The sequence below is a fragment of the Squalius cephalus genome, assembly GCF_949319135.1.
Source record: "Squalius cephalus genome assembly, chromosome: 19".
Classification (NCBI taxonomy): Eukaryota; Metazoa; Chordata; class Actinopteri; order Cypriniformes; family Leuciscidae; genus Squalius; species Squalius cephalus.
The window spans coordinates 28,792,624-28,936,802 of record NC_137140.1 but is presented as its reverse complement, the minus strand read 5'-3'; the positions used below and the strand labels follow the sequence as shown (position 1 = coordinate 28,936,802).

Below are 144,179 nucleotides of genomic sequence, written 5' to 3'. Positions count from 1 at the left end.
TGTGGAACACTATCAAATCTTGGTCAATGAAGCATCAGAATTGAATTTTTAAGGAGGCCATTCTACTCCAAAGCCCTGGTTGTCTTACAGACAAGCTTGTATAAAACGGCTGCAAAAATAAGAGTAAATGTACCAAAATCTGTTAAACCTATAATGATAAAGCTTGCAGCTCCGATTAAAAAATGTACATTGAGTTCCAAAGGAATTTTCATTTGTATCACTTTCAATTTACCAGTGGTACAGAAAATCAGAGCCGTCATGACGTCGCCCGAGTGCCATTGTTGTGATACATTTCAATCCTTGTATTCTCAGCTCGTAAATTGCAAAGTGTTGACTGGTTTACTGGTAAGGTTTCTGTGGTGACAAGTTCCTAGGTGACGGTTTGGTGCTCTTGGGGTATACAGTGTGTTTTATGAATGACCGTGGCTGTTGAGAGTTGATCCAGTGGCTTAGAAAAAGGTTCAGCGCACACTAACAGCACAGCTTGGGAACAGCTGTAGAAACATTTTCTCAGCCTGTTTTTTCAGCCAATGATTCAAAGAGTTATTAGCAGCTCCACGAAGAACCTTCAACAGGCATGGTGGACAAGCATTCCTCTGACGGAGACAAAAAGAAATATTTGGAACATAAAGAATATGACTCACAGTAAGGAGAACGTATCCAGTCTTGCACCAGGAGTTCTTCAGATCTCCCCTCCAAAACCATTCCCCAGTCTCATCATAATGGATTTATGATCGATAATCTCATCATTCTGCTATCAATTGCAGTCATGTCTTTATTCTAAATGTCTAAGATACCAGGTCAGCTGAAAGGCACTGTCAAATATACTCAGGACATACTGTTAAAAGTATGCAGATGTTAGTGGGAGCGTGTTTAACTTAGGCGAATGTACACCTCACATGGACAAATGAAAAAAAGAAAAAAAACTCACTGGTTTGACTTTTAGCAGACAACTTACAGTTATTTGCTACAAGCTTTGTAGCCAATACCACAGACGGTATAGGAGGAGACAGACCATTTGCAGAAACAAGAATGAGTTGGGGTGTAATGGTACATATATTCGTACCAAGTTTTCAAATATCCGGTTGCAGCAGTATTGACTTTTTTCTATTTAAAGAGAGAGCCATAGTTTTAGGAAGTCACTGTTTAAGAAAAATAGAACCAATTGTATGCTATTCCTAGTGTAATTTTATGTTTTTTACTCTTTTTCCCTTGTATGTACCTAACCCTAAGCAAAAATAAAAAATAAATTAAAATCACAATGCTCAAGGAATGCAGGAATGAAAGTCCCTATTTTTTATTTCTCCAATTAATCTGGACTATTTAAATGCTGCATCCAAATGCTTGTATTTTATGAATAATCTGAAGACCTCCGACGCAAAAGCCTCTGTCAAAAATGAGATAATATTGAGTGAATGCTCTCCGCACATAGTATACGTTCATCAAATACTTTCACTTCAAACTCACTAAATCCAAGCCTCAGCCCATTCAGAAATGCTATGTATAGAAACCTATACATAGGAGCCTGATAAAAATGTTAATATTAAACAAAAAGGCTTTTGCATCTGAAGTCTTCATCTGTATTTATTCATTTAAAAAAGATTGTATTAAACAAATATTATTTATAAATTATTTTTATTTATCATTTTGAAACATTTATTATACTATACTTATGACGAATCTTCATTAATTTGGTGTAATTGATGCACTTAACATGATTAAAACTGTGATTAATTACATTTTAATAAATTCTTATTAAATAATTTTACAAGCAACATAAAATTAACACAAAATTGTATTATAGTATAAATGATTGAAAACTGAAATTATTGTAAATATTTTTTTTTTCATCGATTCTCCTCCCTAATTCTTTTTGCAAGCACATATACTATTACATTCTCTATTGTATATGCTTACTGATGCACATATGCCATTTATCACTGACTGGCGACTGGCTCAAAAATGCGGTGTGCCCATGAACAACAATTGTGGTGCTATAGCTCTCTCAAGGTCTCTATCCATATGAAAAAACCATGAATCCTCACAATTACAGTACACATGCACTCTCTTTCTCTGCTTCTGGAAGCTTCGGGTGCAGTCGTGATTTCTTTTTGCCAGCGCTCAACTCCTCAGCAGCAACGCTACAACAGATGTGTTAATGCTGATGCTTTCTCTCATTCTCAGTCGTTCTTGCTTTTTCATTCCTCTTTCTTCAGAGACTGAAACAAACCCCTTCTAGAACAATCTAAACGACAGGGGGTCTGTGTGCAAATATGATAAGAGCAAACAGAGATTTCCAAACAACAAACAAAGACGGAACGAGACAGAAAGAGACATTTAGAAAGAGAAGGAAAACAAAAGCCTGGAAAATGAGTTACATGAAAAGGCGGATTAAGGGACTAAGAGAGAAGAGGACGAATATTGCAACGGATAAAAGGGCAAGCAGCAGCAGAAGTGATGGATGAATGAGTCGGGTTGTGTGGATGAGTGGAAAGAGGTCTGGATGTGGGATGGCACGGGAGCGAGTAGCGGATTTCCGAGCAGGTTGTGGGGCTGGTCCTGGCAGCCGAATACAAGCCGTTTGTTAACAGCGGAGCATTTACAACCTCCACGGTCTGCGCCAAAATACATGAACGAGCTTTAATCAAACCGTGCCTGCATGTGTTACAGCTGTGGGAGCTCTCCAGAAGAGGAGGAGGAAGTGGGGAGCCGGGCGCAGGTTTGGGCCCGGCCAGTTGTGGTTCCTGGGATGCAGAGGTGGGAAGCTGCGAAAACAATTTGGGCATCTGTGTGCGAAGCATATGTGGAGGAAATGGGAGAACATGCAGATTTTTTGAAGCGTGGGGAGAGATGAAGAGAGCATGAAGAACAAACACAGGCCTGGAATGAATTTTTTTTGGCTGGTACGGAGCGGATAGCTAATGTTAGTGACATATTGGGCAGAATTTTAGAGAGATTATCTGATCAACTGTGTAATGCCAGAAATTAGTCAACACTTCTTTGTTTTAAAGGGATAGTTCACTTTGAAATTAAATTTTGGTATGTTTTAACTTACCTCAAGGGCATCCAAGATGTAGGTGTCTTTTTTTCCGCAGTAGTTTCAATTTTGATATTTTTAGGTCAAACCGTTCTTGTCTGTCAGTCATTTAATGCAGGTCTGTGGTCACTGTCTCAAAGAGCATGCACAGAGAAGTCCAAATTAAAACAATTCCCCATCGTCCAAATTAAACAATTCCCCATCGTAAGTACACATTGATGGCCTAAGACACGAAACGAGCGGTTTGTGTGAGAAAATGAACAGTATTTATATCGTTTTTACCTCTTGTACACAGCCACGTCCAAGTGATCTGAGGGCGCGCGCGCATCCTGGTGTGTGACGTGTACGCAGACTAGTGCATAGATATATATACACTAGATGTCGCCTTGGCTACGGCAGTTCATTGGAACGAATGTCTTTAAGGCGACATCTAGTGTATATATATCTATGCACCAGTCTGCGTACACGTCACACACCAGGATGCGCGCGCGCCCTCAGATCACTTGGACGTGGCTGTGTACAAGAGGTAAAAACGATATAAATACTGTTCGTTTTCTCACACAAACCGCTCGTTTCGTGTCTTAGGCCATCAATGTGTACTTACGATGAGGAATTGTTTAATTTGGACGATGGGGAATTGTTTTAATTTGGACTCTGTGCATGCTCTTTGAGACCGTGACCATAGACCTGCATTAAATGACTGACAGACAAGAACGGTTTGACCTAAAAATATCAAAATTGAAACTACTGCGGAAAAAAAGACACCTACATCTTGGATGCCCTTGAGGTAAGCTAAAACATACCAAAATTTAATTTCAAAGTGAACTATCCCTTTAAGGTAGGAGCATTTCTCACCTGATTTTTAGTTTAAAATTATTTACCAGTATTGAGCCAGTAAAAGAAGTGTAAATACAAAATGAATAGAAGTTATTAAGATTGATGTGGTTTGGAATTGGTCAAATGTACTTGGGGGAAAAAAAAAGATTATGCACGCACTGTAAACCATCTCTTACTACAAAATTAACGCTTTTCGGAGCTTGGAAAGGAAACTTTTAGTTAAAAATGTATTATCAAATCAAATAAATGTTTTTAAAAAATGTGTTCTCGCCTTACCTTTGTAAGTCAATACGGTAAGCCTAACATAAATAGATAGATTGATAGTATATTTTATATTCGGTTTAAATTCCTAGTTTCAGCACAGAAAATGAATGCTGTTTCAAAACACTAAGCTTAGTCCAATATAGGATCAGGGATACATGATGAGAAAACTAGACCTTCAGTAACTTCCTGGTTGTACCCACAAAACTGAATGCAATGACTAAACTCTGAGTGACACCACTGCATTACATACTGTGTCACCTCCCACACTGGTGCAGAGATAGGTCTGCAATGGTTTTAATCATCGATTAATGAGGCCTGCCTGCCGGCTACATCTGTGTCTGCTCGTCTGTTTGCTGAATCATACCGGTTCCTGTTTATAGTGACTTGTCTAAATAAACCAGGCAGTGTAGCTAATGAAATCACTGCTCTTCTGCTCCAGTGGGAACAAGCCTTTGTGGCATCAGCACAGCTGTTCCCAACACACTACAACTATCTCTGCGCTACACCTGTTAGTTTAACCTGGATAAAAGTTTCTGGGGCAGAGAGATAGTTTAGTTATTTTGTAAGAGGCCCAAAATGGTCTCACAAAGTAAGCATGATGACTCTGGTTGATTCAAAGTTTGGAAATGTTCAGCATGAGAACATTATTAGCAAAGTAAACGTTACTATAAATCTATATGAGCGATACCGTTTACTTAAAAGGGGATATGTTGCTGCACCTCTCAGCATGCAAGGATATGTATTTTAACCAAACAAAAATCCCTTGACTTTCTCTGTTTGAATTATAGGTTGTGCATCTCTAACTTTATGAAATGCATACTTGGCATCTGCTCACCATGGCAGTCTCACGCATGAAAAACAAAAAGCCATTGTGACTCTTTTTACAGAGATGAGCAGGGAGTACTCAAGCACTTTATGTCCAGGGTTAAGATTGGTATTGTGGTCACTCACCAAGTAAATATAATTCACATAAATATAAAGAAACCGAAAGAACTCAACGGTCGGCTCTGAAAGGTGTCATGGCACCCACTACAGAGGAAAATTAAACTCAAAGAAAAAATAAATACAAAAGCAGAAATAAGGGTGAAATTAAATTACCGCATTTACCGCAGGCAGGAAAAAACAGCAGCAAATAAGAAAGACATCAAGAGGACATGAGAGAAAAATGTGTGCGAAGCTGCCTGCCTTCAGCTATTTCAACAACACTCTCTGGTTCTCAACACAGACGATGAACTTTATGCTATACCTCCAAACCAATGCAGCAGCTTCTTACAATAATTAGGTTGATCAGGGTCACTCAAATACTCACATTGATCCAGATCCAGGTCAGGTTATAATACTGGCCCAGACCAGACTTCTTTACCAAACAATGCACTTACTTTGACCAGCAGGGAAATCAGGTCAGTGACTGGTCAAACCAGTTACCTTCAGGAGCTCCTTGAGGGAGTATGTCAAGTTCAGTGTTCAGAGGAACATGTTTTCCATTCCCGACAAGCTGTTTTGTGAATGACCACAACATCTTTCTTCTTCTCGCTATCTCTTCCCCTCTCCCTATCCGTCTCTCATCCCCCAACTGTTCCTTCTCTCCCAGCGAGGGGAATCTGCTCCAAGTCTTTGGCTCATGAAGAAAGGGAAGCCCCTCGGTTTAATTGGCAAGCTCCCTGTGAAGCAGATCTTTTTCACTACAAGCTTTCACAACAAGCTGTTAGACAGATTTCATCCATTATAGAGCCCGCAAAACAGCAAGGCCAGACGAGGAGCAGGGCATGAGGGGACGTAGCTCACAAAAACACTGACCGTAATTTTGTTCGGGAACGGCTGTACTTTAGAGGTTATCGCTGAAAGTTACAGTGCAGAACCCAAGGCCCAAGAAAGTTGGTGTTTTCTGATGGAAAAATTAGAAAATAAGGGAAAATGGAAACAGTCAGGGGTTCAAGGTGCTGGCAAAGTGCTGGCTAGCCTCTACTTCACATTATACGGTTTCCTTTGTGGTGGCGGGACTGTCACTCTTAGTGATTGAAAGGTCTAATACTGTGCTCCCAATGCAAACAGTAATAGCAGTCCATGTTCCCATGAGCTTTAAAATAAAGAATGATTTCATTCTCTTCTTTAAATATGATAATAATACACAGAGCAGGATAATAATCTTTAGCCTTCATTCACCCTTGATATAGTGTCACACTAATATAAACACAGTTAACAACTGTGTTCGACTGTATTTAGTAAAACAAACCTCAAATATCTACTCAATCAAATTAGGAAATCAGAAAATGTTGACAGTGTCATAAGAGTTATTATGCAAAAGTGTAAATTATCAATTACACAGAAGCTTGTATACATTTTAAAAGGCGTAATTAAGCATGAATATGACTAAAGGAAACATATATTTATTAAACAAATTAAGTCACCTAATATGAATCATATTCTTTTGGTTTCTTTACCAAATATTTTTAAAACAAAAAATACAGGTGTCAGTAATTGGTATCGGCAAGGTCCAATTACCAAAAATCATGAAGTTGTTATTGTCCAGTCTTAATTATGACTGACAATAAAACACATTTGATTTAATAAAAATTGAATAAATAAAATGTAAAAAAAAATTTTTTTTTAATCATATCCCCAAACACATACGTAAGTGCTACAGGAATGTCTCTATGATCAGAGCATTCTTGAACTACAACCTAAATACAAAGTATAATTTTTAGGGATGCAGCTATATTAACATTTAGAACATTTTGATTATTTTTATGCTAAATGGCTGATATTATAATTCTAGTCTAAATTGAATTTAGACTTCACAACATTATATTGTACATTACAACATGAAAAAGGGGTTTTCATCTTAAAAATTGGCTAAAGATTCAATTTAACAGTGTTAGTTATTAATAATAAAAAAAAGTTATTAGTAAATATGTAAGTGTTTTAAAGATTAACTGAGCACGAGATGACAGCAAAGATAGTTAAATGAAAAATCGAAGAAATTTACATGCAAGTCTGCTGATAAATCCAATTTGACTAATACCAATTTAAAAATGCATAGAGCCACAACATCCCTCATAAACACACAGTTTTCCTAAAAGAAAAGAAATGTTTTTAATAGACAGTTGGAGACTTTCAGGTTCATTAGCTGAACAAACAGCCTATGTTCTTTTGTCAATAACACTGAAAGCTCTATTGACTTTGTAAAGCAGGGAGCAGGTTTCACAGATACGGTGTTTATAGTTTTAGGAGGCTTTTCTAAGAACTGTCCAGCAAATCTGATGAGTTGTAAGTGCTCTTCACTGAGCAGTAAGTGGTTGTTGCCATTACCTGTAAAAAAAAAAAAAAAAAATGCTCCTGCTGGGAGCTGAAGTGGAAACGGTCTCTGTTTTGGAAACTTCACAGTGGTGGAATACATGGTTCCATTAAAGCAACCCCATGTGACTCCATTGAGATATATAACCTGCAAACACCTGCATGCAAAAAACATACACACATTCTTTACACACAGGCCAGTTGCCATAATGACCCAGATTTTTCAAGTTTGGATGTTTATCTATAAATTCTGATATTTTTCTAAATATATTTTGTGCTTCACAGAAGAAAGAAATATCAAGACACGAGGGTGAGAACATAACGACAGAATGTTCAGTTTTAGGTGAACTATCCCTTTAAATTCATTACTTCCTAGAAATAATGATAAACCAGAAGAAACAATTGAAAATAATGTCTGGTTGAATAACTGGAATAAATACACATATTTCGTATTTTTTTTCTTTTGTTGTTGATGCATGACTGAATAAAGTGTTTTGCAGTCTGCTAAATTGAAATTGCAGTTGTCCGTCTAGCCTCTCTGTCTTTAGCCAAACGCTGTGGTTTGTTTATGAGACAGGGGGAGGAATGGAGGGACACAGGAAGACATGGAGATTTGGAATCATTTGGATGATGAGACTCTCAATCTCAGACTCTGAGCAGAGCTTGAAAGCACACCATTCCCATGCACAGCAGGATCCATGTTCTGCGGTTGCGACAGGAAAAGTGTACAGTCTAAAAGCGCATAGTCTGGGAAAGCCAGACTTTTAAATTTTGGCATAAAGTTTGGTTCATACTGTATCTTATTCCGTCCAAGATACGGCAAATTAGGAAAGAAGGGGCCATCTAACAGACATATTAATCAACTGACTAGTCTTCAACCCAGTTTGCCTTTTTATATGAATGTGTATAATATACTAATTGAATATGATCAAGGATATCTTGTTTACTTGCTGCTTTCTCGAGTAGAACTCTGAATCTTTCAAAGATTTAATGTCATGAACCTCGCAATCTTTGTCAATAATAGCAACAAGTTCCTGCTCATTGTAGCAGCCTAAATCACCCAAAAAAACCCACACAACTTTGCTTTCTGGGAAAATAAAACAACAACACAACAACATTAATCCACCCTAACCCGATATCTGGAAATAAGCCAGTCAATAAAATTTGGGCTAATAAGCCCTATACCCTTAAATAGGGCACTATTTGAGGGGACAGCCAATTGTAGTGGTGTCCAAAACCTTTCTTCCTTTGATTTCTACTCCAAGAAACTGGTACCGTCCAATAATTTGCATTTGGAGTGGCATTCTGCAACTTTTCTTTTACTATTCTACTTTCTACTATTCTTCTACAGGCACACTTCCTCTTCTACTCTCAGAAAATAAAGTACATAATTGTACCTTTAGGGGTACAATGGCTTGTCACTGGGGCTGTACCCTCAAGGGTACAATATTGTACCTTAACCTTTAAAAGAAACGGTACATATATGTACCTTTTAATGCTTTTTGACCCTCAAAAAGGTACCTCGAGGTCCAATAATAAGCCCTATGGGGTACGTTAGTGTAGATTGTACCTTGGGGGACAGAAATTGACTTCCCCTATTTCTGACAGTGATATGTGATTGCTGAAATATCACTAGATTATTGGTCCAGATCCAGAAAAGCCTTGTTCTTCTGTAAGGCAGTATCACTTATCTTGTGTGACATTATTGCTACTGAAACCAATATCAAAAGATATCAAGTTGAGCTCAACAGTCAAAGTTCCAGAAAGTTCTAAACAGTTCTAGGAAGTGCTACTTACTTATAAGCAGTAACATTTGTTATATGTTTGTTCCAATTTTATTTTATTTTTTTATCTGGGGTGACCTTTTTTTAAGCTTAGATGAATTAGGGACACACACACACGCATACACACACATCCAAAGCTGGTGATTCATACACCAACACAGGAAGCCCCACAATGAGCGTTGATTTAGTTAAGACTATAAGAGCGTTTATGAAAATGCCTCACATTAATAGAGGTCTTTGGCATCTAACTAACAGCTATCTACAACATAAAACATTATTTTTAGTATTTTGACATTTTGTGGGTTTTGACATTCAAACTGCTTTCAAAAGAACAAGACCCTCAAGCCATTCACATGCAGTGGTGGCTTTCAAAGGCTAAGCTACAGTAACTGAGAAACATTCATAAAGTCCGCAAAGTACATGAAGATCTCTGTAAAGCTCGGGAGAAGCTCCCGATTGTGTCTTATTCACCGCCTGAGTCCTCTGAAAGAACACCTGAAAAACATTAATGCACCGTTCTCTCTCCCACTCTCTGCATAGAGAGCGTTACATAATGCTTCTGTGCTTCTGCTGACAGTAACTGGAGCTGTCATGTTGATGTTTTCAGGATGGTTAGAGGCTGTATTACCTGAATGTGTGATCATGCAGAGCAAATGCACAGTTTTGGCATTACAGCAGCAGAGAATAGCGTTTCCGTGTTCTGCATCTGTTCTGTTTGTTTAATTAACTATTTGCTGTGATGTTAAACTTTTACACATGCTGCAGCTTCACAGATCTAGTAACCCCTCAATGACTGATGTATTAGGTACAGTGTGTTGCTATAAATCTAAAAAAAAGAGCAATAAGAAACTCATTAAAAAAACAGAAAGGAAAACCTGTAAAAGTCAAAATGGAATACATAAATCTAAATGAAAAAGCAGTGGAGGAGCGTGCACTTCTTTGTAAATCAAACACCCAAATGTGGCGTTTGGAATACATTATTTAGGGAACACTAGCCATTAAAAGGGACATTAAGACACATCAGACTATGCTGTTTTACTTTCAAATGAGTGAAAATGTTTGTGTATAAGAGAGAGATTTTCTTTTGGTTTACAAACCACTAAGCAGACCAGTAGTTTTAATTAAGACAAACTGTAGACTTTGTTTATGTGACAGAAAGCAATACATTGTAAGCCAATTAAGCACCACAACATTACAGAATCAAAACTGTCTGTGACTAATTACTGGTTATCCCAAAGCACTTTCCTTGCAAGAACACAAGAACAAAAAAAAAAAGAAAGTGCATGAATATTTTGTCACATTCTGGCTTCTGTTTTTAATAAATCAAATCACAAATAGAAAAAGATAATGCATGCAAAATATAGTGTTGTGATGTCTAAAGTGCTTTTTGATTATAACAAAGTAGGAAAAAGGAATTATATAAAAAATAACAGACTTAAAATTTAGTGTTTGAAATGATGGTAAAGGTAATCAAAATGTGATAAATACATACCTATTGTGATGGATGAAGGGGAATGATTACCTGGTGTGTTTTGGTTGATCAATCAAAAGTGGACGATGCTAAATCGGTGTAAACCGGATCTAAAGCGTCTTGAGCTTGTCCACTTCCAGAGGCAGTCGAAAACAAATTCAACCGGATTGATTTTGCAGTGTAAACACTTGTGTGGTCGAATGTGTTCGAACAGCCACTAAAGATCGCCTACTCTTCGCCTATTGACCTAACGCGTAAACATTACATGAAGCACACTAGCCAGACGGGGTTTAAACTTACCAAGCACGTTCTCTCCCCATTCCTGATTGTCTCCCGGTGCGTTCATTTGTAAATTGCGTGAGCTTATTTTGTTTTTACATTACATCACATCATTACATCGAAAGATCTGAAAAAAACATACATTTACCCGCCCATAGACCCTACATGCGAATAAATTAGGACAGAAGTGGTTGAAAGTGGACAAAAGAGACGGGTATGTGTCTCTTTCGTCTACTTGTGATCCGATTGACCAAAATGCTTCTTAATACCAGGTGTAAACAGGGCCTTACTTTAATGAATAATTTTTTTTTATGAAAGATCAAAAGGATAAACAAAGCAGATTTCACAGCCTTTATATTTACCAAAGTTGCCAGTAATTAAACCAGTAATATGGTGCTGATACAGTACTGACAGTGTGAAGGCAACTTTAGCTACTCTTTATGCAAATAGGACTTTTAAAAAGGAAACTTCCCAGTATATACAATCCAGACAATGTCATAATGACAAGCATGTATAAACGGTCCCTTTCCAATCAACACAAACTAAAAACCACAGATCAGTTCACTATGAGATTAAAAGATAATCATCATCTCTCTCAATGCCAAAAATGACTTGAATTACAGAACTGCAGGTGATGAATGGACACATTTAGCTTCAGCGTTGTTTCGACATATTTTGCTCTCCACTCGGCTGCACGGTCATTTGTATAGAGCAGGGGGTCTCCACATAGCTGTGGTCTTGCTGAAAAATACAGGGTGGTGCAGTTCTAAAGCCTCTGGGTTAAAGGTGGCCAAAGGCCAAGTTCAGGGTGGACCTCACGCTGGCACAATGCCTGCAGTATAGCAGAGCCAGAGCATGTGGAAGTGCTTTAGGCCTGGGGAAGGAGCAGTCAGCCTCGCACAGAATCCCTCACCGCAAAGACAGAGAAGCTGAAAGCAAATTACTCTTCATTACAGCCACACAGCCAGTTGCCAGGGACCCGAGCGTGGAAAAACAACAGGCCTCAGAATTTATGATGAACGCATCATAAAGGAAGGAGGTTGACATGCAACATGCCACCTGCTGATCGAACTTCAATTTTGCTTCGGATGAGAGAACGGTGGCTCTCATCGCCGAAGATGAAGTACTTTTGCATCTGTGTGCGAATTGCACATTCTTCTACTTTATGGTTCTGTCTGTTACATCAAGAAGTGCCAGTCGTAATACTGCCGATCCGAATTCATGTATTTCCAGCTCCCTGTGGAGTACTTTTTTTTTTTTTTTTTTGCATTCTCTGTTCCTACGCATTGGTATAAGAGCAAGCGAATTTTAATGTGCATATTGAAAGTATTACTCCTTAAACAGAACATCTTGTCCTTCTAGATCAAGTGACAAGACCGAGCCAAAACTGCATAAAAATCCGCTAAGTCCAATTGAAAAGATTTGCAGAAGCTTTCGCAGATGTTCTGAGGAATATTTTTTTTTTTAGGGCTGCAATGCTGTGGTAAATTGAATTGCTATAGATATGGTTTCGTAGAGGCCATTACCCTCTGAAATGTTCCAGTCTCGTCCGCGCCAGAGAGCAGAGACACATTACGCACGCAGGCAGCACCCCTGGCCCTGATGACAGGCCTCAGCCACCCATGGATATCATCAGCTCTAGTCCAGCGTCTCTGCTGTCGTAATATCATCGTCTCGAAGGTGTCATGATAACCATCATTTTCTCCAGCGCAAAAGCCTCCACCCGGCCTCTAATGAAAACAGCCGTCTCTGAAATCTGTTTTCGCTCTGGCCTGCGTTGTCGTCGAAACATTTCATTATATTGCACCCCGCAGAGTCATAATGACTCCCACATAGACAAAACAGGACATAGAGCTACGATTTCGTCTGGAATCGGTTGTTGTGGTGCTCTAGAAACCTGGTCCAAGGTGAGGCTGATGGGGCAACTGGCTACCAGCAAAAGCGAGCAGTGGACTCAAGCACTCCTGAGGGATTGCTGAAATCTTTTCATGTGTTTCACTCGTTTACTCCAATAAGAAAAATCCCTCAACTGACCGAGTCGCTCTAATACCTTAAAGATGTCTCCGTTTATGAGGTAGTAAAAGAACAAATATATGAGATTGTAGTCTGAGCCAAGGCTGATGTATCTGGAAGACCTCCAGGTACCCAACTGGAACACTGCAGAGCCAAATCACAAAGACTTCCATTCCAACAACCTGGAAAGAGAGAAGGTGAAAGGCAGTGAAATGCATAGAAAATACAAACCATAATTTCTTAATTACTTAATGCAACTTATCTTGTTTTGGAATCTGAACCTCTATGGCCAAAACTACTAAGAAGATTTGAAGTATTTTTAACCAAAATAAATGTATCATCAATCAACACAAAATATGCATTTAAAAGAACATTCGAAAATAATTTTTCAAAAATAATCCATTTTGTTGAGGTGTGTGTGTGTGTGTGTGTGTGTGTGTGTGTGTGTGTGTGTGTGTGTGTGTGTGTGTGTGTGTGTGTGTGTGTGTGTGTGTGTGTGTGTGTGTGTGTGTGTGTGTGTGTGTGTGTCTATAACAAGGGTTTGAAAATCAGTGAGGTCTGTGGTGGGGTGTTGAGAATTGTGCTATAGTGTCAGCAATAACATGCCCAGGCTGTTTAAGTGCCAGCGATGAAGTGTTGCGAGATATTGCTAAGAAAAACAAACAAAAGACCAAAGACGCTTAAAATAATTGGATCTGGCAACACGACAGAGTTACATCCTCCCTCTCTCACAACTCTCTCAAGCTCCCTTCACTCTGCCATCGTCTCACAGCGATATGAATCGTTCTCCATCATTTTTACACCACAGCAATCTAGCAAACTGTCTAAACTGAATTATATAGGGCTGTCACGATTCCTCGATTTAAAAAAAAAAAAAAAAAAAAACTTGCAATTTACCCGTGTAGATTAAATGGCAAAATACAGTAAGTTCTACGGACGAGAATCCATGAACCGAATTATAAGACCATTTTCTAAGGCGGCTCGATATATAAAAAAAAACATTTTAAAAACATAATATAGTGATATTGTGAAATCACAAACACTACGATTCAGTTAAATTAATATATGTACTGCAGGTTTCAGAGTGAAGTGCAACGCTTTATTTATTTACATGCGTGCAGGTTACGTGTTTCTTCCAGGCAGCATCTCAGAGTGGCTTCGTTCACAGTAAATGCTGATCCACACCAACTCAATCTCTGCATGTGCTGTTTGTTTGGGTTTCCCAGAAGATGCATTTAATGGGAACACATAAACAGTATGAACAACACACTCCATCTCTGCAAATGCTATGAGTTTGGGTTGCTTATAACATTCATCTGGGAACATGACATGCATAATTTCACCAGATTTGTAACAAATCATTTATAGATCTATGCCAACACAAGACAATACATCAATATTTTTCTAAATATGTGAATTGTCGCAAATTCTAAATAAAAGTTTAAACCCTCAATGTTTTTGCATGTTTTGGTATCCACATGTTCTTGTTCAAGAAATTACAGTGGCTGTAGCTTTTTTATCATAAAGAAGTGGCCAAATATAAAAAATTAAGAGGACATTTGAATTTTATGTTTTTTGGACAATATTAAACAAGGATTTGATCATGCTGTAAAGTATAACAACAACAATTATGAGGCTGTTGGTGCCCTCTGCAGTCATTTATTATAATACATCATGTACATGAGTTGATTATGTTTAGATTAAAGTACATTATGAATTTTAACAGTGTTGTTCAATAAAACCATATGATTGCTTTTGATCATTTATTTGAACCAATTATTATTGCCTCTGTTATGTAATTTTAAAGGCGATTGTTCACTTAGGTCTACTTTTTTAGCACAGAAATATCTGATTACTCGATTTATCTTAAAAAATAATTGCCAAAATAACCGTTAATGACAACCCTAGAATTATACATGCAAACACTCAGGGAAGTTTTCAATGGCTAATTAGTCATTCAGAGAGCTTTAAATTTAATTTTTTAACATGAAAAATGTACCGAGGTCAAGTGACCTCAAGGCCATGTGTGTGTTACCATTCAAAAGATTGGGGTCAGTAAGTTAAAAAAATTAATAAAAATGTCATTTCAGTTATATTCAATTCAATTATTTTGTCATTGGCATTTCTTTTGCAATTTCACAAATACTTTATGGTTCAAACCCAAATCCCAATGCACTGATAAATCACATGGATTTTCTCATCCAAGTGCAAAATAAGTTTAGGATTTTCCAGGGCCAAAAGTGTAAACAAAGGCACAACATGTCTGGCTGTCACAGCTGCAGTCCCTTGCCGTCATACTATGGGTTTCAAAGCAAATGTGAAACGAAGTTGCCGCCACCTCTATCAGCAACTGAAATCTCCCATTCTGAGTTAGTCAGTCGGGCCAAGATTCCCATGCTGGGTGTGATTGTCTGTCTGCATTTCTGCTTGGTGTTCCCCCAGATCTAATGGAATGAATGATCACTGAGTTTTGGGACAGGGAATGGGCTTTTGTCCCAACCACAGTCTCTTGAGTTTGATATATTTGTTTACAGGCACACACACACACACACACACACACACACACACACACACACACAAAACACAATAAATAAATAAGGCCAAAATGAAGATATTAAGGCTGCTGTAGTAGACCTGTCCATTCCCCTTGTATTGTACATCATCTGTGGTCATGAACTAAATGATTTTAACTCAGTCTACAAAGCTTTCTGGTAGCAGCTTTAGGTTGCCACTGTTTTGTGGCAGCTGAAGTGACAGCGCACTTGTTCACAACGCGCCTCTCCCTGCAATTATGTCCGCTCATCACCCCACCCTCTCGCCTCTGCCTTCCACATAATTTCCAAATCAAATGAAATCTGCAACATGAAGCCAGAGACAGAGTGAAAGCTTGCTCTGTGGTCGACAGTAAACAGCTCCACTGACTATATTCAGCTTGAGTTGTGAGGTGTTACAATAGTCCCTTCGACATGTAGAGGCTGTCATTGTGAATTTGTCAGAGAGAAGTACCTTAAGATTTCTTAACACTGCTTTTAAGATCTTCCCCTTCAGTCTGTTAGGGATGCTGAGTCATTCACTTCTTCTGATTTGCAAATCAAATATTATTAAAAGAGACCTAAAAGATTGTTAAACTCTCTGACACCTCCTGACACAAACAGACACACAACCAAAGTATGAATAGCCTCACAATCGCTTCAACCCGCGACAACAGTGTAAAAGTAGCCCAATTTCACAAGAATTGGCAACACCGGCTTCCTCCTTGTAGAGAGTATGCATTGATGTCACTTTCCCGCCGGAACACGCCCCCCTCAGCCGGACTGAGTGGCAAAAGAGCCTGCTGCATGACTGGATTTGATCAGTTTCAAGATTCAACTAAAGTTTGGACTCGATATAAGTGTTCCTTACAACTTACCAAAGATCCAGTGATCCATGGATATAGACATGCAGCCAGGAATCGTGTTTCCTGACATTTATATGTGCCTGATTTCGACCCCGGGAAATAGCCTACATAAAGCAAATTTGTCAGTGAATGCTTTATGTAAATACAATATAGGTAGGTCTAAATCCGGGTGATCACTTATATCAATGTGGTATATCGTTCAGCCCTAAGACTTTAAAATAAAAACATCCAATTATGCAGAATATAACATGGTAAATATTAATTGATGAGTTTGTCAATACAATATACAACAATACAATATGCAGGGTATGATTTTACCCCAAAATTCAACATATTAACACAAAATGATATCTGCAAATCGACGTTTCGCTGCGATCAGTTGTTTCTGTTTCTGTGCAGCGATTTGCTTCTCTTTTCTGTTGCTTTCGGCAGTCTGTAAAAATATACCCCACATTTCTTGTCAAATCCATTCGTACAGTCAATCTCAAAGCTCTTTCCTGTATAAGATGTGTTTTTCGCGTCATTCACGTTGAAAACCGATGCTGCCACTCTTTTTGTAACTTCAGTCACTCCGGCCTCACGTGCATACCCTCTATTGGTGCAAAACTGAACATGAAGCTTCAACTTGGATAAAAGCGTGAAATCTTAAGATTGTAGTTATTTCTAGACATGAAATAACACGTCAAGTACAGTTTTACTGATGTCAAAAACAAAATCATTAAATATCTGTTGTGATTAAAAAGCATCACGTCTTTTTCCACACTACAAAAGGCTCGCGGTTCAAAATCGCGCGGGGGCGCCAACAATAAACATCATCACAGCTCGTTACTCTGAACATTCATGACGCTATCGCCAATAAAACAGGGGAATATTAATTTCCCAGCAATGAAACGCCTCTACTACTATTTTCTTTCACTCTTTCGTGAACAACGCAGTAAACGCAACACATACCTAACACTCAGCAGGCCATAGTCGATGCATGGTAGGCTACGTGATGATGGCATCACTTTTATGGTTACCAAAGCGTCTAAAATAGCCTACATCTATTAGCATATTTATTAAAAGGGGGTGTGAAAAATAAAATAATAAACATTACATTTAAGAATAATTTTAAAATAGCAACAAACAAAAAAATAGATATAAAGCAGTCTTACAATAAACAAGAAATAGAGCTTTGCTGGAATGTAGCCTACAGTTTGCAAACAATATTAGCATGTTCCCTGGTCTGTTACTCTGAGCTGTGTGTGAGGCACAGCTGTCTCACTCCTGAGTGCACTAGTTGGGCTGCACACCGGGACAGCAGATGCTACACTGGACTACTCATGCACACATTCCTGATCCTACATGATTGTCTGTAATTACCAGCTGTAAGCTGATAGCAGGGCGAATAAGGAGTCTATTGAGCTGTCAGTGCAGGTAGGTCGATGACAAGGACAGGTACAGGCTGAGCAGCAGTGCTGGGAGGAGAGAGCGCTACAACCATACACTCACCTTCTATTGGTAAGGCAGTGGATGTGTCTTATAGTCTCATTCTGAACATGACTAGTCCAGCTTACCATAGACTCAGACGGTTAAGAAACTACAAGAGTGTATGCATTTAGATTAGATACAGTACAGATAGATAGATCGGTTGACTGACATGAACGATAGATATAACGACAGACAGACAGATGGTAGCCAGTTCTGAAGGAGAGATAGAACAGGATTCTTGAGCAGGAAGTCGTAGAGCTTGTTGGGGAGGCACCTAATTGTCTACTGCGGCATGTAATTACAAGCTTACTCAACATAAATCTTTCATTATTAAGCACTATTTCTGTCCTGGAACACTGATGCTGTGCATCCCTCAGAGAGTGAGAGAAACCTCTGCTTTTTGCTTAATTCAGAGAAAGAGAGAGAGAGAGGACTGAAAAAATTGTGCAGTTTAAATGCTATTAATCGAATATTGTTTGCATGTCAGTGTGCAAAGAAAAGAACTGGATTGGGTTAAATCTGTGTCAAAAAGCAGAAGCTTCTTTAAAAAAGAAAGAAAAGAAAGATGAACGCAATTACAGTGCAATTACATTCTCAGGCGGATTTTCACCACATGAAGATGGACAGAAATACACTTGTTCAGCTTCTGAGTTCCGTGTCCTATGATTTTGTAGGATAAGTAAAAAAGGCTCTTTTACATGCTTGAGACTATTTAGCAGTTCCTTTACCATCAAAGCTGATCTTAAAATACATTCCTGGACTTAATGTAATATCATTGACATATCAGTGCACATTATTCCAAAGAAAAGCAATATTTGTCTTCATAATCTTTCATCAAAATGTAATCATTTGCTTCACCTCTGACATTATTTTTCGCCTGACCTCACCAAGCCCTCTTATTTTTCAACCCTTCCTCTCCAAGCACCTGCCATATAGAGACCGCTTTTCATCATCCAATCCATTCCCAGTAGGCAAAACCAAGTCCCAACCATGCCATTTTTCACTTGGAATTGCACCACATTATGAAATAAAATATTATTTTTCATGCAGACTATAAATATCAAATGACACTGGTGTTGAAAAACTATGTCTATGTGCATTACTTTTCAGGTATTAATAAAAAGTGCATTGTTCTGTGACACATAAAACTTTTGAATGTGAAATATGCACTATGCAAATGATTCATGAAAAGTGAAATTTGTATCTTTTACACTAAGTTAGATGCAAAGATACTGCTGTTAGATGCCCCAGTATCATGTCAATCACTGTAGTCGTGCAACCAGGATCTCCAAGAACTTATATGGACTCATAAGTCTCCTATCCGCCTTATGTTTGTGAATACTGCCCCCTATGCTTCAAAAGTGTAATAGCATTCTCCGTTTTCCACTATGAAAAGAAACATTGAAAATGTTTCACTGGCAGTCCTCATTGATTTTCCCATACATTTTTGTGAATAATATAAGATTTTTTTGGTATAAAGAATCCTTTTTTTATTCTAAAAGGGGAAAAGGTTTTGGTAATGAACAGACGATATCCATGAGCTCTGTGGAAGTCATTGCAAACCATTCAAAGAACAGAATAAGTGATGCATTAAGCGCTTCTCTCTTAAATCCTGTTTTCACTGGCTGATGTTTTCTGCACTTCATTACTCAGTTCATGTGCTGAATCAACAGTAACAGTCAATCCATTCTTAATGCCACTGGGCCAAACGCCAGCCATGAGGGGTTGAGCTAAAGTTCTATAAAACAGCTTCTCTAATCTCATCTGTCTTCTCATTGTCACCTGATTGATCACGGATGTAGTTTTAAAGACACAGTTCACCCAAAAATTAACAGTCTCTCATTACACTCTTTTTTGTTGTTGTTGTGGAATTCAAAAGTAGAAGTGGGTTAATCATGTACAGTATTTTGCAACGTTGTATGTGCGTACATGGTACTTTTACCTGCTGAGAACTCATGAAGAGCTTATAAAATGTGTAAAGGAGTCAAAACAGCGCCAGGAATTTCTCCATTTCACACAAACAAAGATCTGCTGCAAAGCAGACGTCATTTCTGATGCCTGTACCGACCTGTAATTGGCATCGTAGCTCTTATGTGTGCTTGAGCATTCTGTACTTTATAGGGTCGTGTCTTGTGACATGTCCTGTTTTTGGTTCATTTAGATCAGGGGTGTCCAATCCTGCTCTTGGAGGGCCACTGTCCTGCAAAGTTGAGCTCCAATTAAACACATCTGAACTAGCTAATCAAGGTCTTATAGGCATACTAGAAGCTTCCAGGCACGTGTGTTGAGTTGCTAAACTCTGAGGACAGTGGCCCTCCAGGACCGAGACACCCCTGATTTAGATGTTCTGCTTCATTTAGATGTGTTTGGTCCATGCCAAATTCACCGAGAACTAGTCCTTTTCAATGTACCCGTGTTTTCCTCTGTGCCTGTCTCTTGTTTGGTATCCAAGTAAGCATTAGTTAAACGCACCAATGTAATAACAGTTTGGAGCTACACCATAGGACAGATATATATATATATATATATATATATATATATATATATATATATATATATATATATATGAAGATAAAATTAAAACTTTTAGAATTTTTAATAAAAAACGTTAAACCACTAAATCTGGTTAGATGAGTTCTTGTAAGATCAAAACAAAATGGAGTACTAATAATAATAAGATCTGAAAAAGTATTATCTTACACAATTTTACTTAAGTATCTTTTTTAAAGAGTTTAGATATTCTCACTGGAAAACCAGACAGAATCATTTAAAACCAGATACACTGACTCACTTTAAAAACTAAAATTACTGATTAAGAACTTCTATTCATCAAAATAACACTACATTACTATAAACCTCTGTATGGACAAGGAGAGTGTTTAACTCCCCCATAGTCTGCGGATCTTAAATTCCGAACTGCTTTCCCAGCTGTTGAAAGCACGGCAGGCATGAGCGAGATCCACAGAGGAGTAACGGATGTCTGTCCTGTGGGATTATCATGCTGAACAGATCCTGGTGCTGAGCAGCAGCGGATTTAAAAGCACTTTACCGATAATAACGGCACTCCTGAATGAAGAACAAGACCGCTCTCAACAGTAAAAGGGAGAAAAGGGACTCTGAAAGAAAAGCATGTGCCATGCATGGTAAAGAAAACACAGTCTCATCTCTGGACTCTTTGAACTCCCCAACCACCTGCTCTCCTCCAGAATAATCCCTTGTTCTTTGATTTCCTCCCTTTTCTCTTCATAGCACTATAACATATGTCGTAGAACAATGTAAGTTTGTTTCTTCTGCCATTTAAAGGGTGGGATCTCCAACCAGAAGGGTTATTACAGAGGAGGAAAGGAATTTTTTGAAGTCTTGCATGTTATGGGGTGATTGACTTGTCTCTATCAAGTTTTCCTCCCATTTGAGAATGACTTCAGGCACAGATATGTAAACTTGCATTTACGGGCATTTCGGAGCAAAATTCATCTATTCAAATTCATTTCATTTACATTCTGACAAATTTCTGATGGCTAGCTTATAAAATGTACCTGGCGGTGCTAAGGTAGCTTCTAGAGTTTGCTAAACTGTAAAAAAAATCTTTTTAATGTATATATTTTATTTACATTAATCAGATGTTTTATAAACTATCCATACAGTTTTCATGACTGAACTTTGAATAAACAGCTCGATTCAAAAGGATTTATTTTATGACGCCGTTCTGACCTTTTTGGATCTTGTAAGTTTTGCTTGCTTGGACTTTCCAACCCGGTCTCATAAAAAAATACATTTCTTAATTTGTGTTTCAAAGATTAACTGTCTTGGGTTTGGATGACATGAGGGTGAGTAAATGATGAACTAACCATGATGCATGCACACATCTGAAACAAAGAGTACAGAGTCTGAAATAAATATAAAAACACCTATAAACATTCACAAACGCAGAATCAAAGTGTGAAAGACACGTACATGAATACTAAAAGAAAACATGCTGACTTTTGTTTTCACAAGTTCAGCTATTGTGCATAAACTCAGCGGTGTATTTGAGGAAAATCAGGGTTCGAATCAAAGACGTCGCAGGAGCCCTGTTCATCTTAACTGACTCTTCACGCAAACTCTTTCATCTTTCTCAGCTGCCATCTTGAAAGGTCACAGGGTTTTGGGCACCATGGGGCAGTGCATGCTGGGATACATAGGCAGTGGAGAGACCACCCTCCAGTGGCCCTGACCTTCACACGCTTCCGTGCCACTTGTTGCCAGGGTGAGCTGCCAGCTGTCTGGCAACAGGAGACATTGCCATTTGTTCTGGTTCTTTCAGTTTGAAATGACAAAAGCATGTTACTACATCACCTATATTCAAATTGAATTTTGAGGTCTTACTTCATTTGAATCTTTCTGTCAGGCCTGTGCAACTTTTACTCTTTTGAAAATGCACTCAAAACTGACAATAAAGGTGATAATCAACAAATGCTTTGTGAACAATTAAATATATATATTTAACTTGAAAATATTTAATTATTATGTTGATAATGACATGCAGCACTCTGGCTGAGTTTAAATAAGCTTTTTTAATCAATTTTTAAAAGAAAACTCAAAAACTTACCATGTGAAAAATTTGAATTTATTTCAAATGTATTTATTTTTGTCAAGCGTTGCAGACAAAATATATTTTAAAATATATTTATATTTTCCGTTTTCATGTTAGTTTTAGTAATTTTGTGTTTTTGTCATTTTTATTAGTTTCATTTATATTTTATTTTATTACATTATTATGATGTTTTCATATTTTTAGCTTTTGTTTTTGTAACTATAATAACCCTGCAGTGCAGTCTAATTTAAAAAAATATATATAGGAAATAAAGTAAATACAAATAGTAGGTATACGAGTAACGTTCAAAAACATAGAAAAACGTAAAAAAAAAAAGAAAAAAAAAAGTTAAAACATTTTAAATGTCAAATCAATCTGTAAAAAATATCTAAAAGCTTAAATGAATTAAATGGATCAGTATCAAATTAAAAGCTCTGTTATAAATAAATTGGTGTGTGTGTGTGTTGTGTGAAACATGGAATTATCTCTGTCTGACAGTTCCTCTATCTACTAACCCGACAAACCAGCATCATTAGCTATAAATGTGCTTGATCCCTGTCCTAATCCCTCTGACTAGACATGTTAATGCAGGCTAACACCTTAAATTCTCCAATTAAAGTGATCAGACAAACAATGTTCTCATTCATTTTCCTTAATCTGCTCATGCATAGGGCACAACAGTGAGGGAACGTGACACCCTGCCTATACATGAAAGTGCTGACAGACTTAAAGAGCTTTGCAAATGTTTTAGTAATTAAATGAAATTTCAGTTTTATGTTTAGCACCAACATAATAAAGTTTAGACAAACATGCCTATGCTTTTGCAGAAAAAAAAAACAGCTCCATAAATTTGAATCAGTTCTAGGAAGCAGTCACTCAGAAGAGACGGTGGTTCTTTTCTAAGTCACTGATGCTATTTGGAGATAGAGACAAATGTTTCTGAATTTTTGAGCATGGTTTTATGTGCATACATGCATACATTCGTATTGTGGATCTGCGACCCCCAGTTTCCCATGGAAACAATGCAGGATGGGCTCCTGTAACTGGAGAGGGCTGAATGGTCCACAATGGCACCGCTGAGAGATAAAATGAAATCAAAACAAGCTGATGACAGTGATGGCACTGGTGTCAAAATTTGAGACGAGGGCCACCACCACCCCCGCTGAGATATTTCAGAATGTCCTTTCCAGACACACACACACACACACAAACTTATGTCCATTTCTTATTTGTAGCCAGTGATCTCTGATAGCTGTATCTTTTCATTCGCTTTAAATAACCTACATTTCATCACTGAGGTTAAGGTCAGAACGAGTGAATTATGTAATCATATGATTAAAAAGTAAAAGCATTTATGTCAAAAGCAAGGGGAACCTGATTGGTCGGGGCCCCCGATCACTCAGTAATGTGTATGGTCTGTCCTTTGAGCTTTTCTCTGAGGGGGTCTATGTCATTCTCGTCCACTATAGAGATCTGTCACACATCTGCCAGCATCCTTTGGAGGCCTAGAGAGACACATTCATACTCTGGGATTTCTCTGATGAGATGTGCCATTAATTCTCCTTTCCTTGACGGTTATAATGACAACAGTGTCAGGTTCCTTTAAGCGTTGCTCAGGGACAAGCGAGCACACAGAGGCCAGTGTTAAGCTATGAAATGATTAGACCACTCTTTCCCCCTTTAAACAACAACTGCAGTCCAACTGTGACAGATTACTGTAGTAGTTTATACAGAAGATGCATGCAGTTAATGCAGGTTGCATTCCTATTCAGAACTTCAGAATTTTTTTTTTTTATCTTAATTCTGACTTTTTTCTCAGAATTGCAAGTTTATATCTCACAATTCGGAGTGGCGAGTTTATATCCCAAAATTTTGACCTTTTTCTCCGAATTGTGAGATTTATAATTATAGACGTTTTTAATTGCGAGTTTATATCCCACTTACTAAAACACTCTGACAGCATTTGCAGAACTACTAATTCAGAAGCGTCTCGACATTTCAACTGTGCGAAACAGACAGCATGATCAAACAAATGACTCTTATGAGTGTCTTCTTTCTGGTGAATCAAAAATATTCAGTGCAAGTATTGTCCGACACCTGAATGAATGACTCTTATGATCCTGTTGTTATAGTGAATCTAAAAGTCACTTCTTAGACAAGTATAAAATGCTGGGAACATTTTTAGCTAAAATGGCTTGCCATACAAGAAGTAGACTGCGATATAGAGTGCATAAGTACGGAGCCCCCCTAGTCCCACTTTGTCCAAAAAAATTAATTATAACTATCTCGTGGCCTCAAGATAGTAACTCGTGGCCTCAAGATAGTAACTCGTGGCCTCAAGATAGTAACTTGTGGCCTCAAGATACTATTTCGTGGCCTTAAGATAGTAACTCTATCTTGAGGCCACAAGTTACTATCTTGAGGCCACGAAATAGTATCTTGAGGCCACGAGTTACTATCTTGAGGCCACGAGTTACTATCTTGAGGTCACGAGTTACTATCTTGATGCCACGAGTTACTATCTTGAGGCCACAAGTTACTATCTTGAGGCCACGAGATACTATCTTGAGGCCACAAGATACTATCTTGATGCCACGAGTTACTATCTTGAGGCCACGAGATACTATCTTGAGGCCACGAGATACTATCTTGAGGCCACGAGTTACTATCTTGAGGCCACGAGTTACTATCTTGAGGCCACGAGTTACTATCTTGAGGCCACGAGATACTATCTTGAGGCCACGAGTTACTATCTTGAGGCCACGAGATAGTATCTTGAGGCCACGAGATAGTATCTTGAGGCCACGAGATACTATCTTGAGGCCACGAGATACTATCTTGAGGCCACGAGTTACTATCTTGAGGCCACGAGATAGTATCTTGAGGCCACGAGTTACTATCTTGAGGCCACGAGATAGTTATAATTAATATTTTTTTGACAAAGTGGGACTAGGGGGGCTCCGTACATAAGCAAAGGAAAACAAGTAATCCAATATATCTATAATTAAATTCAACCAAAATCTTTATCTTTTACATATATTTTTAGTTTACTAATACTGTTCATGCAGCTCAAACAGTACAACAAGGCCATGAATGCAATGTAAGCTGCATTGGATAAAAGCATCTGGTCGGAATGGTCAGAAATCAGAGCCGTTAAATACTTATGATTCCCATCCATATCAATTTGGAACACACAACACCAGTCAAAAGTTTGGACACATCTATCCATATTTTAGACTAATACTATAATAAGATACATTGTATTAGTATAGTTATTTAGAATTGTAATGTCATCCAAATGCATAACACAAAATGGAAGTATGGAAAATTATGCAGTCATCATAATTTTTTTTTTTTTTTTTGGACAAGTTCTTCTTTTTCGAAGTGTCATGGAGCACTTTTGTTTGACTCAGGTTCTCCTAACGTCTTGCTCACCACCAGGCTTCATAAATTCACCAGTTCTGATTGATTACAGGAGTTTTGCCCATTTTCCTAGTCAGCCTTTACTTTTGAAAAAAAAAAAAAAAAAACTTCGTTCAAGGAAGTTCAGGCTTTACCCCAATTAGACCTGTTCTCGAAACATTACACCATAATGGCAGATCTTAAGCAGCACATGTTTTTGATTTGAGACAGTTTTTGCAGTCTTAAATCCTGGCAAAGCGTAATTTCAAAACAATTTCAACAATTGGATGGTTTACATTTTTAGTATTTTGTTGGAGCTCTCTGAAACTGAGCTCTGTTGTTCATTAAATGTAAACAAGAGCTCATATTATCACCTGCATCAATGCAGAGAGTACGACTCAAAGAGTCGACATACATTTTGCATTCATCTGACTTTTTTTGGATTTGGAATGACTTGGTTTTCCAACAAATCCAACGTAAATGCTGCTACTAGTCAGTGTTGCTTTTGGAGCTGTCCAAGTCTAATTTTGCATTGCAAAGGCAGCATAACAACATGCCGTCACTATCAGACTAACTGTATGTGACTGGCATGTTGCATGAAAGGATAACCCTGTGGTTTCCATCCATTCCCCATTTACATTTTTTTTTTTTAACTGGCAAGTTTCACGCTCCGTGTAGGCCTTTAAACACCTCTTAGCTTCCATACCTGACCCACCACAGACGCTGGCGCTGGCGCATCTCATCACGACCGTAGCAGACAGGTATGAATTGGAGCCCACACTTTTTCAATCCAGCTGGGTCATTAAGAACCACATCCTGGGCCAAATCAAACACAGCCCCTGCCCACAGACAGACATCAGTCCACTTCCTCCAGCGTTCTGTTGGAAGCTATTAAACTGAGCACGGATACATTTTGGAGAAAGATGTTATAAAATGTGTTCATTAATCTGCAGATGCCAAACATATAAACATTGTCTGCTGTTCAGGGTAGAGATCTGTGTCCTTTCTGGATTTGATATTCAAATATCTTCCAGGTATAAGCATTCACTAGAGCCATAGTAAAATGTTTAAAGCAGATTATGTGTGATATATTAAAATAAAGTCTCATGTGGGGCTATAAATCACATCAGGAAACTGCATAAGAGATTAACTCTCGCTTACGCAGAATTAACTTGTAATGAGGTGACATTTAAATATTAGTGTTTACATTTATGCCATCTTACTCTGTTATTGTTTCCCTACTAGACATAACCCTGTTGATTTTGGATCTGAGTGAGGCCTTTACCACAGAACAGTGCAATTTATACAACTCCACTATGCTCAGACAGACAACACCGTTTGGAAATTAAAAAAAATATTACTTTTTAGCATTGGCTGTCATTATTAGTAAGAATGGGAATCGTAAAGAATTTAATGGTGCAGATTCTGCTGAGTCCTCAAACAAGTTGGGCTCCTTAACTGTTAGAATAACAAGTCTTTTAGTAGGCCTAATTAGAAGGGATAAATATTTTGGGGGGAAAAGAAATGCAATTTCATTTCCAAAGGATTATATAATAATGTTAATCAATTTAAAACAGTTCTTTTCAAACTTGTTTCAACAGACTTTTAATGACTTTTTTACAGTGTGTTTAGATGTGGCATTAATGCAGTCTAATAACTAGTCATAACTACCCTACTTATTACAGTAAAAAAAACAAGAGCCAGCACACAAGAAAATGTCCATAGTAAACAGAGTTTAAAGAGTCTGTCAGAGTAATAGAGTATTTTAGTATGGCTTTCTGTCTGTCCGCCCACATCAGCGGAAGAACGAACGTTCGAGAACCGTTAAAAGAACCGAACACCATTCACATGAATAAATTATTCCTCTCTTTTCTTGGACCTGCTTTTAGTGGTCTTTCCCAAGTAGACAAGTAGAAATGAACCTTTAGTAGGACATGGCCTTCTTTGCATTAGATGTGCCAGATGTATTTCATAAGTCATTCGCAGCCTGTCTCATAACATTAAATTTTCCCCTGGATTTATAGTACAGCCACCTCTTACAGGGCATTTTCCCTCCTGTCTTGCATTACTAATCAACCTGTAAAACTCACACTGCCTCACCAGAGTGGCGAAGCAAAAATAAACGCTGATCAGCCGGGCGTCTATAAACTTTGGGCACAATGCCCATGATCATAATTGCCACGCTGGTTTGTGTAACTAAAGAGTGACAGAAGCAACTTGGCTGATGGATGAATGACTTTTTTGTGCAGAGGAGATCTTTAGTTTTTGACTTACTTGCTAGTATGCTGCTTAACAAGGCGTCGAGGTTTGTTAGTTAGCATGGTCTATTTATCCCCTGCTGGCAGAAGCTGCCAATACAGCAGTTTGCAGGCATACGCATCTTTATTTTTTGTCATACAAAATTGACGAATTTTTTTTTTTTTTTTTTTGGCAAAAAAAAAGAAGCATTTTGTTATATTATTGTATTTTTTACTCTGCAGTGAGGGTTAGAGTTAATTTATTTGTTGTACACTTATAATGGATTACATAGTCCCAAATGTGTATTTTATGTATTTTTTCTTTATGTTTATTATAGTCTTCTTATACCAAATGAACACATCTATGACCTTCTTAAAAAAATGGTGGTGGTCAGTGGTGTCTTGTGGGAAATTACCAAAATTGACAGCTGACAGTCATTGTGTGTGAAAAGTGACACCAGAAAATCATTCCTGTGTGTCAACATTAATCTCATCTCTTCTCCGGTCTGTATTATATGTGACAAAATAAAACAAACAGAAGGACAAAAGCAGATCTGTGTCTTTAAACGTGGATCAGCATCCAGCACGCACATTTCAAATACCACATTGAGGATTCAGGGAAGACTGCACAGAGGCTCTTCTTGCCTGTTTGATTTCTTTTGCATGACATGCGTCTCACATGACCAGATAACGTTCTTGTGCTCCAGCAGCTGGGTCAGACAGGTGGGAGCCCTCCCTCTTATTGGACAAATTCAGTAGCCAATGCCTACCTACAGATCTCTGGTGGCAAGGGAGTCTAATTGGTTTAAGCTGAGGGGTAGCCGAAGGAAAATACGTTCCAGAATTAACTTGAGACGGCCAAGGCTCAGGCCTAACGTTTACCCAAGGGGCCGACAGACAAGTGGAGGACGGCTGGCACTTGTAACACTCAACTCATTTGACAAGCTGTGGAAGGCATGAAGGGGAAACATCTCATGGGATCCATTGGAAATTCAAAAACAGCTTTTTTAAATGGCAACTAATTAGCCACTATTGTGTCTCACAGCTGGTCTGTTTGGTCTTTTAGTGAAGACCACTTCTTCAATTTTATTATTTTCATACTTTGTTCAGAAGGTTTACAATTAGGGGAAAGAGTAAGCATTAAGAGTTTATTAGACATAATTAAATAATTGAATCCATTTCTGTTCTTACATACTCTCAACAATGGAGTTCCTGAATTAATCACTGCTTTTAAACAAATCGGTTGAGTAAATTATTCAATGACTTGCTTAATAGTTTATTTGTTCTTGTTTGAACAGATCTGTTGAATTAATGATTCAACTCACTCAGAGCCACTTGTTGCCACCTATTGGACACAAGCAATCTTACTTACTCCCCCACTTCACACACACATATATTTAATGACCAGATAATGACACAAATACTTTGTATTGGCTGTAGTTAATAAAGTTTCCCTTCACATATCACTGGTGATAGTAACAAGACCAATAGAAAGAGACAAATTGTCCATGAGCTGGGCTAATATATCTCACAGAGGAACAACAGTTTTGATGTCATATTCCTGAACGGAGAAGGAGCCAGAACCACTAATATGTCTTTGATGTGTGGTTTTCCATAACCAGATCTGGGGACAGAGTCTAGTGACAGCGGGGCTTCTCATTATTGCGCAATTAAGAGGGTTTTTCTCCGGCAATATAACTTACTCAAATAGAGTGTCTGTAAAAATTAGGGCTCTAGTATTGTCTGGTTTTGGAGAGCCAGACTGTCTGCCAGGAGATGCTTTAAAAATTATGGAAAGCTGGAATTTAATGGAACAATTTAGGGACAGTGACAAAAAGCACAAACAGTTTGTAAGTATAATGTGGCCAAAACCAAAGACTCTTTACAGAATTAGAAAGCGGTTACTCCAGCAAACTTGAGTGGCATCACTGTAAATCTTTACTGTCTATTCAAAATCTCAGTACAAAACTTTCCAGTGTCGTTCGAAAGGCCGCAAATATTCACATTCTTTGCTTAGGGCTAAAAAGAATTTTGAAATAACCTATGCAGCGGTATCTCACACATCCTCTTAAGTCACTTCATGTATTTACATAGCACTTCATACAATAGATTGCTTTAAAACAACCAGCTTTACATGTCAGTGTCGCTTTCAATTAGAATTAAAACTTCAATTTCTCCTAAAGTACTCTCCAGTGTCTATTGAAGCTTGTTTCCGCCACAGAATAAAACATTTTAAAAGATAATTGCAGATAATTGTAAAAGACTTTATAACACGTAATTGCGAGTTTATATCACGCAATTGCGACTTTATATAATGCAATTCTGACTTTATATCTCCCAATTGGGTGTTATAAAGTCAGAATTGCGAAATATAAACATGCAATTCTGAGAAAAAGTCAGAATTGCGAGTTTATTTCACGCAGTTCTGACTTTATAAATTGCAATTGCGACTTTATATCGCGCAATTCTTAGATAAAAAGTCAGAATTGTGAGATTAAAAGTGGCAATACCTTTTTTATTTTTTATTCTGTGGCGGAAACAAGCTTCCATAATTGTCTGTCCTCAATAGACCGAACAGAAGAAATGAACTGGAGAAAATTTCCACGTCAAAGAAGGCCGACTCCCAGAACACACCTATTCCTTTTATATAATCACCACTGACAAATGGAAGTTCAGAGTTCTTTGGCAAGCTGTTTTGAACCCCCCAAACAAACTCCAAACGAACTTCATTTTATTCTGAATGACGCCACACCAGTTCCTTCATTGATTTTGCTTGAAGTATATCATGGCCTTAAGGTCTTCCTACTACCATCATTGCCAAGCCCAGCGGCTAAGTCAGAGGTCAGAGGAGGCCATGACCTTGAGGTCAAGCCCTCATTAGGCCCCCGCTGATCTGCCATGCCTGATTACCTGACAGCTAATCAGTGAACAGAGCAGGTTGATGTATGTATTAGAGCCCGTGGAGTCATGCATAGATGTATGAGCCGAACGCTGACGGCAGCACACCATCAGGACATCAACGCTAGCAGCGGGCGGCTAGACAGATGACTTTAGCACCTACTAGCTCACACACACCACTCTAGCCTGACTAAAAAAGCTCTGCTCATTTATTTCTGGCAGCCACGAGAGCGTTTTTCATCCTGGACTCGATGACAGGTCTAAACTAAGAATGCACTCTTCAGAAAGTCTCCTTAGGAATCTTCTTCTCTGATGTGGTTACAAGAGAGTGTGGTTTATTCGTCCTATCAGCGGGTCGGGTCGGGTTTGCTCGGACCAGTTGGGACTTTTCATGGATCAGGGTGAACCAGCAGACGGTAGAAATCCCGAAGGCTCCGAGTCCCCTGGCTGTACTCCATTTCTATGTTCCAAAGACTTACACAGAGGTCATCAATCTTGTCTTCAGTCTTTGTCCTTGGGCTGTTAGTATACAATATATATACATTTAACTAAAAACACAATTCCGTGTATTTGCTGAATGATATATGATGTTTGAGAACTTCTACAATCAGTATCTATCTATCTATCTATCTATCTATCTATCTATCTATCTATCTATCTATCTATCTATCTATCTATCTATCTATCTATCTATCTATCTATCTATCTATCTGTCTGTCTGCCTGTCTGTCTATTGTTCAGGACAGTCTGTCCATCATTCTATCTATCTATGTAGTTCTCTGTGGCTAATGCTAACAGGAAAACAAAACCGTTCAGATTAAAACACAGCTGCCTAGTCTAAACACAGAAGGCAGGCTGTGGATTTGGGCCAAGTACACATCTAAACCTCCAACACAAACTATTTTTACCCAGCTGACAACTGGAAAAGCACTTATCTTTGTAAAAATCGAGCGGTATCGTTTTCCATCATTTAGAGGTGTTTTATGACTACTGTGAGGCTCAAGGGTGCTAATTAAAATGGAATTTGGTGCCTTTTACTATATTTTGCGACAAGGTTCTGCTGTGCGTTTGTCAAATGGTGGTCACCGTGTTTTCTCAATTAGATAGTATAAAGCTGTCATTAGCTTTTCACTGAAGGAACACTGTGTCAAACGCCAAATTCCCTCTCTGGGACACGTGCAGCTCTGAAACTCAGTGATGTTTTTGCTGCATGGGTTCCTTGGGTAAGAACGACATGGAGGATGTTGAGCTGGCTAATATCTCACACCCCAATAATGCTGCTCTGTTTTCAGGTATTTTCTCAGAATGAATAGACACTCCTGTCTCTGTGAGAGTTATGTTTAGATTGAGGAAACATATAATGGCAAGCAATTGGTCTGGAAGAGATCAAGTGATCACCTGAAGAAGTATCTACTTAAAATAAAATGTCTCCACGCCGGAACACCGGATGTCTTGGTTAATGACCTGTAGACAGGAGGGACATTTGTGTCTGAACACCTCAGTATAATGACTCACATTCAAATGGAGTTTAATCCAACCATTTTTCCAAATTATTTGAAAAAAGTATTTTGATTTAAAAAAGTCAAGACATGATGATTAATATAATAATTTAACTAGGAATTTACTACATGTCTGTAGGACATTATGTAGTGGTTAGTGAACAATAAGTTAAAAATTTGTGACTAGGTTAAAAAAACTCTAAAGACAAGCAAACACAATGTAAAATGACAAAATGGAGAAGTACAGTACAAAATAGAGTGAGAACTCACTGAGAAAATGTATATATAATAAAAACTATACCATATATTTCCTTTCAGCCACACATCTGTATTTTTATTTAAATAGTATACTAAATATTTATATTAATATATACTTATTGGATTATATAACATTTAAACATTTAATATTATAATTTATTTATTAATATTTTTTATTATGCATTAAAATAATCTTTAAGAATTTAAATAAATATTTTATAATATTTATTGTCATTTTAAATTATTATATGTATTTATTACTTATTTTTATTACTATGGTAAACCGACAAGAAACCTTTTTACTTGCATTTGGTGCTTGATTTTGGACCCTAGTTACACTTCATTTGCAGCACATGTTACATACCTTTGCAACAACCATTAAAAATTTATATTCAGGCAATATTTCATTTCCAAGTGTCCATGCTGAGATCACAACTGTGAAGAACATTGCGGAACATTGCCAATGGCACATCCTATTTTTTTCCCCCTTCAAGCCCGCCATCCGCTCCTGCAGGGTACAAAGCTGCCCTGCTATGAGGAGCATTTCCTGTTTCCCCGACAGCCGTGATCTCAGGTAAGAGCCTATTACTGGACTGCTGAGTTTGCTGAGACAGAAAGGAAGACGGTGGTTGTTCTTCAGGTAGCCTTCACAATCTGCAGGTGGTATTGTTAAAAAACAAAACCTAGACAAAGCAAATTCATGAATGTCGTCTACATTTCCAGGAAGACGCTTATGTTTTCCAGGCCAGCTGAGCAGGGGGTGAGTAAATCTAATGGTTAAAAGAGGAAGCTACAGAATGAGATCTTTTGTTCATCGACTTCATACTAATAAGTCTGTAATTAACCATCAGGCATCATCCGTTCTAGTAATTGCTGGTAGGGCAGACATCAGTAATAGCATATGGCTGTGATTATTGAAATATTATGAGCGGAATACCTTTCAGTTGCAGAACAAAGCCAGACTAAAAATATCAAAAGGGTTTGTGATATTTATGCAGAGCAGAAAAAAAGGAAACCGTCTAGCTCAAATCGGACTCAGATGACCAATGACGGCGGAAAAACAAAAAAACAAAACATCTGGGCCATGTTTGTTGGATACAAACACATCAGTGTTTGTCTATTTCTTGGCTTTCTGGAAGGTGATGTATCTTTTTAATAGCACATTGTATCTATATCGGACTGCGAGCTGCCAGAGACGGTTTGAGGGCCATATGTGTAAACTCAAACCAGCAGTTAAGCTTTCATATGTGCTTTTCTATTTTTCTTCATTTTCTTATACACACCCTTATATTTCTCTCCCCCAAGATTTGAATTATTCATCCAGCCTTAATGCAAAAGTGCAACATAAGTAAACTCAATGCAATGATTTATTTGTGCTTTTCAATATGTTGCTTATCAGACTAAACAAAAACAAAACAAAAAAGTGTGTGTGGTCTTTTATTTCTTCAATGTTTCACCCTTTACTGTGCTTGACCGCGTTATACAGCTGATTTGAAATGTTCCATGCATCAGAAAAAAAAAAGAGGATGAGCCATTACAATAAAACATTTAAGATGTACTGTCTGCTGTCTTTACTGGTGTGTTTTATACCTCTTGTCTGTTCCAGGTCTCATGAGCATCAACAGAGAAGAGTCTAAAGGCAGATGTGAACCATCAATAAAGATTAAGTCTACGCCCTTAAAGGGACAGTTCACCCAAAAATGAAAACTCTGTCATAATTTACTCGCCCTCAAGTTGTTCCAAACCTGTATCAATGTCTTTCTTCTACTAAACATAAAAGAATGGGTAACTAAGATGCTGGGCCCCATTGACTTCTATATGGAAGCTTCATTCAACTCTGGTTAATAAATTCTGCACTTTTTCACCATCAAATATGTTTAGTAAATAAAGTAAAAAATGTCTCCCCCAATGCAGAAAAACAAACAAAAAAAATCCAATAATGATTCATTTGTCCACATTTTATGTATCATTTATATGGGAATCAAATGATATTCATTACATTGAAATGGAGGATAGTTCATCTGTGGCAATATGCATGCCACTCTCATTTACTCTTGAATTGTCTATGGTAACATTTATGACCAGTTCTAATAGCAATGCTTTCGTTGTTTATCCTTCAGCACCTTCAGATCGATTTCTGACAGACACAGCACCAAGACTCCACCAGTGATTCGAATAAAGTCTGTGCTTTTCAGTAGAGTATACACATGAAGCTATTCCCTCGACTGCAAAAAGCCCGTAAACTTGTGACTGCATGGGTGTTCTTTGGGCAGCTCATGATATTTCTGTTAATCAGTTGACGTGTATTTGTTTTTAGGGCCAATAACTCAAGTGTAACCATTTTGGCTACTTCCTTGGCTTGTAGCTTGGAACACATTAAAAATGTGAATGTGAAAAGAAACACTTGAAAAACGGAGACCTACAATGGCAATAATTGATGCAGAGAGACTGAGACAGTGTATCAAATCCAGATCGGACAGCACACAGAGAGAGTTGTTAGTGAGCATGAGATGAAAGCTTATTTGGATTGGCCTTGGTGTCCATAAAACTGTTTTTATTTCCTTTATTCCTCATCAATGCTGTAATGAAAGGCACAGATCATGTGGCTCTGGTCAAAATCATTCTGAGTGATTGAATACTTTGGCTGTTCTTCACTTAACTTTCCTTTACGTCTGTATGTCTCTTTCACCAATATACATGACTGGTCTCAGACGTCACACCCACGGACCACCCACAGTCCGGTCGCTGACCATTTGATGGATCCAGCACATTGGAAAGCAGTTGCAATAATCACAAGATCCAGTCAGATTGCCTGAGTTGTGCGCCATTCAGAATTCACTGAGAATGCCTTTAAATTTTGGGGGAAAAAATCATTGATTTAGTCAAGACTTAACTTTGTCAAGACTTTGAAATGTTGGCTTAACAATATTGGCTTTTTTAAAGAATTGCTTGTCTTTTCATTTACATATTTATTTAAACAAGTTTTTGGACCAGAACACCATTTCCTAGAATGCATTACCAGTATCTTCATCTACCTGTCTACCACTTCCAATTCAACTTCCTGTTGGGCATAGCCAATTCAATTTAAATTCACACTCATGTATTGAAAAGCCAGTTCTTCAATTCTGAATGAATTACAAACATTGAAAAATATATCAATTATGCAATGATTCTAAAACAAATGTGCATAAGATCAAAATATTTGATTTAGCATTCACTTTAATTGAATCTTGATTCCCATCCTTGACCTGATGGCAAACAATCCAGTGCTCCTCTTCATCCTTCATCATCCACGTTCAATTGCTTTACCCAGAGATTTTACAGCTGCCGTGCTGTACAAATGGACTGTCTGAAGGGACTGCTCAGGACGTGGACTAACAGCTCTGGTCTGTTTGAACAGTGCGATAAAAGAAGAGAGGTTAAATGTGCAGGAAAGTAATTCTCATCCGAGTCATTAAGGATTCCAATGGAGAGAGTAGATCCAAAGGGACCATTCTTTAGAATCACTTAGCCCCAGGGCAACATTATATGAGGGCTTCAGTCCAGATACTGTCAGGGGTGAAGATTCGAAAGTGATCTTTCCACTTGTGTGATGAGAAAGAGATGAGCTGCTCTACAGAGGATTGATGCTACAGAAGCAGCCAAACCAACAACGACTGATCTGAGCCGAGTGGCTGCTGAACGTAATGTGGAATCTCGGGAAGTTTTCTTGCAAAGTGAACCTTCCCCTAAATGGATGATATACATTATAGAGTATTCTTAATACAAACTCATTAGGTTCTTTTTCACATCAAATTTGAATTTTCTTATTTGTTTAAAGGGGTACTTCACCGCTGGCAAAATGGGCTTTCCTAAAAACTAGGCTGCCTATGCAGTAGAAAGGCAAAAATTAAATTGCTACCTGGCTAGAGAAAACTAAGAAAAAAGGCTGTTGTCTTCCCTTTTGCCAAATATAGGAAAACTTCAACACCCATAATGCACTGGGCATGTTGCCATCCAAGGCCACTCCCACCAGTCTGCTGTGGATACGCTTACCAGTCAAATACCGTCTTGCTTTAGCAAACTTCTTAGCAAACCTTTAATCCTAATGGTGTCAACTTGTATTGTACCTGGGTGTAAGAATTTAAAGAGTAAATGTTTATCGGGAGTGAGTTACTATCGGTTCTGTCAGTTCCACCGAACCCCCGAAACCAAACCCAGTCGTGTACAGGTAAGAAATCTGCTCCATCCGAAATTAAACACTTCCCTACAATTTAGTATGCAATAAACACTACGCCAAAAGATTAGTATGTTCGAATACATAGTATTTCGAAACAATAGGTGAAAAGTCCCCGGATGATACTACTTCCGCCAAGATTCTGAAGTGCGCATTTGATGGACACTTTACTATCACATGAGGCCAAGGGAGAGGATTTATGAATGGAAGTGAATCAACGCAACTGAGGCTGGTAGGTCACATGACAGTAGCAAAATGGTGAAAGTTGTACATCTGAATTTTATTCATACTACTTATATTTATACTATATAGAGCATACTTTGTTAACAATTGCGAAGTAAATCCAAACTCAAATGTACCACCTATTCGGTACACGATTTTCAGACACAGAGATAGTGTTAAATTTTTTACCATAATGCTGTTTAAAGAGTAAACAAAGTATGATACAATTTTCAGTGATAAACCTATATGGTTACATTAACTGTTCTGTTAATAACTCTCAGTCGATCCGGCTTTCTGTGGACGGGGATTTTCAGTGAAATTGTCATACTTTTCACAACAGTGAGCCATCACATAAAAATAATCCATTCAGTCTTCAATCAAAATCTGTCATATATATTATACAAGTATATTCCATAAACATCTATGACATGGAATCTGTTTACATGTAACACATTGCTACAAAAATGTACTGCAAACATACAAATGTGCATTTTACAGGGTTGACTGATTTTTGACCAGTACAACTTACACAAAACTGTTAGTTATATCTCTATGAGTGAATGTTTTATGAGCAGTAGGATCTCTTTCTTTAGTTATGAGAAATAACCATATTCATCTATAGTCGTGCAGAGCTGAAGCAAAACTAAAACATTCTTCCGCAAGTTTCATTTTTTAACCACAACAAATGTTACAGTGTACCTTTAAATAATACAAATTTTAAGATGACCAACACAATATAAAAGGATCATAAATGCAATGAATTGTTTATGCATAATATTCCAAGTAGTCAGAAGCCATATAATAGCTCTGTGTGAGGAAAAGACCATAATTTAACTTTGCTTAATCTGCCTTAACAATCAAACGTTACATTTATAAAATAAATTAAAATTAAACATTCAAATGTTTAGATTTAATAATGATATAACTGTTTTGCTACTAAAATGTATTGTTGCTGTACATTTATCTCCCTGTTATTTTTGTCATATTGTTAATGACCTTAATGCATTAATGAGATTGGACTGGAATTATAATTTTCTTTATAATGGAGCTGATGACAAGTTTTCATTTTTTCTTCGGGTATAACACAGAGAATAAAATCGTTCTCCAGAAGCATCTGGACTTATGAAGGAGAGATGGGGGGGTCGTTGAGATATCTGCTGAAGTGATGGCTTTTTTTCACAGGCAAAAAGATCACAGCTCATTTGTCAACCTTGTATTCCCGTGACAATGCATGAAAGGAAAATGGAGGTCTGTTATTCCGTTCTGACATGCCAAACGTCATGATATATTGTTGCATGATAAAATCCCTCACACAGATCTCACTTCAGAGTTGTGTCCATTGAAAAGCTTCTTAAGAATAGAGAACAGAACAGAAAATGCTAGTCGATTTAGACAATCTGGGTTTATTTCTTGAAATGTCATTACTGTTTTTTTTACTTTTATTACTTTTATTCAGCACAAAATGCATTAAATTGATCAAGAGTGACAGTTAAGACATTCGCGCAGTTACAAAAAGTCAATTGCGAGTGTATTCATCAAAGAATCCTGAAAGAAGTAAAAAGTAGCACAAAATTGATAATATGTTGTCTAATATGTATAATATATATCATAATGATTTCTGAAGGATCATCTGACACTGACGACTGGAGTAATGATGCTGAAAACTCAGCTTTGCCTTCATGAGAATAAATTACATTTTAAAATGTATTAAAACAGTTATTTTGAATTGTAATAATATTTCACAATATTACTGTTTTTTACTGTATCTTTGATCAAATAAATGCAGCCTCGTTGAGCATACGTTTTGAACTTAATTTCTTTTTTCTTTTTTTTTTTTTTGAAAAATGATGGTCAGACCCAAACGTCAAGATCCAAAGTTGCAAGTCTGGTCTTTCGTCTGTGTCAAGCATTTCACATCAATAACTGTGGAAATCTTTAAGTATGTTGTGTGTTAGCTTGTGTGAGCATGCAATGTTAATGTAATGGGATAAACATTCAACTTTGGAAGAGTTTGCAGGGGTCTGCGAATGACATTACGCCACAAACAGGAAGAGGGTGGAATGATGATGACTTTTAAGAGAGTTGGACGTGTTAAAACGTCTGGCTATCTTACTATCTAAGGAACATAACCAACACGCTCTGCCTTTTGCATGTTCATAAAGACATTTGCAGTTGGAATTCATCTTATTCAAGCCATTGGAATAAACATCGAATTAAAAAGTTCTGCCAAAACTGCCATCGGGAGAAAATGAGATGTCATAATTCATGTGAATTTATAACAAAGCCATGTCAGGCGTGAATGAATGATGCTGAATTTATTCATACACATCATTTGTGGATTAGTAACTGGTCTTAATTGAAACCATCTCATGCAAGTCGGCCCATCGGTATAGTGAAAAGGGGCCTGATGCGTTCCAGTCCCATAATGTTCAGTGAAATATGAAGAGCACTGGCACTTTCAAAGGGGGAATTATGGGTCTTTATTTTTCCTTGAGGAACCTGGTTGGTAGGTTTTGCGGTATGAGGCAGAGCAGGAGGTTTTGATGGAGATTGAGCCTGCTGGTTTTGCACCTCCTTTGCATTTTGGCGGTTTTGCTGCATCTGTGCTTGTGGAGACTAGTTTCTTGCTGGACCTTATTACACGTTACAGCTCTTTAACATCGCAATTGTTTCTCCTAAAACTCAATTAGATTAAAAAGAATGCAAATGGAGTCTGTTGATAAAGTCTCCTGCTTCTGTTTCCCCCCTAGTTCTCAGCAATGTCTCACAATGTGTTCAGATGGTTTGCAATCAAAACTTTAATTTCAATATGAACATTTTTACTTACATTTTTTAATATTATTTTTATTTCTCTCTGGGAGAACTTTTAGGAGAAATATCTGATACAAAGTATAATGGAATCTGAGAGCTAAAATCCTGAGAAATAAAATAAAAACCTTCCTTAGGGCATAAAAACTAAGCATGTGGCATTATTAATTAAGACATTATTAATTAAGAGATTATTAATGACCCATTTGCTGCTGGTAATTTATTGCACTAGGAAAATAAAATGATATTGTTGTAAACGTACAGCCACAAATCGATTTTTGACTCAACTCATAAAATGTAATGAAATAAAAAAATTTAATGAAATGAAATTAGATTTCAATATGAACCACTTGTATATTTTTCTCTTTAGGATAACTTTAGGAGAAACATCTGAGACAAAGTTGTTACTTTAAAGAGCTGTTTTTTTGTTGTTGTTGTTTTTTAAATTGATTTCACCCATTAAAAGTTATTTTGTTGGTATAAATGAATGTGTTTTGATTGATTCAGTGACATTAAATACTATTTTTGACTTGAATAAAACCAGCTAACTTAGATTTTATCATTTTTAGGTTACCATTTTTTTCATTGTTGTTTAATGAAACCTAACTGAGAAGTATAAAAATTAACTGTATAAAACCATAACTTAGAACTGTCTCCTGAGAAAAAAATCAATAAATACATATTAAAAATCAATAAATAAAATAATAAAATAAAAAATTCCTTTGGGTATAAAAACTATAATATATCATTATTAATTATTAATTGTGACCCATGTGTTGCTGCTGGTAATTTATTATATAGGCAAATAAAATAGAATATTATATATATATATATTTTTATGCCACAAATTGATTTTTGACTCAACTCAAAAACGCAAGAGTCGTGCATCAACTTCTTCCAGCTGTCTCTCTCTCTCTCTCTCTCTCTCTCTCTCTCTCTCTCTCTCTCTCTCTCTCTCTCTCTCTCTCTCTCTCTCTCTCTCTCTCACTCTCTCAACACATACACACATGGGACATCCATGTCTGCTTTTCGACCCAGTGTACATGCCTATCAATCTCTATGATATATTCAAGCAGGAGACAAATTGCCCCGTGCCTGGTCTGCACCCAGTCGGCCTGTCTGGTGCGAGCTCATTGGAGGCCTGCTCTCTCGTTTGTCTTTGACAGCCGCCTGTTGTTCGCCACCAGCGCTATTCATCTCGGTGTCAGTCACTAAATAGGAAGTCCCACAGTGAAGACCTGCTCATTAATATAGATCTGATCACGGCCAGACAAAAGACGGAGTGTGTGGATGCCTTTTCCACTCGTGGCCCAGGTGAGGAACTGTCTCGCATCACAGAATTGTCTAACAGACAAAACACAGCTGACTGGATTTGAAAAATGAAATGGATGAGGAAATAATATGTAAATCTGTCAGGGTGCCATTTAGAATTAACAAACCCACAGATGGGACAAACCTTTAAGGACTAAACCAAGTAAAACCTAGTAGTCGCCTGTTAATATGCTTGGAAATAGTAGATCAAAATGTACATATATATACAATTCTATGAATTTTTCCTACAACAAATACTTTTCAGGCCAAGACATAATAGACTAAACAACTTAACTGCTGAAATATCACCATAACATCCATTTTATATTAAATCTGACCTTTCAGCAAAAAAACAACAACAAAAAAAAACCCTGTAAATAACAGAAACTAAATAAATATCAAGCGGAGAGAGTTGAAAAAATGACTGGAAGCAGATCTTTTCATGTAGCAGAAAAGAAAAAAAGCAGGCAACTGAGCTAATACTCATGCATCTTTCATAAAAAATGTTTTTTAATGATGACCTTAAAGGAAAATAAATACTTTTAATAATTCTAATAATTCTGATACGTTATATATATATAAGAAAGATTTACTTGATATAAATAAAATGTTATATAGTACATTTGCATATTAAACATTTTATATTTATATTATAATATTTTTATATTTTTATACATTTTATAATTTAACAGTAAATTACTGTAGTAAACTAAGTTAATTTATTAATATATTATGCAAAAAAACATTATTATAATTTAATTTATGTCCATATAAATGAATAAATAAGTCATTATTATATATTTTAATATATTATTTACATTATACAAATAAAAATGATACACACACAGGCAGTAACTTTTGGTGAATGAACACCATAAATGGTTGAATGCTTCAAACGGTAACAAGATTTCAATTTTGAGATGTTGTCCCACCAACATGGGATTTTTATGGAATCATAGCTTTCAGACCTAAAATAAAATCTGGTTCATTTGAGGTACAGTTGAGAGCTGAAATGACCATTCATAAGTCACTTGTGGTTTGATAATGTTTGGTTTTCAAATTGATTTTTGATGGATGTACATTTAAATACCCTTAAGAGACCTGCTTATTACATTCACTATGCAAGTCCACCACCAAAGGGCCAAGACATACAACAGGCCTGCAATTGGCCTGTTGGTTGGAAGCCTACATAGTAATTTACACCTTTATTAAAAACATGCCTTCACTTTTCCACCAGTGATCCCCTCTCCATCTCTCTTTCTCTATACCGAACATATCAACACAACCATCTCCGACACTTTTCCTATCTATTGCTCTATGCATCAGGCAATGTGATGAGTATTCATAATAACTCACTGTTTGGCTCCTCTGTGCTTATCAAAGCTGTGTTATCCGTCCTCACTCTCTGTCTCCGTTCACCCTGTGATCACAGCACCTCTTTTCTGGATCGCGGCCAAACAGGCAAGCCTTAAAAGGTTTCCTGCTTACACTGAAAAAAAAGGGTCAAGTTTGAAGCACTCATCTTGTTATCTCTTTTAAGCCAGCAGCAGTCTGGTGGCTTCAACACTATTATCACTTGTCTGACCATGTATGAGTTTGGTGCATGGGGAAATATTGCGCTTGGCAGTGGAGGAGGTATTTTACTGTGGCCAGGAAAAGCGCCTCATGTGGCCATGCCTGTTTTCTTTCTTTTTAAAAGGCTGTATGAGTGAGTGAGAGTGATAGTGAGAGAGAGGGGGGGGGAGGGGGGAGAGAAGAGTCAGACAAACAAGACAGTCATTTTTTTTGTATAGTTTTAGGGCCAAATTTACTAAACCGGGCAAATTAGCGTGAGAGCGCAATCCCATTAAAGCGCAGATGGGAGTGGAAAGTTCTGCCCGTAAAGCACAGACACAGACGGATCCTTTCCATAATGACCAATGCAATCTACCAAGAGCAAAGCAAATTAGCATCTGGTTTAAGACCATGATGGTGCAATAATGGTGCAAATACCAGTAAATTAACTAGTGCAAACCTTAGCAAATCGAGTTGCGTTATTCATTTAAATAATCTCCTCCCATAAATTCTGAAAGGGAAACTCCTACAAGTGCTTTTGCAATAAGTTCAGCCACAACGGACTGTGTCCACACCTTTTCAGTGCAAATTTTTCACTACGTGTCTTTAGTAAAGTGTCTTTTTTTTTGGGCGCTGGCGCAAGCTGTTAGTAAGTCTGGCCCATAATGTTTTTGAAAAGGAATGGCTTTCACCAAGGATGCATTTATTTGATCAAAAATACAGGCATATCTCTAATCACAGTTAAAAACAGTCGTGCTGCATTATATTTTGTGGAAAATTTGATCGATTTTTGTCCGGGAAAATGAAAAAGAACAGAAATTGAAATCAATTTCAAATTGAAATAGAAATCTTTCGAAACAGTGTAATTGTCCTGTTGTGTGGCTGTAATGAGCGCACAATGACGAAGGAGTCTTTTAATATTAATTCCAAGAGGTAACACGCAGGAGACTCACAAGGAGCAATAGCTAACCACATACACTGTAAAGTATAAACGACCCTGAACAAGGAACTGAGGAAATTAAGGGCTTAATACTACAAAACTACACAGGGAGTAATCAACAGAAACTGAAACAGGTGTGGAACTCATAAGTAACTATGGAAACACACTAGCAGACAGAACTCAGGCAAACCAGCACATGGCAATGAATGAAAACGAAACCAAAACAGAACTAGACATTGATTCATCCAATTTGCTCAAAAACAATGATTTACTCAGGAATGAAACACAGCAAGTGACTGTCCTTATAAGTGACCCATTGAGTCATTCTCTCAACTGGTTTGTTCAAAAACACTGATTCTTTTAATATTCATTAATATATATATAGGCTATGTGTGTGTGTGTGTGTGTGTGTGTGTGTGTGTGTGTGTGTGTGTGTGTGTGTGTGTGTGTGTGTGTGTGTGTGTGTGTGTGTGTGTACTTGTACAACTATCTTTGTGAGGACCAGTTTGAGTTTTAGGCCATTGGAGTGAGGACAAAGAGAGTAAAGTGAGGACATTTTGGCCAGTCCTCACTTTCTGAGACCCCTTTAAAGGCCTGTTTGAGGGTCAAGACTTGGTTTTAGGGATAAGGTTATAATTATGTTAAGGGTAGGTTTAGGGTAAGTGCTTAGTTGTGTTTAGTAGGGTTTAGGCTTAGTTGTGATGGGTAAGGTTAGGGTAAGCGGCTAGAGATTGAATTGTGTCAATGAATGTCTTCATAAAGATAAATGTACAAGAATGTGTGTGTGTGTGTGTGTGTGTGTGTGTGTGTGTGTGTGTGTGTGTGTGTGTGTGTGTGTGTGTGTGTGTGTGTGTGTGTGTGTTAATTAGGGACCGAACTACAACAACAGTACACCACATCACCCCTTCAGCAAATAGCTGTGTAAGAGGCTGAAAAGGTTCATGAAAACCACACATATATGAAAATACCTGTATTAATTAGCTTTCCTTTTCTATTCAGTGTGATTCTACCTCCTCAGGGACTCACAAAGGTACCCAGTATCACCTGAATAATGGGCTGCTCAGTGAAAGAGCACAACAGAACAAAAGGCTTTTGGATATTAATGACACCATCAGCCCTCTAAAGCAGAACCAAAAAAAACAGACACCTTGAAATGTCCATGTCGGCACGAGGATGTGGATAAGTGTGTGTTATTTCACACTTTCCCACTAATCACATCACAATCTAATACGAAGGACTCCTTCATGGTCATCTGAGAGCGCTGCAACTGACGGAAGGAGGATGGCACGCTACTCTAAACCGCATCTGCACAGAATTCAGGAATATCTCGATGGGACGCAGTGCACCAAAAATTCCTTTTGGAAATCTGTGGGTAATTAGCCATTTCAGACAGACCTATGGCGGGTTTAAGTTAAGCCTAAGGTTTATGGGTTATACCTGTTATTCAGAATTCCTCGAAATCTGCCAGAATTCTCTCCTCATTATTTAGGATAGGCATTATTCTATTGCCAAGATTCCCAGATGTTGCACATGCACAGCTGGAAAAAATGAGCTCATGGTTCTGTCTGGGAGAGACTCATCCACCGGAAAATGTCTTACTCTATGAATGAATGACTTACAGTGCTGTCATTCAGCTCAAATACAAGGCAAATGCACCCTCACATAATTTAAACAGTGTAGTTTTTAGATCATGGGTTTTCAGACTTTTTTATGCTATACGGACCCTTAAATAAGTCATTTGCGAAGGACTCCCTTCCGAAAATACAGGTTGCTACACTATAATGTTCAAAACTTAAAGACTTTAATACTTTTATTAAGCAAGGACGCATTAAATTGATCAACAGTAAAGACATTTATAATGTGACAAAATATTTCTATTTCAAAATGCTCTTCTTTTAATCAACGAATCCTGAAAATGTGTCATGATTTCCACAAAAATATTAAGCAGCATAACTGTTTCAACATTAATAATCATAATAATAAGAAGAAATGTTTCTTGATCACTAAATCAGCGTATTAGAATGATTTCTGAAGGATCATGTGACACTGAAGACTGGAGTATTGATGATGAAAATTCAGCTTTGCCATCACATGAATAAATTTAAATAATACATCACAATATTACAGTTTTTACTATATTTTTGATCAAATAAATGCAGCCTTGGTGAGCATAAGAGACTTCTTTAAAAAAATTTGAATAGTATATTTTAAGTATACTTTATGTATACTTCAAAAAATAAAAATATCATAAATATGTGTAAAATATTACCTGGAAAATGGTTTATATTTGCAATTAGTTTGTTATTTGTCAATAGAATAGGCCTACATTTTTTTTCTGATAATATTTTTTTCAATTATCTGATAATAATGAAGTGCTTTATTTATTTACCCTCTCCAGTCCGCAGACCTGGGTTTGAAACCCCTTAGCTTAGATGCAACATTGTAACTGCTAGTCAATCTGATCTTATTGCACATCACTGCACACAAAAGCAGCGCATATTTATTTCAGAGGAGCTACAGTAATAACAACTTACAGTTTTCACACTGCAGTCATAAGCAAGAGTATAGGTGCAAGTAGAGCTAAATGAATGAAAAAAGTTTGACTGAATTAATTACGAATGCAAAGAATGGAAACAAAGAAAAACATGATGAAAGAAAATTATAGACAGACACAATTTCAAGACCCCCCCTCCTCTGGCAGAAAGATAAATCGCCTGAACCGGTCCTGAACCTTATCACTGTATGAAGTGAAAGAGAATCACTTCATTAAGATTCCCAGCTCGTCTATCCCACTCTTCTCCTGCTGTTTATTAAGTCTAGCTCTATCGGCATGGCACTTATCTCTGTTTTCATGTCTGCAGAATGTTTATTGTCATTTCAAGCTTGTTTTCTGTGACTACAGGGAGATTGTATTCCTCTTGCTGTCATTATTAATCATGAGAGGAGGAATGCCTGTGGAATTAGATCCACCAACACAATCACAGCAGCCATCCGTTCACAGGTCTTTCCAAAAGTGTACTTTTGCTTTTGTAATCAGACTGGCTCATGAAACGCTTGACTTGCATGTGATTATTAACATGCTGTTCAGAAAAACTATGATGTAGCACCTTTGATAGGAATTTCACACATGAGTGAACCTGGCTCCAAACAATCTAATTTTTCGAGCTTTCTCACTGTTTATCCGTGTCTGGTTTATTTTCCAGATCCATACGCTGTGTGAAACCAATAATGAACTGACAAAACTGATGTCAACAGTTACACAACGCTGAACGCCTCACCTGTAGCTTACACTATATGAGTATGAGACCTCATGCTAAACCCAAATATTAGGGTTGAATATTTCTCCCCCATTTTCCCATGATGAAGCCAGTGCTAACACCCTTTCCATCATTCTAGGCATGTTTGCAAGCGCTATAGCAACAAGATCATCCAAAATCAGTTTGTGCCTGTCAAAAATGAAAGCTTAAATCTCGTTTGCTTTAAATCTTGTTTTTTTTTATGTTAAAATGTATAAACCTTTTTAGACAGACCTATCATGAGCCCTAAGATTAAACGGTGATAGAACACAAGTGAGTATTAAACATTGTTTAATATCCAATAATTCTTTTGGGGAAAAAGCAGCCCCGTCCACTCCCATGAAGCAAAATCTAATACATATATTTAAAAAATTTTGGGTGGCGGGAGACTGGCTAGATTAGATTTAGCTTCATGGGAGTGGACGGGGCTCCTGATATATATATATATATATATATATTAGTAGCGAGAGACCGGCTAGATTGCATCTTTCACATTGCTTCATTGGAGTGGACTGGGCTAAAAATAATAATAATAATAATAATAATAATAAAAACTATATATATACAGTATATACATGTACATTGTTAAATTTACATACACATATAAAATAATATTATTAATCTATATCCTGAATGAAATTATCTTTAAGCAGACAAATTGAGAAGAGCATTTTGGGTTTTAAACAACGGGATCATTTCCACAGCACAACTTTGTTCTGTCCATGAAACATTTTGATAAAGCCGTAATCACCAGTGTGTCGGTATGGCTCTCTGCAGGTGAATGTCTATGAAATGTCTGCTATGTTGATCGTGGAATGGATAGAGGATATTGGCAGCCACTACAATTCCATCCCAAAAGCTGTACAAATAAATGCAGACCTCTAGCTAATGTCAGCAGATATGAGAGGAAGTAGGCCTGGCAGGACATTCTGACACTTGTGGGGCATAAACAGAGAAAGAGCCCGAAAGGGGACTTCAGACATGCTAACCGCTAGCCCATGGTATGTTATTTTTGCCGTGGGAGAAAAGGGCGTTAAAAAGGTATGCAGAGAAATTTGACTTTCCTGACCAAGAAAAACAAGCATGGTTAGACCTTTACAGCTCCTGAGCGTTGGGGTATTGTTATACTTTAACAGTACTGCAGCGGGCCAGATACGCTAAAGCTACCATTGCCAAGAAACATGGATTTTGATAGATATTCTCTAGCCTGGCTTCATTTACCCAACCGGAACCACTGAAATATGAATATGGAGCATTAAAGGAAAGACGAGCGGATGGAGGAACAGCTCTTGTGAGTTCAGTTCAAATGTATCAGCTTAAATCTCTCTGGCAGTGCCAGATGAGCCAGTCATGCCTGCTGCTCACATGTGGAAATATCTCTTTTTGAAAGGCTCTGGATTCATTCAAACAGCGTTTGCAGCTCTCTTACTGGAAAAGACCATTATTTAGAGCCCACTGACACGGCACAATATCATCTGAGAAGGATCGGGTGAGAGTTTCCTTTTAAAGCTCACTGCTTGCCCTTGATGATGACAGATTTAATACGGGCACGAGGTAGCTCTGATATCAAACGCATCTCGCTATTTTATTTGTCTCCTTTGGAGTTATTTTCAGACACACAGGTCGCAAAATATCGTTTAAATAGGCTGAAAGCAGACCTCGAAAGGCCTGGGCGGGCAAAACCACATTGTTTTTAAGTTTTCGCTACCAGAGGAGACCTGAATAGGGATGGCGAGTTGGAGCTGATTAGCCATGGAGATTATTCCCAGTTGGTTTTCATTTTCCCACCTTGTTTATAAAACATTACATTCCCCTAGAGTCCCAAAACAGCAGCTGAGGTTTCAGTAAGATTACACAGTACACTGTACACGGAGGGACCGGGGTATTTGTTACTTTAGACGAGGCTTTAGAGTACAATTGGGTAAGTCAAACATCCAATTAGTTTTACTGAAACATTTGCGGCCAGCCCGTGCTGCAATGTTTTAATTGCGCAGTCCGTTGCCGAGCAGAAGTCGGCCCTCTCTGCTGACAATGTCCAACCAGAGAAGGTGATAAATTATAATGTAAACATGTCAGCATAAAAGCGTCTCCCCTCTCTCTCGTCTGTGTTTTAATATTTTCCAATTTGATGATGATGTACTGATATCATTAGTGCGCTTGGTCTAAAACTATAAGCACAGCTTGAAAGGTTAGTTTTGGCCCTGGTGATGTCATTATGCACACAACGTCTGTATTGGAAGATCTCTCTGTTATATTCTGTCTGCTAAAGGTTATGTTAACATTTCCTTAATGAGCAAAATCATATTCATTTAACATATAACATTTTTTGAGGGTGACACAATTTCGGGGAAACACATGGAGATCAGAACAACGGTGAGATATACCATTCTTATGCATCCAGTGCTAATAGTACTACCAGTGTTGGGGGTAACGCATTACAAGTAACGCGAGTTAAGTAATCAGATTACTTTTCAAGTAACTAGTGAAGTAATGCATTACTTTAAAATTTAAAACAAAATTTCTGAGTTACATTTTCAAACCAGTAATGTAAGTCAGTTTGTTTTCCCATTTCTTTACTGACATCTCTCCTGTCCCCATTTTGAGAGAAATCAGGAGTAAGTGGAGAGGTGTTGAGTGTTAACTTGATGGTTATCGTAGTTCTAGACTAAATGTGTGCATGCAGTTACTTATCTCTCTAGCACAAAAACAGATCTAGTATTCCTCAAAATGAATAAAAACAGTAACATGCAAACCTACAATAGTGTTAAATTATGGTGAAATATACTTTATGTATTTAATCTCACTTTATTAAGCAGTATATTTTTGCTGCTGACCTTCGATTTTCATATTCAACCGCGTGATTTCATATTCAACGCCCCACCCCCAAACCAGTTCAGCCGAAATCCTACTACTTTCATAAGGTTACAGTGAGTGGTAGGTTTAAGGATCAGTGTTCGGTGTAGGCAGTCAGTACAGTGATTGACATGGCCAATGAAATCTTTAGAATCGGCTATTCAACCATACTGTGTTTATGGCTGAAGTAAGAGTGTTGAACTTTCTTCTCCTGCATCTAGAATGGAAGCACAGCTGAACGTTTTTTTGAGCTGCGCCCTGCACTGTACAGGCGTGAATTTGCATTTCCTTCAGCCTAAGGCTTATTAATGTCACTTTTGGTGTGAAGGAGCCTTTACATTTGCCAAAATTAGAACTTTTGCTTTATTTATATTAAAAAACAAACAAGCAAGCCCAGCCCAGATGAGCTAAAGTAACGTAACGTAACATTTTCCGCAAAAAGTAAATAACACAATTAGGTACATTTTAGGGAATAATACAATATTGTAATGCATTACTTTTAAAAGTAACATTCCCTAATATAAATATGCACACATTATTTTATTATCTGTATTTATCTGCATTTGTTTGAAAAGTGGAAAAGTATCACAGTATCACTTTAAGGCATAAAAAGACTGTAAGATTACACCTTGATATTTTAGCTAAGATACAGAGCATTGGCACAGGATCTAAGGCACCTCAACAGGATGTGTTTTTATGATGCACCCTTAAATGTCTAACCAACTGGAGCTGTGGGTGATGGCCAGCAGTGTGCGTCATCCTGTAGCCACCAGCGGTTGGACGCGTTGCACTTTTTCCCCTTAAAGGGACATTTGCAAGAACCCATTTGCTAACACTGTCCTCTTATACTTCTCTCTCATTCTGATTTCCATTTTTACAACTTGAAGAACTTGATGGTGTGGTAAAGGTTTGCTCCCGGCAAACATTCTCATAAAACAAGAGATGATATCATTATGGCTTGACACATTTATGTAGTGTGGAGGCAGAGATATTGCCTGTTTGTGATGCCATTAATATCTAAAACAAAATTGAAAAGAAGAATACAGACTGGTTATAAACAATTCAAGTTTTCAATTTGTAAAAATGCAAATCAGTATTGCAAGCTAGCATTTCTATGTACAATGCATCTTAGATTTGTAGTAAAAAAAAATCATGTTTTTAAACCGTCCTTACATAATATATACACATATATACATGTGTGTGTGTGTGTGTATAACAAAGAGAGAGAACCCAAATATATTTAATAGAAGATATCTTTGGTAACACTCTCTCTCTAGTTACCTGTTCAATTTGCTATGTAAAGCTTCAAAGAAAGACTCAAGTCAAAGGTTGGGAAATTAATAAATCCAAAATCCAGATATGAAATGACATTCAAATTCTGTCATTCATTGAGAAAAAAAATCAATCTTTTAACTCTTGAGTTTTGTGTCCATCTATAAAGCTTGACTGTGTGACATTTGTGGGAGTTGTGACCATGCAGATTTGGACAGAAAATGTGGTTACTCTACTGAGACTTTCATTACAGAGTTCAATGGAATTCAAACTGAATTTAAATATATATATATATATAATGTGTAGATATATTTTCCAAGACAAATTAACCATATATCTTATTTCAAAGTTCTGGTTTGAAATCAGCTTCATTTTACTTTGGAAACTGGTTTAAGTTGTCATCTTAATACTCCTTTAAAAACACTTGCCATTCAAAGCCAACCAGACCAATCAGACCATCAAACCGCTCTTTCAAAAAATGAGATGTAATCATTCCTCGATATGCACAAATCCCAAGACATCCACTCGGATGAATTCTCCTGATATGGAATATATTGTCTTGGGCAGAAAATGGATTTTCAAAGATCATTTCTAACTTCTCCACATCACATATGTCAGCGCGCATGTGGGAGCCTGACATTTCTGACTTATCAAATCAGATCTGGTTACTGGGGCACATTTTCTCAGGCTTCAACCGCACTGGGCTCTTAGCAGAATTGTCAAGATCGAGGACCCGAGCCCTCCATTACCAGCCCACTCAGCAGATTGCAACTGATATTCTTCAGCCGCCGTCGCTTTGCCCTCTATCATGTTCCACTGGCAGAACTCTGCTATTTGCCCTAGTTAACTTGTAGATAGCCTCTCTGTCGTTCTGGCATAAGTACTCAGACTAATGCCAAAAAGAGTTTGGTTAACACTCCAGCTACCCATTTACATGCCGGCCCGAATGCGGTCAAGATGCTGAGGGATCAATTACTTTCAAATCTGGTGCAATTGTGGCTACATAAACACTCCAAACAATGCTGTTTATATGAGCCTAAGGTGGCCAGTGATATTGTTTTATTATCTCTAGTTTTTTTAACTCTCACTTCAGCCTCTTAATTAATTTCTGCGCAGCTATTAACAGATGTTGTGAGGTGAAACTCTAAAATATGTTTCATTAGAATCGTTATAGGCGACTGGGGAGAGTCCAATAAAACAGGCACGTCAGAGCAAACTGACAGCCAAACGAGCGCAGCCGCAAAAACATTTGCTCAGAGCGGAGAAAATTGAGGAAAAAGTCACCAGTGATTTGTGGGTCTTGGGAAGGTTTTGCCCACTTCTTCGCTTCAAAACCAAGATAAACAATGTTAAAAGAGATATGAATCTGTGAACAAGCTTTTAAAGGCATTAAGGGAGAAAATGGTTTTTGTGCTTCAGAAATTGAGAAGAAAAGTATTGTACATCAGTTAAGGTCAAAATTGTCCCTTAAATGATGTGCTATTAAATATGTGCAATTTTAGACACATTTTAAAGCTGTTTATTGGTAGAACCCATTGCATCTGGGATAAAATATGAATATAAATATGAATATTTAAATATTTATTTATTAAAATATGTATCAATATTTATATACATTGTTTTTAAGTATGATATTTTTGCAGCTATTTTTATTAACCGCATCCAAAACCAAAAAAATACAGAAGTCACAAATGAAAGCATTTAATACGGCAATAAACCATTCAGTAATTTTTTTTCGGTATACAGTTACACTGATAATAATAATCAAATTAAAAATAATTTCACCAATTAACTTAGTTCATTTAATTTGGAATTGAATTAGCATTGCAGAAATTTGGCATGTTAATATTTATTGTGCAATCGCAGGACTTTGAATGCAGCGAATCTAATCAGAATTTAGAGTCAGAACTATCTTATTTGGTGTGAAAGCCAGATGTTCTGAACTCCTTCGAGTGTATGCAGCTGCATGAGACCTCAGCAACTTTCAAAGATGTCTGATCTCTCTCTTCATCCATGTTTTTTATGAATATATTAGCTGTTAGTGCCCTCATACAGGGCTAGTCCATATCAATGCAGAAGGCAAGCCCATAACAGAGACTGGAATATGAGTTTGTCTCTGTACACACAGCAGGGGACGAGGCAGTGGAGAGTAAGAGGATTTGAGTAAAGAGAGTTCACTGATGCATCCCAGACACCAGTAAACCTCTCTATGATTCAGCATTTTAACTGCGTCCCATTAGTCTAATTCAGCCATCTTGTACAAACACAACAAGAGTAATTGAAGAAAAGACACAGAATGAAATGTCACACTCCCAATCTCCACCAGAATACTGCAAACTATTGATAAAACATTCTTACACTTCAAAGGATAGTTCACTCAAAATTCGGTCATTAGTTACCTCATGTCATCTCAAACCTGACTTTCTTTCTTCTGTGGAACACAAAATGACAATTATATACTGGTTATGTTCTACCATGCAATTACAATGAATGAGGACAGGAACTAGCAAGCTTCAAAAGGGATGCAAAACACAATGAAAGTACAGTTTTTAACGTAAATTACTTTGATGTGTACAACTGAAAATTTAAATGCGCAAACGTGAACCCACTCTTTCTCGTAGCTACAGTATATAAACAAATGCCTTTTTGCTGTTGCAGAATACAAAAAAGTCCTTATTTAAATCTGAGAGGAGCCAACATAGAAACTGACCTCCATTTTCTTTTCCAAACTATTTGGTTAGCACTTAAAAAAATCAAAGCAACCTACATCCCATGTTTACCTTCCCACAGACTCCATTAAAAGTGCATGACACAAACACCCAAACATACAGGACATGGGTAACACGTACAAACTTCAGAATAAAGTGGATCTGGATGTTACCACATCAAAGGCAGCTGGTTAAAAAGGCTCCTCAGATGGTCAGAGATGAGTGGACTAAAGCACATTTTATAGGAAGTCAAAAGAATAAGATGGCTAAGTGTGTGTTTGAAAGTCTGGTCGGGCTCTGTTGTATGGACAACATGACAAATGCTAGTTGTCGTGTGTGGGATCATCATTCTGGTTTTGGCCAGCTCTTAGTACAGTTTATGATTTTTTTACGACAATGGAGACCAGTTTTCTGGATCACGAGATTGGAATGCTCGTGAACATCCAACAATCTCTTTGAATGATCCATCAAACCAAATCCCACCCGTAAGGCTCAGTCTTAAAACTTTTAAGGGTTAGTTCACCCAAAAATGAAAATTCTGTCAGTAATTACTCACCCCCGTTCCAACCCCGTAATACTTTCGTTCATCTTCGGAACACAAATTAAGATATTTTTGATGAAATCTGAGAGCTGTCTCACTCCTCCATAGGCTTCTCTTGCCGGCCCAGAATGTTAGTAAAGACAATGTTTAAAATAGTCCAAGTGACTACAGTGGCTCAACCATAAGTTTATCAAGCGGCGAGAATACTTTTTGTGCGCAAAAAAAAAAGAATGAGTTCATGTAGTGTAACAGCGCAGCGCTTCTGGCTTGTACGTCAGAACGTAGGCTCACTATTGGCCAGCATCACACGCATCACACACGTGACCAGCGTCAGCCAATAGTGAGCCTACGTTCTGACGTACAACCCAGAAGCGCTGCGCTGTTACACTACGTGAACTCACTCAGAGGCCTACACAGAAGAAAATGAATAGTTGAATAAAGTCGTTATTTTTGTGTGTTTTTTGCGCCACAAAAAGTATTCTCGTCGCTTGATAAACTTATGGTTGAGCCACTGTAGTCACTTGGACTATTTTAAACATTGTCTTTACTAACTTTCTGGGCCGGCAAGTTTCAATTACAGAGAGGCCTATGGAGGAATGAGACAGCTCTCAGATTTAATCAAAAATATCTTAATTTGTGTTGCGAAGATGAGCGAAAGTCTTACAAACTTTTTTTTCTTTTTTTTTTTCAATAATATGTTTTTTTAAGTTATACAATATTCAACTCATTTTTTAAAGTCAGTTTAATGTAATTTAAGTTGTAATGACTTAAACATCCAAGTTTATTGTACTTAAAAAAAACGAATGCATACGATTGCAATAAAAACTGGGGTTTGATTTTAAAAAAATGCTATGTCGCTCTTTGGATAAGTGTCATTTTTTAAGTTTGTATGCACTGTCCGTCCTCATTATTGAGCACTGCTCTATTCTTTCCTATACTTCTCATCAAGCCCACATTCTTGAATGAAATGGAAGGTTTATTCAATACCTATTCTGTCATCCACAAATCTCAACTTCGTTAAGATTTTATAAGACAGAGTGTTTACATTTTTCACACAGCTGCCACAAACTGTTTCAGTGTGTTTCATGTAGTCACTATTGAAGAATTTTCCAGAATTTAAGTAGACGTATCTCACAGCCCCAGCACCTAACGGAGCTATTTTCACCCTCCCCAGTGGAGGTGTCCATTACACATCACTGGGGATGAATTTAAAACACCTGATGAACAGGGAGGATTATTACAGTGAAGGTTGTGAATACCGCAGTGAAGAGGAATGTCAGTAGTCTGAGAAATCCATGCCACTCACCGCAGCTCCCTAACAGACCTGACTCATTCCGCTTGGCACCTTTAGACCACCAGCTCCACACGGAAACAATCATCGGCGTAATTTCGAGTGTTTTAACAGCTGACTTTCTGAGTGCATCTGTATGTGTGCACTTTAAGGGGTATTTGTGACTGGGAAGATGACAAGCACAATACCCATCATGCCACATATCGGTGCACAGCTTTCTGAGCTGTCGACTCAGGGTCATTGCTCAGCGAACAGTGCCGGGGTTCATTTTCTCACACTTTAGCCCTAATAGTGGGTTCAGCGTAACTGTGAGTGTCCAGCAGATTAGTCCTGGGAAAATAAAACCTTTTGCTAACCGCATGTTTCTATCCACAATGTGAAGCCAATGGATGATTAAAATGTGAAAACCTACTGCATTAAATATATTTATAAGTGTGTAGTAGAGAAAAATGATTTATATAGTTCTCTGTCTCAAGCCACACAACTATAAAAATCATAGTAAGTAAAACAGGAAAACCTCAGATAGCATCTTAAATACAAGGCAACAGAAACATCAACAATCACTTATATCAGGTGGAACTGCAGGGACCATCACGTGGCACTCAATCAAGCCCACCCAATCACAGTGCTATGTCCATAGAATATGAAAAAAAAATAATAATTTGGTTGCAATTGACCCTTTTGCAAAGTCCCACCTTAGAATCATTTCTGACCAATCCTACTTTAGTAACTGCTATTTTCTCAAACAAGATTTTGCTAGTTTACAGTCTAGTCTATAAAATCCTGTTCCAAAGTATTTTTGTCTAATTTTCCAGTTAAAATATCTTTTAGTATGTCTTGATAAGTTTATGTATTTTTTTTCAAAATGTGTACTGTATCAACCCTCATTCCCAAATGTTGAACATTTATAAGAGCATTACTGTTCAAAAGTTTGGGGTCTGCAAGATTTGTGTGTGTGTTTGAAAGAAGTCTCTTATGCTCACCAAGGCTGCATTTATGTGAACACAAATATTGTGTTATGTTATTATTATATATTAAACTGTTTTTAATTTGAATTTAAATGTAATTTATTCATGTGATGGCAAAGCTGAATTTTCAGCATTATTACTGTCTTCAGTGTCACACGATCCATCAGAAATCATTCTAATATGCTGATTCGTTGATGCTTAATATTTCTGTGGAAACTTTGATGAATAAGAAGAACGAAATAACATTTATTTGAAATATTATTCTTTTGTAACATTATACATATCTTGACTGTCACCTTTGATTAATTCAATGTGTCCTTGTTGAATTAAAGTATTTGAAAAAATATCTTACTGACCCCAAACTGTCAAACGTAACTAAAGCGTTCACAGTAACAGAAGCATTAAGAACTGTTCTGTTGACTTACACAAGATAACATTAGAGCTTAATGAAGAGTTGACTACCAAAGTTCAAAATTTCAAGTTCTCTTATGATCACCATTTTATGGGCAAATTCTGCTTATGTCCTGTCAAGTGTTTGGCTCTACAATTTCTATGCATTGACTTACTTGAATCCGTTCTCAACAGAAGCAACATCACCCTCTTCTTGAACTGCAACACCTTCAGGTCTTCACTCCAATTGGTGGAGGTGATCACAAAACAGGCTTTCGAACATCTGGTCCTGGCGTATAAGTTGTATCCTACATTGCAACAATCGACAATAGAGCTCTTGTAATAACTTAATTCAAAACACAAATCATTCTCATGGTTCATTTTTGATGTGGCACTTGAGTTTATGTGAAAAGGATCACTGGTGAACAGTGAAGTCAGTCAAAGAGAACAATGGGCCCCTGTGTGGAGAGGCCATTGAAGTTGTGACTTAACATTAAACAGTGTCACTCTGTCACATCAGGGGAGGGCGTCACAGACAGGGTAACCGGTTCTGAAAAATGAACAACAAGTTAACTGACATTTAGATTAAACGATGAAATCATTCATCAATGACTTCCTAGATCCAGCCAGAACATTAATAACCTCAACATAATTGATCTTCTGAACCATGAAACATATCTGAGTAATGGAAAGAAACGTAATTGATATAGCCATTACAGTGTGTTGAAGTTTCACTCAATGTTTATATGAAACTATAAAAAAATAATAATAATATCCATTTTAAGTTTGTTCTTTAAGCGGATTGCATTTGAATGGGGTTAATGCAGATTTTATCACTTAATATATTTGAGTATAGACTATAGCTCTATCTTACAGCCTTATGTCAAATCTTACAGCCTGCAATCCCTATTGTAAAAGGTTAAATCCAGTTTAAACACACAGCTTGAATTTAAATCTGATCGCTCCTGAGGCAAAAGTGAGGCAATGTAACTTGCTCTCCTGATAACAATCATTAAAAGTAGCTAAATGTTCATACTTCAATGGGTTGCATGTGTGAATGTGTGTGTGTGAGCATGGGAATGTTTTTGTATGTCTTTCTAAACTACTTTGTGCATCTTTCTAAATGACATCACATGTTGTTCTGTTTCCCGTGCCTTTAAGGGCCAAGGAAGAGTAACATCTCCGGCAAGCATGCAGTAATGGCAAATTGCTTGTTAAAGCAAGATGAAGTTCTGGAGTCGAGCCCTTAGGACGTCTCTAATAGCACTCTTCATTAACTGTTTTGCTCAGTGACCGCTTTGTCTGTGTTAGCGGACTAATCCCACCGATTACCACAACTTACAAAAACAGCACTGAAAGAGTAACGGGGCAGAAATAAGCCAGGGCAGCCTCTTGTTCTTAAGGTGCTAAATTTTATTTTTATTTTTGAGGTACAAACACACATAATATGTAATTACGAGACATTGTTCCTGCACTAAGCCCTAGGCTTATTCATAAGTCTGAATTTTGTGAAAAAACACAAGTTTTCTTTAATGCCTCAATTGTTTCTCCTACACAGCAACGAGATACACAACTTTAAAAAATTTGGGGAGATTTTTTTATGTTTCGGAAAGAAGTCTTATATGCTCAAAAAGGCTGCATTTATTTGATAAACACAGTGAAAACATTAACATTGTAATATATTACAATTCTATTTGAACATGTTTTAAAATGTAATTTATTCCAGTGATGTCAAAGGTGAAATTTCAACATCATTACTCCATTCTTCAGTGTCACATGATCCTTCAGAAATCATTGTAATATGTTGATTATATTGCTTAATAAGATAGATAGATAGATAGATAGATAGATAGATAGATAGATAGATAGATAGATAGATAGATAGATAGATAGATAGATAGAAACGAACATAACAAGATCGTATAAACAGAGAAACCAATCCTGAGCAATGAAAGAGCACCCTAAGAGCAATACAATTTTCCTCTGAGTTGCTGTGAACAGGCCTTTATTTGTCAGCTATACTTTAATTCATGAAAGTAGTAGGCTACATAAAACTCTGCAGCACTATCTGACTAAACATTTGGTAAATAACTGGAAATGTCCTGAATACACAAATTCCAGAACACTCATCAACTAACCTGTAGCTCAGACTGACAGACGGAGCCTGCACAAATTAGACTGCCATTCATTTTGGCTCGGAGTTAAAAGTAGGAAAAAATAGTAAAGCTTGCTTATGGAAATCTTTCCTGTGTGAATTGGCTACTTGTTTGAGACTGCCTCCCTCCATTGCCCCCCTCTGATCAGGAAGTTTTATGCAGTTCACCTTTGACTTTCACGTCTCCGTATTTATGCCTTTGAAAAAAGCCAAATTATAACAATCATCACTTTCGGCTGTACACGTCTGGGTCACTATGGTCCACCAGAACTGAGAGCCTTTTAAAACACCAAAGTCTCCTTTGAGAATAAGACCAATAATATTATCTTCTTGAATAGGGTGCTTGTCCTAAACACATGGGTTGCTACAACATTGTCTTAATATCTGAAGCTGCCATGAAATCTATTGCCTAAACTGATCATTTTTAAGATTTCTTTTATAAAATAAATATGCAACTTTTTAGTGTAACCCGAACAATTAACAAAACAACCAAAGAATTAAACACATAAAAAAATTAAATGAACAGCTCATGAAAGACAAATATCTGCCATGCTCCTGTTTAAGAGGAAATCTGGATTCAGATGGTAGAATAAATGTCAGGCTGTATGGTAGAGGTACTAAAGTGACAGGGAGCTGACAAAGTAAAACGGCATATTTATGTGGAAATAATGACACGCTGTTGCATGAGACTGGTAAATCATTTCTAAGCGGCAGCAGCAAAGAGACGTTTTCATGTGTGGATCAAGGGCGCCACCTACAGCCGATAAAACCACCAAACTCTCAGTTCTGTCATAAGTTGGTAACCTGAGCACTTCAGGGATGCATCACCGAAAACAAAGACTGACACTTGAAAATAACAATCTGTCGAGTAGAAATAAATCAGCACCCCATCCAACAGCATTCTTTGATCCACACTTTTCTTTCCACCAGGCTGACCTAATCACAGACTCTTTGATCAAGTTAAAGTTACCAAAACCACACAACGTCTGCCATTGATAAAAACCAATCAATGAGCAATCAGGTTAACTATATGAATGAGATGGGAGGTAATTAGTCCAATAGTAAAGCTCTGGAATTAGAGATAACTGCCCACCCAAGTTTAGCTTACGTTTTCAGTCTTTATCAGTAAGGCTAATTGATCCAGCTTCCATCTGCTTCTTCTAGAAACACGAGAGTTCTTATAGGTTGCCTCACATAATCCACAGATCTTCAGATATTATTGTTAAGTTTTCTCAGCTACACTAAGGCTCTTTTTCAAAACCTAGTGAGTTGCCTGCGTAGGCAGCATTTGAGGCATCATAGGGACTATGTATATATTTAGGCCTTCTGCTTTTAAGATACCTTTTTGTCCAAATTCTTGGATTGCATATCTTTTTCGAAAGGCAATCCCTAACTGAAATAATGCATTCAAGAGTGCTGCAGGAATTATGTATTTTTGTAGGCCAACTCAGAAGTTAGCATCGCCCTGGTTCCCTCAACAACAAAAAACCCATTGGCTTTTGAATTTTTGAAGAGAATAAGCTCTGTGACGTGGTATTTTAGTACTATTTATGTACTCTTATAGTGTTTAGTGGGTCTTTTTTTTTTGCTTCATCTTTATTTCACTTCATGAAAATGGTTAGTAATAGTTTAAGCTAACTAAAAACACTTCTCTGACATAAAGTTTTTATTATTAAACGTTTTTAGTAGAGGATCTTCACAAATAAAGCCTAAATACAATCTCTAGAAGTAATAAGCAAAAGTTAGGCTAACCTTGTAGCATCCGCCTTCTTTAAGACCCATAAAAGCTTATCACAAATAGTGGGGTATTACTGATTATGTTTTGTAGAATAAGACGTAGATATATCTTGCGCTTGTGCAAACCATAGACCTTATTTCAGATATTTAAATCAAAAACCTATGGGACAATGGAACTGGAATTGCAAAAATGCTTATTTATTTTGAGGTTTTAGGGAACTCATTCCTGCCGCCCTTTTGCAACAGAAATAGAAATCAATAGACAATAGAAATCAATTGTCGAGTCAAATCTCTTGTGCACTTTGTGCTCGTGTAAGTGTCCAAAATTAGCCACTTGTGAAGTTTCCTTTCATAGAACTCAGCTCTATATGCAGGCAGACAGCAAGGCAATTCGCTAGGTTTTGCAGTCTTAGAAAAGAAAAGCTGTGGCTTCTCCGTTCCACTGTTTTTCTATTTAAGTGATGTCATTAGGTTTAGATAGAGTTACACCTCATACCCCTGACAGGATATTTAGTCAATGACTGAAGTATTTACTTCAGCCACTGGATATTTAGCTTCAGATTTCTCTCCATAGAAAATATTATTAGGAAATAAAGAGAAACATAGTTTTGACAAAGAAAACCAAACCATCTGTTTCTACTATGTTTCCTTTCACATCATATCCTGGTTAAGAATTACGCACACTCACGCTTAGCTTCTCGCTATAATGGTGATTCCTTTGATGTGACAATGTGGCACAATGAGACAAGCACTTCTAGATGAACAACTAACACTGGACTGCAGTATGAATCGTTTCAAACTTTTCAAATAAATCTCAACTTCATGTCAAACTTCTTGGCAAAATTGTTCTTACAGTACCAAAGAGGCTCACGAAAAAGCATTTTGTGTAGCTGACAGTACATACTGTATATGCAGGCCCACACAGAATCTGAGGTCACATAACCATCCACATGTTTCGGCAGAAGTGAAACCCCATGATGAACAATGAACCAGACTATTTAAATGTTGAGTAAGTGGCGAATCAGCTATCGCCATACAGTAATGATGTGATTGCTTGCAGATTGCATGTAAAGAAGTCTGTGCCCTCGAGTTTCATGACTGAAGTAGATATATATACTTTAATGTTGAAAAGTCTGAGATCAGAATTTTTTTTTTTAAAGAAATTCATATTTTAATTCAACAAAAAAGCATTAAATTGATCAAAAGTAACAGTACTGTATAATATTACAAAATATTTTTATTTCAAATAAATTCTGTTCTTTTAAAACTTTCTATTCACTATAAACAATGAAAAAAGTATCATCATTTCCACAAAAATATTTAACTGTTTTCAACATTACTAATACGAAATGGTTCTTGAGCACAAAACCAGCATCATTAGACTGATTTCTAAAGGATCATGTCAGACTGAAGATTGAAGTAAATGGCTGTTGAAAATTGAGCTTTAAATTACATTTAAATAGCATTTTAAATTATATTCGAATAGGAAAATGTTATATTACATTGTAATATTTCATGAGATTTTACACACACAGGGAGAGATATAAATATATAAATATATGTATGGGTTTTGATTTACTCATTTAAAAGCGAAGCATAAACTAGTCATTGACTACGTTTACATGCAGCCAATAACCCGTTCAAAACCGGGATATTAGCAGTAACCCGGTCGCGCACGGCCATGTAAACACCGGCAAAAACCCGGATATGCTCATATCCCGGTTTTTAAAAACCCGGATATGACCCCTGGGGTACCCCTTTTCTAACCCGAATATTTAGTCATGTAAACGCGTATCGGCATATCCCCATCAAAAGGAACATTGATTTGTGTTCTGCGCATGTTCTATTCGCAAGGAATCTTGGTCTTTTGAGTAGGGACAGCGCATACAGAAACCCGCGTGCAGTATACCGGAAGTAAACAAGAAGTAGAGGTAAACATGGCGAGACGCAGCACAGCAACACACTTTTGGAGCGAGGAGGAAAGCGCAAACAAAGGCGATCGCTATCTGCCCCGAACTATTCATTATCCGCGTGCTGCTGCTGTTGTTGTTGTCTTTGGATACAGGAAGAAGAATCGGAAATGACGCATATTGCGTCTTAAGGTTGTCCGTACGTCCAGACGCTAACCGTGCGTCGCCGTTTACATCGGGATATTGCCAATTGATTACAAATTCCATGTATACAGGAGTAACTCGCTCTGCTCACGCATGTAAACGGGTCATTCCGAATGTTTCAGAAACCCAAATAGTGACCCTAACCCGACCATAACCCGGATATTGGCTGCATGTAAACGTAGTCATTGTTTCCCCAAAATCAGACCTAATTAACGTAGTTGTGCACTGTATACCCTCATTCTGTCATGTCCATTCAGCATGTGGACAGTTCGTCAAATGTCAACATGCCATACAAATAAACTGTGGTTTAGGAGTTAAAATATGGACCACCAGGACCTCTGAGCAACCGCCTGCCATGTGCTTCCAACTGCCACCTCCATCTATGCAGCACATTTGCAGCAATGTGATTTGACAGACCATCATGACTAAATCCCTCTGCTCTCAGTCAAATGGAGATCACAAGCCCTTCTGTTCATTCATATGCACCGATTCCGCCTTATTGTTCAGCTTTTCAACGAACATCTGAGCTGTTTTATAGAAAGCAAAGGCTTTTTTTCCCAGAAACCTCCTTTCCTGCACGCATACACCCCCCTCACCCCGACGAACAGCCTCAATATGTCCCACCCCAGGTCTCAGAGAGGAACAGGAGGCTTGTGCGCACTCCTGCATGAAGCCTGTCTGTTGTTCACCTTTGCTTTTATTTCATGCTCATTATCTCACCATGGAACCGGTGACCCTGGACAACAAGGCCGCTACCTGGGAGAACAATGCTGGGTTTTCAGGATTTCGGTCTCCACTGAGAAGGCTTGTAGGAGTGCATTCTCCTCCCCCGATTTCAGACGCAGTCACTGGATGGAGAGAAAAGAGGGATACGGTGAAGCCTAATTTTCTGCAGATTAAATCTAATTAGCACAAGAGAGCTCCTGAGAGAGGGGAATTCAGGGGTGAGGGGTGATTGCTCTTACTTACAGCCCACCCCTCACTCTCCACTGCTTTCACTCGCCGTTTGCTTCCTCCGCTGCACTGCTGCACAGCTGTTGAATGCTCAAACAAATCTTCCCTGGAATGGAACCTCATCCACACCCTTCAGTAATGCCCTGAAGGCAACGGTAGAAAGCAGGTGGCAAGTAGAAAGAACTGGTCAGGATGGCCATCAACAGCTGCTGGACAAAAAACCATTGGCATCAAAGGTCCAACTTTGAAAAGTATCATGTAACTAGTTTCTGCTCCAAATCACTTTGTAGTTAGCCAAACACATTTGCTTTGAATAAGTGAATCAAAGAAAAAGACACTCACCAGCAAGTATTGTGCCCGAAAGTATCCAAAATGTTTGCTCCATGCTTGATTACAAGGCTTACCAAAGAACACACTGCGTTGTGGTGGAGGCTAAACATATTTCATAGGCAGTATTTATTTGAAACACTTACACTACAGAACTTCCAGATAAACGGAAGTTGATCTCCATGTTGGAGATGTTCTTAATTCATTTTCAATGGGAGAAAGATGGTTAAACAGAGATGACAGTACGGAGGCAGCAATGAAAGCAGCAAAAGTACGACTGCTAATAACACATATTGTGCGAGATAAAAACCTCATGGCTGCTGTGTTTCATTGACAAATCAGAAGTGATTTTATTCATATCCATTTAAATTGGCATTTGGCTTTTACATTAAAGTGGCAATGAAATGGATGTGTAGCAACAGATCGTTGTGACACCCAAATGAATCAAACTATCAAAAAAGGGAAAAAATGAAGAGCGGGAACTTAGTTCTATCCATCTGTTGTTGATTGGATGGAGACAGTTGGCTGAAAGCGAGCGTGCAGACGATGGGGTTTAAGCAAACTAAATGATCGGAGGAGTTAGGCATACAGTATGCCACCAGAGAGAAGTCTTCACAATAAGATGCGTTTAGAAAATAGATAGCAGGAATTTTCATTTCATGTTGACATAATTCATTATTTGACAGGATTGCCATTTTGCATTTTTACAAAAGCGAAATGAAGATAACTGGATGCAACTTGCATAAAACTCAGCACTAAAATGCTAACTGCTTATCTTTAGAGTTAGAGAACCTCAACAGATGATGTTCATTTGATGAACATCATTTGTTTGAAGCAGACAGCTTTACATTGCCTGACACTGACACATAAACTCTACTTTCAACAAATCTTTCAATCTTTAAATAGAACAGCTCCCTAATAAGAATCATCGAAAGACAAAGAGACTTAAAACAACAGAGTTCTGATGGAGATATAAACATTTTTTTTTCCAAAGATCTCTTTACTCACAGTGTGTGGCAAATCTAATTTATTTTATGTCTCTCCAACTTCAGCAAATTATGTTTACACTTCTTGTCAGCATCCCTCATTAATAAGGTAAAAGTCAGAGTGATTGTATATGCATACAGAACTGGTGATAAACTGCCTGAAATAATCTTAAACAGGCACTTTAAAATATTGTAAAAAGATTATAATGTATAAAGATCCTTTAAAAAAATGTAAAGATTCACAACTATTTCAAATAATGTTCATAATGTTCCGCCCTGAGAGGATCACTTATGATTTATGATTTCCTGGGACACAGTTTAGCTTGTACTTTGCTGCCCCCTAGCATCAAAACATGTATACAAAATAAAGCCACAAAAGGAAGACATGTACTAATAATCTCAAACTGCATAGATATAATACAACATCTATTCATCAAAATATAAGTAAGGTCAAAGACTCTAACACAAAAATATACAACAAGTAAAAAACACAGATAGGACTGAGAATCCTGTTGGAAAATCCAGATTAAGCTGGTATCTTTGTTTTGGAACTACCTGCTTATTACCGGTATCAAACTCAAAATAACATTTGAAATATTGTATTATGGTATTATATTATGTTACTTCTATAGAGTAAAATATCAAACTGAAAATTCAGTTGTGTCTGGTTAGCTAATAACAAAAGTGTGTCATGCCTTTAGATTTCAGTATCTTCATTAAACCTAGTTTCCTCTACTGATGACAATGGCTGTGCTTGGAAACACTTTTACTTTGGTCACCCCTGTCATGTTTGTGACTCTGCTGCTGTTTGGTACACTCCTGAATGAAAGCGTCCATTTGTGTGTCTGTCCTCAGCTGAAAGACACCATGCTCCCTGAAGGGGTCTAGCGGGACGTGATATGAACTAGACTTTTTGGTCAATTGGAAATCTTCATGGCAATGTGTGGGCATGGAAGTTCGCCTCATAAACAATCGCTGTGGAGCCTTGTCATCTTCCGGGGAAGTCGTATTCAGAGGGTCAATCTTGTTTGTGCCAGACCGAATTACTTTCAAGGATCTCTGGGATTGTTTGGGAAGAGACTGAGGTGTCAAGCAGGTCTGCCTGGACTTTAAGGAGCTCTGAGGGTTGAGGTCAACGCTGAGGGTAGTGAATGGAGCATGGATTTCAGACGTTATTTTGGTGGTGGTTTGAAATGATGTCTCTCTGGATAAATCAGGTCCCCAGGCATCTCGTACCCTGGCATTCAGCTCCATGTTGGACCTGGCCTTGTCACTGCACAAGCTCTGCTGGGAGCTGCTGGCCCTTAGTAGAACTAGGTCAGGGGTCACCGGATGGTGAGGACCTCGCTTTCTCACCCTGTCTCGGGCTGCCTTCTCACTCTGGCTGAGTACTGAGGGTTTGGTGCCATAAGTTTTCTTATCTTTAAATAAGGAATCCATTCTCATATTTCATGCATAAACTTTCATCTTAAACTATAATTTTCTAATTATGTTCTAGAAAACAGAATATTTTGGGTTAATCTCTTACCCAAGTTGGTGGTGGCAGTGCTTGGTGTGTGGCTGACTCGGTTTTGAAAGTCCTTATATCCACTGACGGGCCTGCTTGCTGAGAGAACAGATCGGGGCCTGGTGAGGCACTCAGACTGCATGTTGATGGAGGTCCTGCTGTGACGATGAGCCTGGAGCTGATTCCACGTCGCCGCCCGTGTGGACTCCTGCTGAGCATCTGAAGGTACAAAAAACAGATATGTTAAAGTTGGCATGAAATGAAAGCAAGAAAATTCACACTATCTAATTTCTAAATGCATGTTGTTGATCTTATTGTGAATGATTCATCCATGTATGTTTCATTTTTTTAATGTTGACCTCGTAATGTGTAATCAAACCCCAACCCTTTCTTACAAACGGTTGCAAGCTCACATTCAGATCCACCTTCATCCAATGAACAACTGGTGGATTGAACCAAGTCACTGCTGCCCTCACACCCTCAAATGTGTCACAATATGGAAGAAAAGATCTGCCGCTTCTTCACTTTAATAAGTGACAAAACAGTAGGGGAAGGAGATGGACCACTCATATAAAAATGAGAGAGAGAGAAATAGTAATGCTTAAATGGGTCATGACATGGATTTTTTGTATTATTATTGTTTTAATATGTTCCTTTCGGTTTACTTATAATGTTAATAAAGTTTTTTTGCGCAAAAAACAACAACAACAAAAAACAAATAAATTGTTCTCTATCTTCATTCTGACGCTCTGTCTGAAATAATAAATTTTTAAGGGGCGGCTCCTTTAAGGCATGTCAGTAAACACCCCTGTTATCATTGGCTAATGTCACTGCATAGAAAACAGTATCAGCGGCCACTCACTATTGCACGCGAGTAAGTGTTTGAAAACATACATTTTTTCAATTCATTTCATGTATCATAATCTATGATCATAATCCATTGTGAGTCAAGATTAGAAATTACATTCCGTGTATAAATTTGACTGTAGTCTATAGGGCATTTGAAAGGTGGTACCTCGAGCACGCTGCATACTGGGGGTTGAGAGGCTCTTGAAACGGTGAAAACGACTTTTTGGGCTTGGTGAACCTCCTTGAGTCATCCGTTCAGCAGTCTGAGACACACTCTCAAGAGAGATCTTGGGCCGCTCCAAAAAAGCACTGGCAGAGTAGTCCCAGTCAACCTCAGCAAACTGGAGCATCAGAATACTGCCTCTGGTGTTTACCACCACACTGACAGCATGACAAAAATCTTTTTCAGATAATATAGCATTACAATAAAGAACAGCATCAGTAAATTGTGCTCATAAAACTGAGTAATATGTCAAGACACAGGGTAAACTCACGTGTCGTGGTGTGTGTGTAGAGAAAGGACAGGGCATTGCTTCATGTTTGTCCTTATAACTCTCAGGCAGTCTCCATTTAAGAAGTTGAAGATCCGGATCTTTCCGTCCATGCAGCCTGTAATGAGCCGCAGGAACAGGAAAGACATGGTCAACACCTCTCTAAAGAAAATAATGGAGAATAGGCAAGAGATCAGATCATTTATGAAAATGCTCTTCATTATTAAAAGTTATTGATTAAAATGACCAGCTTGTACGGTCACTGATTGGTTTTGTCACTTTGGATGCTGGAAGGTCCTAAGGCATTTTTTGAAGCTACAGTTGGTGCTCCATGCCTTGACCTCCCCATCTGAACCCCCAGAGAGGATATGCCACTGATCGAAGCACAGGCACAGCACTGCACCCTGGTGACCACTGATTTGCTGTATCAAGAAGAGAGTATTCAGTATTTTATTTTATTTTTTTACACAATTGCTAGGATACATTTCTCAATATTTAGGTCACATTTTCAAAACAGTGAGCACAGCAGCATCTATGTGGGGTAAACTGTGGATCCTTTACCATTGCTTTGGGACAAAATGCATTTAATAGCTACTTCTTTCAAATAACAAATTATTTTATATTTATTTTATTTTATATTTATTTACTCAGAGACACAAACACTACCAAAACTCTGTGTACCTACCAACATGACAATTTGCACATACATACTATTTAGTTAAACTTAAAGGGTTAGTTCACCCAAAAATGAAAATTCTATCAGTAATTTCTCACCCTCATGTTGTTCCAACCCCGTAAGACCTTCGTTCATCTTCGGAACACAGTTTAAGATATTTTTTATTAAATCTGAGAGCTGGATCACTCCTCCATAGGCTTCTAAGGCATTATAACTTGCTGGGCCAGAAAATGTATTAAAGACATCGTTAATATAGTCCAAGTGACTACAGTGGCTCAATCTTAAGTTTATAAAGCGACGAGAATACTTTTTGTGGCGCAAAAAACACACAAAAATAACGACTTTATTCCACTATTCATTTCCTTCTCTCTGGGCCTCGAGTTTTTTCACGTAGTATAACTGCGCAGCGCATCTGTGTTGTACGTCACTGTGAGCCACTGTAGTCACTTGGACAATATTAACGATGTCTTTAATACATTTTCTGGGCCAGCAAGTTATAATGCCTTAGAAGCCTATGGAGGAGTGATCCAGCTCTCAGATTTAATCAAAAATATCTTAATTTGTGTTCCGAAGATGAATGAAGGTCTTACGGGGTTGGAACAACATGAGGGTGAGTAATTACTGAATTTTCATTTTTGGGTGAACTAACCATTTAAGTACAAAACATAATACAAAACTGAATACGACAGCAATTTTTTACATTTCTACAATAATGCCATATTGAAATATATTCTGAATCTAAAATAATGAAATATTATCAAAACAATTAGATGAAGCTGAACACCAACACAGGTGTACAATAGTCTTTCAATTTCATTACCATCTATACAAAAATGGAAACTTAGGAATCATTTTGTACTGCAATGTAAACATGGACCATGTAACATAGTGCAGTGAATTCTAAACAGTGAAGAGAGTAATTCTTTTTTATTAAATACATTTTTTTACAAAAGAAAACATTGTATGCTGCTTCCTGTTGTTAGTGTTTTTAGGTTGTTGTTTTATGCGTAACAAAGTGTGTTTGTCAGGTGACAACCTTTGCTATTGTATTGGAAGAATGGTTTTAGTGCATTTTGAATATGAGATTAACTGCTGTGCCAAGTTGAAAGTAGGTTATGAGAACTGTCCTAGCGATTGCACACACACACACACACACACACACACACACAGAAAAACCTGTAAAAACAGATGCTTGTGTTCTGGACAAGATCACTAAGCATCTCTCTCACCCTTGTAAGTGATGCCGTCTCCATGCTCCATATCCTGATCTGACCTCCAGCACAGCTACTGACCACCAGAGTTTCATTACTCTTCACACACATGATTGGTTTAAGGTGTTTAAACTTCATATTCTCAACACACTTCCCCGTCAGAAGGTTCCACACTGTGATCAATACACACATAGCATCATTATAGTTGTGAATAGTCGTTACTTTTGTATCCTGTTATCGTTATAGTTGTGGTGTGGACTTCCCTATGCTCATTAAAACGATTATTAAAGTTTTTATTTATTTATTTATGGTTTTATAGTTATCATCCTTAGTGTGAATGGGCCTTAAGGTATATTACAGGTCACAACCTCCTACCTCTAATTCTACAGTCTTTGGCTCCAGACACCAGTCTATCTCCATACAAATCCAGGCAGTTTATAGTGCCAAAATGTCCATGAAAAATCATTGTACATACGCCTGTCTTCAGGTTCCAGCACCTTTGAAAGGAGTACAGAAATAAAGCACAACATTCTTTACTGCTGTCTATGATTTTAGTTTGTTAAACGACCATAGTAAAGTCTGACTAACCTGATACTGAGGTCATAGCTGGCGCTGATAACCAGGTCTCTCTCTTCACAAACCAGAACTGCTCTTACACTACCTGCATGTCCTTGGATCACTAAAGGAACTTCTTTGGGTGAAGCAACATGCAGGAACCTGATGGTTCGGTCCCTGGAGCCAACCGCCACAAACTGCCCCCCAGCATAATGTATCACTCTACTGGGGTCCTCTCTATATGGAGAAAATGACAGGAAGCTCTAAAACTTTGATATAATATATAAGAACTAGCTATATTAAATACATCCATATATTTAATACATTTATTGTAGAGTATTTTCCAACATATTTTCAACACAAATTCTACCTTTCCAACAGGACCAAGATGTTATACACGCCACAGTACACGTTGCGTTCTTCCATTTGGACTGTCTTAGTTTTAAAGCCTTTGTAGGCAGAATCCAAATCCTGTTCTTGTGTCTAAAAACACCAAAAGAGTCAAATCTAAGTAAAGTTTATAATGAAGATTAAAAATATACATTTCTGTCATGACAACTCTTGGGGTGTTTGGCATGGTAATGGAAATGACAATGCTAAATATGTTTTGGTGGAAGAGATCTGCTACGCTGCAGCAGAGCAAGTAAGGGACTTATACATACAATATATAGCATACATGAATTACCAGTAGCAGACCTTTACAGGTGTAGCTGGGGCAGTGGAGGGTTTCTGAAAGTGTGCTGTACACTGCTACATCAAATGCTGACTATGTATTTGAAAGCAGCAAGCTCATTGGCTGCCGATACAGCAGAAACCAATAAGCTGTGCCCTATATAATACGATGTGATTGCAGACAGATTGACTTAAGGATCAGCCTGCACCATTTAGAGTTTCATGAAAGAACTTTGTATATATGTTTATGCAGAGTGCATAAAGTGGCTTTTTTACCAGCTTATGTTTGAGGAAATATTCTCCATGCTGAAACTGCTTGTGCCCTTCACTGATGGGCACTAAAACTTCACAGATCTTAGCATAAACCGGGTTGACCTTAGATGCTGAGTTACCCTGAAAATGCATACAAATGATCAGAACTGTAACATTTAGAACAAAGTTATATGAACTACTTTCATGTGACAAACACTGACAGATTATTATTAAAGTAACTAAATAAACACACTCACAATATTAGTATGTTTTATCCTAATCTACAGTACAGGTCAAAAGTTTGGAAACATTACTATTTTTAATGTTTTTGAAAGAAGTTTCTTTCGCTCAACAAGCCTGCATTTAAATACAGGAAAAAAAAGTAATATTGTGATATATTATTACAATTTAAAATAATTTTTCAATTTATTCAATTTATAAAAGTTTTCAATTTATTATACTTTAAATTATCATTTATTTCTGTGATGCAAAGCTGAATTTTCAGGATCATTACTCCAGTCTATCACATGATCCTTTAGAAATCATTCTAATATGATGATTCATTATCAAAGTTGGAAACAGTTCTGCTGCTTAATATTTTTTCATAACCTGTGATACTTTTTTAGGAAATAGATATATATAAAAAAAAAGAAGCACATTTTTTAAAAACAGAAATCTTTTGTAACAACAATATACACTACTGGTCAGTAATTTGGGGTCAGTATTTATATATTTAAAAAAAAAAAAATCAATACTTTTATTCAGCAAGGATGTGTTAAATTGATAAAAAGTGAAAGTAAAGAAGATTTATATTATTAGAAAATATTTTTTTATTTTGAATAAATGCAGTTCTTTTTAACCTTTTATTCATCAAATATATTAGGCAGCAGAAACATAATAAATCAGAATATTAGAATGATTTCTAAATGATCATGTGATAGACTGGATGTCACATGTGACACTGAAGACTGGAGTAATGATGCTGAAAATTCAGCTTTGAATCACAGGAATCAATTATTTTTTAAAGTATATTTAAATAGAAAACTATTATTTTAAGTTGTAATAATATTTCACAATATTACTGTTTTTTTCTGTATTTTTGATCAAATAAAAGCAGCCTTGATAAGCATTAGAGACTTCTTTCAAAAATATAAAAAAACGTAATGTTTCCAAACTTTTGACCTGTACTGTACGTATAGTGCATTGTAGGTATAGAATTGATCAGTAGACTGTGTGTTCCCTGGGAATCGAATCCATGCATTTGCCATTGCGAACATATATGATTTTTGACATGATGTATTACTTGCAAAATCATGGCCTGTTTCTCAACATTCTTCTTTACTTCCACCTCAGTTAAGATCTCATCAGTAAGCCATTGCCAGTGCTTGGACACACACCTGCAGTTGTACAGTGAGACCTTATCCAAAAGCCCTAGAAGTGTAAATGACAACAAAATAATTAAAAATCGGTTAAAAAAATACTAAACCAGATATATATTTTGCCTGAATAACTGAATATTTTAGGTATGTCACTATTTTTAGGTTTATAATGATAATGCATAATTGCATAAAGATTATTTAAGTGAAGTTCCCAAATGTCATTTCAGGAGGAGTGAACCCATTTAATCTTTCAATTAACTGCCAGAGCATATAAGACTTGTATGGCAATTAAAAACTAAAACACAAGTACTTCTGATAGTAATTTTCCCTAAAATTTCAAAATTATTTATAGATGGTCTCTTGAAAAGAAATTGGTTGCCATGACTGTGATTTAGGTTCAGCTGCTAGGTCTTGTACATTCTAGATAAAGTATCTTTTTGAGTCAACCTAACCCTCTTGTCCACAGGCAATTAAGTTGTCTCCATAGCAGCACAAGGCTAGACTATTTCACAGGTCTGAAAAGAACAACACAGTGATGATTACAAATGACATGAACTAAGCATGCACTCATATAACGACGAGAGAAACAAAGCATCTGAATTCAAAAGAACCAGTCAAGCTCAACTTATAACACCTGAGAAAGAGAAAAGAAAGAGAGGTAGGCCATTGTTTCTGTTTTAAAAAATATATATATTTATTTTGTTTCACTTTTTTTATTGCTGGGAACAGTGACAGACATGCAGAATTCATGTTAGAATTAAGTCCAAAACAAACCTGTTTAGTTTAAACAGTCAACTCTTCATAGACAAGTGGGAAAACTAGACTTACCCAAAATTATCTTTGCAATGTCGACTGGCAGTCTTCGGATAAAATCTTTATGACGGCTGACCCCTGACAGAGATTTTGAAGACCTGGGGACGACGGTCAGGGCAGGATCAGGATCATCAGAATTGTCGGAGTCTGAATCTCTGCCTTTTCTTTTGTTCCAGGGGTCTAAATTCTGCACGTCCAGCTCAACCTCATGACAGATACTCTTGAGAGATTTGGCATCCGTTACTGTATAATAAATAGGGGTGTAACGATACATCGATATGGATCGATGCATCGATATAACGTCTAACGATACGATGCATCGATTCCACACTTAAAATATCGATATACACCTTTATTTTGACACTCTCCACACTCTCACTTAACATCCTTCCGCCAAAGCGCACATTTTCGTTTACTCACCAACCGCCTGCCGGTGTGTAACGTTAATCTCCTCATCTGAAAAAGACGCCTGACAAGACTGACTAAACCCTAAACAAGTTTTTTTTCACAAAAGCCGGTATTTTGTCCGCTGTCAAGGCATCGCGAGTTCATGTTTTACAGCAGAAACAGACAAGCACTCGCACCCTTGTTGGTGAACACAACACGATAAGTCCGTTTTAGCGACTCAGCGCGCAGTATTCAGGTCAGATGTCACTTTGAAAAGACGCGCTGGCTAAGAGGAGTTTCGTCAAAGCTTACTAAAAGTGATCGAGGATGGATAATTTCAATGAACTCGTGATAATTTCTTCAGGGCGTAAAAGGAAAATAAAACCTGAAACATTTTCACGGAACCCACTAAAGCAGCTCGTTTAGTGGTGAGGGAAAAGCTCTCTGTACTGCGTGTACGTTATCACAACAACAAAGTTTGTTAGGCGTCTGTCTATGTCAGCTGAGGAGATTAACGTTATGAAGATTAACCGAGTGTTGTATTATTTATCATAGCAATTACTTGGTTTTGTTTGACTCAGAAAGATGAAATGTGAATGTATCTGCTCTGCAAAAAAACAACAACTTTTAACATATTAAAGCATACTTTCAATTAACTTTAATTTTGTAATTTACCTGTATTTTTTAAGTTATTATTATTATTAATCAAAACAACCCAGCTGCAGTTTGATTGATATTACTTGGATGCACAATAATAATAAAAAACATGATTTATGAAAATGAACAAGAACGGAGTACTTACAAATGACCACTTCTGTTATAAATGTCCCAATTGGGAGAGGGTGTGCAATTTTCAAAGAGTTTAATTAAACGTTCATGTTATATATTTTGATTGCATTTGTGAGTTAATAAAAACGTAACTGGTTGTGTGAACATAATATCTAAATATCGATTAATCGATCGATATAGCCCTGAATCGAATCGAATCGAATCGTATCGTGGAATTTTTTGAAGTATCGGAAAATATCGTATCGCTGGCTGAGAGAATCGATATCGTATCGTATCGTGATGAACTGTCCGATTTACACCCCTAATAATAAATGGGTGACTTCAATAAATTCAACCACTTACAAATATATAATTTACTTTTTTAAATAAATATAAAATATCCAATAATTTATAGAAAAAGTCAAGGTGCTCCTCATTTGGGAGTCACACTTGTGACTGTCAAAAGAAACCGAAATGTAACTGTTTTTCCCCCTGTAACATCAATGTAATATTATTTTTGTTCAATAATATTTATTATTTATTAATATATATTTTGATAGAACTTTATGGTACTAATTAATATTTATACAATAATTATGATCCATTTTTTTTCCCATTGAAAATAATACAAAACATTTATGTATGTGTGTGTCTGTTTTGCACTGTTTTGATGTTTTAGAGATTCACCACTTCACTGTTGTGTGCTTTTTTTCTGCATCGTGGCTGATTTGTAGATTGTACACACAAATAATTCTCTGTATTTATGCCTATTTCCCATTCATTTCCTATGCCGGTCATTTTGGACCATGAAGACCACAAGTGCTACTTTTTTTTAATTTATTTTTTACGACCACTCAAATCATGCCCTCAATTTTTGTGTGTGGCATTCTGGTTCATACCATTCCTATGAAACTACGATTTTTTTAAATTTCAAAATGTACAATTTTTCAGTCAAAAGTGACCGAAGAGCACCAGAGGGTTAAGCAGCAATGTTTATAACATTAATAAAGAAATGTTTCTTGAGCACCCAAGATTTCTGAATGGTCATGTGACACTGAACACTGGAGTAATGGCTGCTGAAAATTCAGCTTTGAATCACACAGGATGGAATAAATTACATTTTGAAATACATTCAAATAGAAACCAGTTATTTTACAATATTTCACAATATTCCTGTTTTGCTGTATTTTTGATGCAGCCTTGGTGAGCATAAGAGACTTCAAAAACTTTCAAAAATCTTACCAACTTCAGACTTTTGAATGGTATTATATCATCATGAGCAGAATCATGGCCTGGTTTCAATTATAAATATAAAAATATCTACTTAAAAAAAAAATCCATTCTGAGAGATCTGCAAAAATATAATCAGGCAAAATGATGTTTAAATGGATAGTTCACTCAAAAATGAAAATTCTGTCATTATTTACTCACTGAATTTCTTTCTTCTGCTGAACACAAAAGAAGATATTTTGAAGAATGTCATAACCAAACTGTTCTTGGTTACTGACATTCTTCAAAATATCTTATTTTGTGTTCTGCAGAAAAAGTTGTGAACAAGTAGTGGTGAACAACTTGAGGGTGAGTAAATTATGACAGAATTTTCATTTTTGGGTGAACTGTCCCTTTAAAAACCTTCAATGTATTTGATAAGAACTGTTTACAGAGCTGAAGTATTGTGGTACTTCATCTACAAGCATTGATAGATTAATGTATTATATAAGTGCCATTTACTAAGATGCCTTTTGTTTAAATGTGATTATTGTGATGCCTTTTATTATGATTATTGTTCAGTTGGTGATGTGCATTCTTACCAGCATTGCTGAATTGAAGAAATTTGTTTTTCTCCCAAACAATCAGGATATTCACCAAGTTTGCTAACATGTGCAATAGAGGGGTGTCACATAAAGACAAGAGACCCAGCACATATTTGGACTTGGTCCAGTCTGGACTCTTCCTAAACCATTCCCAGGTTTCCAACATGTCCATTCCATGCAGTTTTGTGTCCAGAGCTCCATCCATCCTCCATATGGTGTCCTCGGGTTTGCTGGGCAGGGTTCTGGACCTGGAATAGGTGAAATCTTTCCCAGATGTCACTTGTAAAACACTCTGAAGATGCTCCAGGATTTGAAGATTGTGGCACCGCACTAGGATACCAGTGAGAAACCTCCTCTGAGATGCTCCTCCAGTCTTATTCACCCACTGGGTGTAGTGGTGAAGTTTCTGAGAGAGGACACACGACTGACAGCGACCACAAATGTTGAAATCCTCACCCTTTTTTTTACAAGACCATTCGAGCACTGAGTCGCCAGCTTCTCTCCTTAAACATTTGACTTCAGTCATCTTAATAGTCTAGAAATGTGCAGATCCATTAAAATGTGTGGGTTTTAAAACACGAAATAGGTAAGAAATTATAAATAATATAAATTATTCGATCCACTAAAGTGCCTCAAACTTTCAGTTACACCCTCATAGACACTTCAAGCAAACTTGCGACGCTTGTTGCCGAGCAACAACAACAGAAGCACTTCAGTTCACAAAATGACATCCTACAAGCTACCCTCGTTTACATTTAAGAGACAGGTTTTTTATCCAAACAAAATAAATATAAGACGGTAAAGTTAGCCAAAATGCTGCAATACAACGCTCTGAAGTTGTAGCAGTTTCACTGAGCCCAGTAAAACCTAATTGTTTACTTTAGTTTCCGTGGAGAGATTATTTGTCAATGATGGCTGTTAATAAGTGTTCGCGGAAGAGTCTGTGTCTGAGTATGAAAGGTCATAGATAATATATGGTATTTGATGGTGGCTACCATAACCTATGATTCATCCCAGTAACGCGAATCGTTTCTTTTGAATCCCTCACTAAAATAGATTAATTCAGAATCGTTCAGAAATACGCCATGAGGTGAAGAGGCATTGAGAGTGACTCATTGAACCATTAACCACAACCGATCGTTACAAAACACCGATCCGATCGAACACGCTTTAACTTGTATTAAAATTCTGCTAAGACCATCTAGGAATAGTCTTTCCTTAAACAATGTTAAATCACATGTAATTAACTCAAATGTGTATGGTCATCAGTCATTTTACACACTTTTCAAATCCAGCTCGTTGATGAACGATGGCTCATACTGTATGTCTATGCTCATTTCAATCAGTGCCGCTCCGAGTCTCCTTTAGATTCAAAATACCGACTCGTTCAAAAACGGGTGCGTATCGGTAACGTTATTGATTCAGTAGATCCAACCAATAAAATGCTCACTCACAGGCCTCGCGCAGTCACGAGAAAAGACACCGACGGTTTATAGTCGTAAACGAGACTTCAGAAAAACAAGCTGGCCATAAATGTCGTTAATAGAAAATAGACTCTATCAGCAAACACCAGTAAGTACAGATATGTTGTTGTTGTTGTTTGTTAATACTTTATCTGGTTATACAACCAGGCCTGGCAAATTCTGAAGTTTACACAGGAATTATTGCACATTATCAAGAGACTCTTTAATATTATAGATAATAAATGGGACGTTATCTAGTAATATTTGTGAATTAATTCGAGTATTAATAAATTGTGCGCCGCCCGGGAATCGAACCCGGGTCGCAAGAATGGGAATCTTGCATGATACCACTACACCAGCGGCGCATACTTTTAATGGGTCAATACCTTTCTAGTGACTCCACATTTACATTTACAATTTAATTTCAATTCAATTCAATCAGGAATATATAATATATACTGAATTGGTCCAAACATCCAACACAATGAACAAGACAACATGCAATATGAATTTCAGTACGACTGCAACACGCAATATAGTTCATGCAAAACATACTACTACTACTGTACCACACATTCAGGATGGAGAGATAAACATGAAATATAAATAAAAATATACATAGTTTTGCTTTAGCGTTTACTTAGATTATTTTAAATCAAATGTATGAATAAATAAACTGTCAAACTTTTACGCCTGGTTTTATCTTTAACTTTGTTTGTGCTTTGTATCGTGTTGTCCAGGGTACAACATCGCATCTTTCTCAACAGCAGAAGTTCTTCATAATGACCACATGATGCCGCTATAACTCTTCACACCGCATTGCAATCTACAACCACTGTGGAAGTAAGTGAGATTATTATATTATATTATATTATATTATATTATATTATATTATATTATATTATATTATATTATATTATATTATATTATATTTTATTATATTATATTATATTATATTATATTATGTTATGTTATGTTATATTATGTTATTATATTATATTGGAGATTTACAACTGTAAATGAAGGAAGGGACAATGTGTTTTTGTGGTATTTTCCCAAATGCAATTTGAAATTATGTGTTGGTAGAATCAATAAATAATATGAGTGACTAATAGTTTCTAAACACTAACATCACAATTTGTCCTGCAGATAATTGAGCCTAACTGAAATAGCGTGTTATCTGTATGCAAAATTATGCTTAACAAAACAAATTTATGCAATTATGTCTCCCTTGGAAACAGTAAAGCATTTGTTCCCTTTAGTGTAGATAATGCAGATGGTTTTTGTTTTAAACTTTCTTTTTGTTGTTGCCAGTTATTTCAGTAGAGACTGAAAGAACTTGGACCATGATTTACGGAAAGAAAAAAATGCTTCTTTTTCCCTTTTCTTCCCTTTAATTTGCATTTGCTTTTAGGATGTAAATCTACATATAGTCTAGTCATGATATGCTCAGATGAATGAGCACTGTCTTTATTTTGAAAAACACATTCTCCCACTGATTCTTCCCAACAGAGAGTTTGGTACATGTTAGATTCGACACCGTTGTTCCTTTGCGGTCTAAAGCTTTTTCCTCTCCTAATGCAAATCAGTGGTGTTCTCCAATACTACTGAATGTTATCTGCTAATATTCACCAGAACGGATCACACGATGCAAGGGCCATTCACGTCAAATGGTGCGAAGTTAGTGTGCTGCAGCTACAGACGGGTGACACTACAGAATGTCAAACCATGGAAAATATGAGAGCAGAGCATCCTGTTTTAACTGCACTGTGGTGGTTTAAATAGAGACTAAATATGTAAAGATGAAGAGTGAGTGGGATAGAGATGTGCATGGTGAGAGAGGAAGGAAGATGGAGTGACAGAACAACAAGAGGAGACGACGTGGTAGCAGTTTCTGCTGTATGAAGAAACAGTTCAGTTGCAGGTCCGACCTTTAACAGGAAACGGCAACTTCCGCACCCTAAACGAAACACTGCGCTCCTAAACATGAGACGTTTGTGAAGACTCAACACTTGTGTCCATTTAAGCGTCTGACTCTTTGATAGAGCACTTAAGAAAAGCTGTCGGCATCCTTCACCTTATTACATTGCTTGTGTTTCAGAGATCTGAATAATCGGGTGAGGTGCATCTCATGTAAAGGAGTGTAGGTCAAAAACAGCCGTAAAATATGGTACCAGTCCAAGATGGGGCATCCACACAGGGGGAAAATCTACTTCTTCCTCCTAAAGAGGTTAGTAAAATGCATGGCTATTTAAAAATCTTTTATTTATTTTTATTTTTATTTTATGGGGGATGGGTGGGGTGTGTCAAAACGGTCTTCATAAATTATTTTGAGCGTAAAGCTCGATATGTTGCATTCTCACATCTTAAGTATGACATTATTAGTTGACATGCCAAACAGTGACAGCAGTGTCCCACAGTGCTTTATTTTAAAACGAATGTAACCTTTTTAATAATACTTTTATAAGTATCGTACAGTTTTGCTGACCTCATTTAATTGAGTGATAATATTTGTATTTCTGCAAAATAATTGATCACACTACAGGACTATTTTGAGCAGTTATTAACTGCAAAAATGACAAAAGGTGATTAAAAATGGTACATTTTAACCTAAACTCTTGATGTTAAAACACACACACACACACACACACATATGTTGGGTTTCCATGTTTTATGGGGACATTCCATAGACATAATGATTTTTATACTGTACAAACTGTATATTTTATCCTGTAACCCTAAGCCCATCACAGAAAACTTTCTGCATTTTTAGATTTTAAAAGAAGCATCACTTAGTATGATTTATTGATTTATAAGCTGTTTTCCTTATGGGGATTGCTGGTATTGGGGACATGTTGCTGGAATATATATATATATATATTTATATATAAACAATGTATTCTCAATATCACAGTTAATGGCCACAACCACTGGTTCCTTTTCCAGGGTCACACATTTGTTCCTGTATTTTTCTTTTTTTAGTTAAGGCGTTTACTCGCTACACACTAGAAATGTGTTCTGTCACAGAAAAACCCATGATTGCGGGTCACTGTCATCTGTCATGAGGTCTCCTTATTGCTAATAATAAGGAAGTACAGAGCACAGCAGAGACGACATGCCAATATCACATATTTGCATAGGAATTTTCCGTGTAGAGCCTGGCACTTGATAATTTATCACATAAGGGTTTATGTGAACTTATATATGTGATTTTATATCTTGGAATAATTAGTAACAGACAAACATATGATGTAATAATTATGTCATGATCACAGTCTCTATGAATAAAGACTTGTGTTTGAATTCATTCATTCCCATATCAGTCGTATTTGACTCTTGGTGATTCTAAGGGTCATGAGTTTTCTTGGTGATGATTTTTTTCCGGGTCGGACACCAGGTCTTTCCCCAATCCTTCCCGTTTCATGCGGGCTTGGTGTTCACACACACATTTACACTTACGGACGATTTAACATCTCCGATTCACCTATACTGCATGTTTTTGGATTGTGGGCATGCAAACTTCACACAGAAAGGCCTCCTGGCTCAGCCGGGACTCGACCTTCTTGCTGAGAGGCGACAGTGCTAACCACTGTGCCGTAGTACTGTAAGAAGTACACAGAAGTACTGTATTTGGATGTTGTTTCTGTATTATTTTTGACAATGCTTTTGTACATTTATTATCAATTACTTTCTTTGTTTTATATCTTTCTATCTGTAGTCCCACAATGAAAGTGCAGGGTCCACTCGGATCCGACCGAGACAGGTATTGTATGAGTTCTTTCTTTCTTTCTTTCTTTCTTTCTTTCTTTCTTTCTTTCTTTCTTTCTTTCTTTCTTTCTTTCTTTCTTTCTTATTGAATTTAATTGAAACTCTTGTTCCCCTTTCAGTCCTCCCCTGCGCGGAGAATTGGCATGACCAGAAAACTAAACAGAAAGGTAAGGAATTATTCCTTCTGTAATCTATCATAAACCTTTTTTTTAAGGGATTTTAAAACTGTATTGATGCCACTTATATTTTCAAAAGTAGGAGCAGTGCTGGGTAGATTACTTACAAATTGCAGTCTGTTACTGATTCCAAATTACAAGACAAAAATTGTAGTTAGTAATGTAATCCATTACATTACACCTTTATGGTGACATAATCAGACTACTTTTTGATTACTTTTAGATGACCTTTGACCTAACTCGTTTATCACATTGATTTGAATAGTCTTGTTGTACCATATTGATACACATTATATATATATTTCATTCTTTGTTATCAATAACATGAAGTGTATTTAATATTACATTACATCAGGGTTTCCCAGGCTGGGGTTTGAGATGGAACTGCAGGGGGTTCATGAGTTTAATGAAAAGCCATTAAGTAATTAAATCATCAAAATGTAAAATTAAAATGAACACTTGCTAAAAAACGATTTTTAAAAACATTTTATTTGTTTATCTGCTTGTAGTATGGAGAATCAATGAATTATGAATAATTTACTGCCATTGTGAGAATAACATGTAATCATGTAATCAATAAAAAAGTAACTGTAATCTGATTACAAGTATTTTAACATATTATATAATTACAAGTACTTAATGTTTGGAATCTGATTACATGTAATCAGTTACTACCCAGCAGTGAATAGGACATTTTATTATTTAAACCAATTATTGTATTTGCTATATCTCCAAGGATTTCAAAGACTCAGAGAACCCAGAGGAGGGTGAAAAGAGACATAAAGAGAAGGAGGTAATGATTCGTCAGAGTCAGATAACTTCAAGTATTTTCCTGTGAGCATTGTGAAATAATTTCTATTATTGTCCCTGTAGCTCAAACCGCTGTATAAGGAACTTCTGTACACAATCAATCATAGTTTAGGAAGACCACACACAAAAGAGCGATACAGTGCCAAGCAGTTTCAAGACTATATCAGAGAGGTAATACAACACACACTTCTGGATTATTATTATTTTTTTATAGTCTTGTAGTTGTTAAAGTATTGCATTTAGTATTTTTTAATAATTGTGTCTTAAATATTCATTCTCTGACAGGCATTCTCCATGACAGAGGCAGAGCATAAAACCTTGAGTGAAAAAGTCCAGAGCTCGTTGGTAAGAATAATGTCCAAAATTTAACATAAAATTATTATATAATCTCCTGTGTCACATACTGTATGTGTAATCTATAAGGCATAATGTACGGTCAGCTGGTCATTACTGATCAAGACCCCAGGAAAGTAAGAATGTGGTCTCATCTGCAAACTTGACAGGCAACAAGATCGCAAGAAAAACTTGCCTCTTACCGCATACCAGTGATGTTTTTTTTAGTTTGTTTTTTTATTATGTAAATTTCTCCACGACTAGGTCCCGATCTACTGCCTCGTGGTTACAGTGAAACAAGCTAAGGGGATTCTGGGGAAGGACATTAGTGGTATGATTTGATCTGCATTTTATTAAACGAGGGTTGTTAATTTTACAGTATAGTATAATAAACATACAAAACCTCATTGGATTTTCAGACATTTTTAAAATAACTAATATCCAGACAACCTCTTACATGTGCATTTTTGATAACAGGATTCAGTGATCCGTACTGCCTGCTGTCGATCCTACATGAAGACAAGGATTCTCATGGAGCTGGATCATCCAATAAACCTCAGAAAGCAGTAGTGCGGGATTCAGCGAAGGGGCAGGTGTTGGAGACAACCATAAAGAAACAGACTCTCAACCCCATCTGGAATGAGACCTTCAAACTGTGAGTACGCAAAACTTTTATAGAAAGTATTCGACCGGCTGTTGATGGATCGTTTTGTCTCAACGCTTGCTCCTCTTTTACAGAGAGTTTGAAGACATCTCAAATGCCAATTTCCACATCGAGATGTGGTGAGTGAAGCGATTTTTTGAAATACTGATTGGATTGTACTGGATATGTTTTTAGTATATTTGAATTCTAAACCTCAGAAATGTTTGTTTTAAAGGGACAAAGATGAGGAGGTGTCACTGGTGCAAAAATTTGATGAGTTTCGCACAAACATCCATGGACTTAAAAGGTTTGAAACATTTAAGGCTTTAGAATTAGCTTTTACAAATTTAAATAAATAATTTAAAATGAAAGTAACAATTTTCCAAATAGTGCTGGCATTTAATTTAATGCTGAGTGTTCATTTGTCTCTTCACAGGATGCTAAAAGATGCAAAAAAAGAGAAAGGCCAGGATGATTTTTTGGGGTATATTGTTCTAAAACTGAAGGTATTCTGCATCACACTGGATTATTATGATTTTCAACATATCAGACCTGTATCAAGCCCTGTCCTATATCAGACACAAATATTGTTTATGCAATATTTAAATAAATGTATATATAATATGATATTATTATTACAATATAAAGTACACGGAAATCTCATTCTCTCATATTTCTGTTGCATGGCATGTGCTTTACTGTATGTGTGTGTGTTGTGGGCAGGACCTGCATTGTACAGAGGACACATGGTATAACCTGGAGCCCCGAACAGAGACATACCCAGACAGAGGACAGTGTCATCTTCAGCTTAAATTCATTCATAAAGAGGTGAAGGCTTTTTCTCCTGTGTGAATCAGCTGGTCATAATGTTGTCCAGTACTTAAAACTGTGCTTTTTGTTTGGTTAACTGGTAAAGATCACAAAAAGGATCTTCCACTGTGTTGCAAGTACTTTTTTTAAGAAGTGTCATTTGAATGGAAGTTTGTTTGTTTTTTAAAGTGAAGTGGAACTGTGTGAATGACCACAGCATGTGGCCTTATTTTCAATTCATCTTGTAATGTTTGAGAACTGAACCTAAATATGCATGCATGATTATTTATGGCACGGTTATTATCATTAACTAAAATAAAACCAGAACTGTTAAAAAAACATTGTTAATCGAAATAAAACTAAAATATAATATAAATAAGAGATGATGTAGAAATGTTGCCTTGGCAAAAAACTTAAATAAATTTGAGTTGAAGCACTAAAATGACTAACTGGAAATAAATAAGCACTAAAACTGGAATAAAAATAAATTAAATCTAAAAAGTAATATTTAGAAAGAAATAATAAAAATGACAAAAGCATATAACAAAGTATAAATTAAAATTAAAATGAATGCTGAAAATATAAAAATAAATACAAATATTAATTTAAAATGTGAAAAAAAAACTATAATAGTATATAAATACTGAAATAACAGTGATGTGTGGTATGTTATCCAAAGTGAATGACAAACAAAGTGGCAAAGTTGTAAGAGACAATTGGATAAAAGCGTAAGAAAGACTATTTCTAGATTGTTCTTTCTTGACTCCTTTGAAATAGAGACCAAAAATAAAGCTAAACCAGAGATGAACATTGCATACACTAGTACACTTCATATATAGTTTATTTACTTGATTGTTGAATCTGATGGTTGAATTATGATTGGCAGAGAGATGAGAACCTGAGTGCTGGACGGAGTCCTTATGTGAACTACTGTGGCATCCTGCAACAATTTGTTCAAGCTCATATCTCTAAACAACAGGTACTGTAATCTTTAACAGAGAATTTATGAAAGCTTCTCTGAAAAATGATGAAATATCTTCATCAACGGCCACTGTTTATGTAAGCTTCAACAACACTTCCTGCTGCACTAATACTGCTTATATACTGTAAAGTTGAAACTAAGCTATTCTTTTCATAATATTTTCTGCATCTCTCTCTCTCTCTCCTTCATTCCTACTCTGCTCTCACCCCTCAGGACAGTAACCCGTGGAAGGGAGAGTTGTGTGGGGAGGGGACGGCCCTGCTCGAGTACTATGCCAACCAGAATGACATTTCACCTTTCCTCCAAGACTTGGCGTAAGAACTTGTCATATATCACGCTTAACATATCTGAACTCAACGGTGTTAGTGAGCAGTTTAAATGTAATGAATGGAGCACATGCTGACTGTTTTAAATATATTTTGCATTTGTGTGGGTTGTTTGTGGGGTTAAACAGGAAGTGGGTAGCATACAGCAAACTTTACCAAAACCTGGAGGTGGACTCAACCGTGCTTTTCCAGCAGCTAACCAGTATAGAGTATCACTGGTGCCAACAGGAACTCCCCTACCAGCAGGTTGGTGATTCTTGTGCAGTTTTTTAGCCTATGTGATATGAAAGTTGACACATACAGATTTCAGAGTGGGTGTTGATGTACAGAATTAGAAAGTACTTTCTACGCTGCAGCACAAGCAGGAATGTTGCAACAGTGTCACATGATGTGTTCACAGTTTATCACATAAATCATCAGTGTTTTCAAATGATCTCATATCATCAAATCCAAGCGTCATGTTGTGGTAAAGTCGAGCTGTCTTTGCTGTCGCAAGAAAGTATATATATATATATATATATATATATATATATATATATATATATATATATATATGGACTGGCAAGAAATCAGGAAAACAAGAGAGAACAAACAAATAATAACTGATTATATTGTGGGCTCATATTGTAGTTCAGATATTTTTGTCTTGAATAAAACCAGTTAATTTACCATTTTTAGTTTTTCCAGTGCATTTTGCCTTTTTTTTTTTTTGCCAGATAATTTGGATAATCAAGATAACCTTTACCAAGTTTAGTGTTTTGTTTGTTTGCTAACAGAAACAGGAGTTAGGTGACTCTCTGCATGGGTTTCTGCAGTATGGGCTCTGCTTAGTGTCCAAATACAGGGACATCTATGCTCCAACCCCTAAAACAACACCACGGCTACATACACTGCTCAGGTAACACACACAGACTTACATAACATAAGTTAACCATGGATAATTTGTTTCTGTCTATATTGTTTGTATGCAGAACTCTCATAAAGTATATTTATGTTTTGTGTTTATATAGAGTTCTTGTCCAGATTTGTAAGACCCGAGCATTTCAGAAGCTCAATCCTGCTCAATTTGACTTGCACGTTGAGGTCACAGATGCTGTTGTTGTGAGTTTATTTTATATTTTCAATATATAGATCTTACATGTTACATCACAATAAAATACGTTTTGCACACCTGTCCAAAATAATGTTAATGAGAACAAACAGGCCAGTTTTGAGACTTTATATGTATGACTCAATTCAATATTAAAATATTAAATATTTTAATCGCTATATTTTTAAATAATGGTTATTTATTTAAAACCTTTTAAAAGTCTTAGTCACCTAAAAGCATGTTCCTTTTCTCCCAGAATGGCACCGTAGAGTGGTTTAACATCAAAAAAGGTTTACATCAGCCCATGACCAAGGTGAGAAACCATGCAGATTATTGACATTCATTCTAGATGTATATAGAAAACTTAGGCTATTATTCCAATAATTTTGTGTGAGTTTAGGTTCATGATAATTGCTCTTTGACAGGATCTGTTGGAGAAGGTCAGCGCCCTCTCTCGGTTGATTGGAGAAGTGCAAGAAGACATTCGACTCAGTAAAGATGTCTGGAATAAGGTGTTTGTCAGGTAAGAATAATGAACTGTAGATATACTATAATTTATAAGGTCGTTTTCTGTTGTAATTTAGTCAGCTCATTAACTCCCAACCATTGCATTTCTTCAGGATGTCGGTGCTGAATATATCTGCTGCTCGTTGGATATATTTGCATACTATATTAAGCCTAATCTTCACCATTCTTAAACTTGTTTTTTGGCAATTTTTGTGCCACTTAAACAATGGTCAGTTAATTTGATAGCCATTCTTGTCCATCACATCACTGACAAGTAGTCTTTAGTAGTCTTTGTAATAAAATACTCTGTTTCCAGTGCTGTGCAGTTGGATGTTTTCACTGTGGTTTACCAAAAACTGGACTCTCTGGTGAGGATCAAGAAATATACATAAAAAAACTACTCTGCATTTCTTCTCTGGTTAGACTTTTTGTATGGTCTGTAGATTATTGGTTGTCCCTTAACTGTTGTGTGTGTGTGAACAGCTGGCTGATGAGTTGCGAGATACACTCTCTCAGTTGGAGAATCAAATGGATCAGCCGCTGGCAAACAGCCTGTTTCCTGTCTATCTCACTTTGCAAGCCATCCACAAAGACAAAGCCTTCTTACAAAAAAGGTCAGATGTTTGCCACTGTTAATATTTAATCGAAATGCATTTTGTTCATAACCTTGAGAGAACCTTACCACAACGTTAGCTAAAGTCCTAAAAATGGCTGGGGTATTTGCTGTCTTTATCACAAACATGAAGTATTGATTTCTCTTATAGAGGGAAGTTACTGCAGCTCACAAGTTTCCATGAGGACTTCAGAGATGCTCTTCCATATTGGTTAAACAAAGCCTTTAGCACCACAATGGCGAGGGTGGAAAAGGCTGTGCAAGTGGATCAGGTAAAAACTGTTTTATCGTTCTTATTAATTCACATTAAGCAAAAAATGTAAATGCCGTGATAAGTTTAACATGTTGACATGAAGCTGAAGGTACATACTCACACCGTGTCTCTCTGTGTCTCTCTTGTAGTTGCAGCCACTGCAGACTGGAGCAGTTCCCATCAAGCACAGCTCTTCTGCAGTGGACATTGCAGCATGTTTGCATCCTGTTGCTCAGCTCTGGGAACAGTTGAGCTGGCCTGACCCGGAGGAGGCCTTCATGCTTATGGTCAAACTCACAGAGGTACACACATGCATTTCATTGAACTGTGGGATACAGTGGATGTGCATTTTACAGTGTGACCAAATAGCTCTCTCTTAATTTGTGTGCATTGTGTGTTACAGGATGTGTGTAAGATTTCATCAACTTACTGTCAGATGCTGAAGGCTCGAGTGAAGGAGCTCTCTGTGAACTCGGATCGAGACAGTGCTATAAAAATGGTGAGATGATGATGATAATAATGATGATGTCTCTCATATTCACTGTACTTGCTGCTCAAAATCCTAATCTAAATGTTTCTGTCTATGGATAGTGGTTAGAAACCATGAGCCCTATTCACAGCCCTATGTTTCACAGACATATTGACACCCCGATTCGAAACAAAGACTTCTTTGTTTTTCTTGCTAAGCCAGTACGGAATTTTTGTGATGTTGATATTTACTTCCTTGAATGTACCCTTTTTTTGATTAGTAATTTGCATGCAAATATTTTGATATCTGGATTACCTTCACTTTCACTTAAAATAATATAAAATAAAATAAAAAGCACATGATTATGTTTAGAAAACATATATGAATAGTGATATAGATGTCATTCTTTTAGATTTCTTTCAGATGTCCATGGACAATTACTTATTTGTTCTATATCTGGTTGTTAGCTGATATGTAGCATATTCTGTCTGGTTTATATAATAATTTGTATTAACATCTTGTTTTTCTTATAGAGTCTTTCATGTGATGTATGTTCTTTAATTTTGCATGGTGTTTTAGCTTGATTTTTATGATTATCTGCATTTGGTGATAATTATATCTCCTCATGGTTTAGCTGTGCGTGGTCGTGAACGATCTAGAGCATCTGCACACCGTTCTAACATGTCTGCCACAGCGGCTAAACTGGGCAGGGCTCCGGGAACGCACGCAAAACGTGATTGGAGAAACTCAGTTCCAGAATACACTCCCATCACAGCTGCAACACACACAGTCCCTCCTGAACCGAGAGATCCGTTCTGCAGTCGACACGCTCGGGAAGAAGGTATCAGAACTGCGATTACATTATCAATGGCATCAGATGAGAGATTATTTCATTTGCAATTTCATAGTTTTATATAAATTTTACTATTGAGAGTACAATCTGTGTCTCCAAACTGGCATCTATACTCAGTGTTGGGTGTAACGCATTACAAGTAACGCGAGTTACGTAATCAGATTACTTTTTTAAGTAACGAGTAAAATCATAATTTTGAATTTACAACTAAATATATGAGTAGCATTTTCAAATAAGTAACACAAGTGACTTTGTTTTCCCATTTATTGACTGAAAGCTCCCCATGTTGAGTGAAATTGTGAGTAAGGGCAGAGGCGTTATTGTAGTTCTTGACTAAATGTCAGCAGGCAGTTACTCATCTCACTTGCACAAAAACAGATTCAGTATTCCTCAAAATGAATAAAAACAGTGAAATGCAAACTCTGAATATTACACAAATCTCCAATAATTAAATATGTTGAATAGCACAAATATACTTTATGTATTTAATATCACTTTATAGACCAATGTCTTTGCTGCTTACCTTTGAGGATTCAATTCAACCATACTAATAAGCTAAAAGGACTTTTTTTGTTGAAGTGTTGAACTTTTGTTTGTTTGAGCTGCGCCCTCCACTGTACAGGCGTGAATTTACATTTCCTTCAGCCTGAGGCTTTTTATTTCACTCTTGGTGTGAAAATAGGACCAAAAATAGAACTTTTTTGTTATAAAAAAAAAAAACAAGCAAGACCAGCCCAAGTGAGAAAAAGTAATATAGCCCATTACTTTCCATAAAAAATGAACTAAGTAATACAATTAGTTACTTTTAGGGAGTAATGCAATATTGTACCACATTACTTTTAAAAGTAAATTTCCCCAATACTGTCTATAGTACTGTTGTCAAAGTATGATGGGAATAACCTGCTCTAAATCATAAAAATCAGCCTGATCTGAAAGGTTCTCATAGCTTGCAGACATTTTTCATAACATGGCTATTGTTGAACAGAGCAACAAGTAGTGTTATAAACGTTCCATGAATGATGTATGGTCTTTTTGAGAACATTATTAAAGACCAGATAACTTTGAACACATGTATTATCAATGTTACTGGAAGAATGTTTGTTCATAACTTTGAATGAACCTTGCCACAGCGTTAGCTAGAACATTCCCTGTTAGATGGGAATAAGCCACTTTCCTCAGAGTAAGATTAACATGCCAGTTTTTCTATAAGAATAAGAGAGTGCTCAGTGATGCTTTCACAAAACAACCAGAACACATTTTATCATGTTTGTTGTCACTCTTTTTAGTTAAAGACAGACATTGAGACACATGTTCGCAACATGGCTTCGCGTCAAAGGCTTCCCTCCAGAGATACAGAGGAAGTAAGGCATTTGTTTTTGAGTTTTATCAGCTAGAGGTTTAAAATGACTTTTTTTCGAATCCACTGCAATACTGAGTATTTAAATCTCTATTTTCAGGCTGTGGTTCCTTTAATGAAATATCTGGAAAAAGAGTTGCAGTATATGAATGAGAATTTGGTTCAGGAGAATTTTAACAGGTATCTTAACTTTTTTTTTTCTTCAGCGTGACTATATCTGTATATTTTAGCCTTCTTGATAGGTTTTAATTGTCTCTTTCAGTCTTCTTATGCCATTGTGGATGAACTCAGTTAAGATTCTGCATCAGATGTCTCAGCTAGAGGACAGTCACCTGGTTTACTTTCAGAGATTACTGTACACACTGCAGGTTAGTTCAGCCTTTCAGTCTAACCCTAAATATTACACTCTAGCATGTCACTCGTTTTGCTACTTCAAAGCGTTTGGTTTGTTTCTAAACTGTCAGAATTACAATTTTCTACCCAGAACCACATATTAATACATTAAAAATACTCAGAACGCCTTAGTAACCTCTTTGCACGGTGGAAAGTTTTGCATAGATAAATCACTTCTCCTATTTTCTTCAGAAATGCAAAAATCTAGTTTTATGTGTTTGTTTTGTCAGTGTTTAGAACAGTGTTTTTATGCTGAAGGGAATGGACTACCTAATGAAACACTACATACTGAGGAATATAAGGTCAGTTTTATTGTTTTATGCTCTTGTTTTTATATCTGTTTGTTCCCTTTCAAATATGTATACTTCTGCTCAAAAGTGGTTTTAATACTTTCGTTCAGCAAAAATGCATTACTTTGATCAAAAGTAACAGTAAAGACATTTATGATTTTACAAAAGATTTCTATTTCAAATAAATGCTGTTTGTTTGAACTTTCTAATCATCAAAGAATGACAAATGTTCATTAAAATATTATTTAGAACAACTGTTTTTAACATTGGTGATAAAAAAGCTCTGTATATTATCAGTATATCAGTATATTAGAACGATTTCTGAAGGATCATGAGACATTGAAGACTGGAGTAATGATGCTGAATATTCAGATTTGCCATAACAGGAATTAATTAAATTTTTAAATATATTCAAATAGAAAACACTTATTTCACAATATGACTGATTTGACTATTTTTGATCAAATAAATGCAGCCATGGTGAGCATAAGAGACTTCTTTCAAAAAAAGAAAAAAATCTTACCAACACCAAGCTTTTGAACGATTGTGTATCCATGATTATTTTTCCTCAGGCGTTGCGGGTAAACCTGACACAAAACTCTTTAAGCTCTAATCAGCTGATAGAGAAGTTCTTCGAGAGGAATGTGTGGGAACAGGTGAGATCAGAGTATGAAATTACCCATAAGATCCAGCAGTGTTCCTGACATGGATTTGTTTACATTTCTTACAGAAAGTGTTTAATGGAGAGAAATACGGAGCCGTCACTCTCATCACCTCGTACAAACGCTCGGAGGAGAAACTGCATGTAGAGGTTCTCAACGCTGTCAATCTAATTCCTCTCGACTCAAATGGTGAGAAGACAAACGCTCTCCTTTTATACTATGCTTTCTAATCTAAAAGAATGTGGAAATCTGATGAATCATGAGCCAGTAGGTCTTCTGTGGAACACAAAGGAAGATACTTTGAAGAATGTCTGTAACCAAACAGTTGATGGGCCCCATTGACTTCTATGGAAGTTTTTATTACCCACATTCTTAAAAATATCGTTTGTGTTCAGAAGAAATAAATTCATTCAGGTTTGAAACAACTTGAGGGTGAATAAATGATGACAGAATTTTCATTTTTGGGTGAACTATCCCTTTAAAAATATCTGAACGTCATTGCATTAGATACATTTCAGAAGTGGCATCGGCACATTAATGATGCTGCAGCTTTTCTCAGAACGAATTTTGTGCCTCTGATCCCTGTTGATTCTTTAAAACTGGATTGTTTTGTTCATTACAGGTTCCAGTGACCCTTTTGTTCAGCTGTCTCTAGAACCAAGACACGTGTTCTCTGAAGTAGAGTCACGATCCACCAAAATCAAGAACTGTGATCTCAACCCATTGTTTGAAGAGTCCTTTGAATTGTATGTAAACGAAGCACTCACTCTCATGGCAACAAACACCCTTACGGATTCAGTTCACTTTTAGAATCTGAAGTCATACAAAACTCCCTCTTTTCTCATTGGCTGGGTATTAAGATAAACAGATGTAGAGGATTAAAATTTATTTGAAAAAAATTATAATGTTCAATGCTCATTGAGAGGTTCATTTGTGATGGAATGATCATCTAAATTTTATTTTATTTTATTATATAGCGAGGGAGATGCTGATAACTATGCCACACACACTTTCAAGCTCTCTTTTAGTAAAAGCCCCAAATTTAGGGTGTTTACAAAACAAGAATGTACTAAAAATGGTAAAGTTTTTCCATTGCGTTTTTTTTTTTTTTCGTATAGACAAGGTTGTCCAAATGATCCCCGTTCACACGGATTCATGAAAATGACAAAAAACGCAGTACTACGTATGCCAGGCCAGTAGTAAGCGATGTTACTTTGTTAAGAGAAACTACATACCTATAGACTTAACACATAATACGCATGACGCCAACGTTTTCACAAATTCACATTTTTGTAGTTTAGACGGAGACAATAACGGTCTCACCTTGTTTTCTGGCCCCCAAAACATCGTAGTTGTATAAATGAACGGCCAAAACGCATAAAAACGGACCTTTTTTAGTTGAAAATGGCCCCTTAGGCTCTTTATAAAAGCCTTTCAGTAACCTGTATCACCCGTGTTCACTCATTAGCCCAATCATTTAACTCATTAGTTTGTTGCACATCCTAACAACATTAGTAGAGGGTGACAAAGAGAAAGAACAAATACAAACTGATAAATTGAATAGAGATGTGGGTGTCTTTAGAGCAGGGGTTCTTGACTCTGGCAGTCGAGGTCCACTTTCCTGCAGAGCTTTTCTCCAGCCCTGAACAAGCTAGTCAAGGTCTTCAGCATTACTAGAAAGTTACAGGCATGTGAGTTAGATCAGGGTTGAAGCTAAATTCTGCAGGAAAGTGGACCTCAAGGGCCAGAGTTGAGAACCCCTGCTTTAGAGGATCCAAGTATAATTGCTATTGCCGTTTTATGGTTGTAACGTGGTTTCTGTCCTCTGGGGGTAACAGTGCTGTTACATTAGAGAAGTGCCAGTCTCCAGGAGCATGTCTGCTGGTGACAGTGCTGGACCATGACACTTTGAGGAGCGATGACTTCGAAGGAGAGGCGTTTCTGTCTCTTAAGGCAGTGCCAGGAGTCGGAGGCGGACCCCACAATCCAGAGCCAGCACAGATACGCCTACCTTTGATGCACCCCAAACCCAACAGTACGTCACCTACATGCACCCCGTTTAAAATAAAATGAGATCGGAATGATATAGTACACAAAATGTACTTTTTTCCCCCCTTCAAGCATGTTATATGTCTCATGTAGCGATTCAATATGCTCTTGTGTCATCTCTGTTTTTGCAGGTGAAAATACTTTGAGGTTACTTGAAGCCAGGAAGGGTGATAAAGAAGCTCAGGCCTTCGTTAAGTTACGCAGGCAGAGAGAAAAGAAGTCTCAGGAAGCCTGAGAGGACATGAACATGAATCAAGACCAAACTATTATTATTTTTCACTTTTCTGTCTATTGTTATATAAAATTCATTATTTAATGCCCAACTTTTTTAATTAATGTAATGTGTAATTATGATATTATTAAAAAAATAAACATTTTCATCCAAAAATATACATTTATTGTCTTTTACAAAATCAGACTGAGACACTGTATATGGACAAAACTTGAGCATGTGATTTCTGAATTCACAGTGAAGTTCTGTTTCAAAGGAAGTCATCTGTTGAGCATCCAATATAACTGTGCCTTCAAACTGAATTCAACTAAAATCATCCAAATAGATCGAAAGTCAAGCCCTCTTTTGACAGCCGTAGCTTATGACTGCTCTTATGTTTGGTAATCAGTGCACATGATTTATATTCTCCAGGTGTTCACATAAAACGCCTTTACATGAACAGAAAGCTGCAGTTGGGAACGTGCTGTTGGTTTAGTAAACTTATTAATTCAATCAATGCATTAAATAAAATATGCACATTCTAGAAATTACATAAAAGTGTTCGCCGCCTTGCTTTTTGCCCTCCAGTTTACCATGACAAAAAAAAAAAAAAAAAAAACCTGAGAATGAAAAGCTGCAAACCCTTTTTTTTTTTTTTTTTTTTTTTTTCTCATTTTGCTGTGTAGCAGTCCCCTGGAATTTCTCCTTTAAAAAATCCTACAAAAGTAATTGTAAATTTCCTATATAGCTACCTACTATGCTAATCCGTATTAATTACGAAATCTTCCCGTCTGGTAAAAGTCGTTTAAGCTGCACTGAAGATACACAAACTGCATGTCTTCTGTAAACATTAAACATTTCAGAATGTTTTGGAAGGACATTCCACATTTCGACTTAAAGATGTTAAAAAATAAAATAAAATCAAAGGATTGTCTTACTATATATGTGTTGTATGTGTCATGCTTCTACATAAAGCATATAGGGAATATCAGAATTTGGTATGATAATCACTTAAATGGTTCCTTAATCTCTCTTAATGAGTTTCATGTAAGCACTAACTCAATTATTAGTGCTTCACAAAACCTAGACAAGGTCTGAATACTAATACAGGTTATGTTCTCATTTAAAATACATGGGAAATTATGATTACAATGAGACATAGGCATATTATTATATATGTGATGTTTTGTCCCCACAATAAACATGAAAATATCACAAACTGATCATGTATGTCATAATTTTTTCTTTTTGAGGAAGAAAATGGTCCCACTGAGGTTTAGGACTGATTGCATGCTAGTGTAAAGGATATGGCATGGCATGTCTTCTTGATATGATCAATATGCATCTAACAAGATCATATTTCGCAATAAAGTCTCAGCTTTTAGCCAAGATAAGGCTGAGGTGGTTTCATTTCTTTTAGATTTGGGCTTTGTAGGATACATTTAGCCCCAGCTTTAAACCGAGAACTTCGGCAATATCCAAATGAGATCCTGTGAGGGGTTGGGGTTTATGTTTAGTGTCTGGATTATAGCATTAGAAATATGTCAGAGTTTATGACTGTGGGATGTTCATGCTCTACTGGTGTTCGGTACACAGCGGGCATTCTGTCGAGGATGCACATCGATCGCAGTGAAGGCCATGTTGGCATGGTAACGTCACTGATCCCATCTCATCGCAAGATAGACAATACAATCTCTGCTTCCTGAACACAGCCTGAAAGAAGGAACGAGGCACAGAGAGAAGACAGATTAAAATACAGTCCAACATGCCTTATGATTAATATAATTGAGCTCTACTTGTCAGATTATTAGGTGAACCTTGAAGAAATCTCCAGGTCACATATTACCAGAATCATAACAGGAAAAAAAAGATGAAATTACATTTTCACATTATTTTTATGGCAATAAAACATGTCCCCCCTTTTATTATCACAAAAATATTGTATTTAAAATGTAAAGCACAATTGCAGGTTAACTTGATGGTAATATTTGTTGTTCAGAAATAAGAAAATAGCTAAATTAAATAATCCTAAAATTAAAACTGACTACAAAAAACTAGCTTGAATAATATAATATAGGTTTAACACAACACTTTGTTAAACACTTTACAATAAGGTTTAATTTGTTAACTAACAATGAACAATACTTCTACAGCATTTATTAAAGTTAATGTTAATCTCAGCATTTTTAAGATCAAAAGTTGTGCGTTAACAATAGTTAACTGCACTGTGAACTAACATGAATATTAAGATTTTTTTATTAACTAATATTAACAAATGCTGTAAAAATGTATTTCTCACTGTTAGTTTCTGCGTGACAGGTGTCAGGTGTGTGAATGACCTGTTCTACGGTGCGCAAGCAGGAGCAGATCTGTGCCTGCAGGCTGCAGATGGAGCTGAGTGGAAGTCTGTGCAGTAACTGTAGCTGGTGAAACTGTAGATGTGGGTTTTCTGCGTGCCGTAGGCTCTCTAGCGCCTCCTCCAGGAGAGCTGCTTGCTGCTGCGCCTCCACTTCAGCCTGCCGCGCTCGCTCCGCCTCCCTACCCAGCTGCCCCACCACTTGACGAGCTTCCTCCGCGTCTGCTTTCAAGACGGCCAATGACTGTGGCGGTTAACAGAAAAGCTTGTTCAGAAATCATACAGTCATGAGTGCCTTTACATATTACAGCCCAGCATGTATTTGTATTCTGAAACTTGGCATATCTTGAAGAACAACAGACTGAAAATGTTGTTTACATGCAAACAGGATAGTAAATCATCACTTCCATGTGGAAGTCTTAAAGCTATAGTACCAACATCATCCTGATTATTTTTTCGAGTCAGAAAAAGGGTGGAAAATAAAGTCAAGGGGAAAAAATTAAACTATAAAAGTGTGAAATATGGTCCTTAAAATACAGTCTCCCATTCCTTTAAGACACACACACACAAATGTTGTGTTTTCATGTTTTATGGGGACTTTCCATAGAGATAATGGTTTTTATACTGTACATGGGTCAATGACGTGACGGGTCATTTTTTTTTGTCCAAAGGCCTTAATAATAATAAAAAAACAAATATATAACATCCAAAGTATGTAAGGTAGTACAACTTGATCTCTTTTACTGAATCCAAAAGGTTTTAGTTATATTTTACTACATATAAAGGTATTTTAAAGATTTTGATGAGTCAAAAGGTCATTCGGTAAAACCGATAAAGTAAATATTTAAATGGAATAATATTGTTTTTAATAACTAAAGGAACTACAATAATATAAATTTCCCTGTGCAATGTTTTACTTGAATATGTTGGAGTGTTTAGAGTAGTCCAATAAATGATTACATTTATGAGATCAGTGATAATTTTTTTTAAATATTTCTTCTGTGGTACACACTATATACTATCTCAACATCAATGTCAAATCAGTTTTTAACTTTCAAATCAGTGGTTAAACCGAATGACTTTTTTGGTGACATTTTTTCCATCTTGTAAAAAATGACAAAAAACAGTGTTAATTGATTGTACAAACCACAAAATCTTATTGTTAACACCTAGGTAAACTAAAAAAATGGTTTCAAATATAGTTATATCTCCATTCTATTTTTTTACACTTTTAAAAACCTTATTCGTCAATGACCCACATATTATATCCCCTTACAATAACCCTACCCCTAAACCTGCACATCACAGAAAACATTCTGCATTTTCAAAAAACATCACTTATAAGCTGTTTTCCTCATGGGGACCAAAAAATGTCCCCACAAGGACAAGGATTTCGGATACTGCCATCTTTGTGACGACATTTTGTCCCAAAAATGTAGGGTTTACCAGGCCACACACACACACACACACACACAGATGGAGTCTGACCTGAGCCATCTGTCTCCAGCTGTGGTCCCAGTGTTTCAGCACCCTGTGTGCATCCTCCACTTCCTGTTTGAGACGTGACGCCTCGGCATACATGCTCCCCGTGGAGAGCAGGGCAGGGGGGGTGCCTGGCGAGCTTTGGCCTGTCGGAAAATGTTCCCAAATACTGCTGTTCATGCCATTTAAACCTACAAAAACAGAACAAAATCATGTTAGACTGGATCCACTGCATTGTCTATCCAGTTCATTACAACAAAACAAAACTGCTTTGTTTTAAAAAGACAACTGATAATTCAATCTAACGCTACATGTGGCCGCTATATACGCTGTAAACAAGAATATTGACCTAGTTATTTCACAAGAGGTCTAAACTCGTTATCAAGCACGAGCCTTGCAAAAAAGCAGACACTGCTTAATAAGAGTTTAAGATGAATAACACAGTTTAAAGGGATAGTTTAAAATTAGCCCATGATTCACTCACCCTGAAGCCATCCTAGGTGACATTCTTCTTTCAGACGATGCCCTGATTCAAAATGCCCTGGCTCTTCCAAGGGAGTGAAAGTCCATAGAAGTGAATCATATCGATCATAAAAGTGTCCCAAACGGCTCCGAGTGGTTAATAAAGGCCTTCTGAAGCGAAGCCATGCGTTTGTTTAAGAAAAAGATCCATATTTAAAACTTTATCGACTAAAATAACCGGCAGACGGCCGTACACATCAATTAATGCCAAAAGAGTAACCCTTGAACTTGACGCACAACGTAATGACGAACGCGGTTGCCCAGCCGTTTGTTTGAACTGCAAGAGGCATCAAAGCTTACGCTACTCCTACATCCTATGTAATACATCGTCAAGTGTTACTCTTTTGCCGTAAGTCGACTTGCGCATGGCCGTCTGCCGGAAGCTAGTTATTTTAGTCAATAAAGTTTTAAATATGGAAATTTTTCTTACAAGAACGCATGGCTTCGCTTCAGAACGACTTTATTAACCCCTCGGAACCATTTGGGACACTTTTATGATGATTAGATGCATTTGAATGGACTTCAGAAAAATGGTGCCCATTCACTCCCTTGGAAGAGCCAGGACATTTTTTAATACAACTCCGACTATATTCGTCTGAAAGAAGAATGTCATATACACCTAGGATGGCTTCAGTGTGAGTAAATCATGGGCTAATTTTCATTTTTGGGTGAACTATCCCTTTAACACATCATTAACCCAGTCAGCTGCCATAAAAATAACACAAACCTAAAGACCCATGGGATGTCCCTAAAAAGCTGCTCTCTGATTGGCTGGGCTGTTGCAACTGCGTTGAGAGGAATGGCGAATGGTGAGCTCTGATTGGTGGAGAAGGTGAGGGTGATCTGAAAGACGATGGGCTACTGAGCGAGCCAGGGATGTTGACAGGTGCTGAACTCTGTAACTGACTGCCTCCTGTGGAAAAATAATTGAAGATGGATGTCAAAGCTGAATTTCTGAGGTTATGCCTCTACAGTTTACAGCAGCAACGCTATCCTATCATCTTTTTTTGATAAGACTGTAAAGTCGTCACCAACCTAACATGAGGCCCATGCTGGGTAGAGCCGAATTCTCCAGACTTTTCTCAAGAGCTGAGACTCCAAAGTCATTCAGGTCCAGATCATCCAGGGCAGATTCTAGTGAAGAGGAGAAATATGTGTTGTTTTAAACATACAGAACATTCATAATTCATTCTACTCAATAGTAAAGCTCAAGGTATATTTAAATGTATTTGTATGTATTGTGTGTCACAATGAGCGAGAAAGCTTGACATGGAGCAGCTAAATCTCCAACTTCTGAGGAATCACCCATTTTTAACAAACGGCAAACAGAGGAGAGTCTGCTGACAGAAAGAGAACGCGACAGAGCTCGTAATAAAACAAGAATCAACGTTGGCTTGGCTTTTCAGAGATGGCGAGAACTAAGGGATTTGAAATGCTGTAAAGGTGAAGCGGAGATGGCGTTTTTAGTAATCAACAGGTGAGTAATGTATTTTATTGAACAGATAAATTGTCATATGTAGCTCTCTAACAGAGTTCATTGTAAAACATTATCTAATGTGAAGGGTCATTTCATTATGCTTGTTGTAGCACTGTATTGGAATTTATTTTCAAGGAAGGACCATGTCTATTATTGGGTAAAGCTACTGTAGCATCTTCAGCTAGTCAGATTGAGGTCCTTTCCATCTAAAATGGTAATATCTCTTAAGTCTAGTAGTGAATGTTTTATGAGCAGTAGGATAATCTCTCTCTCTCTCTCTCTTTTTTAGTCATGAGAAAGAACTGTATTCATCAGCACAGTCATGCAGAGCTGAAATATAATACAATTTCTCCTGCAAAATGCATGGTTTAATTTTTTTCAAAATGCTAAAAAGGCCAAAAGATACATAATGTACCTTATATATTTAGTAACATAATTTAATTTTAGGGTGTACTATCTCCCTGACTAATCACTCACCCACTACAGACTCCACTGTGTCACTTGTAGGGTAGAAAGGAAGAGCGTTGGCGTTCATGCCTGAAGAGAGGCCGGGGGGTGCAGGGCTGGGTGGGGTGGCTGCCAGGCTGGAGGGAACGCTGGAGGACATACTGAGAGGACTGCCGACAGGCAGAAACACCAACAAATCCTGAAAACACACAACAAGTAATAATACAAAAGGTGCTTGGTCTATTTGCAGTTTTCATTTATGTTTGTCTGTTTTGAATCAGTATGACTAATACCTGTTTGCTATGCATGGAGGAAATATCTCTGCTGCGATGTTCCATTGAAAAACTTCTATATTTGGCCTGTATGAAAGATATGAAAATTGTTATAATAGAACAAAAAAAAAAAAACGTATTTTTCCATTTATGGAGATTTCTGGCGAATATTTCAACTTGTATGTGAAGCATTAATACTTGGAATTCACTCAAATGTCATCAACTTGAACAGTATCCATTTAAATATTATAGAGCAGAGCAAAAATTTGACTTTGTAAACTTTGGGATGACTCATTTTTATGACTTCTCCTGGCCTGGAAATCATCATTTTTAAATTCTTAAGTTTTCCATGACAGAGAAAACCTTGTGTTTGAGCCAAGAATACAAATGCCTTCAAACTGAGGCCTTCAAATAAAAGAATTAAGAAAGTGTTATTGCTTTACCTGGTCTTCCCTCTCAAACCCAGGGGCTTTCCCATAACCCCCCTCTCCCCCTAGACAGGCATCAAGACTGGAGGACTCTTCAAACAGAACCCTTCCCAGCAGCCCTTCCTCTGTGGTGGCACTCGGGCCACTCTGGCAGAAGTCTTCAAAGGTATTGGGGCAGGAAGTTGCAAGAGGTGAACTGCATTGTGCGGCCAGCTGCTCATCACTGACACTTACTTCTGAGAAGCAAAACGGAAACGACACAATCATGATATACACCAAAATTCACACCATCATTCACATTTACAACAGATATAAAACATCCAATACAATGTATAGCGTGAATAGTGTCATCACACAACTATCCAAAATGTAACCTTACTTTCTAAATGAGCAAAAGCGCAGAACGGCCCTCTGGGACAGTTGCCACTCTGCTGAATGTCATTGCATTTGGTGGACTTGTAGATCTGTGGAGGAAAACATTAATTATTGGGGAAATAAGAAAATGCTAGCGGTGCTTGCTTATTTAAAAGCACCAAACAAATATAGGGGTGTTGCTATGCGGTTGCTAGGGTGTTCTGAGTTTGGTTTCTTCTCTACAATAGTGTATAATCATGGTTCTCAACAAGGGGCCTCAGAAAGCAGACAAAGAGGCATCAAGATAACTTAAAATAAGATAAAACAAGCATTAAAATAAGTTAAAACGACTAAAAATCAAGATTTTTCATAGTTAACTTACCCCCTAAACAACGGTTTAAAACGCCATAGGCACTTTTATACAGAATAATCATTTTGTACATGCCAAGCTCTAAATATATTTAATTGGGTAGAAATTGTGATTAAAAATATTTGTAAAAATCCTGTAAATCAGTTTCATATTAATTATAACGGAGCCCCACACATGACATGTGGACACAAATATATATCATGGCCACAGATTTGTTCTCATTTATTTCAGTAAGCCGTGGCCATGATTTACAAATTGATTCCCTCATTTTAGTTAAATTGTCAAATAAATTTAAATTTAGGGCCAAATAAAATAGCAACCTTAATGAGCATCACAAGCTAAGCATAATCAAATAGGCACAGTTTTATTAGATCAGGTTCATAAGTTCATGCGGTAAATGTTGATGTTAAACAGAGTCCAGCTCCATTAGATTGAGTGTGAAATACCTCCGGGTGGAACTGCTGTTCTGTCCGCGTGTGGCAGTACTGGCAGCTTTCTCCGCTCTCACACTTACTGGGGTCTCCCCACTCGTCACTGTGCTTCACTGAGGGACACGGCAGGGCTCTTCAAGAACAAACAAACGTGATTAGCATGGAAGATGTCTGCCACCATCCTACAGAGCAGGAAATTACGTTCATTAAAATGGAACTGCACACATAGCGATCTGATTTGTCAATACTTTTTAAAGGAATAGTTCAGAATAATTTTAAAATAAAAACAATCAAACTAAAATACGCTTAAATAGTTTGTTACATGTCACGTAACAGTTAACTAACATCAGAGAAATGTGAATGTGTTGTTATATTACATACATATTAACTTAAAAGTTATTTCAAGGGAATATTTTAGGTCAAATGAGTTCTGCTGACCAATAAGTTTGGGAATCTAGAATAATTCACCCAAAAAATAAAACCGAAACTCAAACTGAAAATTCAGGATGCACTTATAAATAAATAAAAAAATAAATGATACATTTTATATATATATATATATATATATATATATATATATATATATATATATATATATATATATAGGATATTATTAGACTTAATTTCATGAATGAAATCAAATGAATATATAATCAAAAATGGTGTCTAAGAAAATTAATTCATAAAACTTTAACAATTTATAAATCTATTTAAAAATGTAATCAAATAAAAAAAAAAAAAAAAAAAACTTGTATACTATGTAAATTAAAACACGAATAAAAAAAAAACACCACGAGCGTCATGCGTGATTCAGTTTGTGCAGTTGATAAAACTACAGCACTCATTCTCATGAGAACACTCGCAGAACATGCAGACTTTTTAGCGACACACATCATTGGAGAGAAGCGATATTAAACATCACTGTTTCGGCCCTCCAAAACTATTTCACCAGAAATCAAAACTGCATTTTCTGCTGAATATTTTTGGTTATCAGAATTTCAGTGCATCACCACACTATATCATTCCAAACTTTATGATCACTTTTACGTGAGACACACACAGAGAACCAAAGCTGTCAGGATCCATTTCCATTCTTTTTGAAAGCAAATGAGATTTTTGGCAGAGGGGAAGGATATTAGGGAATAACAGCTTAAATCTAGGTTTTCTTCACTTGGAATATAAAATATAGCATTTCTGTCCCTTTTTCATCAGCCTGAAGTGTTGTTGTATGGAAATGATTTCTATACAATGAAGTATTTGTTGTTCAGACCTGTATTTGTGCTTATGAGGGCTCCGTCTGCGGTCTTTGCTGTTGTGATAGTAGGGACATGCATAGCCCTGACGGCACAGCCGAGGAGATTTTTTGCAAAGCTCAGTCTTGTAGTGGGAGAGCACAAAACTGTTGTCTGCATGAAGAGAAATGGGCAAAGAACGACATGAAGAATGACACAAATGTAAAGTGACATTTTAGTTCATATTCAAGTCGAGTGCGTGTATAGATGTATGTATAGAGGCTGATTTTACCTTGCCAGCGTGGATCTTCACTCAGGGTCTTTTCTATGAGTGCAGTGCTGGCCACAACTCCTGACTGCCCTTCTCCAGATGTTCCCTCAACCAATCCAGTCGCAGCTTGGGCTTCTAACACCTGAACCTCTCTGAACAAGAAATTTAAAATATAAACATCAGACCAAGAAAAAATTTCACAATGAACACTATCGTTCGAAAGTTTGGGGTCAGTACGATTAAAAAAAATAAAATAAAAAAATATTTTATTCAACAAGGATGCATTAAACTGATCAAAAGTGACAGTGGAAAAAGTGATAGTAAAGATCTTAATAATGTTAAAAGATTTCTATGTCAAATGAATGCTGTTCTTTTGAACTTTCTAATCAAACAAAGAAAAAAGTATCACGGTTTCCACAATACATGTTAAGCAGCACAAATGTTTTCAACAGAAAAATAAATGTTTCTTGAGCACCATATTAGAATGATTTCTGAAGGATCATGTGACACTGAAGACTGGAGTAATGATGCTGAAAATGTAGATTTGCCAAAGGAATAAATAACATAAAATAAAAATTATTAACATTATTTAAAAAATTACTTTAGCTTGTAATAATATTTCACAATATTACTGTTTTTACTGTATTTTTGATCAAGTAAGCGCAGCCATAAAAGACTTTACAAAAATATGAAAAAAATCGTATCGATGCCAAAGTACATGGTTGTGAATCATAATAATAAATGTGGATGCAATACAATTAATGACTTCAATTAAAAATAACTCATTTTTTGTGTCACAGAAGAGAACGAATATAGGTTTTGGAACGATATGATGAATAAATGTTGACAATTTTCATATTCAGATGAACTATTGCTTTAAAAGTCAGCTCCCTGGTCCTTACCTGATGTCATAGACAGGGCTACGGAGGTCATGGGAGCCGTGAGCAAAGGCACAGTGAGGGCCGTTCTTACTACAGTGGCCCTTCCCATCGGTCTCGTGGATACAGGAGCCAGTCTTATAGTACCGCAGGTGATACCGCCTCTCCGTGTCTCCGGCTGTTCGGTGCAAAAACGGACACCTGGAAATAAATAAGTCAATTAGAGACAGATATCAACATAAATGCAGACACTGTGGCTTAAAAAACGGAGTATCTGCTGGTTCTTACTCATCTCCATCGGGACAATTCCCTGCGCCCTCGTCGTATTTAACGCAGTACACATCAGGGCTGTAATTAAAAGTTCCATCTCGTCTGCGAATCGGCCTCCGCCGTCTCTGGTTCAGGAAGTGCCAGTGGAAGCAGGTGAAGGGCCGGTGCTGAGTGCACTTGTGCTGCACGAATAGGGGACACTGCTCCGTCCTAAACTCCTTCAGATACCTTAAACAGAGAAAGAAGTATAATATGAAAGATTAAGGAAGATAAAGCGCAAGGACGGATTAAAGGGGTGTGGCTACAACCTGAACTGACGAAACACTGCATGACAATGTACCTAGACATGAACAAGTTGGACTAACACTACTGCAAAAGATTTGCACTATCTGCAATTTTTTTGCCAAATTTGGCCCGTTTCAGGCATCAATAGAAAATTTAGAATTTTGTAATTGTGATATATACAGTATATATACACACTAACCGGCCAAAAACAAAGGATTTAAATAGGTAACTGCTTAAGAGTCTATGATTGGATCATTATTGCAGTGTTTACTGTGTTTCTAGCATGTTATATGTTTGGCAACAACTCTAATTGATGGAGTGTGTAGCTTTGTGAAAGAATGCTTGGGAGGAAGCATACATGTTGTGATGTTATTTCCATCAAGAAGCGCATACATTTTTGGTTAAGATCTTGACAATGCAAGAGTCGAGCACTCCAGCACATCCCAAAGACTTTCAATTAATTTAAGGGCTGGACTCAGAGGTGCCAACTCATGTGTGAAAATTATTCTTCATCAAGAAATTGTAAAATAACATGGCAATGTCATATAAACCACTATAGTGAGTGATTTATATAGCATATATCTGCTTATGCTTGAATACTGTCCATGTCAATGGTGGTTAAAGCTCTGATGTAAATTAATAAAATCTTAAAATGTCTTTGAAAAGTCTATAGTGAATATAAATGTTTTGGTTCTGTTCAGCTATACAAAGCTTTACCAACAAAATGTTGCTCTTTGTTCAATTTTCATTGATAATTTTGCAGTAGTAAATGACTAGAAAGTGTATGACAAAATCAGGCAAATTCATAAAATGTGGGAACCTAACGTTACTTGTGTGGTGCTTCATCATCAGTTAAATGAAGCAGATCTCAAAATATCTGATGTAACTTAAACCACAATTTCACTATCCATAACATATTAGACTAAGCATTGTATAGCTTGCCTTTATTGTGTTTATAAATCACCAGACCTCTTGGCAGGATGCTCAAGTGTATCCTTCATAATATCACACTGCTAGGCCTCCACAAAACACAACTCTTGATCCAGCTCATCACCAGAGCCCACAAATATGCACCAGAGGCGTGTAAAATTAGTGATGCATGAAATATGTGATTTGCATGTGTAATCAGGTGGGTGTAAAGGTGTTTCATTACGTACGTGTAGTGCTGGGGTTTCTCGGGCTGTGCGTGCAGCACGTTAGCGGGGGACGTCGTGCCACCTGCCGAGGGTGAGGAGCAGGAGGAGGACGATGAAGGTCCCAGGTTGGCAGCGGCACCCGAAGAACCGGGCTGAGATGGTGCTTTCGACATGATTTATCGATTTATGGCCATCAAACAGTTTAATATTGGGAGAGCTGCGAAGTCCGCATTCTTTTTCGATGTGCGCATGCGCCAGATCTGGCGAAGAGGAAATTCCGGGCCATTGTGATGACGCTTTAGTAGCGCGAGAATCGATTCTTTCGAACAGTTTGATTCGAGCACCACTAGGACTGTTCAGTTCGATGCGTACAGGAATGGTTCAGACCTATTGTGTGAACCGGCTCAACTGATTCATTGAAAGGAATCAAGTCAAAAGAACGATTCGTTCTTGGTCGTAGGAGAGTGAAGTCAGAGATAATGAACAGAGGTAAATCCCCAACCCAAGAGCGAAATGTGCTTCAAATTCAAAGTCACAGATAAAGGCCACCAAACGTGATATTGATTTCTTCATAAAAAAATACTGCATAACAAATTAAGGATGTTTGCTTTTTATTTTTACACTTAAAATATTCTTAAAAACATCTTCTGCCTCGATGGAAGTATAAAATATATATATATCGAGTTTCAGTGACATACATTTACTTATTTGATTAGAGAACTTGAAAGAATGGAGAATGTTAATTCCTTATTAATTGTATGACAATGTGTCTTTGTTTTACATGCATAAATAAATACATCAAATATATTTTCAATATTCTTGGACCCCTGTGTGTGCATTTAATTTAGTGGTAATTCAAATTTCTTGTTGTTTTTAATGTGTTTTAAAATAGTTGTGTATTATATAACAGTGACAAAGTAATAAATGCATGAAATCTGACTGACTCTGTGTTTCATGTATTTCTATCAAAACAACATAGCACAAATACAGGGTATTATAATAAGGTTTTATCTATCATATATACTCATACAAACAATAAACTATAATGTTATAATACATTAGAATATATGACAATACATAGTGTTAAAAAACATGATGCAAACTACAAAACATGTCCAGTCCACTTAAGTTCTGGGTTTTTCATACAAACCATTCTGTATGTTTAAACCCAGCAGCTGTGGGGGGGGGGGGGGGGGGGGTGGGGGGGGGGGGGGGGGGGGGGGGGGAAATACACAAATTACTTGTGGTTGACGTTTGAAATACGAAACCTTTTATTACTTTAACACTGTGAATTAAGGTGGTTTCAAACTCACCTATACGGTTAACAATCTCTTCACACTCACTACTTGTGGCAGCTTGCAGGACCACACAGCAGAAGCCTGTTGGTTTTCCTGCCTGTGGTGAATCCCTGAAACCAATTAAATGTTTAGTACTGAATGTCCAAGAAAAACCAAGTTCAAAAACACAAGCCTGGAAGGAAATATGATGAAGATAAATGGTAATTTAATACCGTAAACTCATAATCCGCCATTTATTCAAATTCCAACACCCTATCAAATACTGAAAGCCTGACTTTAAAAAAAAGAAACATTTGATATTTCCGGAAAGAAAGCTTGACATAAAACAGCATGCCATTCATCTAATTTGAACTACTTATATATGAATAGACATCTATTATACAACTGTTTCTCAAAGTATACTTACAATAAACAGAAAGCAAAAATGGTTAAATCAGGTTGGCTTCCAAACCTCCCAACACATGATATCTCAGGGAAGTGGTGTTGAAACAGCTCCTAATCAAAAGGAGAGACTTCGGCTTAAAATTATACACCTTACATAGTTATTAGGGCTGTCAAACGATTAATCGCGATTAATCGCATCCAAAATAAAAGTTTGTGTTTACATAATATATGTGTGTGTATGGAGTATAATTATTTTCTATATATAAATACACACACATGCATATATATTTAAGAAAAATGTGTTATTTATATATAAAATATTTATATATAATATAAATTATATATAATATAAATATATATTCACAGTATATACATGCAAATATTTCTTAAATATATACATGCATGTATGTGTATTTATATATAGAAAATAATTATACACCGTACACACACATATATTATGTAAAAACAAACTTTTATTTTGGATGCGATTAATCGCGATTAATCGTTTGACAGCCCTAATAGTTATACATATCTAACACTGAATAATACAAACCTGCTTATTGGACTTCTCTATGCAGGTAAGATGAGTCTCCTTTACATCCAGCAGTACTTCCTGTATGACAAAATCAGAGAGAATGCATGAAAAATCATACAGATGTCACAACTAGCTTACATATATCTCTTTACATAAAACTCACTTGATTAATTGTAGATGTACCTTTCTTGCCTGTTTGCTCTCCAGAACCTCAGGAATGGCATGCTGCAGAACCTCCTTACCTCCACACTTAAGATTAAACAAAAATAACATTGATATTCAATAATCACACTATTTAGGATCACATATTGACTCAAATAATACACATGCATGGATTAAAGCGAAGCAAGAGCACCATAAAGAGAGATGTTTACACAACTACTGTACCATTCCTATGTTTGCTTTTCCTAAGAGGTGTACAGCGTACAGGATCCTGTTAATGAAACACGATCAAACAGGCCAGACTGTTTATGGTATTTGTGACTAATACAATTGCAAACACGCGTGAAGTCTTTATTGAGAGTACCTGCCGTCTTTCATACACTGCGTCTGCCCTCTCTTCTGGCCCGCAGTTCTGTCCTGCTGAGAGGAGGGTTTTGGGCCAAACCGAAGGGAGGGTTTTTCCTGTTTGAGTTTCCGTAAGTGTTTGACCAGCGGCTGATAGATGGACCCATCTTCTCCTCTCCAATGTATAAAGTGAATGGAAAGTGGCTGACCCTTCAGCTTAGACAAAACCACACCTGCCTTTGGAGGGGGGGAAAGTGTGTGTGGCCTGTCAGTCAGATATTGGTCTTTACAGTACCTTTGTTGATCTTTTTTTTTCATATTTGCAGAGACATATTTTAAAGTCGCAATGTAATAGAAGTAGTGACAGATCTTTTATACTATACTGTATTGTGATTAGGGCTGTCAAACGATTAATCGCGATTAATCGCATCCAAAATAAAAGTTTGTTTTTACATAATATATGTGTGTGTACGGTGTATAATTATTTTCTATATATAAATACACACACATGCATGTATATATTTAAGAAATATTTGCATGTATATACTGTGTATATATATTTATATTATATATAATTTATATTATATATAAATAACACATTTTTCTTAAATATATATGCATGTGTGTGTATTTATATATAGAAAATAATTATACACCGTACACACACATATATTATGTAAACACAAACTTTTATTTTGGATGCGATTAATCGCGATTAATCGTTTGACAGCCCTAATTGTGATGTACATCCGAGTGATTATCGGATTATCAATTATCGACTTGCATCAGTTGTCGATTGGACCTTGCGGTCGACTAAACTGATACACAATTACACAAATGATACACATGCATATACGTTCACAATAAGATCAATAACAAGTATTTGGAAAATAGGGTGAATTTTCATTTCATGTCAACTTTAAAATGCTGGTGCAAATCAGATTTGAGCACTACACAACTTTAATTTAGTCTGTTTGTCACATTAGTTGTGAAAATAAAAATACTGTCATCAATTATTTACTCTCATGTTGTTCCAAACCCATAAGACTTTCGCTCATCTTCACGACACAAATGAAGATATTTTTAATGAATGATATTTAATGTCTCTCCATTGAAAGTCTAGTCACCCAAAACATTATAAAACATTCATAAAGTGATTGTAAAATAAATCCATTTGAATCAAGTAGTTTAATCCAACTCTTCTGAAGAGACACGATTGCTTTATATGAAGAACAAATTTAATTTAGGCTTTTATTCACTCACAGACATACATAGAGCACCCACAATTTATTTTACGATCTCTTTATGAACGTTTTGAACTGTCAGAGTTTTGGGTGAGCAGACTTTCAATGGAAGCACAGAAATCTCACAGATATACACTCACCTAAAGGATTATTAGGAATAGGAACACCATACTAATACTGTGTTTGACCCCCTTTCGCCTTCAGAACTGCCTTAATTCTACGTGGCATTGATTCAACAAGGTGCTGAAAGCATTCTTTAGAAATGTTGGCCCATATTGATAGGATAGCATCTTGCAGTTGATAGAGATTTGTGGGATGCACATCCAGGGCACGAAGCTCCCGTTCCACCACATCCCAAAGATGCTCTATTGGGTTGAGATCTGGTGACTGTGGGGGCCATTTTAGTACAGTGAACTCATTGTCATGTTCAAGAAACCAATTTGAAATGATTCGAGCTTTGTGACATGGTGCATTATCCTGCTGGAAGTAGCCATCAGAGGATGGGTACATGGTGGTCATAAAGGGATGGACATGGTCAGAAACAATGCTCAGGTAGGCCGTGGCATTTAAACGATGCCCAATTGGCACTAAGGGGCCTAAAGTGTGCCAAGAAAACATCCCCCACACCATTACACCACCACCACCAGCCTGCACAGTGGTAACAAGGCATGATGGATCCATGTTCTCATTCTGTTCACGCCAAATTCTGTCTCTACCATCTGAATGTCTCAACAGAAATCGAGACTCATCAGACCAGGCAACATTTTTCCAGTCTTCAACTGTCCAATTTTGGTGAGCTTGTGCAAATTGTAGCCTCTTTTTCCTATTTGTAGTGGAGATGAGTGGTACCCGGTGGGGTCTTCTGCTGTTGTAGCCCATCCGCCTCAAGGTTGTGCGTGTTGTGGCTTCACAAATGCTTTGCTGCATACCTCGGTTGTAACGAGTGGTTATTTCAGTCAAAGTTGCTCTTCTATCAGCTTGAATCAGTCGGCCCATTCTCCTCTGACCTCTAGCATCAACGAGGCATTTTCGCCCACAGGACTGCTGCATACTGGATGTTTTTCCCTTTTCACACCATTCTTTGTAAACCCTAGAAATGGTTGTGCGTGAAAATCCCAGTAACTGAGCAGATTGTGAAATACTCAGACCGGCCCGTCTGGCACCAACAACCATGCCACGCTCAAAATTGCTTAAATCACCTTTCTTTCCCATTCTGACATTCAGTTTGGAGTTCAGGAGATTGTCTTGACCAGGACCACACCCCTAAATGCATTGAAGCAACTGCCATGTGATTGGTTGATTAGATAATTGCATTAATGAGAAATTGAACAGGTGTTCCTAATAATCCTTTAGGTGAGTGTATATATTCATTTGTTTTTCAAAGATGAACGAAAGTCTTATGGGTTTAGATGGAATGACATGAGAGTGAGTAATTGATGACTGAATAATAAAAAAATTGGTGAACTAACACTTATTGTACGGCCTTAGAAGTCTTGGAATATAGCGCACAAATGATATGAATCATTTGAATAACTTTAATGGTACTTTAATCATGTGCAGTTAATATTATCATTTACATTTATGTATTATCATCCACTTCGTGGAAACCAGCAGCTTGAACATTGTACCTAACATCTCTTTTAGTGTTTCCCAGAAGAAAGAAAATAATATGTGGTTGGAACAAGTAAATGTTTACATTTTTCAATTAACTTTTCCTTTAAAGCGTGATGAACGAGTATTAGAATAAGCAAACACAATGGGAACACAGAAGCTTATCATGATTATTTAATCAATTCAGGCAAAGCAGAGAACATATATCAGGCTGTCTGTAGAAGCAATCTAATATATATTTATGTTGGAATGTTGGGTCATGCAGGACACATTTTATGGGTATGATTTATTCTGACCTGCCCATTGCTAGCATTCCTCAGGGATATCCCATTGATTTCATCAATGATGTCACCAGGCTCGGCAAACATATCCGCCTGAGCTTGACTACCCTGAAGCAGGTCCAGCACAAACACACGTCCATCTAGGTACCTGTAGAAAGAAATATGGGATATGAATAGGAATACCAACTAGGAATATTTGCTGTTCAATCTACTAGACAATCAAAAACTTGCATTGTGTATTTGCGCACGATTTTTTCAACACAGACAGCAAAAGGGGGATCAGAATGTGAACAAAAATTATTGCTAAAATGACGAACAAATGCAGCATTCAGAATTGAAAAGACATGCCGACATGCTAACCTGAGCACCATTCCCAGCTCCCGACAGGGAACAGCTTCATAGATTTGACACACCTAAAACACAAGCAAGGTTTGCAACATGCAGTTCAACATTACCTCTTCATGCACATACAGGCAAATGAAGCATGTCAGAATATTAAGATTGTACCGGGAGCAGCCAGCTTTCATCCAGGAAACTGCAGTTCTGAGATTAAAGTCACAGAGAGGAAGCTCCCAGTAAAAAACGACAAATTACAGCAACAAATCTCAAATTTAGCACATTGTATACATATCATACTATATAATATAGTGATAATACAGGCTTAGTGGTTCATACCTCAATACTGATCTCAAAGTTCATTTCTGATAACACCATAGACAGTGAAAGAAATGGTTCTGTTTGGAAACAGTTGGGATACTATTTACAGCAACAACAACAAAAAAAAACACAACGGCTAAAGTTAGATGGTTTGTGAAACCAAAAACTCACCTACAAACTCCTCATTTCTAAGAATAGAAATGTTAGGGCAATACCACTGCAAAGAAAAGAAATGATGTTGATTATTCTGTAAAAGACGAGATTCAGTCATCACTCTGTGAGTGTCCACTAACCTCGATTACTCTGTTTGTGTGCAGCAGGTGTTTTACTACATTTCCCAGGGTTCTCCTCATCAGCATGAGCCGTATGAAGAAGCGTCCTCGGCCTTGAGATGTAATGAGTTTGCTGCAGGCTGTGGTCTGTTGCACTGCCAAAGAGACTGAACTCAACCTTCATGGGCAGACAGAACATCCTGATCATTAAGATGCACTTAAGCACAAAAATTGTGGTTGTGATAAATCATAAGGTGTTATTTTTAAAATGTGAGCATTATGATGTAATATATATTGTTATTGCGATTATTAGAATAATAATTTAAGAATGACAAAAACAGCAATTTCAGATTTAAAATACCTCTTTTATTTATATTACTCCATGTTTTATCGTTTTAAATGTTTCAAAATCCTACATTACTGTATATGTCCTGGATTTAAAGGTAGGGGAGGAAATTTTCAGAGAGGCTAGCAATAGCGAGCTAGCTTTGAAAGCATGGCTGCGTCCGAAAACTGATAAATGCTGCCTTCGGAGGATGCATTACAAGGTAGGAAGGCATCAAGACACGTCTGAATGCAATGTTAGTTGCACTTCCTGTCTCCTGAGATACCTTTATTTGATCGATTTTTGAAGGCAGCATAGATGTACCCTTAACTGCCTTTGATATCCCACAATCCTGTGCTTTACATTCTGTGACATCTGAGCTAGAAAAATAACGATGGCATCTGAAAGATGCGGCTGGTGGTCAGTTTGTGTGTAAATGTACATTTATGATAATTGTTTTCCCCTTATGGTGTCATTTCTAGCGAGAAATTACTATTGTAGTCATTAAATATTCACTTAGTTTTCACCAAAGCTCACTCTATTTTGTTGTAGATCATTAAACTGTTACGCTGACTCAGAAGTCTGTCCGAAATCAGTTTTGTTATATACTTTCATGCGCAAACACTGCCTGCAAAGTCATTGCCTGATAGGGCAAGTCAGCTGACTGATGACGTGTGATGTCTGCGCGAGCAGGTACGCGGAGGTATGGAAATACGTTGACAGGCATGTGGGACATCGTATCATTGCATTCGGACCGAATACAATGATTGGACAAACATTTTATGGTCCTGTGCCTTCCACAGGCGATATATAAATACATTTTAGACCACTTAACTTAGTGATTGCTATCAGGATGTGAAGAGACTTTCAACCAGCATAACAAAAAAAAACATTTCTGGATCCCGGATCGCCTACCCTGCCTTTAATTAGACCTTGAATCCCAGATTTTCTTTCACCCTATAGTAAATTATGCTAAAAATGAGAAGCAATGAGTGCATAAAGACTCACCTGCCACATGTGTCGTGCTGTAGAAGCTGTTTGAAACAATGCCAGTAATCTCTATGTGCTAAGCTGAGAACAGGCTCTAAAAACATGAATGACATGCAGCATTCATTATATATTAATACTGTCCTTTACATGCACTTTAATCTGCTTGTATTTTATTTATTTTTTTATCTAAGACACAAACTGCTACTAATAATTATATAATTAAAATTAGCCTGGAATGTTTTTGCATGCACTTGCTGGCTGCTTTTCCTTTCACTATCAATCAGTTTATTGTGTACAACTACTTTGAAGCATTTAAGCTTAAACATTCAGGTCAAAAGGTTATAACGTCATGGGAAACATAAATTAAGTTAAGTGTGTCCAAATTTCTAAAGTATATTGTCAATAGACACATCCTTGTTGTTATCTCTAAACAGCAATTAATGTCATCCTATAATGTGTATGTATTTTCTCACAATGTGTGCCAGGTGTAATAATGGCTCATATTTGAGTTTGCGCCCTGTGTTTGCTGACAGGACAATGTGCAGGTGTACAGGAGAGTGTGTGTTGGTGTGTGGCTCTCACGCTGTAGTCCCTTTTGCAGTATAAGTTCCAGGAGCTCACAGCAGGATGCCAGGTGTGGGTTGGAGTCAGTCACAGTGCCCTCCGATTTCAAATTCAGAATGCACACTTGGAATAAACAGAGAGGATTATGGTTAATGATTAGTTTTCTGTTTTTAACCACAAAATGTAATGAAGGTACGTGGAATAACCCTTGCATCATTAAACCAGATCAAAACAACACACACTGGCATATTTGGTTGCCAGGAGGAATATGATAAAACGAGATGGATCTGGAGCGGAGAGAGGAAATTTCTGTAGCTGCACTCATATACGCTGGTCCAGACTGGCTTTTGCTTTGTGTGTTTTGGTTGGTTTTTAGACTAGCAGAGAGAAATGTGTTAAATATTGACAATATTCCCTATTGTAAACAGATCTGAGTTAAACGGCTTCTCGAACAAGAAAAAAAATGGAGGCTGGGACTTGATTTTGTCATTTGTCATTTTGACATAATTGATCGTTGTGGTTTGCTATTGCTGCAAACTCACTTGAGTGACAGGTTGTCCCGCCCTTGCGCCATTAAACAAGTCATCAGAGAAGAGATGTTTTGGTTAAAGATTACGAGGGCACATGCATTTAATTAACAATAATGATGTGTTCACGAATAAATCATTTATAATAGCCAAAATGCCGCAATAATAAATAAAAAAAATAAGAATAGTCAATTTTGATTTCATGGTGACTTTCTCCCCTATTAGCACGGCTACTCAGTATGAATACTTATTAGACAAATAGGCTACTTAGTATACAAATGTTAGTTAAGACACGTATTTGGCTCCCGAGATTTACAAAAAAATGCGGAAAATAACTCAGACTATGAGCAGCAATCAAAACATCCTCTCCAGTGTGACCACTTCATATTACAAATTCAAACCGGGTGCGCAAACCAAGACAAGTATGCTAGCTATCTATTTAAATCTCCCAACAACAGGCTCTGCTAACAGCTCTCAGACAGCCTTTCATCATCTGTTGCGTGACCAGAACAACTGATCAATAACCATAAAACAGCACATCGAAGGTCAGATACAGCCTCTAATATGCGTATACGATGATATATGGGATATGAAACCTACCTTTAAGTGTTTCGATAAGCGGGTCTTTTGCTGGCATTATTGCCAACGCGCATATTCCGCCACACTTACAATGACAAGCTAATGCAAATAACCGTCATCAGAGGTTTGTTTCTTCAAGGTTGCTTCATGAGTGAAATGTGAAGCACGTTCAATGATGACAGTAATACCCGTCATAAATGTAGCTACATTAAACAGTTTATCGCCCCTTTATGAACCCATGTGATAGTATGGTGGTGATGATGAAGATGATGATTATCTGAGATGAATTCAATAAATCTACTCAACCAAGGGCGTAACTTTGGGTCTACCATTGGGGGGGTTAAACTCGCGGCATATTTATTAATTAATTTATTTAATAATTTTCTTGTGTAAAAGGTAATTTGCCGTTCCTGTTTTAGAAATACATTGTGATACTTTTACTGATTTAGGCTACTTAACGTAAATGCAGATGTTCACTTGACTATTTATGCCATAATGACACAGTAGTTAAATTAAGTGTTTAAGCACTAGCCAGCAGTGGCAGCTTCCACTTAACTGATTTTTTGTGTGTTCAATATCTTATAAAAAAAAATTAAAAAAAAAAAATTAAAAAAAATAACTTAAAGATTAATCAATTGCATCACTGTATTGGCACCTACATGCAGCAAATGTATTATGCACAATTCAACTCTCAATATTACACAATATAGGGTGGCACACTGGAGTGCAGCTTGCACCTTTATTCTGAACAGATTTCACATATTGGTGGGCATCACCAAAACTCACCATCCACTAACAAAATCTTTAAAGTCGGCATGAAATCAAATTTGACAAATCTTCTTTTTATATGTAATATTGTAGAGAATAACAAAAACGTATATACGTTCAACAAAAATAATAAGAGTAGCTTATATCTAAAACAGATTTTTACACTCTCAGTTGTGAGAACAATATCCTCATACATTTTTTTTTTCTGTAGCCATGCACATATATCCATCACATCTCAAATTATGTAGGCTATTGTGCTTGGACATTTTATATTTTAAATATACATATACAAAATATACAGCTCCTGTCTTGGCTAAACTAAATGCTTAATTTCTGCATAATAATAAAAAAAAGCCACTTGGTTGGAATTTATTTATTTAGTGATGTAAATAACTCTAATTAATGTTATTTGTCTTTCTTTCTTTCATTTAAATCAGTACAATATGCATTGAGAGTTTCTTTAGTGTGCTGTTGGGCCTTTGTTTAACAACAGTTAACATTTAGTTTTCTTGTTATTGAGAAAGTCTTAGATACTAATTGGACCTACTTCACTGGAGGCACAAGTCTGCTGCGAGGCAACATCTCTGTCCAATTCACTGAGCATGCTTTAACTTACAAGTTCTTCCATTAGGACTGATTGGAAACATTCGGTAAAGGACGACAACTACCAGTTACGTCCCAGTGTGGTGACTAAAATGATGGAGCTTATGAAGGCTGTTGCAGGATCTTTAAGCAGAGCTTAAAGAGATAGTTCACCTAAAAATGAAAAATCTGCAACTTCTGTTTCATACCAACTTTAATAATTGCAGGGTTAGAGGTTTAAAAACAAACTCAGAATGTAGATCAATAAAGCACTGCATTTTAAACACTGCAATAAAATTGCACAAGCCAGTATAAACTATGGAAACACATTGCCTCAACAGTGGATTTGATTGGATAACTGGACTAACCATTAGACCAATTTCATTGCACAGCATCTTAAATGTTGGAAATGCTGAAAATCAGAATGATTTGATGACCTCCCAGAACTGTCTCACACGATTGTGTTCACAAACACCAGTATCCAGACACAAGGTAGCATGACAGCGTTTATTGCGTTTCATCTGCACGTTCTGAGACTCAAGTCTTTTATGATATATGATAAAAGAACCACAGTGGCTTCCATTTTATTGCAGATATTTTGCACCAATTTCCCAGAAAGTGACGATTTTGTTCTCGAACACATGGGATGCAAACAGTGTTCATGAATGGAACAAACTTTAGATGGAAACATAGCTAATGTGAACACTGTTTACTGCTGACAACTTCCACTGAGACAACATCAACAGCTTTCATTTAAGCTGGATCTTCTCTTTCCCCTTTTGCCCCCAGAGAGACAACAAGATGAAGGAGGCAAATATACAGCTTGTTTTATTTTCTTTAATAAAACAAAAGCAGTATTTCAATGAGAGTATTCAATGGAACAGTGTGTACTAAAACACAACCAACACCAGACAAAGAACTAAATGAACTGAAGTGCTTATAAATACAAGATAATAAACTCAAATGCAAACAGGTGGGATTTAATTAGTCATATAATGAAAAGCCATGGTAACTGGTAACCAAAATCACATACTTGGGATACGTTTACGTTTTCCCTTGAGTTTTCCACGTACATTGTCAAAACGATCCCCATTCACACAGATCCGCGAAAACTACTAAAAACTCTGTATTCTGCTGCCAGGCCATTAGATGGCGATGAAACAGTAGACTGAACGCATAATACGCATGTGCATGACATCATCGTCTTCAGAGATTCACGTTTTTTGTTGTTTACAAGGAGACCGTTTTCAAAAACTTGCACTTTGAAAAGTTTGCATTTTTGGGCACCCAAAACGCTGTTGTCGTGTAAACTGTAAATGAACGGCCAAAACGCATAAAAAGTTTTAAATTTTTAGGTGAAAACAGTGTCGTGTAAACAGCTCCTTAGTAGGCGAAAAATAGTATGTGACAAAACAAGTACGTCCGAATTCACAGTACTCACAATACACACTACTTCCAGCAAGATTCTGAAGTGCATACAATGGACACTTTACTATCCCATGAGGCCACAGAGGGGATTTGTGAATGGTAGTGAAGCGACGCAACTGATTCTGAAAGGTCACATGGCGAATGTACAGTAGTACGTCCAGATTACGTTTATACAACACAAACATGGAACGTAACGTTACTTTTTTAGCGGTCATGATGTAACCAATTGTTCAAAATATGTACCTACTCAAGAGAGTATGCGATTTCAGATACAGCCTCAGACTGAACATGACAATCTGTACACACTTAGATGTGTCATCGTTAGAGAGACACCCAGTAGCCTACCTCCTATCAACATCAGTTAAGTTATCTCATGCCCCTGAGAGGTGAGGCAGAAGAGTGGCGCTTAATTGGTGACATTGTATTTTCAGGAGAAAGCCATTAAAAATGTGTTGCGGTTGATACTGTGAAAATGAGACACAAGAACAAACTAGAAGAGGCCAACTAACTGTCAGAATTGAGCCATTGAGCATCAGAACTACAGTCAAGAGTTTCAACCTGAATACTTCACATGCTGGTTTTATTTAAGGAATGTTTTTTAATGCATAATTCTGTTTAGCAAAAGCTGATTTAATAAATAATAGAAAAGAGTATGTTTTACAAGAAAATATACTATTTCAGTCTTTACATTTTTTAATTCAATTCAATGTGTTACTTGCCACCCATAATTATTTGTTCAATCGAGCATTTTTTTTTAAGTGAAAATTGTTTATACACCAATTTTTTCAGTGTATGACTTAAAGGTGCAATAGGTGATCTGGGAAATGCTAACTTTAGCCTGCTAGCATTGAAAGCATACGAAGCCACCCTCCCTGCAAATCGCCATACAAAACCACACTTCCTCCGAACGCGCACAGACCAGAAGCGAGACGACCAGAGACAACTTTATTGGATTACAATATCATCGGTGAGAAAACTTCAATTACCACAACAACGAACGTAAACAACTGTTTGCCTGCCATTCTCGCGCTGTCTGTACACTACAGTATGACATATGATGTTTGCATGAACAGGCTGCGCAGTGGTATGCAAACGCACGTTGACTGATAGGGAACGCATGCTGTCATTTCATTAAGACCAAATGTAATTATTGGATGAACATTTTATGGTCCTACACCTTCCACAGATTATATTTTTATAAAAATATATTTAGACAGCTTAACATAGGCCTAGTGATTGCTATCAGGATATGACGAGACCAGCATAACAAAACAAAAACAAAAAAAAATTCTGTAGAGAATCACCTATTGCACCTTTAAATCATTGTATGTCCAGTGATGCAGTGTTGTTATTTTTAACTGAAACTATTAAAATAATTTAAATAAATCAATAAAATAAAAATATTAGATGAAAAACTTATAAAAAATGGTATGAAAAAAATAGAAATTAGTAATAATTTAAATTAAATTACTAAAAAATATATATTAATACTGAGTGTTTTGTTTTTTATCGACAAACCTGGTGCACTAATATGTCCTTGCTTTTTAATTGAAAATACACTCACCTAAAGGATTATTAGGAACACCTGTTCAATTTCTCATTAATGCAATTATCTAATCAACCAATCACATGGCAGTTGCTTCAATGCATTTAGGGGTGTGGTCCTGGTCAAGACAATCTCCTCAACTCCAAACTGAATGTCAGAATGGGAAAGAAAGGTGGTTTAAGCAATTTTGAGCGTGGAATGGTTGTTGGTGCCAGACGGGCCGGTCTGAGTATTTCACAATCTGCTCAGTTACTGGGATTTTCACGCACAACCATTTCTAGGGTTTACAAAGAATGGTGTGAAAAGGGAAAAACATCCAGTATGCGGCAGTCCTGTGGGCGAAAATGCCTTGTTGATGCTAGAGGTCAGAGGAGAATGGGCCGACTGATTCAAGCTGATAGAAGAGCAACTTTAACTGAAATAACCACTCGTTACAACCGAGGTATGCAGCAAAGCATTTGTGAAGCCACAACACGCACAACCTTGAGGCGGATGGGCTACAACAGCAGAAGACCCCACCGGGTACCACTCATCTCCACTACAAATAGGAAAAAGAGGCTACAATTTGCACAAGCTCACCAAAATTGGACAGTTGAAGACTGGAAAAATGTTGCCTGGTCTGATGAGTCTCGATTTCTGTTGAGACATTCAGATGGTAGAGTCAGAATTTGGCGTGAACAGAATGAGAACATGGATCCATCATGCCTTGTTACCACTGTGCAGGCTGGTGGTGGTGGTGTAATGGTGTGGGGGATGTTTTCTTGGCACACTTTAGGCCCCTTAGTGCCAATTGGGCATCGTTTAAATGCCACGGCCTACCTGAGCATTGTTTCTGACCATGTCCATCCCTTTTTGACCACCATGTACCCATCCTCTGATGGCTACTTCCAGCAGGATAATGCACCATGTCACAAAGCTCGAATCATTTCAAATTGGTTTCTTGAACATGACAATGAGTTCACTGTACTAAAATGGCCCCCACAGTCACCAGATCTCAACCCAATAGAGCATCTTTGGGATGTGGTGAAACGGGAGCTTCATGCCCTGGATGTGCATCCCACAAATCTCTATCAACTGCAAGATGCTATCCTATCAATATGGGCCAACATTTCTAAAGAATGCTTTCAGCACCTTGTTGAATCAATGCCACGTAGAATTAAGGCAGTTCTGAAGGCGAAAGGGGGTCAAACACAGTATTAGTATGGTGTTCCTAATAATCCTTTAGGTGAGTCTAGATGCAAATGAGATCTAAGAGCTCTGGCAGATGGGAAGAGTTTGGTCTGTTCCTCAGAGAAAGCTATCATGGATGGATCATACAGATTTATTGTGCTTTTCTTGTAGCTTGGCTCTATAAATCACCACCCACTGCATTATTTTGCTAACAGAAGCTTGAAGGTGAGTAAATGGGAACAAAAATATTAATGGTCTAACTATTATCTAACGAACAAGATTTCTTTTGGGACACATTTCTTTACTGACTGCCTTAATTTTCCATGACTATCAAGTCTGTTTTGTGTCAGAAGGTCAGACCAATGTATGACTCCTATAGTGAAGAGCTAAATTGGTGACTGGCTGCAATAGGACTCATGGAGAGCAGAGGAGCATCATCATCATCATCAGTAGAGAGCCAGAATTGTTTTTGCCACTTCACAGCTGTCCTCTGTGCACATGCCAATCTGTTTGACTGCAGAGAGGCTCTTCAAGAAGAAGCTCAAGTATGAGACACTGGCACCAAAGTCTCCTGCAAAATTACACAGTGCATGAAGAGATTTTTAATACACATGAAGGTCAATAAAATGAACATATGCACACTCAGTGACCTGTTTCTTGTAGTATTACTAAAAAAAAAAAAAACTACTTGCCAGAATGGTAGCAGCTGCTACTTAACAGAGAAGAGGTCCTAAGAAAGATTTGCCCTCAGTCCTTTTTTAGCATATAAGCAGCGTCATGGGAAGTATAATATAACCACAAATCTGGTTAAATAAAGTCGTTAAATGAGGCTGCAATGCTGGGCTTTTTCCACTGATGGAGCAAATCAGAGAGCACATATTGCCCACAAACTCACTAAGCAACAGCTGAGCCTGGAGCAGCTACACACTTGAACCAGCCAACTGGCACATTCCCAGTAAAGCCAGATCCAGGGAGAACCAAGATTAGTGGATATTCTAGTGCAGATCTGTTTGATAACAGCTTGAATGATGATTCTATACACTGTTGCTTAGAAATCATCACAAAGGCCAAGACTTATTTTCAGTTACGAATCGTTTATTTATTCATTAATCGGCTTGTTAATTCTTTCTAGCATTTATGGTTGAGCCTAAGTAGAATACACATTCAAAGCATTATCTTTCAAATTCATAACATGCTTGACGTACCCAATGACCCATGAGACACAAAAGAGGTAGTGGTACAGATATTCTGTATGCGAGACATTTCATATAATATTGCAAACAAAGTCAACCTTTTTTCTTTCAGCTGTTGTCCATGAAAGACTGTAAATGTAAACAGTTTCAGAAAATTTGATAGGGGTCAATGACTAAATATATGAATTTATTTAAAATACACAAAAAATGCAATTCATGCATAGAATTACTTGAAAACCACCGTTCAAATGTTTGGGGTCAGCAAAATTTTTTTTTTTTTTTTAAAGAAATTGACTTATTTCAAAATTAAAAAATCTTACTGACCCCCAAACTTTTTAATTGTAGTGTACCTTTCCAATAAAGAGAATGTTTTTAATTTATGAATTAAAAATAATTTTTATATTTTTGGGATATTCAAATAATATCCTCAAGAACAAAAGAATGAATTTAAAAAAAATAAAATCGTATCAATCTTTTATTTCTATTACTTTATTTCTGTTCTAAAAATTAACAAAACTGCTTATTTGGAAATATTTCATATTAAAATATTTTAATACCAACAAAACAATACATATATAAACATTTATAAACAATACAAATATTTTACAAAACCATATGACCACATGTGCTTTAAACTAGGTTTTCAAAGACAATTTTGATTTATTTACCATAGACACTCTTATATATCATTGACCCATACAACAGATCCTGTGTAGCAATAACCCAAAAGAAGATGAGAATGCCAGAGGAATACTGAATTAAGGTGACATAAATTCTAAAAATATGTTCCAATATGATCAAATTGTTATGAAAGTTCGCCATGTGAACGTTTGAACCAAACAAATTGATGCCGGCACTTTTCTCTGATAATTGAATCTAGTCGTACCTCTGGAAAACCTTACTATGAGTCACAGTCACAAAACACATAGCACAGTGACGAAAGCCACCAACATTGACAAAACACAGACACGAGAGATTTTACATTTTAAACATCAGTCACTGTCCTCATCGAGAACACAAAAAGCACTGCTTCCTCTCTACCTGACAACCTGTGCCTATATGACAACTTTTGTTATGTAATCACAGCGCAAATGCTGTTAAAAGCCACCGGAAAAGAAGAGTTTTATACTTTGGTGAGCACTGATTTGACAGCGGGTGAGAGTGTAAGTGGATTATGTCACATTAAATGTCATGAAGGCACTTGTCATCATCTTCTTGCTACTTTTGCTCCAGAGGCGACCCCGGGTTGACCCGTCACTATGATTGGATCCTTCGCACGTGGCAGCTTCCATCAGGCTTACCGTCTGTGCCGGCTGCACGTTGTGGATCCGGTTTACGACCCGGTTAGGGAACGCACAGCCAAACACCTTCTTGAAGCCCTTGCGGAAGTGCTTAGACACCAGGGCGTACACAATGGGGTTCAGGCAGGAGTTGGTGTACGCCACCAGGTGAGAGAGAATGCGGATGACGTAGGTTGTGTGGTTGAGCGGGAAGTGGCCGAACAACATGCACAAGATAACCAGGTGATGCGGCAACCAACATAAACAGAAGAGCACAGCCACAATGATTATCATCTTGGTCACCTTGCGCTTGGCCTTGCGGGATTCCGACATGTCCTGCATGGGGTCTACGGAGGTCCACAGGTAGCGAATGGTGCGGGCGTACGTGATGCCGAGAATGAGGACTGGGATGAGGTAGCCGAATATGAAGGTGCAGATGTCCATGGCTCGACGATGATGGATGTTCCATGCCGGGATGCAAACGGTGGTCCCGTCTAGATCCATCTGCTGGTAGTAGCTGAGATAAGGACTGGAGAAGAACAGCGATAGCGCCCACACCAGGCTAATGGAGGTCAGAGCATTACGGGGTGTTCTCGTCTCTCTTGAGCGCAAGGGGTATCGAATGGCGAGGTATCTGTTGAGAAAATGCAATTACAATACATCAATTATCATTTAAAATTACTAGTGCAAAATACCCGTGCAAAATCAGTTTTTGTGTGTGTTTTTAGTAATTGTTGGTTTGGTGTGTGCTCATTGTTACAATTAAACAGCAAAAGTTCAGTGACATTTTTATTTGTGCATGGTAGAAAGCACACAGTGAACTCCGAGAAAACGCTATGCTTGAGCAAACAGTTTGTGTATAGGCCACTACAAATGATGCCCGTGAAAGAGCCTGTGAACGCATTGAATAGGATATGTTTAGTTGGTGAATAGCATAGGCTACTATTACACAGTAGCGATAACGTTAAACGCACCAGAATGAAATATAATATTCAGAAGTAAACAGCATAGCTGACATAGATTCAGTTAACCGTGTCGATTCAGGGAGCAGTGCAAAGTGCCCGTGCAAAATCAGTTTTTGTGTGTGTTTTTAGTAATTGTTGGTTTCTTGGTAAAGAAAACACATTTTTACTCAAATTAATCAAAATGGATTTATCACATTTTGGAACCAAACTATAATATTCAGAAGTAAACAGTGTAGCTGACAGATTGTCAGAATGTTTATTTTTAAACCACAACCTTCTTGGGGCTTCTTTGACCGATACAACTCTCTAATGTCAGAATGTTTATTTTTAAACCACAACCTTTTAAAAATGATATATTTAACGATATATTTTGCATTTCTCATCCAAACAACGTCAAACTTGGCACTGCACTTACTCGTGCCCGTGGCGAGACACCTGTCGAGTTTGAAATCAATCGGACTAACGGTTCGAGAGATATGCGAGGAACAGACACACACACACACACACACACAGACAGACAGACAGACAGACAGACAGACGTTTCTGTAATTTATAGATAGATTGCTAAATTGTAAGTCACCATGAAATCATAATGGACAAATCTTTTTTATATTGCAGTGTTCATTTTTTTCATGATCATTTTTTTTTTCATGTTCCCTCGTAATCAAAATAACTGCCCTTCCCTCTTGCATTAAAGGGATAGTTCACCCAAAAATGAAAATTAGCCCATGATTTACTCACCCTCAAGTCATCAGGTGTATATGACATTCTTCTTTCAGACGAATACAATCGGAGTTATATTAAAAAATGTCATGGCTCTTCCAAGCTTTATAATGGCAGTAAATTGCTGTTATTAATAAGCTAGTTATTTTAGTTTTAGTTTCTTACACAAACGCATGGCTTCACTTCAGAAGGCCTTTGTTAACCCCCCGGAGCCGTTTGGGACACTTTTATGATGGATATGATGCACTTGTATCGACTTAAAAAAAATGGTGCCCATTCACTCCCTTGGAAGAGCCAGAGCATTTTTTTTAATATAACTCCGATTGTATTCGTCTGAAAGAAGAATGTCATATACACCTAGGATGACTTGAGGGTGAGTAAATCATGGGCTAATTTTCATTTTTGGGTGAACTATCCCTTTAAGGTCTCTTCTTTTCTCTGATGACGTGTTTACTGGCACGAGGGCGGGACAACCCGCGTCACTCGCATGAGATCACAGCAATAGGAAACCACAATGATCCAATAAATTCCTGATGGACAAAATCAAGTCCCACACCACATTTTATTCTGATTTGAGCTGTTTGACTCGGATGTAGGCTACTTCACAATAGGAAAGAATATTTTAAAAAAATAAAAATAAACAAGCAATAAACAAAAAACATTGCAATCCAGCCATTATTTTGTACAAATAGGCTATCCTTCACAGTAGAATGTTATGATTATATGAATCATTTCATTTTAAAAGTGCTTAACATATGTCAATCCCTAAAATGCATTATTAATTGCATTGTTTTCAAAAACAAAAAAACAAAACAAGAGAATTAAAAATGATAATTATATTTGCATCACAGACCGTCAAATAGCAGTTAACGTTTCTTTCTGCACTATTCTGATTAAGTGCATGCTAGCACTGTCCTCTTACAATTATTTATTGCATATTACTGGCTATATAACATCTCAATCAATTACGCGTTTCACGATTCGCTGAACTGGAAAGAAAAGCGCGCGCTGTTTGTGCACAACAGGATAAGAACAAACCTGTCTAGAGACACAGCTGTCAGAGTAAAGATGCTCGCGTACATGGTCAGATAGATGATAAAGTGCACAGCTTTGCACACGAAGGGTCCAAATACCCACTCGTCCATGGTGTAGATGGTAGCCTGGAAAGGCACGCAGAAGACGATGAAGCAGAGGTCCGCCAGCCCGAGGTTCAGGATGAACAGGTTGGTGCTCTTTGTGTTCATCTGGCCGTTGCGGATGAGAACTGCGAGCACAAGACAGTTCCCCACGGTACCAACCAAAAATATGATAGAGAAAATGACAGAAATTATTACCGACTCAACTTTCCAGTTGGGGGAGAAGTGAATCCCTTGAGATGCGTTCATCTTTCATACAGTGAAACGTCTAAAAAGCTTCAACGTTGCATAGGCACCATTTGGGCACGCATAAAGAACATCTACATTGACATTTTTGCGCTTTAAGTCCTATAAAATAGACTACTCAAAGTCAAACACAACGAGAAAAGAAAAGCATCTTCCATCCGTTTTCTGCAGGTACAGATGAGGTTTGATGTGATTGAACGTGTGATCATCACCATGCCTCCTCCCCTTATACTCAACTATTTATCAAGAACTTTTTTGTTTCTTATAGGCTACACTGCAAAAAAATTATAGAATAAAATAATACATATTTTAAAACTATATATCAAGTCCCACACTTGATACATATGATTATATGAATAAACATATATATTCATTTATTTATATAAATATTTGTGCTCGCACTCCTGCACACGTAACGTAGAAGAGACTGAACGTGATGTAGGCTACTGTAAGGCCCTGATATATTCACTGGGAAGTTCTTCTCTTAAAGAAGTTGGAAATACCTTTGACATGCTGTTAAAAGGATAGTTCACCCAAAAATGAAAATTCTGTCATCATTTACCCACAAGCAAGGCTGGATTAGTACCCCCAGGGACCCCTGGGCACTGAAGCTCATGCCCCCCTCCCCCTCCCTTATTTCTCAAGTAAAATGCACACACAGATTAGTGATAATGCTGAAATTTGTAGCCTATTTCTCAACTCAAACTAGAAACAACTAAATGCATCGTGTTTCAAATTAAAATAATATTTTTTTAAAATTAAATATTGTTATTTGTCTCAATAATACAAGAGTTAAAAGTAAATGTCATATTTACCTGTGCCTGTCTTCTTTGATTAACTTTACTGACAGAAAGCTTTGTTGGCTGCTGTCTCTTTAAGACCAGCTGACGGAGATGCGGATCTCACACGCGCCTCATTCTCTCACAACTCTTCACGTTCATCATAAGACAGCTCTTATGTTATGAAGATACTCGACAAAACGGACATTTTGGCATAATTGTGTGTGTTATTGTAAGTTAAAGCACGCAAGATAACTGTATTCTGGCGTGTTGTCTGTGCGCACGATACTGGTGTGCGCGCGCATCTTTCTGTGTCTGTGTGTGTGTGCGTCACAATCACACTTTTGTCTTATCGCATATGAATTGTTTAAAAGCATTTGCATGAATAAGAGATCATATAATGTAATATACACTTTTATTCTGATTGGATAATTATCAAGATCGAGGCCAAGCCTTGTGTATACTATTTTTATGTAGCAGCGTACGTGGTGCACAAAAAAAAAAAAAAAAAAACTCTGATCATGGACCCTCTATGCGCAAGGGGCCCTGGGCACGTGCCCAGATTGCCCGTATGGTAGATCCGGCCCTGCCCACAAGTTGTTCCAAACCTGTGAATTTATTTCTTCTGCTGAACACAAAATAAGATATTTAGAAGAATATGGGTAACCAAACAGTTGATGGACCTGATTCACTTCTATAGTATGAAAATAATATGGAAGATAATTGGGCCCATGTTTGGTTACCAACATTCTTCAGAATATCGTCTTCCGTGTTCAGCAGAAGAAATAAATTCATACATGTTTGGAACAACTTGAGAGTGAGTAAATGATGACACAATTTTCATTTTTGAGTGAACTATCCCTTTAAGGTACATCCGGACGCCGTCCATGCTGTTGAGAGCAACTTTTAGATGAAAATGTAAATGTGTTGCACACTTCCTCTCAATAACAAAAGAAACACACAACAAAAATGACAGCGGAGAGAACACATCTGACAAGCATCTGATCTAATATTGAGACAATATAGTGTTGGCACTTTAGTTTTAACTAACCCCTTTTCTTTGCATGACTCATTGACATTATAATAAAGAAAGGCTCTTTCGGCATTATCCACACTGTAATAGTTTAAGCATTAATTTTATGTGTCATTGAATGGAAGAGACTCTGGATCGCGCGTAAATGTCACATCCTTTTGTTTTCCCGGCGAAAATGTCCCGAGTCCTTCACATAAAAACAGCAGGCTTTCACAGAGAACCTAGGACGTTGGGGAAGGTGTCGTTTTTTTAAGTTTTGTTACAAGCTGTTCACACATTGGCAATAAAATGCGATTAACTTTAATGGCTGACTCCATTGACAACTTCCCCATATAGTGTGATCATACAGGCTACCTTCACAGAGAACCTAGGACGTTGGGGAAGGTGTCGTTTTTTTAAGTTTCGTTACAAGCTGTTCATACATTGGCAATAAAATGCAATTAACTTTAATGGCTGACTCCATTGACAACTTCCCCATATAGTGTGATCATATAGGCTACCCCACTAGGTGCATGTTATCACAAAATGTCAACATGTCTTAGATGAAATGCATCTTTTTTTTCTGAGCAATAAAGGTTGAAATGTTCAATGGTATTCACCATTGAAACAAAAAAAAAAAAAAAAAGAAGAAGAAGCATACACTACCTTGAGAAATATTAAACAGAGTTAAAGCTCTCCACTTACTGTAATTTAAGGAGAATGGATGACTCAATGACTTAGCAAATCAAATGCTGCTTCTGATTAGTTTAATCAGCAACCATAAGAGAAACTATGAGCAGTAGAAACTTTCTGACTGCAAGTTTCTATATTATGATCATGCCAATTTAAGATTGGTCTCCTGTCGTTTTTATAATGAGAGTTCACACTCACAGACATCGTTTATCTGTTGTGGATTCCAGACGTGCATCTGACAACTTGTTATCATGGTGGTGCCTGCTGCTTTACTGATCCTCAATTCATCCCCATTATCTCTCTGGTGTTCCTGCAACAGATCACATGTCATTTAATACTGCTGATATCTAGCTAATGTAAACTACAGGATATAGTGATGTTATATGTGTACCAAACACATGCAGTGAGGCTTTACCTTTTGGGGTTAAGGGTGTTTTTAGCATGCTTGGAGGAGTACTGACCAACCAGCATCAAGAAACCAGAATAATTGTTTAGAATAAAAAAAAATAAGCTAAAGGCCGAGCTATAGTACTAAAGTGGAATCTTTACAACCCTTTTTGCCATTCACAATTCAGCAGAATTGAGCACATTATTGCTTCAATACAATAGTGAAAATATTAAGAACATTAAAATATTATTTTATTACATAAATGTATTAATTAGATCTTTTCATTAGAAGATATGGTCCCGGAAACATAGCGTTAAGGTTAATACGTAACATCGTTAGTGTTTTGTGTTAAATACTGTAATACTGAATTTATTATAATAATAATAAAAAAATGTATAACTTGCTAAACTGTCAAACATGCATTGTTTTTATATAAAGTCCAATGCAATCTCTACACTCTTAAAAATAAAGGTTTCAAAAGGGGGGGGGGGGGTTCACAGTGATGCCATAGAAGAACCATTTGAATATTTCAAGGAAAAGTTTTTCTTAGTGTGTGAAGAACATTTTAATAATCTAAAGAAACGTTTTTTCCATTTAAAGAACCTTTTGTGGGATCAGTGTATTCCTGGAATCAGAGATGCTAATAAAGAACCTTTATTTTTAAGATAAATATACAATATTTAGCATCAAATGCATTTTTTAAAAAAAGTATTAAATATTCTATTCCGTTTTATTCTTTTCTGTCCTCTGATCGCCCTCTAGAGGTAAATGAACAGAGTGACTTTTTTTTTTTTTTTTTTACTACAAGAAAGTTCATTCAGTACAATCACATAGGAATACCTTTGCATATTGAATAAATCTATGCATCTATGTGTGATATCTGCAATGCCGTTCCATGACATACACACAATAATGCAGTCATAACCCACATATCTGTTTCTATGCTTATTGGAGCTCAAACCACAATGTCACCAATTAGTCACAAGACTCAAAGGCATTGCTGTATCTGACAGAAGCTAAATCTGTATGTCTGATACAGGCAGAACTAATATATCCTACATTATCCCTTTCATCTGTCGTTCATCTCATCCTGGACCCAGAGACTTGACCCAGTTCCCTCAGAAGAACCCCATTCAGCCAGACCTGCCCCTGTCTGAACCCCACCATCCTTACAGTGTGAGTCACGTTTTTCCACATACGCATACACTCGTTACTAAGTTTAACCACTGCTTTTTATACCGAGGGATATCCAGGGGACAAAGCTGTGCTATTGGTTTCCTTCTAGATTCAGTGGCATTATAACAAGAGTTTCAATTGTCGGTACCTGATCGGGTGAGAGTTTCGGAAAATTTTAAATGGATATGACTTACACTATGCCTGATATTGCATAGCCAAGTCACAGAAAACGCACTGGATCCAAGAAAACATTTAATTACAAAGTCATATATGTATAGAGTTACTTTCTGCATATAAAGATTTTTTTTTCTGAATTGTAATATTAGTATTTTGTCCTTGTGTTTTGCAGCAACATGTACCACACAAGTGTACCACCAGAGGGCAACACTATCACAAAAGATGATACAACTGTGGCACTGGTTCCACACAAAACTGATGCTTGAGCAGTTTTAAGCCACACAGATCTATCCACCTGTTGGCATGATTCAGTTTGAACATATCTTACATGTTGGCATTAGCAAAAGAGGAAGGTATCAAATCATAATGAAGTTTCCAAACATCTAATGTTGCAAAGGACAAACTACACATTTTGAAATGTATAAATCAGGACACTTCATCATAGAGGTTGCAGTAAAATGAAGAAACATTCACACTCAATGCACATTCTTCCTTACCTGCTTATGGACTTTTTATGGTATTTAAGGTATTAAGGTCATGAATAATAATACAAATAATAATACTAACTATTTATTAATATTATTAGTTATGTATGCATAATTAATCATTTAACTCTTTCCCTGCTGGCGTTTTTAAAAAAAAGTTGCCAGCCAGCACCAGCATTTTTGATAATTTTCACAAACATTTCATGGCCCCCAGAATATTTTGCATTATATCAAAAGAAAGAACAGAGCCTCTGCTTAAATCTGCTTAAACCGCTCAACTGAATGTGGATGTGGGTACAGGTACACTTAATAAAAAAAGCTAAATTTGGAACAAAAAGCTGAGAAAATGGGGGGGGGGGGGGGGGGGGTTGTCAAAGACTACATCCGGATGGGATTCAGAAAGGAAACAATGTTTGATGTTCACTTCATTTTCCATGTGCATAAGCTCTGGCTGCGTCCAAAATCACATACTCTCTTGAGTAGGTGGGCTACCTATTTTGAAAAAGTTATTACTTCAGGACCGCTAAAAAAGTATGTTTTATATAGTATGATTGTTTGTGTAGTATGAATGTAATCTGGACATACTACATTCGCCATTCTGTCATGATCACGTGATCTACCAGCGTCAGTTGCGTCGCTTCACTGCTTCACAAATCCTCTCCCGTGGCCTCATGGGATAGTAAAGTGTCCATTGTTTGCACGCTTCAGAATATTACTGGAAGTAGTAGGTCATCCAGGTACTTTTTGCCTACTCTTTTATGAGTAATTCAGACATACTTCTTTTGTCTCATACTGTTTTTCGTCCACTATATAGTAGGGGAGTATGGAGTTTCAGATGCTTGTTTCTTTATCGCTTGTTTCTGCTTCTTTTTCGCCTGTGTTTTGATCAGGGGATTCTGTACTCTTTCAGACGATGCGTAATAGCGCCCCCCTACCGTATAACAGTGAAAACACGGATTGCCTGAAAATTCTGTCAATGGTGGGGAAGCGTTGTGTCATAAATGACTGAAAATTCCATCAACTGCAGGGAAAGAGTTAATTTTCAATGTGTTGTAATACTGACATAACATTGAAAAATGTCTTTCTAAAAAAGTGGTGACCAAAAAAGAAAACACCTTCCAAAGCCTTCTATTAAAAAAAAAAAAAAAAAGAAGAAGAAGAAGAAGAAGAAAGAAAAAAAGAGTAGGCTACATGGTGTCCATTCACGCTGAAGGTCCATTCTCTCCAGACTCTTTGCTGGTTGGTTACTACTTCTGAAAGAAATGCCTGAAATATCTGAGTGTTGAAAGTGGCCTAGGATGCCTCTGTAATGACTTTTCCACCCTTCTGTTGGTGGGTTACTGTCAAAATAATGACTACTGCTTTCGAAGTCAACTAAACAGAACTCCATTCATTCGGAGAAAGCGAAGAAAAACAGAGGAAAAGGACATTTTTCCCTTCCTTTCCTCTGACCATTTATCACTCTCTTGTACGTTCTTTACGTCACACAGTCGTTTTCTGAATGCTCGCTGTCTGTTTTTGGCTACGGTTTTGCGGTGGCCTCCAAGTCCCAGTGATCCTTGAAGAATTGAGGGTTCTGTATTTTCCGTTGGTCATAAATTGGTGCCTGCTTACACAACTGTTACTGCAACAAGGCTCTGGTATCAGGTGAGTCTGGCCTGAATGACCCCTTTCTGTGCATTCTCACTAGCGGAAATGACACAATAGGCTGTGAACTTGTTGCTCTGGTGGGCTCGGTGCGTTCAAAGCTGCTGGGTGATATTGGGGTAACAAGAGCTGACAGCTTCATGCTGGCCACACATGGGAATATTTTGGGGCCCAAATGTGTGTTGGCTGGGTGGCTAAGAAAAGAGACACAATGGGAAGTGTAAACTCTGCACATCTAGGGAAAGATTTACTAACAGCTTGTACCGAACTCTCTTTTGGCGTTAAAAAACTACTTTCAGGATTTGCTAAAGACACGCAGTGAAAAATGATCGCTTAAAGGAGTGGACAAAGTTATTTTTGCAGCTGACTTTATTGCACATGCATTTGTAGAAGTTTCCCTTTCAGATGCAAAATTTATGGAATAAGAGTATTTAAATGAATAACGCCACTCGATTTACGAAGGTTTGCGCTAGTCAGTTTACTGGTATTTGTGCCATTTTTTACCGGCCAAAAAAGCATGTCTTAAACCAGGCACTAATTTGCGCTGCTCTTGGTAGATTGCGTTGGTTATTATGAAAATGATCTGACTGGGTCTGTGTTCTTTCATTTGCATGTTGTCAGTAGATCACGCGCAGAACTTTCCACTCCCATAAAATACTGATTCTAAAAATCGCAAAAATATATATATTTTTTTTTTTCAGGAGAATTGCATTGACGCTACTGAATCTACGTCACTGTTAAAGCTAGGATATGTAATTTTTTTCACCGCTAGGGTCGCTAACCTCTTACAATAACAAAGGCGTAGATCGATGAATAAGCGGAATCATGGAACTTGTTGTCATGCCGATGGATCTAATAATGTTTATGGAAAATAATGTTTATGGATTAGTGAATACATTCATGTTTTTTAACATGACTGTGGTATGAAGCAGGTCACAATTGCTAATGAGAGACAGATATCAGCGCCACACACGAGTCCCGCGGATATAAAGGAATGAGGACATTTCATTCTACCCAACTACCCGCAAGTGCTGAATTAATACTCAAACTGGTCAGTTTATGTAACAAATTAAAATTGTGAGGTAAGGTAACACAGCGGTGTTTCACTTGGTCTACACTATCATACTAAATTGCATTTGAGTGTGTTGAAAGTTATGTTATTTTATATGTTAGTTTGTTGGCTGTATGAGACTAGCACTTGAGCTAGATCAACATTAGAATAACATACTGATCATATTCTAACATTTCATCATGTTGAGCTATATAACATTGATTCATTTTATGTACATTTGCTCACCTGTCTAATAAAGTACATAGAAGAGCGAAGTCTCTGTCAATTCGTGAAGCTCTGTCAAGTCCAAGTTTGTCGCGAAGCTCTCTGCATCTCTAAAACGCCACGCCGATATTAATCCCCGTTTTATTTCTCCTTTTGTCCCAAAGACATCCGAAACAACAGCGTGAGTGTGCCGCTAGACATCCACGTCTGTCGCTGGTTACAAGCGGAAACTACTACTACTACTGAACTACGGAAACTACTACTAAATATTACGTCATTGACAGGCGACAAGTGGCAAGAGACGGGCACAATTGAAAGAAATGTATAACACTGTGCAAATGGTTTTTGGATATTTTGATACAAAATTCGTACATATTGTACCTTTAATGTGCATACCGTGACATAATGGCAAGAAAACATGCAACAATAACATAGTGTGACCAGTTTAGTTCACAAAGAAATGACTCCTTTGAGTCTGTCTTTTTAATGAATCCAGAGCTCGTTGAGGAAATCAGAGACGCTTTTAAATCTAATGCACAATATTTTATTCTTTCTATGAGGTTGTGCTATTTTTCTGCATGCCTTGCATCTTAGGAAGTGCATAACAAGGGCTGCATAATAGTCACTGTCAGACTCTAAGTAATGGTTTGTGTGGGTTGAGGCTGTGCGCTCTGTGCAGGAAGTTTTATTTCATCAATGGCTTTTTCATGGAGGCCCGCCAGAGCTGAAGCGGTACGGACATGTACGGACGTGTCCATAATTGTAACCTCATTTAGATTGACTCAAAACACCTGAGAACCGGCTTCAGTCTTTAACTGGGCAAAAGTGTCAGCCTTCTGTATCAATGTAATATTTAAGAAACCAAGAAAGTAATGCACGTTTTTTTCTTTCACAAACCTGGGTTTCGTAAGGCTCAAATTCTCTTCATCCCCTGAAATGCCTCTTTCCATTCGTGATAGCCTCACATGTTATGAATAGCGTGCGTTTCTAATGTGTGTGTGTGTGTGTCTAGTGGATAGCGTCACTGCTTTGGGAAGGGGGCTAAAGGAGTGTTTCATTATAAACCTGTGCCATTAAAAAGCTGTTGGCGAGATCTGGCTTTTGGCTCCTTCTCAAACTTTCTTCCTTTTACACATATTTAGTGTGTGAGACTGCTTAAGGACCCCTAAGTGAGACCATTACGCTACGACCTGATAAGAAATGAATTAATCAGTTTGTAGTGCTCTCGTTAAGCGTCGTAAATCAACGAGCACTGTGAATCGACCAAAGCTTGTCGACGAAGTGCATTTGTAATGGAAAAAACATGTATGAATTATTGCGGTAAGATATCACAAAAAGCATTCAGTTGAGACGCAGATGATCACGGGTCAGAGTCTCAGTGTGCTTTTATTATTTCAATCTGGAGTTCGTCTGAAATGCGCACAAGAGAGGGTGAAGTAAGAGCTAAACTTAGATGTTTGTCACACTTTTCTCTCAGCGTCTGTCTTTTTCACCCTTATCTTGTTCGGAGGGTTCTCAGAAGTTCAAAGGTCGAGGAGGTCAGGTGGCGGTGCGTGCAGGTGCTTCTGGGCGTTTGGGAGAAGAAAGGGGGAGCGTGTGCAGGCAGCAGAGCCACAATCACGCAAGCTGCGTGTGGTTTGGCAATGGCAGCCAAGACCTCTCACTCTGCGCGTCTCAGACTTTCTCCCAGGGCTATCCAATCTTTTCTCCATCCTTCCACTCGCTCCGCCGGCTGCTGCCCTCCCCTGACTCCCAACCACACACAAATGGTTTGAATAAAGGACCGGCATGACTGGGCCATGTCTTCTGAAGAAATCCCAAAGAGTAATAGTTTACTTAGCCTAAATACCCCCGATTAGACGAATTGAAACATTGTTGTTATGCGGTGGAAATTCAAGGACCCCTTGGCCGAGTCTTTTAACCCCATTCCGGAAAGAACCCACTGCAATTTCCTGTCATAGGTGAACCACAGGTTCTGGTGAACTTCAAACATACAAAAGAAACAAAAAAAAAACAATTATTCCAAAAGGAACGGCAGCATCAACAAATCACCTCAACTAAACTCCAAAACATGGATGGTGGAAAAAGGCACAAGTTACACAATACAACAACTGTCCAGTACTGAGTGTCACTGAGCTGAGCATCTCATGTCCCATATTTACAGTACAATTCCTTCACAAGTTAAGCAAAACACATCCAAGTTACACAAAACAACAACTGTACTGAGCTGAATATTACTCCCATATTTACAATGCATTCAGAAGGAATTTACATCTCTAATGCTTCCTGAAATTCAAGGAATAACCTCTCTGACTGTCACGAACAGCTTCAGTTCTTGGAGGAGGATTAGATAAACCGGAGATCGGCATTTGACTCTAATAACTAAGCATTATACCTGTTTGTAAGGAAGTACTGTGTTTTGAGGCATTTTGCCCTTATTTACAGGATGTGTGGAGTGCAGACTGAAAATAGAGGTGGGACCCAGGTCAGACTCAAACAAGCTCTTATACATGTTTTTTGAGATCAATGTATCACAGACATTTTTCCTTTTTATCTCTATCGTGTGAATGATGTTTTCTGGTTAATGCAGGGTAGTCATGTGATTGGTCTGCCATCAGTAGCTTTTAAAAGGGCTAAACATCTAACTACCATTCAAACATATGATTTATTATTTTTTAGAAATGAATACTTCTATACAGCAAGGATGCGTTAAATTGACCAGAAGTGTTTAAATTAATGCTATTCTTTTGAATTTTGCTGTTCTCTTTATATTCAGAATCCTTTAAAAAGTATCACGGCCTACACAAAAATATTAAGCAGTGATATTGAGTGTTTTTTTTTTTAAAATATTGATAATATTAGGAGATGTTTCTTGAGCACCAAATCAGCATAATAGAATAATTTCTGAAGGATCATGTGACATTGAAGACTGGGGTAATGATGAAATTTGTTGAATGTGCATTGAATAGACCAGCCTGAAAACCTTTACCAATTAACAACATGGGAAATCCATTTAAAGTGCATGTCTTCCATTGACGTCCAACAAATTAAGCACTGAATGAAATGCAGACAAGAACAATGTGCTACTAAATGTGTAAAAAAGCTCAAAACACTCCAACTACAAAACATTTAACTTTATATCGTTTTGATTTATCTAGTGCTATTCATCTGCAACTGTCCACACATTACCAAGACAGGCCAAGATCCATAAGGAATGACCAGGTTAATACATCCAGCCATCCTGGAATTCACTTTTCACGAATACCCATCTCCCATCTGCACAGCTGCAGATGCCGCAGACAAGAGGTCATTTTCTCCCCAATCAAGGTGATTGAGGCTCTATTTCCAGACAGCAGGGCTTTGAACTCTGGATACCATGGCTTGAGGGCACGCTCTGCCGCTGCGCTCAGCCAGCTAAACACTCTCGTTTAGGTACGTTTGGCTGCCAAGGCCGAAGCTGGAAAAATGCTACAACGCATCTCACATATTTAAAGGGAGAGCGGTTGGAAAGAGCACCTGGATACAGCACATGTTGTCAAGACCTGGCGAAGCTCGCAGGCATTTTGGGCCCTTCTGTGCCATTAACCACCCTTTGCATCTCCAGAGACATGAGGGCATTTGAATTCCTTCTTTGCATGAAGGTCCACAGGCTGTTTGTAAAAGAATTACGTCACTAGGGAAATACTTAGTTCAAGCCACATTGTTGTCACTATGCTGGCCATTACCAGAGAATCCAATATATGTACCAAGTCTGCTACAATGGACCTAATATAATATTTTATTCAAATCTATATTATAATATATCACTGTGAATTATATATATATATATATATATATATATATATATATATACACACACAAATTTCTTAGATGTATATATATATATATATATATAAATATATTGTGATTTCGCTTTTAATAACTTTTAATCTTACAATAACATTTTTTTTATTCTGAGGCAAAAAAGGCTTCAATATTCTTTGTAATAGGAGAATTTTAGGAATATTTTCCCCACTAAGTTCTCATATCACACCTTTGAAGTAAAAAAGAACACACACACACACACACAAAATCTGAGTTTGATAGCAATGCAACTAACTCTCTCTTCGGTTTTATACAAAGCAAATGAAAAAACAGCCAATCCCATTAGTTGCTAGTGAAAACAGAACTTCCACTGCACACATATTTAAGGTAAAAATAAATAATCTTGACTAATCTGAGGTACTAATCATTTTCATATTTTACATGCACTCTGTCCTTACGTCTTTGTAAATGTGTGAGATGGATGCAACAGCTATGACAGCACCTTACTAAAGGTTATGGATGCATAATGTAAATCATATCATACTAGATGAAAAGTTTCCATCAGGGGTGCTTTGTTTTTCATTACCACTATAATAGTGTAAATAAATAGGGCTCGCACGCTATGACAAACGTAGAAAAGTTCAGTTCATCTCTAAGAAGAAATACTGAGCAGTATGTCTACAGTCAAACTGATTTGAAACTAAATTGCCATTCGTTTCTGTATCGTTCTGGCCCTGTTTACACCTGCTATTAAGATGCGTTTTGGTCGATCGGATCACAAGTAAACGAGGGAGACACATACCCATTTACACCTGATGTTTTAATCCATCTCTTTTGTCCACTTTCAACCACTTCTGTCCTGATTTATTGGAGGGAAGGGTCTATTGGGCGGGTAAATGTATGGGTTTTACCCGCCTGATTTTTTTTTTTTTTTTTTTGTGCAATTTACTTGGTTCAACTCTGACCCATCAAGACTGTCACTTCACCTGAGCCAGACTAAAATGAATCTATTAACCACATTCTAAGAGCTCTCCAGAGCCTCTAATATAGATTGAGAGAGCCCTTTGCATGCCTTAATTTCCTCGAGGGGAAGCGGGGCTTAAAGTCCCGACAGACGCAGAATGATTTTCCACTGGTTTAATGAGAATGACAGAGAGAGAGGGAGACCACGAAAGGGGTATTTATAGAAACAGCTGGAATGTGAAGGACTAATTGTGCTTAGTCTATTGCTCCCTTCATAGTCTGTTCACCATTACAGTGTTTTTCAACAGTAAATGCCGAGAGAAGAGATACCTAGAAGAAAGGTATGACCTATTTTCACCCACACTGACAGAGAAAAAAAAAACATTGTCTGGTCTTGAGGTAGGATATACTTCTTGTTTAAATGCAAGAGGTTACAGGTTCAGAACTCACTCGACCGATAAATTTAGGCCTGGGTTAAAATATAGATTTTTTGATTACATGATTTTCATTTTGAGCAATTTTGATATTGACTCATAAATCCCATGATCAATCTATTACTTTTGAGCAGTGGCACAGCTGTCACTGAATCTACAACCCATCAGCAAAACGAGTTTGCAGTCTGAAGTGAATGAGTTCACATACGATTTAAAAAAGTCTGTTTTCAATACTTTATACTTCAATATAGGGGTGTAACGATTCATCAACTACATCGATGTATCGATTTATATTCCTATGATCCAACTACATCGATCTGTGCTCGGCAAGTTGGCCTTCCGGACGACATATATCGATCTAACATCGTTTTAAAAGGTAATGAATCGATTGTATCGATACTAGGAAATAACGCATTGGATTTAAGCACGTCAGACGTTATATGGATGTTTTTTCTTAGCACTTTTAATGATAAAGGCGTTAAACGTAGTGATGTAGTCCGAGACCGGTCTCGAGACCGATTTCTGCTTTCTCAGACTCATCTTGGACTTGTTCCTTCAAAGAATCGGTCTTGACTCGGTCTCGACCCTTCAAAGACTCGGTCTTCACTCGGACTCGGCATAGGCGGTCTCGTCCCCATCACTAGGATGTGGGGTGCTAAATGGTTTGGTTGCAAAAGGGTGTTGGGTTGGGGTGGGAGTGGGGACTTGAGGAAATGGTTTAGTGGCCAGTAATGGGGAGGGGGGCATTGAGAATGCTCTTCACTTTGGGGCAAACACCAAGACCTGTCTCCCTCAAATCCACATGCTGGCCATGAAACTGCCGGCGTCTTCAGTGACCGTTGCACTTGTTTTTAGCCGGTCCCATCTCAGGCACAGTTAAGAACTGTGTGTTTAAAAGATATACATGTTCATGGTTTTTTTTTTTTTTGGGGGGGGGGGGGGGGGGTAGGGGTTAATAACACATACATAGAACATAGTTGTTAACAGCAGTGTGACGTAGTGTGATATACACTATGTGTGTGTATGTGTGTGTTTGTGGAAGGGGAGGGGGGTGTAAAAGAGTCAGTATCTTAGTCATTAACTACATTACACAGTGCAATTGTGTTTATACTGCAGTAGAGCGCACTCTTCAATTGCACGCGCAAATGCGCCGGCGCGCGCTGTATCACTTCACTAAAGCGCAAAAGAAATACGAGCATGCAACATCGTAAATTAGTAAGTTAAGAAATAAAAGTAAAATACCAATAAATTACGTTATTGGTACGTCATGTATGTTGCTATTTATCAGGAGCAGTTTCCATGTTTCTTTACCAGTTCTTCTAGGTATTGTGTATCATCATGGTAGCCTAATTGTTGTTTGTTTCCATAACAAAATGCCACTTACTGGTTATTTTGTATATTTTTATATGACTGTGGTGGCTCATACCAACATTGTATTAACAAAAACTAGTTTGGGACTGCTATTTAATAGCTTAACCTCGCAGTGCCTACTGTTTATCAGTATTTGTCATATTCTTAAAAAATGTTTTGTATGTTAAGTAAAGGGGGACAGAACTTGTGTGTCAACAATTTTTGTGTAAACAAATGTATTATAATAGGCCTATATAATTCCTAAAAAGGTGGGTCGTGGCTTGATGACCATGGGGAAATGTGGGTCCCATGGCCAAACTATTCAAAACATTATTCAATGTTGTGATAATCGTAATTAATAATCACAATTACAATTTCAAGGGAATAATCGACAATTATAATTTTTGTCATAATAGTGCAGTCCTACTTTATTCAAATAAAATGTGAATGCATTTAACATTAATTGTTGTTTACTTGTTTGTTTATATCCATAATTAATTGATACCTGATTCCCTTACAAGAATTTTTGGCTAAAAAGTCACTGAATCGATTTCAAGTCACTGAATCGTTTCGGATCGTATCGTTCTAAATGAACCAATATCGTCCTTGAATCATATCGACAACCACGAATCGCGATACGAATCGAATCGTTGTTAAAACGAATCGTTACACCCCTACTTCAATAGTATGAATTTTTTTTTTATACTTCAAACTTTATGAATTAAAACACATATTCAGAAATAAAACAAGCGAGTGAGTGGTTGAATCATTCTCTCAACCAATGTGTTCAAAAATTAATGCAAAGAGTCATGCAGGAACGCATTTGGTGGAACAAAAACAGACCAAGTAACTGGCAATATTATGTCTAAAATATAAGTTACTCAATATTAACATGTTGTTTATTTAACTGTTGTATAAAACCAAAATACAAGGCTGAAGGGCTAAATGTGTCTAAAAGCATGTCAGTGTTTCCACTGTGTGCAATATTACGGAGGAGCAAAAGACATTGTTTTAAAAAGTATATTTCCATTCATTAACCAAAGAAGCAGAAATGCCTAGTATCATCACTGGGCCAGAACCTCTCTTCAAACACGGTTTTAAACATTGAAATTAATGTCATAAATGCTCATGATAATTTATTCTAATTCTACTTTATTAATATGTGTTATTGTTATATTGTATATTTATTTTTCTTGTCATTATTTGTTTTGTGTAATAATGCTTTAATTGAAATATTGTATGAAAACACAATCATGCCAATAAAATACTTTAAATAAACTAATTAATTTACTTGGAGGATCAACCTTAATTGTCTTTAAATGTGGGAAACATGCACTAATTGAACACACGCTGTTTGAAATCACCAAATCAGTTGCAGGGCACAGTGTCATGTTTTCTGTTTGTTGTCACTAAACACAATCTGATTTCAGTTTTTGGGGTTATTTTGGTGTGTGCATATAAGGGTCATATGAGTTTAAACTCTAGTAGGAGAACCTGGGTGCAGAGATGTTGGAAGGGCATCCAAAGAAAAAAAACATCTCCGCATGATTGCACTTTAAAACGTGGACGTAATCCGCTGCAATATGCGTGTCATGCATTACATGCGGAGCAATCAGTTGATCTACCATGTATACATTAGAGCAAAAATCGACATGGAAATAACGTGTCGTAAAATGTGATCCCACGGAGCATGCGCACACGCAGCCTCGTGTCACTTAGCATGCAACAGAGCGTTCGCTCGCAGCCCACATCTGTGCAGCACAACTCCGCTCCGCACAGGGCCAAACACCAAGCGGTCTTTTGTTTGCATTTCTCAATGTTGACAGTGCTCTGACCTGATGTGAGGGAAGGCCATACTTTAAATAGCACATCCGCACATTAGGCTACCATGTGCAGAGAACTGTCGCAAAAGGTGCCGTTACCCTTCCCCCAAACCCAGTGAAGAAGTTTACAGTCAACAGATTATTTATTTCAAAGGTTGTTTCTATCAAAACAGATTGGGCTCCAAAAAATGAACAAACTGTTTAGCAAATAACATACAGGCAAGCACCTGTTAACGTCCCGCTTAAACTGTGCCGTTTTTTTTTTTTTTTTTTAGTCCCGCAATAAATTCAGCTGCTCATTAGAACTCTCTAACGGTGATTAAAGAAAACAATGGCTTGAAGTGCGAGTTACTTTAAATAGT

At 37.3% G+C, this 144,179-nt stretch overlaps 5 protein-coding genes across 7 annotated transcripts; 1 reads left to right on the top strand and 4 right to left on the bottom strand.

Moving 5' to 3' along the window:
- Positions 1–62,790: 62,790 nt before the first annotated feature.
- Positions 62,791–77,478, bottom strand: fbxw10 (F-box and WD repeat domain containing 10). Its single transcript, XM_079851046.1, has 13 exons — positions 76,728–77,478; positions 73,777–74,004; positions 72,873–73,000; positions 71,594–71,710; positions 71,016–71,128; positions 70,679–70,882; positions 70,466–70,587; positions 70,109–70,263; positions 68,483–68,625; positions 68,207–68,365; positions 67,879–68,093; positions 66,885–67,082; positions 62,791–66,777 (listed from the first exon to the last, which is right to left on the bottom strand). Exons 1-13 carry the CDS (start codon positions 77,254–77,256, stop codon positions 66,089–66,091), a joined length of 3,000 nt encoding a protein of 999 aa, XP_079707172.1. The 5' UTR covers positions 77,257–77,478; the 3' UTR covers positions 62,791–66,088.
- Positions 77,479–78,958: 1,480 nt separating this feature from the next.
- On the top strand, positions 78,959–95,157 carry unc13d (unc-13 homolog D (C. elegans)). The gene is made up of 35 exons (XM_079851307.1): positions 78,959–79,036; positions 80,295–80,423; positions 81,912–81,956; positions 82,081–82,128; positions 82,874–82,930; positions 83,011–83,118; positions 83,233–83,292; positions 83,545–83,611; positions 83,758–83,935; positions 84,019–84,063; positions 84,159–84,230; positions 84,360–84,429; positions 84,647–84,751; positions 85,620–85,712; positions 85,929–86,029; positions 86,170–86,287; positions 86,818–86,939; positions 87,052–87,142; positions 87,388–87,444; positions 87,557–87,654; positions 87,955–88,006; positions 88,122–88,252; positions 88,403–88,523; positions 88,654–88,806; positions 88,908–89,003; positions 89,608–89,814; positions 91,113–91,187; positions 91,284–91,363; positions 91,446–91,551; positions 91,807–91,878; positions 92,439–92,522; positions 92,597–92,717; positions 93,151–93,274; positions 94,367–94,563; positions 94,709–95,157. Exons 2-35 carry the CDS (start codon positions 80,361–80,363, stop codon positions 94,810–94,812), a joined length of 3,321 nt encoding a protein of 1,106 aa, XP_079707433.1. The 5' UTR covers positions 78,959–79,036; positions 80,295–80,360; the 3' UTR covers positions 94,813–95,157.
- A 122-nt stretch (positions 95,158–95,279) lies between these two features.
- Positions 95,280–107,270, bottom strand: unk (unk zinc finger). The gene is made up of 15 exons (XM_079851308.1): positions 107,021–107,270; positions 105,597–105,806; positions 105,333–105,509; positions 104,452–104,582; positions 104,198–104,333; positions 102,943–103,060; positions 102,152–102,236; positions 101,788–102,008; positions 101,366–101,431; positions 101,103–101,271; positions 100,184–100,282; positions 99,876–100,061; positions 98,633–98,817; positions 97,128–97,388; positions 95,280–96,501 (listed from the first exon to the last, which is right to left on the bottom strand). Exons 1-15 carry the CDS (start codon positions 107,170–107,172, stop codon positions 96,364–96,366), a joined length of 2,334 nt encoding a protein of 777 aa, XP_079707434.1. The 5' UTR covers positions 107,173–107,270; the 3' UTR covers positions 95,280–96,363.
- A 325-nt stretch (positions 107,271–107,595) lies between these two features.
- LOC307147509 (uncharacterized protein) lies at positions 107,596–117,052 on the bottom strand. Of its 2 annotated transcripts, XM_079852260.1 has the most exons (16): positions 116,795–117,052; positions 115,686–115,790; positions 115,122–115,197; positions 113,810–113,966; positions 113,688–113,733; positions 113,535–113,593; positions 113,367–113,402; positions 113,220–113,272; positions 112,875–113,007; positions 109,743–109,960; positions 109,604–109,649; positions 109,400–109,465; positions 109,235–109,294; positions 108,704–108,792; positions 108,313–108,407; positions 107,596–108,174 (listed from the first exon to the last, which is right to left on the bottom strand). In XM_079852260.1, the coding sequence occupies exons 1-16, from the start codon at positions 116,829–116,831 to the stop codon at positions 108,140–108,142; spliced, it is 1,311 nt and encodes a 436-aa protein (XP_079708386.1). In that variant the 5' UTR covers positions 116,832–117,052; the 3' UTR covers positions 107,596–108,139. The 2 variants fall into 2 exon arrangements, 1 of the variants encoding a protein (XP_079708386.1); XR_013819319.1 differs by lacking the exon at positions 109,604–109,649 and having other exon boundaries at positions 107,597–108,174; positions 116,795–117,021.
- Positions 117,053–124,599: 7,547 nt separating this feature from the next.
- On the bottom strand, positions 124,600–131,824 carry LOC307147554 (galanin receptor 2a). Of its 2 annotated transcripts, XM_079852378.1 has the most exons (3): positions 131,744–131,824; positions 127,467–127,651; positions 124,600–125,374 (listed from the first exon to the last, which is right to left on the bottom strand). In XM_079852378.1, exons 1-3 carry the CDS (start codon positions 131,753–131,755, stop codon positions 124,633–124,635), a joined length of 939 nt encoding a protein of 312 aa, XP_079708504.1. In that variant the 5' UTR covers positions 131,756–131,824; the 3' UTR covers positions 124,600–124,632. The 2 variants fall into 2 exon arrangements, with proteins under 2 accessions (XP_079708504.1, XP_079708503.1); XM_079852377.1 differs by lacking the exon at positions 131,744–131,824 and having other exon boundaries at positions 127,467–127,863.
- Between the last annotated feature and the right edge of the window lie 12,355 nt (positions 131,825–144,179).

What these genes read in the sequence shown, in the direction of transcription:
- fbxw10 (XM_079851046.1), bottom strand. Translation starts at nt 77,256, where the DNA reads ATGACTGAAGTCAAATGTTTAAGGAGAGAAGCTGGCGACTCAGTGCTC. An exon ending in AGCTATGACCTCAGTATCAG is followed by an intron (nt 70,588 to 70,678) that starts GTTAGTCAGACT and finishes CTCCTTTCAAAG; the next exon opens with GTGCTGGAACCTGAAGACAG. An exon ending in AGACGGCATCACTTACAAGG is followed by an intron (nt 68,626 to 70,108) that starts GTGAGAGAGATG and finishes TTCTTGATACAG; the next exon opens with CAAATCAGTGGTCACCAGGG.
- unc13d (XM_079851307.1), top strand. Translation starts at nt 80,361, where the DNA reads ATGGTACCAGTCCAAGATGGGGCATCCACACAGGGGGAAAATCTACTT. An exon ending in AAAAAGTCCAGAGCTCGTTG is followed by an intron (nt 83,293 to 83,544) that starts GTAAGAATAATG and finishes CTCCACGACTAG; the next exon opens with GTCCCGATCTACTGCCTCGT. An exon ending in AGAGGAATGTGTGGGAACAG is followed by an intron (nt 92,523 to 92,596) that starts GTGAGATCAGAG and finishes CATTTCTTACAG; the next exon opens with AAAGTGTTTAATGGAGAGAA.
- unk (XM_079851308.1), bottom strand. Translation starts at nt 107,172, where the DNA reads ATGTCGAAAGCACCATCTCAGCCCGGTTCTTCGGGTGCCGCTGCCAAC. An exon ending in AGCCCTGTCTATGACATCAG is followed by an intron (nt 104,583 to 105,332) that starts GTAAGGACCAGG and finishes TTTCTTGTTCAG; the next exon opens with AGAGGTTCAGGTGTTAGAAG. An exon ending in CCTCCATGCATAGCAAACAG is followed by an intron (nt 101,272 to 101,365) that starts GTATTAGTCATA and finishes GTGTGTTTTCAG; the next exon opens with GATTTGTTGGTGTTTCTGCC.
- LOC307147509 (XM_079852260.1), bottom strand. Translation starts at nt 116,831, where the DNA reads ATGCCAGCAAAAGACCCGCTTATCGAAACACTTAAAG. An exon ending in ACTTTGAGATCAGTATTGAG is followed by an intron (nt 113,403 to 113,534) that starts GTATGAACCACT and finishes CTTTAATCTCAG; the next exon opens with AACTGCAGTTTCCTGGATGA. An exon ending in CAGTGTATGAAAGACGGCAG is followed by an intron (nt 109,650 to 109,742) that starts GTACTCTCAATA and finishes TTTCATTAACAG; the next exon opens with GATCCTGTACGCTGTACACC.
- LOC307147554 (XM_079852377.1), bottom strand. Translation starts at nt 127,813, where the DNA reads ATGAACGCATCTCAAGGGATTCACTTCTCCCCCAACTGGAAAGTTGAG. An exon ending in ACAGCTGTGTCTCTAGACAG is followed by an intron (nt 125,375 to 127,466) that starts GTTTGTTCTTAT and finishes TTTTCTCAACAG; the next exon opens with ATACCTCGCCATTCGATACC.